We start from the raw sequence: 143,013 nt of genomic DNA, 5'->3' as shown, positions 1-143,013 counted from the left end.
ACCGTACCTACGTCGCCTTCAAGCATCGAATCCCGGTCGTATCCCACGTCTACAGCTTCGCAGCATCCTGGATTGTCATTGAAAACGCAGAACTTCCCCGAATGAGTCAGTGCCTGGAGCTACATATTTCACCGGCGGCCAGAAACGAATTTCTATCGAGAACCCCGCCAGAGCAGCCACCGGCCCCGGTGGCGGTGTCGTGTCACTGAGTTGTTAACAAGGCGGACGAGGGCCTTCTGAGAAAACGGAGGGGCTGGACGGGGCTGTCCTGGACCGCTGATCAGACTATTTCGAGTCTCTGTGTCCAAGAAGTGCTTATCCGGGCTTTTCGAATGGGGTCCCCAAAGCGATCTCCAGAACCCATCATGCCGATACCCCATGACTGAGCTTCAAGCTTCGCCCGGGTGCTGTGCGGCAATGAGACGGCGTACGGTAAGCTGGGGCTCGTCTGTACGCAATCCCGCTCCGATCCAATCAGCTCACAATGACTCTATTACGCATATGGATTCTAGGAAGCTCAGCGACAAATCAGGCGAATTTTTCCGGCTTCCTTTCCGGATCCGACTCTTTTCCCGTCGTGAGCTCTGCGGAATACCATGTTTCCCTTATGTCGGGGATGTATATCGGGACACTCCTACCATGACGAGATAGTATGATGAAATGATTGGGGATCGGTCTGTTCCCTGGATTTATGCCATAGGATCCGGCTTTCATGCACTGTTTTGAGTGAGTTCCCCGAGTTCCCTTTGCTGGCGTTGCCGAGAACCGCGGAGGCCAGGCCCAGTTTGATTGTATATTCTGCAAGTCGTCTGTTCGCCGAGCATTGTGATGTCCGGTCCGTTTTTCTCCGGCCGCTATCGCAAGCCCCCCTGTAGGAGCCGAAAAACAACTTGAATTGCTGTCGTCAGGGTCGCTCCTGAATACTTGATCGGGTCGGCGCCCGCCTCTCGCGAATCCCAACCATGATGACTCTCAGCTGTCCGTGATGCAGCCAGAGCCGGCAATTCTTCGCGCTGCATGGACCCTTCCATCAAGGGTCCGCTTAGCGCAGAGCTCTAGAACCGCGCAAGCGGAATCATTCTGTCGAGAAACAATAATGAGTCGCGGTGTCTGCCTCCCGTACACGGAACAATGCTGTCGAGATGTCCGGAAGAGTGTCTTGACATAGTTTTGTAACTCAGGAATCCTCAATCCTCTGCCGGACGATATCCAGAGGCTCTTCGAAGCATGGCTATAAAAGTTCTGAACAATTCCGGGAAGCACGTGGATCAGATTCGTTGAGAAATACGACGTGAATATCATGTTCACCACCCTCTCAAGAGGAACTTATCCGCGGAGTACCCATCCGGACTCTTGCATCCGATTCCCAGAAGCTATCCGCGCTAAGTGATGCCCCGCATCAGTCCTTGATGGGAAAGCGACTGTTCCCCACCTGAAGATTCGTCGAGGAATCGCAAATGTTACGCGCGGAGTGTTCGCACGTGGTTTGAGATATTTCCCTATTCGAGCCCTTCCGAGAATTGACCCATGCCTCCACACAGCCTGGTAGTTTATGATGGAATCCAGGATGGAGTGCGAGCCCCCGTCGTGAGGTGAAAGGACTTCTCGAGTTTTTCGGAAATCTCGCCATGTTATCAGCAAACGCCGTGATAATGGTCTCCGAGCAGCGGCTTGACTCGGAGTTCCGGAACATTCTATCCCATCACGAGGAAGAGTGTCGATCGTGCAAGGAGGATGAGCTCATATAAAACGATTTAGTCGACCTGGGCTCCTAGACATCGCATATCCAGCTTCGTCATCAAGATGGTCTGCCCTCGATTCGTAGAATATTGTGAAAGCGATGGAGCTTGATTCGACAGGTGGTGAAGTCCCATCGAGGTCATTCATGGATTCCTCCCTCCTCTCATGGCTTACACAAAAACTGTTCCTCGCAACGTCACGGAAACCGTCCGCTTGAGCGATTTGAGATTATCCCCAGAAAAATTTCGCTCGAGCCCCGAATTGGTCAGAATCAACGATTTCTCAGGACCTTCAAGTTGATGATCGGCCGCGGGCCGGTCTCGATATCGGCAGATCCGGGGAAGGGATATCGCTCCTATCCCGCGGCTTTGACGTCCCGCACCCTCACATAAGGAGAGGATTCACGTGTACATCAGCACCCTCCCGCGGCTTCGCCCCCACTCTTAGACCTCCAACTCTAGTGGACGTCCTAGATCATCCTCAGCCCCGGAACGACACTTTGGAATCAATCTCTGCTCCAAGCAGAGTCTCCTTCAATCTAGATCTCCACCATCCGTTCGATCGATCCTGCAGGGTGGTATGGACAATGTCCCGATGAGGGATCCGGTGCGTCGAGCCCGAGCATCAGCCCTCCAATGCGGAAACCGGGAACCGTCCGGTTATTATTCGTTCATTTATTAATAAACTCATAATAACCGGACGGTTTATATCCGTTATTATATAAACTTATTTCTCCTTCCTCTAAGCAAGAGGAGCACACATTCCGAGTCGCAAGCGACCCACCTTCCCTTAATCCAGCATCGAGTCGATCAATACAGTCTCAGACGGACAGACACTTCTTTCCGGGGCCTACGAAGCGAAGATATGATGATGAATCTTCGTTGGAAACCTGAGCGATGAGTGAAGCAGCTTCGCTCGTGGGCTGCACTGTGGCCGGATTGTTCAACGATGATTACCTTGCGCTCGTACGTTTTAGGTCTAATTTATCAGAACACTAGAGCTGCTCTCGTGAGACACAGGAGAAAGAGAGGAAGATGAGAGCCAGTTTCTCTTACTACGGATCAGCTAGCCCGGCACGGTGAGAAAATTAGAGTGTTGTTCTAGATCTGTGTAGTGCTCTCGCCGGCGAAAGCTTGATCCGCTCGCTACTCTGTTGAGCCCGCTTCGAACTACTCTGCGCGGTGGCGGGTTGAGCGCCGCACTTGCTCGGCTCTCGAAGGGTTTTCATCCGTCAACTGCTCGGTAATCACTCCAACGTCTATCGCTTTTTCGGAAAGTGTTCCGCTTCAGCACCTGGAATGGCAGCAAATTAAAGCGGAGAAATTCCTTTTCCAGTGTTTTTGTATGAGTTCCTCCTTCGACGGAGCTTCCCATGGTGGTGTTCGCGAACGACCGACCCGCTAATAGCAGGAATCTCATGATGGAGCCTTAAGAGAAAAGTATTCGACTGCAGCGCAATCTGAACCTTGGTGGTATCGCGCCTGTTTCCGCCGGATCCATCGCAGAATTCTCTGAGGCGCATTCCTGCCATACATTACCAACATCGTGGTCCTGCCATTGTCTTGTCTGTCCGAGCTCGAGTAGAGGCTTCTTATCTCTGCCTTTGTTGTTTAGCTTGTTGTCTCCTTTGAGCGCATCGTTGATCGCCGGCTGAGACCCGAAGCTGGCTGGACTTCAGAAAGATAGAATCAGTGGCCGCTTCTGGATGTTTTACGGCTTTCGTTTAACAGGCCGATAGATGCGCCCCGATCGAAAGGTCTCAGACCCGGGGACCTGTCAGCCGATATTCATACATCGATTTTATTCGCAGGACTGTGCTCGGTATAAACCACTTCAAGTGATTACCTGATATAAATGGATACATCATAGATCATTGATTATTATTACCAATTGTTGCGTTGGACTCTGCTGCCTTCATTGCGTAACCTCATTGCTCTACACGGCCATCTCCATACATTCATCATTCATGCACCCATTCGATACATATGTGGAGCCCCGATTTTTCTTTCGCTAAGAGCCGCGTGACCTTGGCACTTGGCAAGAGCATCGAGAGAACATCTTGAAAACGCAGTTCTCCTCTCGAGCCCCGCCGCTACGGCCACGACATACATGAAAATGTTTTCGAAGGACGACGATGTTTTACGGTTTTCTTTCGAGGTCGAGGGAGTGTTTTTTCTGTTTCTTCTTCTTCTCCGTACGTTTCGCCATGGAGGGTGAGATCGAAGAACGGGCCGCGCTCTGCGAGTTGTCCGTCCACTCCACGAGCTATCGAACCCGAGGGAGGAGAAATGGATCATATCCCGAAGCCTTTCCAGACCTCGCAATCGTTCCGCGAGTCACCTTTCGATCGAGGCACCTCTCGATCACTGACGTGAGTTTCGAATCAGCGACATTCGGGGTTCTGAGTCGACAAGCTGCGAAGCTGATCGCTCGCGATCTAGATCCCCGAAGCAATGGTGGGGGTGGGGGGGTAAATCAGCACGTTCCCATAGATGTTCCCGCTGAGCCCGTGTACGTCGTCGATCCCATTGGGATACGGTCTCCGTGAGGGAAATACATCCGGCGAGAGCCGGAAATCCCTTCGCACTCCCCGAAGATCCGGGGAGTGCAAGGGAACGGATAGGGTTTGGGGACGGAATTCGTGGAAATCGTCAGACTTCCCGGAACGAAGCCTTCGCACTGTTTTCTTGGAAGCAACCCATACGTTCGCTTGAACGCTCGCCCGCTCCCGACCACCTGCTCCGAAGAGGACAGACTGCGGCAGAGTGTCGGCGGAAGGCTTCGGATAGGTTCGCAAATCGCCCCCGTACCCTTGACGCCCGAGTCTCCGAAGTAATCTCTTTGCCACATCATCCTTGAACCAAGCGCCCTCTGTCAAGGCCACCGAATTAGTTTCAGAGGAATGAATTTGGGACATGACGGAGAACACGCGAAGCATTCAGAATTAATGGAAAAGGAACAGATGTTATGAGAGTCAAGGCCATGGGCTCTTCTGAAGATGAGGGAGAACGAGGGTCGTTGGAACATGGCGGAATGAGGCGAAGGGATTCCCCGAGCGTAGGCGTCGCTTCCATGGAAAAAGAAACCTTGTGTGGGATACATCCGAAGTCCGATACTCCGAAGCTTGCCAAAGACGAGGCCGGAAAGTGTGAGAACGAGGATCCGCGGAAGAGACGCGAAGGATACGTGGCGCGGATATGAGGGCTGTCAAGACACCCTCGGTGTGAAATGAAGTCCGCTGGCCACCGCCCATGAGTCGTTCTTTTCCGTTAGGTTGGCTGACCGTCCGTCGTCCCTTCAACCGTCCATCCGTGCATCCGCTGGTCCGTGCGCTATTTCTCTCTATTGCTCTGCTCTCCCCAGCTTCGCCCCTCGATCCCCCCCTCCGCCCTCGTTCGTCGACGTCGCCGGCAGCAGCGGCCGCGGTGGTCGTCGTCGCCATCGTCGATGGTGGCAGCACCGCTGCCGCCGCCGCTAGTAAAGCCGAAGCGAGTGGAGTCGGTTGGTAAGGCTGGCTGGGTGGCTTCCTGCATGTGGCGCTCATCGTCCCGCCAAGCACTCGGTTGGCGAGCAGAGCCCTCTGGCGAGTGGCCTAGGCCACTGTTCTGGGCATGCGCCGGCCACTCTGCATCTTCTCTCAAACAACAGTGTGTCCCAATTCGAGACCGAGATCGAGCCGATCCCGCGGACTCGGGCAAGTGCAAGTGGAGTTTGCATGAATTTGCCCGCTTTCACCAAGTGTTCTCGTACCATCGACAACGTGTGTCGTCCTTGGTGATAGTGTTCGAGTGGTGATGTGCTTGTCCGGCCCTCCGGGGCGACTACGCGGCCCCGTCGTTGAAAGCGTTGTTTTCTCTGCTGCCACCGTTGCCGCACGTAGTTCGTCCGTGGCGAGCAGGCCGCGTTGTCCCTTCGCTCTCGAGCCATCCCCTGTTGGAATCGCCTCCGCCGAGGCTCCTTGGTGTTCGACGTTGGTGCTTGATCGTGAACTGTGAGACGTTTCGTCGACCACAGCAACGACGACCGAGTGAGTCTGGCCTCCATCACTGTTTTCCGTGGCGCTCCCGAGCCACCGACTGGAAGCAAGGGAGGGACAAGGCGCGCGGAGTAGTCTTGTTTTTTCGTTCCCCACCGATTTGAGCTCTGTAGTGGCACCGGTCCCGAGCAGAAGAAGTAGAAGAGACTGAAAGACCATCGGGAACAACAATAGCCACAATTATTGGAAGGGAAAGAGCAGCAGCAGCAGCTATCAGGACGTCCAGAGGGATGCTGAAGACCAGGTGATCACCTGGTGGCTTCGCAATGACCTCGAGCACCGAAGCCCCCAAAAGCAGAACCGTTCCGGATCCGCGGTGAAAACGACCGAGTCGACACAAGCCCAAGTTAATTGTCGAGACCCAACTCCTTCCGTCGTTGTTGGCTTAATTCGTCTGTCGTCAGATAAGCCCGGAGAGAAGCTGCATCGGGCGCTCCTGATCGACAGCGAGATTCCATCCGAATAGTTATCGGGGAAGCCTCAATGCGGACGCTCCTGTCCGATCGAGTGCAATCGGTCTGTTTGCTTTACTGTTAACTCCATGAATCAAACGAATTCCCCCGTGTTCCGTTCTCTACGTTGAAAGGAACCGCATCCTCACCAAGAACACCACCCGGAACAACAACAATAACACCCGCAGTTGTAGCGGTTGCGTAGGAACCAACCCCTGCACCCCTTGTTCATGTTTATCGAGCCTCGCGAGGAATCGTCATTCAGACGTTCTTCGTCCACTTCGATATCAACTTATTGACGGTGCTACGTGGGACCAATCGTCTGGTTGTCGTTGTCCCTCCGCTAGACCTGTTTCTCTCGTTGGAACTTGCGAACGTATCCTCAAACTCGTTCCGGTCGTCATCGTCTATGCCACGTCCTATTCTTCCGCTGTCATATTGATTATTTATCATCATCGTCAGTGTGACGACGACCGCGAAAGTTTCTACTACCCTCCTATTATCGTCGCCTTCGCACCTTTCCGATTCCTCTTCGTTCTGCTACACGTCTCCGCTCCTTCCAGTGTGAGTTCGTGTTTTCGACGGTGCCCGCTGCAGCATCCAAACGTGCGGGGGTCGGTTGGCTGGCTGATTTCAATTCGCCAGAGAGTTCCCGCAAAGACACACAGTTCCAGAGCGTGTGCGAGTGTAACTGCAAGTGGAGCAACGCTGGGATACGAAGAGGGAGCGACTCGGACCGAGTAGAAAACTGGGAGAAACAAGGGAACATTTAATAGGTGCCTCGGGCTGACTTCGACTTGTCGCGGGGAACTCGCGAGAACGACGACCGTCGCTGCTGCGAACCGTCCGCCTGTCCGCCCGTCGCTGCCTGCACCAGTACCTTCGCGACCCGCCGCAATTCGCCACGCCCCGCATCCACACGGTATTACAATCATCATCATCAGCGGCGGTATCAACGAGAATCGAGTATAGGTTGCGTAACATCATCGTGGAAGTTCCGGAATCGTGCGGATAGTGTTCTGTGTTAAATGAATGCCAACTCGCTCCTCCAACCGGTTTTTTACGCCTGTTAGCTCTTATCTGGGTGTCTCGTTGTTGTTGGTATCATCATCATCATCATCATCATCATTATCAATGATAATATTTCCTGCAACGATCTCTTCGAGGAAAGCTCAACACATAGGCGCCGTTTCGTTGTTGCCCATCGGCATCGAAAACTGTATGTAGCAACTATTGTTTCACCGCTACTCGCAGAACTCCAATCTACGCCTTCCACGAAGCGACGCAAACGCTATCGGGTCGTTAACGCGTCATCAGAGGGACGCTATTCCGCCTATTTGTTTGCTGGTCGGCCGGCCGACTCATCTGCTGTGAGTGACTGTTTGTTCCATGAATCTTCATCATCAGTTAATAAAAACAAACGACAACTGAAGGAGAAGAGGCGAAAACTTCCATTCGCCGTTCCTATGTTCGTTCGACCGTTCCTGCGACGACGACGATCAAGCGATCTCTCGCGTGCGGTGAGCACATCCTAATCAACGACGATTCCTCGAAAACAAGTTCGCTGTGCGCGGATTCATTTCCGGTGAGGCTAGAAAACAATTCGGTGGACTATCGAGACGCCTGATGAAATTCGCCGAGCCAGCTCCTCCATCGGATTGAAATAAACATCCGCTTCGCTCGAGGCTTCTCGGGAACAACTCTCGGGACCTCTCCCCTCGACTCACGTGTCATCCTGTAGAGAGAGGACCATCAGCACAAAGTTTTCGTCGAAACAACCGGACCGCGACGGCTCACAGGTGTTGAGCCAAGGGGTAAACTCCTCCACAGGATCAAGGAGAGAGAAACGAGAAGACGCCCCCTCTCGATAACGTTCCGATCAAATAAACAGAAAGCCAAAATGCTCTACCACGACGGTATGGGTCCTGGGAACTCATCGGTTCGATGGGCCTTGGCGTCCTGGGTCCTCTGCGCTTACCTCGCCACAGCAGTCGGTGAGTATCGATGAGTACTAATTAGATCCCGAATTTCAACACGAACCTTCATGTGATGCTCCTTCCTCGCAAGAGTCGTTCGCGAATCGACTCATTGGTGGACGCGTCGGAAGTTGTTGCTGAGATCACAATCACAGATTTCCGGAAATAGAAGTCCGACTCCATGGAGTGACATCCGAATGCGATTCCTACATCGCCGATGCCTCCCGACGGGCTCCCTGGCCGTTCTAAGGCTTGTAGAGCTCTCCTATTCAAGAGGCTGTTCGAAGTTTGCGGGGAGGCCTTGCACGGGAAACGGAAAGGGCGGGCTCGAGAATATCTCGGATAAATACGTATCTTGGCAGGGCGGGGGGGGGCTTGGGTCGACTTTCACGGTCTCCCTCGACAGATTCGCTAGAGGAAAGATCTTTCTATCCTGTCCGAGCTCGCAAATCGATCTACATATAGACCAAGGAATAAAGCGCTTTCCGAAGCTGCAGGTCCGGGAACAGACATTTAGAGCAGGGACTCCGTTGAGCCGTGACATCTCCGAGAACCATAAAATCGGTCGCCTATCGAAACGGCCGCTATTTCAGTGGCGCTCGGTGATTGTGGCGTCGAGTTGAGAGCTGAGCTCTGTCGGGTGGTCGGGCCCTTCACAGAGAGGCCATGGGAATCGGAGAGGAAGGTATTCGCTCCCGAATTTAATCGACGGACAGTAGGTCTCGTTTCCTCGATAGCCCAGTCGGTGTTACCTCTCGGAGGACACCGCACAGACATGATGGGTCGATGAAGAGCATCCAGAGGCAAGTCCTCACTCCACGTTTCTCATCGACGCAAGCGTGACTTCGGACTTGCCATCCGAAGCTGATCGCTGCATACTGAGTGGGTTTCTACTCGTGATTCCAAGCCAAGACCTCGAATGATTCCGGAAAACGAGCGAGGCGCGAATCTCTCGCGACCGAAAAGTTCAGAGATCTGGGCCGATTTCCAGAAGGAAGGCGAGTCCTCCAGTCGGATACGAGTCGGCGACGCCGTCGGAACAATTCCTCACCAAGTTTTCAGCCGTCCGGTTTCTCTTCTTCGAGTGGAAACCGCGGCCGAGAAGAAACTTCGCTCCACGATGTTGCCCTCCATGACGGAACGAGAGACTCCCATAATTCGATGAAGAGCGCAATTCTCGGCCTCTCGCCGTCGTAGCCGGGGCTGCGTCGGTTTTGAGTTTCTCCTCCTGTAATTCGGCGACTGTTGGCCTTTTTTGTCCTTCGGCGTGGAGATGAACCAGCGGCAGCCGCCGCTTCGGGGAATGAGGGAGCTCCGAGTGGAGAAGAGATACACGGAACTGGAGAGCGGAAAACGGGGCCAATCGAGGCGCTGGCAGCCGGAAGGGAGGGGGGGGGGCGGGTCCCTGAGGAGGGGAAACTGAAATATGCCGCCTCGGTCGAGCGGTTCATAGCGTCCGCTCGGTTGCTTGTTCGTTCGCAAACTCCGGCTCACTGCTCATCTGACGTCTTCCAGAGGGAGAGCTGACGCGTCTCCCTGTTTGCCACTTTTTCAAATAATTCTCTCCGGGGCAGCCGTTGCAGCGACGATGGCAGCGGTGTCCTTTATAGAGAGCCCGACAGTCGGCCGTGCGACCATACACACGATCGTACGGCTCGCCCGAACTGCTGTTGTTGACGCTCCCATATCCTCCTCGGGAGCGGCGGACACCTGCCAAATATTTTTGTGCGAGCAGACAAGCTTAGCTCCCTGATGAAGAAAAAGAATTAGCAGCGCTCGCGAAGCGAGCCAATCGGAACTTCCTCGCTGGGGCACTTTCCCGCAGCGATCCGTCACCGAGGATTACAGGAACCTCTAGTACGATTTTGAGCCACTTCAGTCCGAGCGAGCCAATGTGAGACCGGACGAGCTTCCAGCGTCTGTAGTTGCCATCTCGTTCGAGCATCATGGTTCGTCTAGTTCATCGTTCGTCGGTGTGTGGAGGAGCCGCAAAATGAGGCGACAACTGAACGTGACTCCGATAGATCCTATCCGTATCATCATTGAATGCGACAGTTTTTCGCTCCATTTTTTGATATTCGGGGATGATCGAAGCGCTTCCGATTGAATCTACCGAATGGCGGAACCGTAATAAAACGATCGGATGAGCATTGAGGTGATCATTAGGGATGATTTCATTGGAATTCGATTCCGCCGGGATCGTCCCCAGCTTCGAGCAGAAATAGCCGCTGTCTTTTCAATGAAACGGAAAGCGTAGTTCCTCATCGGAGGCTGTTAATTCGCGCGAGAGATCGCAGATTCTGGGAGATTCTATGGTAGACATCGTTGAGTCGCGAAACCGCCGTTTCTAGAGCTGGTGGCGACGACGACGACAAGAGGCGCGCGCCTGCGGCCGCGACATCAAGTCGAGCAGTGCATCACAAGCTCTGTGTCTAGGTCTCGGGTCGCTTGAAGAGCCTTGCAACAAGGTCAATATCATCACATAAAGAATAAAGGGAAACACGCTGTAAATTTGAGCCCTAGAGTGTATTCGCCACGCTATTTTTGTCACTTGCCGTGATCTGCCGATCGTCCTTCCTTTGTGGAAGACTGGCTGCCGCTGAGGAATGTCAGGTGCATTGGAATTCGAGTGTTCGGCTGCATGGACACCGGCGTTACGCGTTCCCGGGCTCCGCAAGAGGAAGCCACGACTTTACCGGGCGAATTCTCGTCCATACGACTATCCTTAACATTAGACTTTTCAACGTTGGAACTCCCTGTGCGAATGACAGAAACCTTCGGAAGCTGTAGCTGGTCGTCGGTCGGGTCGCTCGAAACCCCAAACCGACCGGCAAGCGGTGGAGGTTCTGATAAGGAAACTCTGCCGAATGCCTAAAAGGCCAGGATAGCGCGATGCTCCGCTTGCCAGCGGCATGGGGTACGAACATATATTGATCACCAGGGAGCTTTAACGCCGCCGCTGCGGTAGCGGGAGAGACGACACGAGCTTACGCCGAACAGTTTGCTTGTCCGTCGTTCTGTGTTTCCACTATTGCCGTAACTATCGGCACGCTTTCTGCGGTGTTTGGCTACGCCGGCTGAATGAGTGTGTTAGCGGGTGGGTGGAAGGCTTGCTTGCCTCAGATGGATGACTGACTGGGTGAATGAATGGAGAAGCGAATGAATGAGTGAGTGAGATGAATGAATTTGGCAAACTGGATCGAAGAACCCATGGAAATCCCTCTTCTAGAGAGTCGTCGTCGTGCCAACGCATCCGGTTGGGGTATTCCCGGCGGACTCTAACGATTGACGATGCGGTAGACTGGATATCGCCTTGTGGCTTTCAAGCTGACGGCCGATTCCCCGTGGCGCGCTCGAAGGAATTAGAATGACGTGAGGAGCTGCCGAGCGAAAAATCGGGCAAGATAACCCCTGTTGCTCTCTATCAGCATCGCTCCCCTGAACTCCTGCCCCTTTGGTTCGTCAGAGGTCGCTCGTCTTCGGTCCGTTAGCATCACTTTTCGGCCGCGCTTCGGCGGCGAAGGAAGCCGTTCGCTGCCGGAAGCGCGCGGACCGAGGCTCGGTGGTCATTTGCTTGCCTGGCCGAGAATTCCGAACAGCGCTCAGCTGACGTAACGACAGAGGTTTGGAAGAAGTCGACGGCCGGCGCAGCAGGCGCCGAGCAGCCGAGCAGCGGGAACAAGAGAGGGAATTCGGAAGAGCTCAGACTGAGAGAAACTTCTTAATGAAGAGCGGGCGCTGATTAAAATCGGTGTTCTTATGCGAGCTCAAGTATACTTTGAAAGTGGTCCTTGCACTCTTTCACGCGAAGGGGGCGACATGCTAGTAGGGGAGCGGACGAGCATTCACGAAGAACTGTAACACTCCCCGGAGAACAACGAACGATCGGCCGCCGGCTTTCCGATTCGCAAGCTCGCGCACCCGCTGAGGGACCTGAAACAAAACCGTCACCACTAGGCCAGTAAGGCTCTTTGTACGTCCTGCGAGCCGCCGTCACGGGCTTTGGTAAGAAACTGATGCCGAGGCCTGGTCCTCCTCTCGGGAGACGGATGCAGAAAGCGATCTCGCTTCGTGACAATCGGCAAGACGAGGCGTCGGAGAGCGCTCGCTGTCTGGAGACGCCTTCATTCATTGTCAGATGTTCGCGCAAGATTCCGGAGGATACATTATAGTATATATTCAAATACATATCATGAAAGCACACAATGAGTTTGTCGACAGCGTTTGACTTCTGATCGTTGTGTCGACGTCTTGCGATCTTCGCCGCTCTCCGGAAGCTCCCCTGTCGATTATTCACGGCCGATGGACCGGAAGGCCGTTTGGTCAGTCCGCCTTCCGTTCGCTGATCCTTTCACATGACTCACATCATCGAGCTTCTGCCCCGTGGAGCGACTATTTCGATAGCGACGCGGGAGATAATCGTGATTACCATCAAGTTCGATAGGAACGTCGTCATAGAAGAGTCAAGATTGTGATTAAGACGACGGCCAAGTATCGCCGACACATATTCTAATCTAATAGCGTGGATATTACACGCTTCAAAAAATCCGCTGCATCCCGGCGGCTCTGTGGCGGCAGACGCATCAGTATCCGAGCCGCCAGCCGAGGGGGAGCCGTATGAGAGCCGCTTCATTGAGTAGAGCGACCTTCGTCTCCCTTCTACTGGCTAGCCCACTCGATCTACTCGGGCCTTCGTTAAACCCATACAGGAATCTGATGGCCGTCACCACGGGACTCTCCGTGGTGCTGGAACATGACGCGGCTCGATTGGGTCCTTTGCGGGGTAGATCACGTGAATATTGCGGCTGGATTAAGGGACGGCGGGTAAGGACATCAACTCGCAACGGATCGTCGGGGAACGGAGGCAAGAGAGGGACGACAGGGAGCAAAAATGCGTTTCGGGACACGAAAACTCTCTGTGAGCGGAAATAAGAGGAGCTCCCGACGGCCGGAAAAAAGTGGATGGCTTCTTCGGCGAGAGGTATTGACAGGCCTGTAAAGATAAGGGCGGACATCTCTCCGAGTCGCAAATGAATTGGATTTTTCTTTCTCTCCCGCGGCGTAATCTTCCCCTGCATCGTCTCGTCCGTCCTTGGGCTCGATTGGTGATTTCTCTGTTCACCCTTCACCTCCAACAAGCAGACGCTGGAGCAGAGGTCAGCGTCAAACGACTGCCGCTTCGAATGCTCGCCTCGGACTCACGAAATCCTCGGAGATTGTGTTATCCCTCACCGACGAACCTCTATGAAGAGGAGGTGTGAGCTCCGTCAGCGAAGAGCGCTGCTTACTGATATGCATAGCTGTTGGGGCTGTAGCATATCAGTAAGCAGCGCTCTTCGCTGACGGGCTACCGGGTGATTTGAGCGCATGATCGATGTGCGCGATACTGATTTGAGCGAAAGAGGTTCTCGCGATATCGATTTGAGCGAAACTGATCTGAGCGATCTTGATTTGAGCGGAGTTAAGCAGAGCGAAATCGACTTGAGCGCATGATTGATTTGAGCGCGCAATTACGTTTATTTACTTATCAAATATTTTATCGAATATTCGCAACGAATTTTGTTTCAACAAAGGCCACAGAGTGAGTGGGGTTGGGTTAGACCCCCGCAATTCGGAGTTCCGACATCAAGAGGCGGACTGAACCTTAGCTCGGGGCGGTGGGGTGAAAAATTGGGCTCAGGCCACCTCGTGGCCTAACCTCAGAGCGCTGAAATTACTTCTGCGCTCAGATCGATTTTGCGCTCAAATCAATGCGCGCTCAAATAACCACGAACCAACCAGTTGTTGAGAAGAAGATCATACATGGCTCGAACCAGGCTTCGGGAGAGTTCTTCCGGTCCTGCTTATATTCCTTCGGACCTACTGGATCGATTTGAGAATAATGAGCCGCCTCCTCCCCTCCACCAATCGTGGGACTGTGGAAAAGTCGTTTGCATACGAATGAATACGAGCCGTCGTTCTGGGAGGAGCTCTATAACAAATTGCATGCTGCTGTTCCATACTTCATCAGCAGAACCGACATGAGCCTCACACAGAGAAACTCTGCATCAACGTTAATGATGGATGGGGAATTGGATGGACACGTTGCCGACAATCAAGCCGCGGACGTCATCGAGAATTTAATATCGTCCTTTTGTGACGTCCTCTGACGTCGTTCCTTCACTGTCTCAAATGCTGCCACTCTGGCCACAGTCTCGCTTCATACGTCCGAATGTGTCGGAGTCAATTCCGTCGGTCGGAAATCGGAGTCAATTTCCAGAGTCAATCGGAATGAGTGAGCAATTCAATTCGCAGTCAGCCGCGTTTCTAATATTCTTCGAAGGCATGGACGACGATTTTAATTCGATCCCGCTCGCTCAATGCGATTAGAATGCCATCAGCCGTCCTCTCTTGACCGTGTTGCCACGCGAGCTTGCTAGCGAGTCCGTAAGTGACTGAATAACACACAGATCTGGACGCTGACTTGATGAGCGGACTCAGGTATCTTGTTAGTAGCGCGACCCACCCGCTTTTTTCGTCGTTCCGACAGACTAGAATTCCGTTTGAACCGAAATCATTGACACAAGAGCTAAACGACGCCAGATCCAGAGGATTACTGAGTGCGCCCGTAGCGGCGAGGATCCGTGGCCTCGCCGTCGACGTTTGCTCTCGATCGGGACGAAGTGGCTTTTGCTTGAAGATGGGGAATCAGGCAGCGGGACAACGCCTATTGAACGAAGAGATTGAATTTGTCAACTTGAGAGCGTTCTCAGGGTCGGGACTTCTGCGATTCTCGCTATTTCTCTCTGAGGGCGAAATCGTCTCCGATTCGACTTCTGAAAGTACCTACCAAAGTGTCTGCCCCCCATGTTCCTGCAATGGGCCCGCGCACTTGCGGATCCACGGTTCTCCATGGTAGGGGCGGTCAAGGTATCCCGGGGTGCCGCCGCATGTTCTGCGTACGTCTCGGATATTGGACGAACCCGAAAATTGCAGCCACATGGATTGCCGCCGCCCTCCACCCTTTTGCCTGGATCCGCCACTGGGTCCGAGTGCATCGCAGAGCCGACTGCTCGCCTTCACGTCGGTTTCGGGGGAAGACCGAAGCTCAATCCACTGGCTAGCGGAGCGTAACCCGGCGAATCGAAGCCCACAGCATCGTGAAGAGCAGTAGTTGTGACTTATTCATGATTGACTGTACGGAGGCCTTGTTAGCAATGCAAGCTCCGAGACCAATGACGACAAGGACGAGACAACGGAACAATATGATGGGATTTCACGCGTCGATAGAATGAGCATTTAAGGCTTGATGGAAGCTCATGACTCATGACCACCGGGCGATTCCTATCCGGAGCTCGCGCTTCCCCTCAGCGAGATAGCTGGATGGTGCCTGGGGACCTGGAGTATGCTAGAGGAGCGCGAAGACGACGTGCAGGAAGGGAGTGACCTAGTCATAAACATGTCGACTTTCTTTCTGAGTGAAATAAATCCCAAGCGAGCTTGCCCGACGCATTCTGGAACGAATCAAAAGTTCCTTGCTGTGATATGATTTATTAACGAGCTGCTTCCGACGGGAGATATTTCTCCACCGAGAAGGGATTCGCGCCGGACAGAGCGAGTAGGAAAGTTTCGCGAAAAAGGATGATGAGATGGGGGAGAGAATGACGTGAACAGCAGGTCGAGGACCGCCTCGAAGTCCCATGGCCCGGCCGGAGAATCGTGAGAACTCTTCATACTGACAGCGTCGGCGAAAATCCCTCCGAACGAAGTCGATCCTCCACATTCTCGGTTAGTGTCCTTCCCTATTCATCCAGATAATCGAATCCTCCCGCTCAATACCCGGCGCTTGATTGGGAAGATCCGTCCAGGCGAGTCTGATTTCTTGATCAGCTTACCGACTCGTTTTAAGATCCTTGGTCAGTGGTCCAGGGATAAAGAGACTTTATAATAACCATATAGGCATCTGCGAGAACCCTGCGCAAGGCATTGCGCTAGGAGGAGCGGGCCTATTTTCGATCTGTACATCGAACAGCAGCTTGCGTTCCGCGGTTTCGGTAACATCGGACGGATGGACACGAGCGCCCGGATGATCGAACAGGGAATTCCTACCGTCGCGTCGGGAGGGAAACTCCGAGCTTCGACGATGAGTCGGCACTCTCGGGGGGATGGGGTCCTACATTCTCAGAGCGCAAAAACGGGGATTGGCGCCCTTCGGAGGGGGACGGATCCCCGAGTGATTTTCGGGCTTACGCACATAGCCGAAGTTCGAGGTTCTGGGTGTCACCGGCAACGGATTCAGCGAACAAAAAATGGGAATGAATACAGTGAAGTTCACTCCATGGGACGCGTGTTCTCGCAGGACGCGTCTAATACGCCAAGCTCTCGACTACCTGTCGGAGAATCGAATCCCCAGAGCGCCGATTTGTTCCACATGAGCTGATTTTCCGTGGGCTCGAGCAGGCTCCCACGCGAATACAAGCAAACGGAATTCAAGTTGGAAAACGTTTGGGATACATTGGGACTCGACTGCGATTCGAGGAGTGGGTGGGACTTGCTCGGCATCTCAGAACTGCACAGGAGTCAGGAAAGAAACGGGAGAGGGGAATATTCTATTCCTATTCCTCATGGGATTCATGAGCGAACCCACATCATCTGCGAGTGCTTCTCCATTCTCTAACAAGGCGTCCGTCATTTTCAGCCAAAGATCAAAAAGGCATGAAGTTCGGCGACATGGATGAGGAGGAGAAGACAAGAATTTGCTATAATTTCACGGTTGGAGACTCGGAGCGTAGAGAGTTCTACTCACCTCTGTTCAACCTTTCCGGTGGGACGTATCCCAACAATACTGAATGCATCAAACGAATATCTGGTGAGTTCCCCACGAGCGTATCGGGGAATTTTAGAAACTTCTCATACGATGTGGGAAAAACATATATATTCGAGTCAAGGGAAATTCATCCCGATGCTGAGCCCCGCATAATTTTCGAGTATCAATTCTTTCAGCACCACTCAATCATATGGTCCGCTTAGAATTTCGGGATCAATTCCATTTAGAGGAGAGCCCTTCGTGTGAGTTCGATAGGCTAGAAGTTCACAACGGCGGCCATGGATACTCTCCACTGGCCGGCACGTTCTGCGGCCGGGAATTCCCCAAACCCATACAGAGCGAAGGTCGCGAACTCTACCTGAGGTTCACCTCGGACGCGTCCATCGAGTATGTCGGCTTCAAAGCTGTGTACAGTTTCATTCCAGCACCGAGTAAGTGAGACGCGTTGTACATCTCGCCCCATGTTCAGCTGACGCCAGTTGCAGACCGGGCCGTTATGCTTCCTCAGGAGATGATTCGGAATCACCCATCCTTTTGAGCGCGGTTCAGGGGGGTTCTACCTCTCGCGGGCCAGTTTTTCTGGAGACCCTTTTTTCTATCGATCCGAAATTCCTAAACGCCTGCCTCAAAACCCCAGATGGAACCGCTGGAACGCGGAGAGTCCTTCCCGTCTCTGCCCCATCGTCTGCAACCGGCTGAAGCCTATGCTATTGAAGATATGGTCATCCATGCGTCACGATGATCTTCATACCCTGTTCATTTTCAACAGGTACGGTAGGATTAGAGCCCCCTGAAGAGTGCAAATTCCATCGTGGTGGCGAAAATGGCCGAGTTACGTATGCGGACATCAGCAATACCATCATCCAACACGCCAACGAAACGTTGACTGCCATTGATTGCACGTGGACCATTCGTGTACAGAATGGCTCGAAGATCTACCTCACGTTCCCGCTGTACGAACTGGTCCAACCTAACAACTGCCAGACCAATTTCCTCGACATCATATCTGGGGGCACTAAACAAGACAGGCGAGTACCTACGGAGGGTGTCCAAGCGGCCGATAGGTCCGAATGGATACGCGGCCTGTTCCTCGAGTTCAGAGAGCCTGATTCGTAATAATTCGACGAACATATCCGCAGATTGAATCACTTTTGTGGGACAATAGCTGAACCGACAACCTCGGTGACCAACGAGGTGCAGATTCGCTTCTTTGCGCAAGGCATTCTACTGAGACAGAGCAAGTTGCCCAAGTTAGAGGTGCTCTACACAGCCTTTAGAGAAGTCAACGATCCCAGTAAGTAAATCGACGAAGGAATACCCGAGTCATAGTAGCGCTCGGTAGAAAGCGAGAGATTGAAACTTGAAAGGCCGGGTTGCACGAGTTGCTTCGCGGCCGAGCGCTGGCTCTATGATAATTGGAATTTTTCTCGACTAATTCGTAGAAGACTGCAACCCGATGACGGAGTTCTCTTGTGACGACGGTTGGTGCATCAGCAGTAAATTGACGTGTGACGGTGACTTCAATTGCAAATACCGATACGATGAGGATGCCAGCCGCTGCTCACAGAGTGAGTACGATAGGAACTTGCAAGTTTCTGGGTTTCATGATGGCGCATACGAACAGAGGAGAGAGCCCCCGAGCTCCGAGGAAGCATAGGGAACCTGGCTAGATTTGGAATATTTTCTTCCAGGCTCTGGTATATTCCTTGTGCTGACTTCTGACCACATGATCATCATCCTGGTGGTGTTCACGGCATTAGTGATGGGAATGTGTGCATCCATCACGATTACTTGCTACAATAAGATCCAGGAGAGACGCGAAAGGGAGAGGGAGTACAAAATCCGGAGGAGTAAGGAGGTCTGTTGCCGTCTCCTGCTATTCCTACGGAAATAACCGTTGAATACTTCTCCTGCATCTTGGATACAGCAATGGACAGGGGATACAGCTGACCGTGGCTCTCGTCTCATTCTCTCAGGTGTCAATGGAGATCGGCTTGGCCCCGCCTGCAGCCCCATCGTCAGAACTGGAAGCCGCGCTGGCAGCCGAAATTCGGCTGCGGAAACAGCATCAGGGACAACTGGTTGATGACGATGATGGTCGCTACCTTCCCGACGTCGACCTTCAAGCATTCCGTAAGCATCCTAACGGCGTGCTCATAATGGCGGGTTCAGGACCCGTCTGCACAGAGGGCGATCGCCAGAGCCTTGGAGACCGTCAATCGGTCAAATCGGTTCCCCTCTGTCCCCAGCATGGCCATGGGGTGTATAGAGACAACGCCCACAATCGAGACTCACTAACACCGCCGATCCCGCCCCCACCTCCGCCACCCCTTCAGGTGAAGGATTACTCTGCCATTAACATTTGTTTGTGTTGCTTATTAAGTCGCTGTCTTATTCGAGCATACTGTAATTTACTTCTCCTCCTCGAACTCACCGAAGGAGCTATATCGAGATCTTCGAGTACACGCTTACGTGTGCTGAGAGCTCACGTCCTTCAGACGTTGTAGCGTGTCAGTCTTTCTTGCCGTTAGCTTAGCGGGTGCGGCGTGTGTTACGGCACCGTGGAGAGCGTTCGGGGGCGTCAATTTGATTGACGCCCGAATAAGCCGAGCTCTCCGTCGTGTTGATGGAAGATCCATCTGGAGTGCCGCTATAGATATTTAGCGAAGATATTATAATCTAGTAGATGGTCGTAACTCGTGACAGCCTCTAATCTTGATTATTCGTAGATCTGATGGTTTTTCTTTGAGTTTGATTAGAACAGCTGACGACATGAATAAATTACCGAGGAATCTAACGGGGCTCTCTACCTTCAGCAGGCGTACTACCGGATGCGCGATTCGCCAGCGAACGAGATGAGCGGTCGATGGTCCCCCTTGGAAGACTCGACTATGGCTTCCAGCCCCCAGGGTCAATCCCTGAACGGCGAGACGGGCCGACCTGACCTCGTGGCGCTCCGCTAGAACACCCAGTCGAGCATTAATTCATCGTTCACTCACTCAATCGATCAATCACTCCGCCTGTTGGTCGGATGGCTGGGCTCCCAGCTGGTCAAACGTACGGAGAATGTACTAGGAAGAAATAACCACTTCTTCTCTCCCAACCTTGAGTGACTCTCCTCCAGCAAACCAGATGTAGTCGAGAGTTTTGTTGCTACCCGACTATAGACTTTGATCATAAGATTATACAGGATGACGCAGATCCTGAACAGTGTCGTTACCACACAAGAGAAAGCCAGATTTAAGGAGGTGCCTTCGTATTTAAGAGAACCGAACATGAGATCACAGATTTTCCTGAACACACCACTATGACGACGGTTATGATCAGAGTCAATTGGTCGCGAGCGGAGACCTCTACTCGCAGTACTTCTCGCGGCTAGTTGACACGACGACACCGAACGCGGTCAGCATTAGGCATACCAACCATGCGATGCAGTATACCGAAAGAGCAGTTAAGACCATCAGTCAAGTCAAGGTAGGACTTCTTTGCCCCTTGTTTGCGGAGAGAGGAAAAAAACGACAACAATCGATCGTTCCGAGATTCTCAGGAGTAGAACGTTCTCCTCCAGGACAGAGTCCTCGATTGCCTAGAAAAGGTGCGAATCCCGAGATTTGTTCAATGTCCTGGAATTTTTTTCGGTGTCATTATGCTACCACCGATAGTCGGACCGTTGGACGGTAGATCATGTACGTGTATATAATAAGATATATTGGTGCCGCTAAAATGGAGATAACCAAGATGTACTAGAGAAGGAATCAGATAGCATACGACAGAAACGAGTCAGCGAACACTGAGAAGAAATCATCACACTCGATGCGGGCGCATCTGATCGGACAAGCCTGCTGGCTTTGCATTTCCTAGCTGCGATAGCTAATATCATCAAATAGCTAATAAATACCTACTACGACACATGAAACCAGAGCAAAATCAAGAGCTTCGGGCGACGGCGAGGCTGAACCTAGAAGTCGACGTATAGTCTCGGTTCCCGGACTGAGACCCTCGCCTTCCGCCGGACTAGTTTGTTTAAAGTACATACTAGGTGAACGGGAAAAGGAGAACTATTCTAGGAACAAAGAGCAGTCCGCTGCGAAACGTAATATTAACTTTTTGGAGTACTCATCCGGGAGACTTATCGACGACGATATAACCTGAATCATAGACAGTATGGAATGAAACCGATGTGAAGCGAGTAACGTGTATCTCAGAGACAGTAGAAGCTTTTGCTCAAAATCTTTGCTCTTCACTGACAGGGGCAGGGACACCTAAAGAGAAAACCTCCGGGGAATCCCTCCGCACTTTCTGTCTGAGGGCGAGATACGCGGTTGTAGAGCCTGGTGCCGCTCCGACGGGGAGTCGACGGATGCGTTGCCAAACAAGAACTCAGGCTCCGACTTCTCGGATTTGTTGACTCCCTGCGTGAAACAAAATCAGTTGACGACTGAATTCGGAAGCAAAAGCATCAAGATAGAAAAACCAGAACAGGATACGAGAATACGGCGAGGGGTTCCCCTGAATAAGGGAGACAAGCCCATATGCTCACTTTCTTTTTCCCGGGTTCCTCTGTTTCCAGTGGGGAAACCGTCCCGCTGATGGAACACGAACGCGCTCGGGAATTTTCCACGAGATCTAGCTCCCATCATCGAGCAGTTTCTGCGAGCAATATTGCGCGGATCCCCTGGAGGACGCCTTCTAGTGAGGCTCGCCAAGGAGTTCGAGCGTGAAATCATTATGACCGCGGAGCCGTCGGAGGCTATCCCGTGAATGTGTTTCGTGGGGATATTGTTGCTAGAACACGCGGCGCTGGCTGATGGTTCCTTCCCACGGAAAAGAAGAGAAATCCAGATTGGATATCCCATAATCACTTCTTCGATTTCGACTCTGACTTCGACCCTATTTGTGTTAGTCCCCGTTCACCCATGGGATTGTTAGTTGTCGATGCCGCGCTAAGGACACGATTGTTTTGTCCGTCATCGCAGATTGCTGTTATCGTTCGGTTCAGGTCTCTCAGCATTATTCCACATGGGGAGCGAGTGTTGAGCCAGCATGATTCATACGTTAGCTGGAAGTAAAAGGGGGGAATATATCAAGAAGAGAATTAGCGGCCCGCCAACAAACTCTTGTTGTGGTTAGAGCGCTTCACATCACCAGATCAACAGTTCCACATTAATATTGATGGTGATGATGTGTTGAAATATTAATCAAGGGGATGAATTGTCGATGAGAGTGGTCGTTGTCATCGAGAATACTGATCATAAATAACCTACAATAATGGAAAATAGAGAAGAAGCATGAGAGAGCTGTACATAACTCGGAGACGGTCGCGACGGCCGGCCTTTCGGAGGACGAACGTCCGGGAAGGGATGAAGGAGAAAGAAACAAACAAAGAAAGTATTTGCACCGCAATCGCCAATTAATAATGTTTACTATTGAGAAAGATATGAGACGAAGAAGATTGATTATGATATTGATTATAATAATAATAAATTATCAAAAGATGTATCGTCAGTAGAGAGAGACTACCTGAAATGGTGTTTTTATTTCGGGACATTCAAAAACGGCTATCCTTCGTTTGAAGAGACTGTCAGTTTATGCGGAATCCGAGGATCGGAATGTACATTGCTGCGGCGGGGAGCGCTGCCTTTATACCGATCGAGTCGTCTACGGCTCGCTCACAGGAGAGGCTTCGATTGTACAGACAAAGCCACCGAATCCGAAGACTCGAGGCACAAGGGTATGACTAGATCTCAAATTCTGCTCAGGCGTCCCCAAGAGACCCGCAGTCGCCAATACGAGTGCGGAAGGGATCAGAGATTCTTCGCAATCCGGTGTCCACCAGGGGATTGGATGACAAATTCAGGGGAAGGATGAGATAGCTGATGATCATGGGCTAACGTCAGCGTCATCGTTGTCTGCAATTCGGGAATATGCCCATTATCGCACGAGCTCCCAGCAGTCGCCAAAAGGCCGAGTATTTCCAAATACTATATAGGTCCGAAGTCGAACTTCGAGGCTCGAAGCTCGACGAATATGGACCTTGGTGTATTCAGGTATCTCCGAAATTTACAGTATCGAATGAAATACTCCGTAGAATACGCTTGGCTCTCAAGCTCAAGGCGGGATCCGAACGTGCTTATGCGAACTCCTATAAAAATCGACTATATAGAATAACGTGATCACATCGCTCTCGCAGATGTGAATACAGACGAGATCCGTCGTGGATCGTGTGTCAGGCGGTTGAGATAGCATCTGCGGATGTTGTTCCTTTGATCGCTTTCGTGGAAGCAGCGGAGCTTGAGAGCTCGCTCTCTCACGAAGTCGTTGCGGAAGGAGTCATTGAACCCAGAGCCAGCCTGTGCGCTTGAAACTTCATGTATCTCGTTATGTCCCATGGCGGGTACCGATACTTCGGACCCGAGCAAGACCCAGCTTCCGCCTGCTTCGACCGAGCAGTCCTGGAAGCTGAGGAGGAAATCTCGGAGAGCCGAACCCAGGGTTGCTCCCCTGGCCGCCATCAACAGGAGGGATCCGACGATACATTGTGGGTTGAACTTTCAAAATGGCTGACGCGTTATGTCCTTCCCGAAGCACCGTGCAGCTTCGGCGGCCGAAATCATGGTGAGAAAAAATACATCAAGTCGTCGGTGGGCCTCGTGGTCCCCACATCAATCGACGATCGTTCCTTTGACTCTCGAATATGCTCCGTGAATGGATTTGCCGGATCGTTTCGAGGTTTCGGAGCGAAATCAAAGAAATGTAGGATTTCTGAGAAAACCGATGAGGCAGAGATCATCCTCATCATCATCTGTGTTTACATCACCCTCCCCAGCTGCTGCTGATGGTCGTCGCTGCTGAGAGTGTTGTAGGCGCGAGGCAATGCTAGTGATCGAGATAGTTGAATATCTAACAAACTCGTGTCAGGACAGCTAGGCTTTGTGTAGATAGGTGCAGTAGCTCATTACAGGCAGGTCAGTGTACGACGGAGTTCGTCAGTTTAGGTTAGGCGCGCGTTGAAGCGATTTAGTCCTAGCGATACGGTTTGCGGACCTCCGCTCGGGGAACGCGTTCCCGATAATCGATTTTTAATCAGTGAAGAAGTCAACGGACGATCCGGATTCTCGACCCTGTCGGGTCTGTCGAATCCAGCGAGCGCATTCGCGCTCAAACACCTCGGTGTCGCCTTCGCTTAAAGGCTTCAAGGTCTTCATATTTTTCTGTACAGAAAATGCGCTGTGGGAAATTTCGCTTGAGGCCCAACAACGGACCCACCGATCAGGGGTTCCCGGAATCATGGTGAATTGGTCAGTTTATGCATCGATCGGAAGCTCCTGATCTTCAGAATCCACTTCCGACTCGGAGCGCACCGATCAAAAGTGAACTCGCTATGAAATCAAGGCTTCGGGGGGCGACTACCTTGTGCAGACACTCAGTCGATTGAGTCGGTCGTCGGTCGGTCGGCCGCTCGGTCGCTCGGCTGGCCGGCCGGCAGGCAGGGTCGATCCCCAGTATTCAGCCGGGTTTTTATATTCATGCCAACGTCGTGTTAGCCGTTGGGAGGAGGTAATGATGGGCATTTGAGAATTCTGTGAGTTCCACCGGCGGACATTCGGACTTTTTGTTTCGTTTTCGGATCGAGAACGCTACCTTTCGTTCGCTCCATTGTTTCTGTTGTGAGGAGTGTCGATTTATAGAGCGAAAAGCTGAGTGAGAATTATTTAAGGTCGCGTCTTGATGTAAGCCCTTTCGTGTGAAGTGTCCAACGTGTGATGTTTGGAGCTCCTTGACGATCGAGTATGTGTGGCGTAGCTTTCGAATTAACGGAGTCCTAATGTCTCAGAAGATCGATCCAGAATTGACTCTTTCTAAGTGGGGAGATGTGGTGCAGGTCCCGGCTTCCGGCTCCCATCGAAGAACACGTATTCAAAACTCGCGAATGATATTGTCAGATCCACACAGTGTTTCGGGTCCGGGGCTCATGAGATCAGGCAGGAGCGAACTGAAGGAGGAAAAGATACAGATCATGTCCGACCCTCCCAGTAGGCCAGGATAATATAACCGCCCCATAATTTTGTTTGCCGGCTCCTGCGTTCCTTCGCGTCCTTTCAGGCCGATGCGCTGAAGGAGAGGGCCGGAATTTTCACGATTTCACCGATGATCACAACCGATTCGCAGTCACTCGGATCCTTGAGATTTCGAGAGGGCATCGAGAGAATGCCATTTATTGTTGTGACATATGTTCAGAACTCGAAGCTTGCTTCTAATTACCGCTGATGAAGCGCAGACGGAGCGATCCATGTGCATGAGAGAATCGAAGTCATGATTGGGTCGGGGTTCCGACGGGAGACGATGTTTCATGTGCGAAATGTGAACGGGTGCTTCTCGGACGGTGCTACGCGATCGATTATTTCGACGAGGGTATACAAGCAAATATTTGCGGTCGGAGGCGGTGACTTGAAAGCTTAAGAGAACACGTCGGACGAGAAAGCCACGATATCCGAGCGGGAAGAAAACAGAGCCCCAAATGGAAGAAGGCAATGGAAAGTATGAAACGCGGAACGTTCGAGACACGGAGCGCATAACGTGTCTACGGCGGTCCGAGCAGGAGAAATACTCGGGCCTGAGCTGTCCCCAGTGAGGGAAGACGAAGAGGAGGAGGTCGTGGAGCGCAATTGTAAAGCCATTACCGAGCGTCTATCAATCTTTCGGATGGGTCCGCGTTGCGTCGTTGTCGTCGTCGTTACTGCTGTTGTTGTAGAGAAGACCACCTGGTCCTGAGGCTCATCTCGTCAAAGGGTTTCAACCCGACGCGGCGGCGGTGAACATCACTACCTCCCGCCCGCCGCCGGTCTTGCCTTTCCCGACTGACCGTGACTCGTCTTGCTTCCGCCGCGCACAGTGAAGTGAAGCGGGGACCTTGCGGGAAGGATGGGGAGCGAGCCCGAGGGGGAGCCCCGGCGAGTCTGTCTGTCTCATCGGAAAAGGGCTTCTTGGTGGTGTTGGTCGTGCCGTCGTCGCCGCCGCCACGACCGCCGCCGCCGCCGCTGCTGCTGCTAGTGGTAGCGTCGGTGGAGGCGGACGGAAAAGCGGCGGCGGTAGCGGCAGTCGTGGCGGGCGCAAATATTACTGGCTAGTACGTTCTCAGTTAGGAGTGGTCTCCGCGATGTCGGTTCGTTGTAACAAAGTTTCATTGCATGCCTGCGGGTATTGCAGCAGAACGTGGCGAGCGAATTGAGTGCGGAGCCGAAGGAGGGCGCTGCGGTTTGAGATCGATGTTCTCCGTTCTCTTGGAGTCGTCCTCAGCACACTCCTGGCAAGCAGCACCCTCTCCGGACCCGAGGCGGCACGGGACAAGCCCAGCATATAGACAAGCAGGCAACCTAGCAGCCCTGGCAGGCAGTCAGTGAGGCAAGCAGGCAGCCAGGCGACCATAATATTTTGAAGCGGACCGCCAACGGAGAGGAAGGACAGTGGCGTGCAGCTGCTGCTGCCGCTGACCAACGCTCCTCAACGAGCTCGCAACGTGCACGTGACTCCGGCCTCAAGGATGTAAACTACGGGTGCACTTAAGTTTATTTTTCCTGCTGGATTCTCACCTTGTTGTTGTACTACTTGTTCTACGAGTCCCCAACTGGACAGCGGGAGCGAATCCATCGGACGGAAGCCGCACTCCTCTTACGTCGTTCGATCTCCTGCAACCGGGTGTCGCCTGCATCGAGTGAATATTCTCACGGATTTCGTTAGAAGGAGAAGAAGTGTTTTGACGTGGTGTGGCTCCTAACGTGCATCGACTCTGTGGAAGGACCAGCGTTTTCCTATATGGACAGCGTTTGCAGAGTTCAAACCGTCAAGCCATAAAAGCGTCGAGAAATTGTAAGCGAGTTTTCCGCAAAGGAATTCCTAGATCCACTGTGTCTAATGGTATCAGCTCAACATTATGTGGGAGACGTCACGCTTGCGCGCGTATTCCGCATACATGGAAAAGTAGCTCACTGAGGGCGTCGATAGAGGGAATAATTTCGAATGATCGTCAATATTCATGATTCGGTGAGCGTGATCGCTCCTCAAGGAAGCAATCTCATCCCCCCCCCCAATATGATCCTTCTCTGGCCTCACATCCTTGCTCATTTGTGTGTATGCCGCGGCATTATCATACGTTATCCCGCAGCCATGAGCTGCGCGGCCACGGATTCCTCGCAGACCAATACCTCATGGAAGAGACAGAATGAAAGGGAGCGGTGCGGAGGAAGGTAACGGAATGCCTTATAAACGGGTATACATAGTCGGCTCAGGACTGAAGGGTATACGTCGCGATCGGGGTATACATGTTCTTTGCGTCATTGTCGAGCGGCGACGATCAATCATGGACTCACGCGCGCCTTCTCGCCCACATGTACTCTTGATACCAGTCGTCGACTTCGAGCGAACTGACATGCTGACCCATGAGAGCGACCGACCGACCGACCCGCCTCTATCCCAATATCCCACCATCTGGTCTTGCGGTCGTTCTGGACACGACAGCAGTATTCCCAGATTAAAAAGAAATGTATGCGAGTTAGTGCCGAGTTCGGGTGAGCGTGCGACAAGAAAAGTGCAGTAGGTCGCAGAAACTGCCATATAGATGAGAGTCAGAGGACGAGCGCGGAGGGCAGCGGGAAAACTGGAAAAGGAGGAGAGCCCGGAGAGCGAGCGGGTCGGCCGCGGCGGCGGACGAGCGTTCGGTCGGTCGGTCCGTGGGTCTTCAGTGGCGGCCCGTGGCAGGGCGCACTGGAGCTCAAACTGTTCGTGCGTTCGTTCCTTCGTTCGCTTTTCCCGCTGCGTGCGCACTCACTCCCTCCCCCTCAGGAAGAGGGGCTCGGACACCGCGTTCCCCGACTCCTATCCTCGCCCGCGCGCCCGCCCGCCGGCCTCCCAGCCCCGCCCGACTCCATTTTCCCCGCTCGGCGCTGCCGCCGCTCCGTCCCCATTCTCGAGCCAGTACCCCCAGTGCCCCGGTCGCCTCTCCCCGACAACTCTACAACTGTACATTCGTTTTCTTGCCAGCAGCGCATTGGAGTCGCAGCACTTTGGAAAAAAGGTTTTGAGCCTGAAGCCTGCTTTTAGACAGCCGCGTTCCTCCTTCTCGTTTGGCTCACAGGGTAGTTGGTTGCCTCCTTGCTCGCTTCTATCCTCGCGTGTTACTCATTGCGCACTGTCGAAACGAGAAGTGGAAGTGTGCATAATCTTGGGAAAAATGCTCCTCACCTTGGTTCATCCAGTTTCCCTACTCGCTGGAAGGGATTTCCTCAGGACCTCATTTATCAAATCTCCCAGAACCGTGTTTTCTAGCCTTGCGTCCCGGGAACTCCCCAGAGGGACTGTCCTGTCTCGACGTCCCCATCTGAGGTTCTACCCACGGACGCATCCTATGAAAAGCCGAGAATTCGAGGATGCGGATGCGTAAATTCCATCCCTAGAAAGGAACCCGCTCTCTGCGAGCAGTTTTGCGGCTGTCTGCGGACAATATCTGTCTCGGCTGCATCAGAGGAATGACTCGTCGTTGGAAGGGTGGAGAGACAGTTCACGGGATTTAATGGGATCGCTGTTCAATTCTGCTTCATCTCATGATATCTCCCCGCATCCCGATGAAAAAGCTCAGAAGAGCAGGATCTCACGGGGGTACCTACCAACAAGACGAAGTGGAATCGGCGAGCGTTCGGGTCCGTTCAGCGGAGGGAGTACAACATATATATTCTGCGGCTGTGCTGGGCTCGGTTCAATTTCGTGACGTCATTTCCCCTTTTCCGGCGCCATCCATTACTCATCAGTCTGCTTCCTCAATCGTGCTCTCCTTCGCTCTTTTGCTTGGTGAACCCCCACAAAAGCATGCAGCTGAAAACCAGTCAACGAAAAGTTGACAGCAGACAGATCGACTGACTGGAGAAAGACCGAACCGATCGAACAGAGTAACGAGAAACTCGGGAGTCGGGCAATATAGGAGCTCCTGAGGTCTCATTGAGCCGCAGCGTTTGACTCAAAGCTCTCGTGCCGTGACGTAGCTCCAGTCGTTTTCGGTCGTTCGGTCATCAGGCCGAATCTCCGATTTCCTTTCCGGAAGGAGGTCGTTCCTTGCACCGACCGCCAAAGCGGCGAGCTGCCCATCCTACTCAACGCGTCGAACGAATCGATTCGATCAGAAAACAAGGCAAACGACGGCGACAACCACCGCTGAGTCGGACTGGGAACCGTGATCTCTTGTCCGGAAGGAATCCGGGTTCGGTCCGCAGAATGCGATTTCTCTCCGAGACAGTCGATGACGGACCCGAGGAAGAACTGTTTCGGATGACGGAGTGGAGAACCCGATCTCGGTGACAATCGCTCGGTCTCTAATTCTTCTCATTTGCCATGGGGTATGACCGTAGGACATTGTCGACATGTAACTCGAGTCAAGTCGACCTCCGAGATTCGGAGGAGTTTCGATCGCACTGAGAAAGGTCATACAATTAACGCAGTATCTGATCGTGAGTTCCCCAAGAGGGGGAACGATATTCTCGTCGGTTCTGGATGAGCGTGTGTCGGTCGACCTTCTCTGTTTCCGTTCCGTGGGCAACGTTCATCCTTGACCTTGCTGATCGTTCGCTGTCAGAACGACTAGGGTTGGACAAGCGAACAGGCGCCCGAGCGGGCGGGCGTGCAGGCGGCCAGACAAGCGGTAAAGCGAGCGGGTGGCCGCTCGCGGGAGTAGTGGCGGTGTTTCCCCCTCTTCCCCGGTACAACACGCGCTCCCATCAGAGGGCATCCACGGAGATCGTTTCCTTGCCCGTCTCGGCTCTTCCGCCCACCATCGTTGCCGCCGCCGCCGCTGCCACCGCAACGGAGTCCCTCCGAACGACAGCACCTTCGGTTAAACCACCCGCTCGTCGGCAGGCAGGCAGGCGGGCGAGCGGCGGCGGACCGATTCGAACGAGCGGTTTTCCTCCCGTCGCAGACTCGACAAGCTACCGCTTTAGAGCGATAAAAGTGCTCTTGAGAAAAAACCCACGATCCGGAGGGGAGGGCATTTAAGCAATCCGGAGCCGCGTCGTTAGGCTTGTCGGGAAGTCTCGTGATTCTCGGTGGCAATCGCAGCCCTCTATTTACTCCCACGCGTGACTAGCACCTTCTGTTCTATTCCTATTGATGAGGGGAACTCAAGGAGATTTCGGTGTTCCAATCCTCAGCGTACCAGGGTCAACTATCCTCGGTCGCCGGGCTATTTTCCCCTGGAGGAATCTCCTGTCTGGCTCAGGCACTGGTCGATGTCAAGCTCCTCCCGGGCTAGCACCGATCCGTGCTGGCGTCGAGCATTCGATTGTCGTGCGGAGTTGGCTCGGTGGGTTTTCAGTCGAGCAAACGAGCGAACACGCATACAAGCGAACGAGCGGGCGGGCGAACGAGCGGTTTGCGGCGGCGCCACACGAGTCTCGGCACCGCGAATCCCTCTTTTTACTCTTCTCTTCTAGAGTCTTCCGCTGTGGAAGGGTGGTGGCCTGTTGTGAGTTTTCGCTGCCCATTCGCCCTCTGACAGCCAGTCGGCCTCGCAGTTCTTTCCCTCTTCGTCGTCGTCGTGCGAACCCTCGTCGCATGCAAAACAGCTTCCGCCGACGGTTCGGAGTCGTCGCTGCTGCTGCCGCCGCCTCTGTCGTGGCAGCAGCGGCGGCGACACCGCAGCGCGATATAACGCACTCCGCACACTTTTCGCCGGCGCCCCGACTACTGCCGCCTATGGCAGGAGCGGCGGCGGTTGCATTGAAAGCGCTGCCACCGCATGTTGTTGGAAACGTGCATGGGAATAATCGGGTAGTATGTTCATAGTCCGCGGACCGTCACCGCTCTTGTGTGAGCTCCTCCGCTCGTCGTTGAAATCCTCTGATGGTTCGATCCCGAAGTTGGAGATCGAATCGACGAACATTTTGCAGATCCTCTCGGAGATCATCATATTCAAAGCGGCGCGGGAGAATTCGGGACCATGTAAAATTGGGGATAGCTGCTCGACCGATGCTCGCTAATGGTAGTGATTACTTCCAACTACTCACTCCCTGAGAGGTCTATCGTTTTGTTCCTAACTGCCATCAAGCTCTGCGAGAGACCGGAGTTCAGGCATACGGAGGGGAGGAATAAGACATCACGGTGGTTAAATGGTCGCTTTTTCGCTTGTCGCTCTCGAAATGGAGTTCTTCTTCCTCCGACGGGAGCAGCCGAGGTGTGAATCGTCTTTAAATATGAACGAACAAGTTCTAAACACGAGACAAGGAGAGGGCCGCGCAAAGTCGACTCGAGTGGAGTTCTTCCTCCCCATTCCACCGAAAGGAAGCAACGAACGAACGAACGAACGAACGAGCGCACCAAGGAACGAAGGAAGGGAAGCGAGAGAGTGATCTGGGCTTGCTTGCTTGCCTGCCTCCCTGCTCGCTTGCTTGCCTGGTTGTAGATGGGACTAGCGCCATCGTGTTCGGCACCGGAAAAGAAATGCGTATGCCCTGCCCCTGTTTCGCATGCGACGTTTCGCAAACGAACACCTCAACGGACTTTGCGTACTCGCTCCCCCTCCCCTGGGCCTCGTCTATCTGTAGTCACATCCTGACCGCAGAATTAAGGATCCCGTCAAATCACAGACAAAATCACGCGGCAGATAGGACGGTCGGCGTAGTCTCCTCGCAAGCAAGATCTACGGCTCAGAAACTTTGAGAACCATCATTCGAACATCTGAATTCGCGGGCAGGGGGAGGAATCGGACCTCGCTGAATCCACCAGCGACCTGATTCCAGTTCACACAGAAGACCTCTGCCAGTTGCCGCTCTGCCTCCAATTGCCATGCCGGAGAGCCAGCGTCTTTCCGACATCTCGATTCGACGGAGTCATGCCAGAGGGACATATCTTGGGCTAGTTCGGTTCCCTCCCAATCTCACACATTTCCCCGGAGCTCTTGTCGCTAGACCAGGCAGGTATCGATTCCGCCTGCCAACAAGCCGAAGACTTGTCCGCTTGCATCGGTTGCGCCGCAAAAGCTATTGGGTCCCTTTCATTGTAGGAGTTCCCCGTCGTTGTTCCTCTCGATTCTTTTTCCCACCACACGAGGACCATTGCCAGCAATAGCAGCGGCATCGGGGCCGCCGGCGGATTCCGCGGACTGTACTTACGTTCGGCATCTCCGAAACGCTGTGAAACAAGCGATGCGTATAGAGAAGCTATTCCAGGGGACAGGGAAATGAAGGGGGCCGAGCACGGGGAATGGATGGCGTCTGAGGGGGTCATATATAAGCGGGGTCTTTTGCCCCGTCCCCGCCTCACCCGCCTTGCTGCCCCATGTTTCCCACCCATACAGTCAACCAAGGTTTCGGCCGGGAGAAGCGGCGGCGTGAAGGCAGCGCAACCAGCCAGCCAAGAGCTCCCGCGCAGGGCTCTGACGGGCGCCCGTTCGAGGGAAGGAAGCCGGGAGAGGGGCCAAGCTCCTCTATCGATTCGGAACGCAATTTTGGCCCCTTTTTCGCCACCGCCTCCACCGTTCTTCTTTCTCGACTCAGTCAGGGAATTTTTCCTTCGTTCTGTTCACCGCAGCCCCTGAATTCGCGACGGCCTCGGGTTTACCTTCCGAAGAAACGGCAGCTTGACCCCGTTCACTCCGCGAATTCAGCGGGGACTTTTTCAGCGAAACATATTTCCCATCTTTCCCGGAAGCTTCATAGACAAGACGGAATCATCACCGTTTACCGTAATAATTAGCCTCCAAGCGAACGGGAGCGAGCGAGTCGAGTTTCCGAGGAGGTTCGATCCGTGATAGCCATACGAGCGATCGGTCGGGAAATATGGGAATTTACTGAACGCGGGATGAGAACGTGTAAAAATTTGGTTCGCTGCAAGCGAGCTCCGCAGCCGCGGCGGCGGAATCGGCGGCGGCAGCAGCAGCAGCCGCCAGTCAGCTTGCGGGAGAGCAAGAGTGGAATAGGAGGAAGGAAGAGGAAACCGCGTTGAAATTCAGGCCGCAGTGTGTGTGGCGAGAGAACGAAGCGCCGCTCAGAATTGAAGTCGGCCTAATGAGCTAAGGGGCTCGAGGGGTTCAATGAGAATAACATAGGGAAGCCGGGCTCGGGGGTTCGCTGCTGCCACCGCCGCCGCTTGCCTGACTGGCTCTGGCTGTTGAGAGAACAAGGCCTTCTCCAAATGAACCCCCGTGCCGTCTTTTCTCGTTTCTTCCCCTGAGTCGAAGTTTTTCTCCGCTCGCGGAGCGCTTGTTGTAAGCAAAACGCGGAGGTATGTTTCTCGGTGGCCTTATTAGCTCCCGAGAGTAATTTCGACGCGACGGAAGCGTCTTCATCGTCTGGTTTCCCGATCGCGGAAGACTTCCTCGCGACGTACCTCTCGAGTCCCCACAAGCTATACGGGCAATCAAGGGCGATAGCAGGAAGGATATCACAGCTGAAGCGGGGATTCATTCCCACCTCCATCAAGAATAGAGCGACTAATATCGGATTATTCTGTCCTTACAGGAGCCTCTTCTGATAAGTACTATGGATCCACCTCAATTGCCTTGGCAAACCTTCGACGGTCAACAAACTTTGAATCTCGTGAGTATTCTTCCTACATCGACGAGCTTGGTCGCGCCAAATATGGTCTCGATTTCTCCGAGAAACCCGATATCGCTCGCTACCGACGCCAGAGTCGTTGTCCGATTCGTTGTTCTGACATTTCTTGTGTAGCTCCTCGTGGTTCACGCGGGCCCCTCACTCGTTTTAATCGAACGCGATATGACTATTATTTTCGGTGTATAATGCTGAAGGGATACTATAGTGGACGATGAGGCAAATAGCTGTCGGAGTGCCGATACCCGCGCCGCATTCAGAGCACGATCGCCCGGCCGCCCGCCCGCTCGCTCGCTTTGCTGAATCATCATTGTACTGGAAGTAGTTGTGGGTTTGCTGCTGCCGCTAGCGGTGCCGCTGCCCCAGATGGGGAGAACTCGATGGATCTCGTCCTTATAGTCGTAGTCTCAGTCGTCATCGTTGGAGCGATAGCTGCTGGCTTTGGAGTCAGCGACTGCAAAAATATCGGATAGATTCATACAATGTCGACTTCTTCTCGGGCTCCTCGATGCTCCCTCTCCGGGCCAAAAGTCGTGCTTAATCATCTGAGCTGTTCGTCATCCCCCTCAACTGACATTTTCCAAATTCTCCAATTCGAAGTGGAACTAAATGTAGCAATTTTTGCATAGAGTTGTTGCTCTCCCCCACCGAGAGAGGGCAAGCGAACGCAGGAGTTCTGTGCGTGAATCATCCGGAGCATTGCGAATAACATTTCGGATGCAGAACACGGGTCGGCGTTGACCGACGCCGCGGAATCGCGTACACACGCGGGGATTAGCGATTGAAATGACCAAGTGACCTTATCTGAAAGGCTACCGATCGGGATCGACACCGAACCTGCAGCTGTAGATTGAATTCTCCCCAAAAGGTTGCCGACCCTGCAAAAAAGGCTGTTTCGCCTCATTCCCTATTCCGTTCTCCCAAGCCCAATGTGGGATTTCAATACTGGGCAAGCCCGCAAAGACTCCGAGCAGCCAGCGAGGGAGCGAGCGAGCGACCAAGCGAAATATGGAATAACTCCCCGGCGCTCTCGAACGCTGAATCTACGGGACTTTGTCGGCGGCTCGAAAAATGCACCGATTCTGACTCTCTGTGAAGAGGTCTGAGACATCCTGATCGTCGGACTTCCGCGGCGCTGAGATTGTGTTCGAGACTCGGGAGGTTGGATTCTCTTCCGATCGATTTCCTTAAATTGAAAGGATACTCGGTTCTCGCGTCTTCGCTCTACGTCGAACACCAGTAATCCGTATCCGCGAGTACAGTTTATAAAGTTGTCCTCGCTCTGTTTTCAGTCTACTGCTGCCGCGGCAGCCGCGTCGCAATTCTATATGCAAGACTACATCAACTCCGGTGGGTCGAGCTTCAACTCGTTTCAGCAGTTGCACAGCAACTACCCGTCTCTGCAGTCCGCCGAAAGCACTTCGACGACTCCGGCTTCGACAAGTTCCGTGTCACCGGGAACGATTGCTTCCATCGGAAGCATAAGCTCTCTGGGTCTCCAAGCCGCTCAAAAACAGAACGGCGTCACCAAGCAGAAGATCCAACGCAAACGCAAAAAAAAGGATCCCAACGAGCCGCAAAAGTGAGTTCCGATTCGGAGAATATTCAATTTTCCCTCACCGTAATGCCCATCACAAGGCCGCACAGCGAACGCTCTCGCCGTCCTCCGTATACCCCGCGGATTGAACGCAGAATGACTACCGGATAGATCGAGCGCAACTCAATGATAATGGGAGTGTCCTTTCGCTCGGCAACCGAGGGCTTCCGCTCGAACAGGACAGAGTATGAAGAAGCGAGGGAGGATATACTGATCTGAAAAAGGCTGTTCGAGGCGAAAAGCAATCTAGATGGCTGGATTGGTCCCTGAACGGAGCAGGTGGTCCTAGATTACGCCGGCTATAGATATGATTGCCTCCCTGCGGCTCCAATGCTCCCTGTTCCTTCTCCATCCGATCTTGGGCTATCCATAGCTTAGTCGTTATATTGTGGTGCAAGGTAGAGGATTCTCCGAGACGGACAGAGCCCTACGCGCGATCGCAGAGCTATACGGGAGGAAAGCCAGTGCGACATCTTTGAAAAACTCTGGCCTGGCTCCCGACTGGTTCTTTGAGCGCTTATATCACTGACGGCGATCGCCATGACCTCGGTCGAGTCGATGACACAGTAAAATGGCGTCAATAATTTATTCCTGTGTAATCATTCGAGCCCTTTGATGATCCGTACCGAACATACTGTGTACCTGTCGCGGCTGGAGCCTTCCCGCCTCGCGACGTCTCCGCATTTCGGGGACGCGCTGAGCGCTTCCGTTCGCCAGATCAAATCGCGACTTTGTGACACGGACTGTATGTTGATCGCTCCGTGCCTAAGGACTTGCTCGACCCCAACAAGAAACCGCTTCCTGTGCTTCGGAACTCCCGAGTCCCGAATCATTGAAATGTCCATCATGTTGTATCTACTTCGGCATAAAAGTTCCCAGGCGGCCAGATACCAGGGACTGCTTGTCCCGATGCGATTTTCCGTACAGCCGATCCCTAGAATATCCTTGGTCCCCTTCCAGCCTTCAATTCCCCCCCCCCCGACCCCTCGAAGAAACTCTTCCACAATAAAAATTCTGATGATTTCCTCGTTTTCCAGGCCCGTTTCGGCGTACGCCCTATTTTTTAGAGATACTCAATCTCATATCAAGAGCCAGAATCCCAATGCAACGTTCGGGCAAATCTCGAAGATCGTCGCCAGTATGTGGGATCAACTGGACGCTGATCGGAAAGAGGTCTACAAGAAGAAGACGGAAGCGGCGAAAAAGGTATTATCATTGGAATAGCAGGAGAGATTATACAATGAAGTCCTCGGAGAGAGCGTTCGGAATCTCCCTGTCCTCAACTAGTGTTCCTGGGTAGTGCGTCGATGCAGTTTTCTCTATAGCTCGTTTACCTTTTCCTCCTTCCTTCCCCTCAGTCCGCCTCCCCCTTTTCGCACTCGCAGTCTCTTTTGTGAACTATAGGGGGTCACCCCTCTGCGAGCTGCTCCACCGAAAAGAAAGATCCCTCTAGCTCATGTAGGATGTTTGATGTTCCCCCCTGACGCCGAGAGACGATGGGCGGAAAGTTTCTCATTTTCGATTGCTGTTGTTGCAGGAATACTTGAAGGCGCTCGCCGCGTACCGCGCGTCGTTGGTTCAGAGTCCCCAGACTTCAACCAGTCCCCAAAATCCGACCGCTCGATCTCCTCTATCAACGCCCTCAATTTCTTCGTTCCAATCCACATTGGGACAGAATTTCAACGCTAATCTTATGAACGGTCTGAACTCATCGTTGGGCTTCTCGCAGAGCAACGGTAACCTCGCCACAATGGCGATGCCCATGGCTATGGGTGGTCAAGCGATGGCCAATCTGGCGAATTTCTCGCAGATGGGCTCACAGTGGACGCAGGATTCCGCCAAACTCGGTTTCAGCGCTCAAAATTGGCCTCCAGCGGCACACTCAAATTCCAACATGCACAGTGTGTATCTGGGCACTCAAATGCACGCACTCTCGAGCCAACTGGGCATGGCGCCCTGGGATCACCGGACTCGATAAGCTTATCTTGAAGAAAAAAAAAACTCAAACTCTCGTCTTCGTCGAAATCGATTGCGAAAATCGCTCGATGCAGAGAACGCGGAAAGACGGATGAAAAAAGGGCGATTACGGGATGTTCACACAATTGAAAGCCAATTACTGACAACAGTCGCTGAGGTCGTGAGCTGCTTAGAGCCGCCGGGCAGTGCCGAATTTTGTACATATATTGATGGTGATGCAGCCGAGGGATGGAGTCCTCGTATGGATGGAGAAACGATCGCCTCTCGATGGATCATTGGATCGATTGGGCCTGGGCTGAGTTTCAAGATAACTCGAAGATGGATCGCGGAGAGGAAAGAGGAGGTCGGTCGGTCGGATCTTGCTTCGAGACGGACCCTTGGACGGACTCATGACGCGCGCGGCTTCTTCATGGCAATAACAGGAATTGGCTCTTGTGTTGAAATGTACTACAGATGCAGAAAAACCATTAGACTCTTTGATTGAAGAGGAACAAAGATCGCGGAAGGGAACCACTCTACATAAGGAAGAATGAAATGGCAGATATATAATCTGAGCCTACTGATGCAACTTTATCAACCGATGGAAATTGTGTGCCTGGTGACGTCCGGATTGGTGATGGGTTTTGTTCGGTTTGGGCTTGATTTCAGACAGATTTTGAAGGAGCGAATGAGAGGATGGCTTGTGATATATCTATCTGATTCAACAACCCACTACTACATACTACCATTATTATTATTATATTATTATTATTATTATGAAGATGAGGCGATAACGTGAGGTTGAGATCTTGTCCCGCGATTGGTTAATGCTGATACGGTTCATATTATTAGTACCCATTACGGAAAGACCAATACAACACAAATGCGAATGAAGTTGTTCTTGCCGATCAGGAGATGATTATTCGCATTAGAGCAAGGTTGCCAACTTTTGATCGATGCTTCATCGCCGCCGAATCGACTCAATCTCACAGACGGAGAATATTCCCGTAGTAAACGATCGAGAAGTCACTCACAAGAATGAAGAGGAATCCATGATCACTCCCCTGGTGTAGGTACACCGAAATATAGCTGACTGAACCTTGAATCTGGGCGATGTCGGCGGTTGAGCGTGCCGAACAATAGAAGACAGCTAGAAAGCGTTTTTCTGCAAATGTTATTTTCGTACGGTCCACGGGTCGCATACAGGAACGAACACGGACAGATACATACAATATCGTCTTCCGACCCGAAGAAGATTCTCGCCAAAATTCACCATCTCACATACAATGTAAAGAGAAAAACATCTATTGAAGCGTCGTTTATGATACCTTCCGATTGAAATCTATCCATTCATACCTCTGCATTATTCTACGTTGATCACTGTCGAATTCTTGGAGCAAAATTAACAATGGTCTTACTCGGTCGCAAGGATGCTGCAACGTGCCGGTACGCGTTGTGAGGCGCGTGCCCAGAGGTGCAGCAGGACTGTTGAGACGTGTAGCTCATGTACATGGATGAGCGTACCGCCAACGTGTTGGAAGTCTGTGAACAGTAATCTTGCATCTCTTGATTGTTGTTGGCCTATCGCGATCTGCTAGAAGTTAGGAAAATTTGCCGGCTCCGAAGAGGCGCCGTCTTCCGCGCCTGACGACACGGAAAAATTGTTGAAGGCAACCGGAAACTTCCTCCACAATGTCCGGTGATCTCTGACGCTGGTGCGAATCGCGTCCTAGTCTGCTGCTGGGAGCGAGGTTTCCCTTGGATGTGCCGTGCAATGACTTTGTTGTATATACGAGTACAATCCGAAGTAAAGTCTGAGCTGACTTCTCCTTTCCCCCTCTAATTCTCGCGGAAGAGGAGCAAGTTGAAACTTATCGAGCTACTATTGACTAAATATCGGTTGGAAGGTGGTTTATTTCTTCGAGCATTTGGTTTAATGAGCATTGATTTTTTCGACTGATTGATCGAATGATTTGAGAACATCCCTGAAGAATCTGATGCAACTTAGTCTTAGACGGTGGAGACGGCGAGCGAGAGAACTTTATTCAGATGGAAAACTCGGGAAAAAGTGCGGAGAACACATTCCGCCGCGGCAGCAACGAGAGCGACGCGATAGAAAAAATCCGAAAGTTCAGATTACGAAAAACCACAGCAGCTGCGAAATCAACGACTTGAACTCAACAACAACGAGAAGATCTTATACAGCAATTACAGCAATGGAACGACGAACGAAATTGACAAACAAAATATGTACAAAATTCTGTACTTTTCTGTACTGGAACGATTGTGTATAGATGGAAAATGGCGGCGTATCCTCTTCGTTTACTAGAAAATAATAAAATATTTACTTAAAACATCAAATAACAACGCTACCAAACGAGTATAGCAATATTTGTAGTGGAACAAGAAAACCCTCCTGAGCCTCAACTAAGGAAAAATTGCGTATTGTGGCGATTGTGTATAAGAGCAGATAAACAAAAATAAAACGAGCCATGTCATGAGAATCGATGCATCTCTGATAGTTAGTCCTGGGTTCCTTAGAGAAAAGACTCATTCAGGGCGGAGATGGATCTGACAGAGCAAAGTTTCAGGATGGAAGATCGCTCATCCTACCAGCCTCAACTAAGGATCGCTGAAACTCTGGAGTTATCAGCTCCTGACTACTGACCAAGCGAGCTCTTGGAGATGGAGGCTCGCTCCGTTTTGCTCAGTCTTCGCCCGATCAAGCTTCTTGACATCTGCCAGGGGTGGGTAGATGGGTGACCGCCTAGCTGACACGAAGCGCGGGACTCCCGATGCTAGCAATGACTATCCAAACCCTGCTGCAGGGAAAACTTCGAGCGAGGCCTGCTGCCGCGAATTTTGTGTCACCTCTTGGCGTTCCGTCGTCTCTCGATGAGCTCCGGTGGAAGACGGCCCTTCTTTTAGCCCGGCGGGATCGGTGGTCCCCAGCCTCTTTGTCCCTCGAGGCGTCCTCCGGATCACGGGAAATCGGTGACTCCGATATGTTTATATATCGATGCGGCGCTGGTGGTGCAAGATTATTCCCCTACTATATGTTTATAGAAGGCTGCTAGGTGTAGGAATAAAGAATCTTCGCTATCGACCTCCTTTGTTCCGTTACAAATTGGTGGCGGCGGTGGTACGGAAGGCGACGGAGAAAACCCAACAGTCCCAACAGTGGTCCCAATTCCGATAAGTCCCACAGTCGGACCGAACGTGGTTACGGTAGAAAGTTCAGCTACCCTGTTGTAGAATTTTATCTGCGTAAGAGACATCCAGCAGTTTGACCCAGGAAAACCTAAAAGACGGATAAAGTTACTAGAAATGGACGCTACGGTCAATGTTTGGACGAAACAGACGGTCATCCGCCCAGGTTATCGTGGTGTGGACCAAGACATGAAGACCTGGTTCGCCACTGAAGTCGGACCCCATGTCGATCGGAAGACTCCCAAACCTCAATTCTACACCCGTTTCCCGAGGGGGGCGAGGAAGTCACCCAACGAATCTCATCGTCGCAAGCGGCTGCCGGAGGAAAGCTTCACGACGTTCATCCGGAAGAAACATTCATCGATGACGGATGTGGAGATCCCCTTCACAATAATAGACTTCTTCGACGAAATAGAGAATTCCTGCACCTCACCGGGGTTCCGGAATTTCTATCGCATCGAACCCTGAGGACTTATAATCTCTCGCGGACGTCACAGACTCGCAGACAAACTCAGGGAGCCTCGACAAGGATACCGAGCCCTCGGATCAGACATACTAGGACCGGGACCAGCTCGTGATCTAGAAAGCTTCCCGAAGACCAAATTGAGTGAAAGCATCCCGCACGATCACCATGCATTCCAATGCATGGGGAATCTTGAGATTCATGACCCATTTGGAATGGAGGTTACAATAGCGGGTAAAACACAAACAGACACCGGATCCGGTGTCAATGCGAATTGCCCTTCGGTCCTCGATGCGGAAGATACCGACTTCGAACTCCTAATGCCTGATTCACACCCGAAATTGACGGACGCTCAGCAAAACGGAATGAAACTTATCGGAGCTTTTTTTCGGTGGAGCAGCTCGCAAAGGGCTGACCCTATAATTCTCAAAAAGAACTGCGAGCATGAAAAGGGGAGGGGGACCGGGGGGAAGGTAGGAGGGAAAGGTGAGAGCGACATAGGAAAAAATGCATTGACGCACTACCCAGAAGAGCGGAGAATTCAACTGGAGTGTGGGGCTCATATGAATAATACCCATTGAAAAAACCTAAGGCTCTTTACCTGAAGGGAGAGAGCGGGCAGTGTTGGATTTGAAGAGTTAAGGATCATACAATGAAGGGAAGACATAAGGGTAAGCGCATTCCATACACGGGATGTGCGGGGGAAAAAGGTGGAGGCGAAATGGGCAGTACGATTGGAGAAAAGTTGGACAGAGTAGAGGTAGGGATGCTGCTTGGTACTTTCTGGTTACACGGGCGGGGACTCGATGTGAAGGAAGGGGAAGAAAGAGCCATTCTTCATGATCCATAATCTCTCGAAGAAGGTGATCTTGGGGGAGCCTTCCCGGTCAAAGTCGTTTTCTCAAGTCAATAAAGAGCCACGTCACGAATCCCTAGTCAGCCAGTCATGGAATACACCGAGGAGTCTCCTTCAAGGTCGTCGTGGAGTTCCGTGAAGTGGATGATCAAGGAAGGGGGGGTCGTTGTCTTGCCGATAGGCACTGTACCGTACGAGGACTGAACTCTGATTCATCCTGCTGTTCTTATTTTTACCCTCCTCTTTCATCCGAGCACGCCTCCACGTCCACACGGATTAATTCAAGCATGTCCCTCGAGTTTAATTATGGGAATATGGACAGATTCAGGGATCTCCTTTTCACCATACCAACATTAGTATGTGACAAGCCACTTCGAGGTCCTCGTTCGCGTCTTGAGTCTTCCGTGTAAAGTGAGAAAAGGAACGACAATACCACTAGAGAGTGACGTGTATGTTTTCGTCAGTATGGGAATCCCGTCGGAGACTCTACGAACAGGAGGTCTCTTGAGCTACTCGCCGAACAGCCGGTTCATCACGCCTTCCAGCGTCGTACGCTCAGACGAAGACGGCTCTTGTGGAGGAATCTTGGTGGTGAACCTCGAGCGTTCTCCCATTCACCTCAAGGAGGGCAGGTTTTTTGGTCGGGTCTAGATTCCGGAACAGGTCAAGTCACAAGGTGAAAAACGGTATGAACAAAAGAGTCCGTTCGATATAGCGACGATAAAGATAGGTAAAGATCTAACGCCGAGTCGAGAAAAGACAGTCATCAGAACAGACCGAACAGACGCCTCAACGGAGGCGGAGTGCCACTCGTCGGCAGACCGAATGCCTGGCTGTAGTTTGGGCCGTCCAAAAGTTCCACCCCTACCTGTACGGGCGCCACTTTGAAGTTATCACGGACGGGGTCGCCCTGAAATACCTCAATAGTAGAACCAATCTTTCGCCGAAGTTGATTCGATGGGTCTTGGCCGTTAAAGAATCTGATTTTAAGGTGGTCAACCGGAGAGGAAAAGACAACGGGAATGCGGAGCTTCTGTCCCGGTTGACTGTCGCTCCGATCCAAATCGACCGGCTCCAACGGGAACAGTATGTTGATCCCAACTGGCGTCGTATGATGGAGCAAGTACAACAGGGAGACTCGTCAATGAGTTACGCTGGGCGGAACGGCTTGCTCTATCGGAATGGCCGGCTGTATGTCCCTAGTTCCCTGACGAGTGACGTCATTGAATTTTGCCTGAGAACGGTATGGCAGGACATCCAGGCGTGCGCCGAACGGAGCGATGCGTCCGCGAGAGGTTCGATCCGGGATGCGTTACGTCCACCTAATCGCCGCGGGTCGAGTTTCCTGTCGCTCCGTGGTGTAATCTCTCGAAACAATGATTAACACTGTCGGGCAGATGGGGAAGATCGTCACGGACAATGCGACATGCTTTCGGGGATCCGTACTAGTGGATCATCTTCAGAGGATTGGTACATACTCCGGACATTCGGACGCCGATGGGCCATCCGCAATGTAATGGCTTAGCCGAGCGAACCATACGAACATTGACGGACCACTCAGCTGCTCTGGTTCAACAGGGCTTCCGGGCTGTTCGAGGTATGATCCCGCGGATCGCTTTCTCTCTGAACTCAACTGTGAGTGAATCCCTTCAAGAAAGGCCGTTTGAGATGGGGTTCGGATTTCCCGCGGTCCTACCAGGAGAACCTCCTGGAGGTCCTCGGGAATCTCGTCCAGCAGAGCGAATTCGTCAACAAGGCCATCCTAAGCTATCGGTCGCCCAAGCCCCCATGAAATCTCGGTATGGTGCGGTCCGGTCGAGGCCAGTGCCTTCGTGTAACGGCCAAGAGGTATTGGTCCGAATCGCAAAAAAGCAACCTGATCCCTCCAAGAAGTTGTATCCCTTGGATCCGCGGTTCTTGGGTCCGTGGACAGTTTAGCGTAAAGTCGCTCCGTCGACCTACGTCGTACGAGATAGGTCCGGACGTCTGCTAACCCTTAATAATAAAGACCGTCGGCCTTTCGGACGGGGACGTTCGGGCAACAGTAGCGTGACCGATAAACGGCGCTAGCGATGTGGGATCATTCCCCTACTCTATCATCATCATCTCTATGAAAGGCTGCTAGGTGTAGGAATAAAGAATCTTCGCTATCGACCTTTCCTTGTTCCGTAACAAAATGCATAGATACATATGTGAGAACATATGTCCACATTTCGCGTCGAGATCCCGCTCACCTGCCGAACGAAGTTTCGGAAGATTTCCTAGTCCTGGGGTGCCCTGTCTAAGAATATTGAATCTGGCGAATGTATGATACAGTGAAACCTGTCTCTGTGTCCGAAGGGACCTGAGGCAAACCTGAGTGATCGGACCACACTATGGAGGGAGGGGCCGACTCGATTCCTGTTAGAGGACCCGCTCAATGGGACCACCTGGGTAATCGGACCGCTCTTCTGGTGCACCGCGGCTGATCCTATTAGACAGGTTCCACTGTACAGTAGAACCTAACCCATGGGACCTCCGTACAAAGGGACCACCTGACTTATCGGACCGGTTCCTCCGCGAGACGATCGCCACGGAGCCTGTTACATACTAGACGCGTAGAGGGTCAACCTGAGAGGTCGGAGCGAATTTCAACAGCACCGCGCGTGGTCTAATTAGACAGGTTCCTCCTAAACTCTTCCAGTGAAGGGCAAATATGTTTTACCAGGCGGCTGACCCGTATGCTCTTCGAATATGGAAAGCGTTTTCGATAGGAACAGAATCCCGACTGCCGCCTATGATTCATGAGATTATGTGCAACATTTCTTGAGAGCAGGGAGAGCTAGCGCTCACCATTCACGAGCAATGGAGGAGCTCTAGTGATTCTACCGGCTCTGCTCAAATTCCGTGCCCTACCCAAAAAAGCATAAACGCGTGGTGCCGATCGAGCTGGGGAATTCGAGAGGAGACACGGCTTCATATCTTCGCGAAAAACGATTATGCATTGGATTAGAGCGCACGTAGTCTGATCAGGGTACGGTGCCAGCGGCCACTCAGGATCAGACACTCCAAGTTCGAGAGGTTTACTACTCTGGGGGCAGTCGAGCAAGTCTTCTTACGAACCGCGCTGGGACTTGCGTTGCTCGTCAACACATTTGGGAGACACTAGATGAGTTCGTATCTTCCTTGCTCTACAATGAAGATTCGTGTTTCACTCCGACCAGATGCTGGGCCACTGAGAACTTCCTATCGGTTGAAATTCCCTTTCCGCAAACTTTGCAAAGAAATACGCGACCGTCCGTCGAGAGAACGTCAGCACCGTAAGCTTTCTCAAAGGTCTCCATTCTCGACTTCGCGCACGATTTCACTTTCGGCATTCCTGCTGGGACACTCGTTCTCTCACTGCAGTCTCAGACAGGGAAGATCGAAGCACAGATTCGGTATGAACAACGCGAGTTCAAGGCATGAATTGTCGAAATTGTTTCATTGCGAAAGATGATGACCATCGATTCCGAACATGAGTGAGCGGTATCATGGCTTAGCATGGATCTCCTGGCGTGATTTCTATGTCGGCGAAGATGTGCACATGCCTATATATCCAGAGACAAGGGGCGGACGCCCTCAGCTTTCGCAGTTTGGTCGATTCTTCAATGGCGATTCAGCCTTAAAAAAAACGTACTCTTGCAAATCGGGAGCGCTGTTCCGGAATGAAATCAAAATATAGCAGGCACTATGAGCAGCGAAATCCCGAAATATGCATGCTCAGACAGAATATTCCTAAATAAGCTTTTCCTTGCGATATGTATAGGCTTTCAGCTTGAGAGTCTGAGCTTTAAATATGTCACGTGAATACTGACTCCCAGGATACCGCTGTTTCGCAGAGGCTCCCGGACGTGCGGGTCCAATGGAGGCTCAGTAGTGCCTTGAGTCCTCTGGTGTACTTGTATTTACGCTATGTTCTCAGTTTGGATTAGGATTCCTTGTTCAATTTCCATGCTAAATCAATTTACGTCGTACCCTCTGTCTGATTTCTTCTCGAAACATGTTCAACGCAGGTTCGCTCGATGAACTCCTAGCTATTTCGATTTCTCCTATATTAGACCGCAAGCTCAACCTATCGAGTCTGTCCGTTGCTTTGATTCGGGGATTCAAGAGTTCGGCAGCCTGGAGGACAAGTTTCGGCCGTGTATCGTCGTCCGTACATCTCATCCTCTCGAAGAAAATCGCTCTACTGATAGTCTCTCGAGCCTCGAAAGTGCTCCATCCGAGCTGTCCTTCGATGAACCCTCCCGCTAGGGTCGAGCGTAGTACGCCGAGAGCCCATCGTCCCGTGTCTCTTTGCCTGACTTCGATGTGGTTTCTGAGCCATTTCGGCACCAAGATTAGCTAATAGCAATAGCAATATGTGAGCTGCCGGTCGGCTGGGCCTTCCGAAAGAACTTGAGACTGTTGGAGCCTCTCAATGTCTTCTTTAACTAGGAATTCTTCGGAAATAGCAGACCCGAGATCGTGGAGTATTTATTCTCCTCCACGTCCCAGAAATTTCCTTTCCTCGCGATCCTGAATCCTAGTCCTGTGATTAGGGGTTTGCGATGTAGACGCTGAAAAGAATCGGAGAGAGTGAGCAGCCTTGAAGAAGTCCCCTAGGTATGGACACTTCGTCAGAGGTGAAGTCCTGATGTTACCTTGGTACATTCCGGTATTCTCGCACATGTAAATATCTAATCAAGAAGTTCGAGCAATGGTGTCTTCATTTTTCCCTTCCGCCACCTTCTTTTCCCGTCCCAGAACTCACCAGAGCTCATCCTGATCGATCCAGCCGTAAGCTTTTGCGGCATTCAGAACCACAAAGAATACTTCCTTGTCCTGCTCAGTACCCAGGTCTTGCCCGACGCGTGCCCGCAAACGGACTAAGCGGTGATGCTGGAGGAGAACTCTATCTGCTTACGACTCCCGAATCAAGAAATATGCCTTACTGGAAAAGCATGGTCGAGCGCGTGAAGTAGCGCGACGTGACAAGCTGATCCGATGGCATTCAAGGTGAGGGAGGAAGACAACCTGATTCACCGATTAAGAGCTTCAGAAAATCTAGACAGTGATCGAAAAATGGGGCATTCCGGAGCGAGGCTTCATCGAAACAGACCGGCGGCAGCTCTTTGGTTCCCCGTGGGAACGTTTCTTCAATTACTTGCCGGGCCTCTCACTGTATGAGGCATGTCTTGTACACATGGTTCCGGGATTCGAGGCGCCGGAAGATCGCCAGGGCTCACTCTCAGGTCGAGGCTTGACGGGAAACTCGATGGAGATTCCAGCTCCACAGAGAGAAAAAGAGTAAGAGTTAACTCGCGAGATGCTCATCCTAGCGTACGCGTACTCGCAAACCTTCGTTTCTACAATCGGGGGCTGATTCTCGAGTAGGACTCATCCGAGCGCGAACCGAGGAAATCGAGCTGGGGCTCATTTCAGGATAGATCTCAAAATATGACGAACGACAAGAAGATAATATGAGGGGGAGAATAGGTCTGATCCATCAGGTTGAGTTCTAGATGAAAGTACGGGGTTATAGGATGACTTATATACTCTTATTCTCGTCAGGGAACACCGCAGCCTACATTCGGTGACTTCGAAAGCACCTCATCCTCGTCGTTCCGGGAATTCCGCAGGAATACCGCCATTTCCGATCCAAGCTGACAATGAGTGTGGCCTCCCAGAGGATGTTCTTTCTTTTCTCAGTGGACGAAACTCACGACTCATAGATCAGTATTTTCAGTTGAGGAGGAGCTCGCCTGTTGGTTGCTATACCTGTCCAGAACCCCTTGCAGAGCCTGAAGCTGTAGATACAGATTCCTCGAGAATCATCACTGCGATGTGAGGCCATCTTAATCCAAATAGGCAGGTTGCTGCAATGAGCCACCATTCCCTGAGCACATACCATGACCGACGGACATTCAGCTTCAGAAAATACGGCGATCCAATCAGGGAGGCCATCTCGATGACGATTCCTGAATATTTTTACGTGCTACGGCATGTCGTGATCGAGAAAGGTCTACAAGGAATCCTGGAACGAGCGAATACCTGCTGGACGTCGCTGAATGCCGATCTTGGAGTAGCGGCTGACGAAGATTACCTCCAGAGCGGGAGAATGTATATTCTCTGACATGTTCGCTCGTTTTTCATCCTCCTCCTGTCGTCTTACCGGGGATTGAACCTACGGAGCACCATCTCACGACTTGCTCTTATGGCAAGGGGGCGTCAACACATGAGAGCTTGCCGAGCTTGCCCTGCTCAAGTACTTGAGCCTTGGAAGAGATACCGTCACGCTCGCCACGCACACGATATACCGAAAGCAGGAACGCGAGGGAGTGGTGGTGCGCATAAGCTTTGCGATCCACCTTCCATGTCGCTACCGGCTGTCAGTGATCATGTGTATCTCATTTATTTTCAGAAGTGAAGCCCAATGCTACACGAGGCAAGGAGTTGTAGGGGGAAGCTCGAGTTTATCCTGCCGGAGCTTTTGAATGCAGTGAAGCGCGTGTGCCTCAACTACTCCATTCCATCCGTGGACGGGAGAGGGGGTCAGCCCTCTAACATTTGAGGGGAGAAGCAACAGGGTAGGGCCGTCAGAGCAGAGTTGGGAGGCGAACCGGTCGAGGGTTGTGCGAGGGAGTGACACGTGACCACCTTTGACCTGACCCTAGTTTTTGGAATTGTCTTCGAAATTTGACAGTATTATTGATCATTCTCGATGAGTAATCGCATCCGAAACAATTCTCGGAGGAGTCAACTTTTCTTCGGGTCCGTGAAGTCTCAAGGAGACTACCTTCGATCGTTCCTCAGTGAGACATGATGCGACTCGCTCAGAGTCTTATGCATTGCCGAGGATTCGGATGGTCAGACGGAGACTCTCCTAAATTGCACATCGACAGCGTTCCGGAAGCATACCGCATGGCTTGTGAAATACCGAAGAGATGAATATCGCAGCATAGTTCAATGGAGTGCAGCAGACGCCAAAACTTGATTATTCCTTCCGAACTGTAAGCTCCTGTTATCCGAACAGGCGTCGCCAGAAAGGTCGGCTCCGTGGAAGATTTGTGACTCAGCACAGTTTGTTTCAAATCGAACGGTAATAAAGTCGACTGCTGTGCGACTTCGACAGGAGGGGCCTAAGCGAGCAATTGAAGGTATCTCTCGGTGAAGAATGTGCATCATTCGCGGAGCTGGCTAATTGGAAAATGTATCCGTTTCCAATATCTTCCTCGCGATGGCAGCCTCCTGTCACGCAGACATGTCGAAAAAACAGAAAACTGTTCGCGATCAGGACTCAGCTGGTGGATTAGGTTAGGCATATGGAAGCTGTGGATTGCGGGACTGTCGGTGCTGGTCGCACTTCTGATTATCGTGTCAGAAAGCATCTACAACTTGACGTCGGAGAGGTTCAGCGAGTGACAAACAGGCCGGTCAGATGGGTCGGAAGGGAAGACGGGTTGTCACATGCAACAATAATAATAATAAGAAGACGGGGGAATGTGCCGGACGGGCAGCGTCTGCCACCTGCCGGCTGGGAGCATAGAGTATCTAAAGCGTGGACTTGAAACTCCGTCGAGCGTGGGTCATAACTTTGCGCTGCGTCCCCGATTGAGGAGATCTTCGCTCAGATTTCGAGCTTTTTTCCGCTCTCTCTTTCTCTCTCGCTGGCTTCCTTCATGTCGTTTCATTTTATGACTGGCCTTCGCAGAAAACTTGTCGAAGAAACCTGCCGCTAACAAAACGCCGAGTGACTGACGAACGTTTCTTGAGGATCTTTGAGGCCTTCGAGGTTTTGAAGACTTCACTAACTCACAGCCGACTCTCAGTTCTGTTCAGTCGGTCTTGGAAGCTCCCGAAATGTCACATCAGTCGGAGCTGATCTCGAAGATGGCTCAGTCAACGAGCATGATCGCTCTGCGGAAATCGGCATTCGACGGAGTTCTGGAGGTTGCGAAGAACCGTCTTATTCTTCCGGCGAGCTCAGCCACGACAAACGACAGAGCTTGACTCGATCGGAGTGAGCTCGATCGGCGCTCCCGGCACCGCGACTTCATTCGGCAAATGATTCATCTAATCCTCCTCGAATCAGACGAGAGAAGATATATTGCTGAGGGAAAACTCATCGTCGTGGTGCGTTAGGGCCAGCAAACCTTTTCCAAGTACCTACGCACTACGGGAGTGTCAGTGGCAGGTTACGATTTTTTAACCCTGCGTTTTCCCCGATTCTGTTCTTATCGTCGACAATCCCGTCTCTCTCGTCCCGCGCATTTTTCGTTCAAAAAAAATCACTCTTCCTGCTCGCTGATTACTCAGAAATGTCGGAAGATCGAGCGCGGAAGAATCATGAGAGATGTCGAAGGCAAGCTAATTCCCTCGAGCTGATGTATGGCTTGGCCGCCATCCGGTCGAATAGCTCGGAGAAGCTTCTCGTCGAGCTCAGTCGAATCCATCAGCATCGTAAGTCGCAACGATCGAGCTTCATATAATATAATAAAATGTATAATATCGCCAAACAGGCTCCTCACCGATCGGGAGGGAATGTTGAAAAGTTCTGATCCTGGGCTTGAGAGAGGCTAGGATAATAATAATTGAGATGAGGAGGATCAATATTTTGATCGATAAAAGGGCTGGAGACGCGCGTGGGGAGTTTCGTGAAATCGATCTGAAAAGCTCCAGTGAAGGAACTGGTTCATTGGAAATTTCTACACCCACGGATTTCCGCAGTTCTCGAATGCAGGAGAGAGGATCTCAACTCGGAGATGAGTCTCCCCTGATTCGTGCAGAGGATCCTTTTCGGACGATACTGAAGAAATCACGGGTCTCGGACAACCCTGATGAGGGGCATGCGAGACTTCAGGTATCGAATGCGTCGTAGACGATATCTACGATTGCAGTAAGTTCTCATGGAAATATCGCGCCTAAGACTTCGGGATTTTACGGGCCGTAGTTTTTGTGTCTGAATCCGTATGTGATTGTCGCTGGTTTGAGCGACGTTAGCACAGAAATCGATAAAAATCGTTCGGTGAATTCGGTCGTGTTGTAAATTTGTCGTCCCCGTACCCCTCAGTATGGCTCGGGCGAGCGAGTTGGTTCGAGTGTCTAGCTGCGAAGCGATGCGTCGCTTGTTCTCAAAGAAATGCCCCGAAAATATTCCGCACTTGATCTCCTGCAGTTTGAAAGCAGTATCAAACCTCGTCTTTTTCACGTTTCGTTCTCGAGGACGCAGATATCAGCGAAGACGGATTCAGGCTCACCCGAAGGCCTCGACGACGGACCGGGCGAATAAAAGCTTGAACAAATCCTCGTTTGTCTCTTTTTTGACGATCGCTGGCTCGCTTGGTGTGGTCTACTAACCCGGAGGAGACAAACCTAAATGAAATAACAAGCCGAATGACTCTCGCCAGGTTCCGCCTTTCGAGAGCTCAGCGTATCAACGATGTGAGCTTGGGGAGGGCTCCGTCACTTTCTAGTCGTAACTTTATTTTTCGCATCAAAGTCGAGTTCCTGCGCTGTGAAGTTGCGGCTTACCGATGCCATTTGGTTCGAGCCGATCATTACGGTGATGCCACCTACTGTGGAGACTCAGAGTCTCAAGAAGGAAATACAATCGCTGAAGGCCGTAGATGTCGGAGGGATTGGGATCGGCATAGCAATAAAATAACCTCACCATGTTGGACAGCAGGGGAAAATCACCCTGAATCTGAGAGCCGAAATCTGTCCTCGTGATACTTTTTCGACGTCGACCTATCTGATAAAACGGACCAATCTTCGACTACGGTTTTTCTGATTTCCGCGGTCATTAGCCATTACCTAGCACCGAATGGGGAACAGGAAAAACGGTGAGCTCGGTATCCCCACACTCAGGAGAATGAAGAGGTACCCGTTTCTAATTACACTCTCCGGATCCTATAGAGTTGTAGAGGATGCTCCCTCTGCTCAGCTCAATCACGAGAATCGTCGTCTTAACAGGACCCCCGTATTCCCTTTTCACGCTGATTCTTGGGATGGTCTCCCTCCACGTTGGACCGATACAATTGAAGTTCACACTCCTCCAGTATCGCGCGTCCGCCACCGGTAGCTTTTCACCTGTACAACTTGAGCGGGACCTCTTCCCTCGAAGAATTTCAGTGTTAGAGGCACGACTTCCCTCTACTCACTCACAGACGGCTCCACGATGGAGGGTTCTCAATGAAAAGTCTGCGGCCACTCGTACGGCCACTGATTCTTCTCGGAGAGCATAGCTTGAGGGGTAGAGCATAGCTTTCAGGAATATGCTCAATCTAGATGCGTACGGAAGGTATCTTCCTCATGCGGGTCCGCTGACGATTCGTGCCTCTGACTGAGAGAGACCGGAGAACCTGCTTGAACTCTTGAGTTGATATTGATACCATTCGCCGGTGCAAGCGGGGGTTTCGCCGTGACTGTTGCGTATCGACCTCAAGACTGTCGGACCACCCACCCACCAGCGACCCGACATGACTTTTTCCTCGACTTGTCCTAGTTTCGGGCGATCTCGAATGCCGCACTGTGCATAATTCATGCGGAAAGCGATGCATTCGAAACAGCTTATCCTTCCAGGATGTGGCCAATTTATTTCTCTTCGCGCTGATTGTGGACAGTAAAAGCTGTCCCAATTCTTGACCCATAAGCTGTGAGTTCGTCCTTCACTTCACCCGTTTCGTCCATATGCTGGGCGCAATCATACACTCTCGCACCTCTCTTGTTCCCATTCTATTCATCCTCGAGTGCGGGACACATGCAAGTCGTCATCGTCTTCGTCGTCGTTGTTGAATTTGGAGTCGTCATTGTCGGCCGGTGTGGTTCATGGATCAATGGAGTTGCTCCGGATGGAACGGCGTCATGTCGCGCATAATTCGCTCACAATCGTGACTCCGAAAGCTGTTGTTCGGAACTTTTCGAGTGCTGCTATGTCATCGGGTGGCGCGAAGGCAGCTGCAGCTCACTATTACGTTGCTCTGGCTGTCTCTAGGGCTTGGGTCATTGGTCAAACTCGGGAATCCTCCCACTCCCAGAACGCGCGATCGAGAAACACAGAATCCAAGATCAAGCCGTGATGAGGCCTCAGATTACGGAAATTCCCTCATCTTTCGCTCCTTTCTTACGTTGCGAATTTTTCGGGCGAATATTGCAGAGGATCGGTCTCCAGATCGCCTCGAGATTTGAGTTTGAGATCCGAATGAGTTCGGAAGCCGTTCCTCGTGGGAACTCGTCCATTGTATGACTGATCGGCCTGATAACTCACAATCACCATCCGTGTTGATTTTCGATACTGTGTTCATCGCATTGAGAGTCCTCGTGGCCATGGGTGTCGTCCGGCGAAGGGACTACCCAGACTGCCAATCGTGCTGTGATTCTCCGCTATGCTCATCTTCATCGGTTATCTCAGCGGTCTTCGGTTGTCTCTTGTCGTCTCAAGAAATCGTCGATCGGATCGATAGACACGAAGACCTCAAAAATCGGCCGTGTTCCGGTCCATCCATTGGAATCAATCATCTCAACAAAACTGCCACGGAGCGAACCGCTCGTGCCGATTCTCGCTTAAATTCAGCCCGATTCGACAAACAGCATTCATGCGTCCGTCGGTAAAGCCGTGTCTGTCGTCGCTCTAAAAGTGTGTGTGAGTGTCAAGTGGGCGGCGCTCGGCGGCGCGGGAGGCTCCGCCTTCGAAAAATATGTATCATACACCAATCATAACTCTCATATTTCGACAAATGCTCAGTCGGTAGCGGGCGGCCGCTGTGGCTTCTCATTGGCTGATGGATTGAGAGAGGGAAGCAAAAATGGCGCCGTGGTTCGTCCCAACGCGCCCTCTGGCGGCTCAAACAAACGACAGTTTTCTAGCAATCGCTCTCGTAGCTATTGTTGCCAAGTGACATGAGATGTGGATGTCGCTCTGAGCCCCGCGCTCGGGACCCACCGATCCATCCTTGAATTGACAAACAGACGGTGGTCGGACTGGATGAACTCACTGACCTATTGATTGACTTGGTTGCTGAACTGACTGAGTAATTGATTGATAGATAAACCTGGTCGGTGCGGAGCAAGCGGTGGCGGCAGCGACATCAACAGAAACGACAGCAGCAATAGTGTGTGTGTGTGCGTGTTTGTTCGTTCTATAGTTTCGCCATCAACCGATTGATCCTCAAAGTGCTCAGCCCCGCGCAACTCCCATCCTGGGTCTCCGGGTCGCAGGCCACACCACTTCGGGGCCCGGTCTGCACTCGGATCCAGACCGGACCTCGAACACCCTGTAAACAGTGTCCTGAAGTTTGTGCGAATCCCGCCGGCCGTCTATACTCTCCAAGTCGAAATCATCAGAACTCTCTATCTGGTCGGCAATTGATAGATCTCCGCTCTAGCGTCAACGACCGGCAACGTGCGTGCGTGTGTTCCGCGGAGGAGAGCTCGACAAGAGAAGATTTCGACGGAAACCTCCGATACTGGAGTTTGAGCTCGAGGGCCCTACTCATGCAACGAGCGCCTCATCATGTATGAATGAATCCTTCTCGCTGCATACATCGTCGCCCGCAGCATAATGGAAGCGAACATCTGAGGGAGATCACGAAAATATTCCCTGAGCGCGACTTCAGAGTGCTTTCAGAAAGAGGGATTCTCGAGCGAATAGTCGAGACCTTGCGACCAGCGAACAGGCGTCCGACGTCGGAGAAAGCTCCATGATGGTAATACAGTAGTGAGAAGGAGTTCGGTCGTCAGTACTAAAATTGGCCCGAGAACATCGAACCCGTTGCAATCAGCTTCGAGAAGATGTCAACCCGGAGGAAGCAAAGGCTTCCGAAACACCTCGATCCCCTGTCTCTCCTGGATCATCCCGAGAATGGCTCAGCAGGATTACTGGATAAAGGTGAGGAACTTTCCGACATCTTCCATAGTTCCGAAACATCATTACTGTTATTCGACTCCCGGGTTTGCGAAATTCGACTCGAGGAGCGCTTGTTCGATTCGTAAGTCGTGATTCGTGATGTTCAACAGAAGTATCCCTCGTCGTCCTTTAACATAGGTAGATCCTGCGTGAGTCGTGGGACCCTCGGTGATGTGTAGATTGATAAGAGAACGAGACATTTGAACAACCCGTCGGGTTTCGATACCTCTGCCAGTTTTCGGTGTTCTGCACGTTTCGGATTTGGAATATCTATTCTATACTGTCATCGAGTGTTTCACGTGCTGGGTCTCATGCGCACGGTTACATCGAGCGTCGTTTCTCCGAGTCGCGACGAATATTTACGAAAACGGGAAGGAAATCATCATCAGCGATCGCGACCCTGATCGAGGCAGACAAAAAGCTCACTTTTCGTCTACTCGGTTGTGATGAATTACCAGCGCTAATTCCGCGATTCTCATCCCACCGTCTCGTCACGGTCACGATAGGTCCCTCTCAGAGTTTTCAACGAAAAACTGTCAGAGAGGAAACGCCAGATTGAGTTGTCGCCGTCGTTGATTTTGTTGTCGTTATGTCGCCGCCACCTACTTGCGGTACTTGACGAGTATCTCGCGTGTCACACGCTCACTCGTCCTCTCGTCCGTCTTTCCTGCCTCTCCGTACAAAGATCGGCTTCGTCGGCTTCTGCCGCTGTTGAGCTCCGACCTGGCTCTTTTGAGGTGGAAAATGTCATTTTTGTTGCGTTAGCGGTTAGCCCCAGAGCCCGCAGCCTAATGGATCTGCTCCGCCATCTACACAAAGAGCTGCGCGGCACCTGCGGGAGTCGCATCAGAAACCCCGTTACGTGTGAGCATGTTTCCATTCCTTCCCAATGGAAAATGATGGAAGGGAATGTTTTCACTTCAGAGGCAGCTCCTCGTCCCTTTCCAGACGGACTTGGGACCGCGTGTGCTGTCTGAGGGAACTCCGCGGATCATAGGGTTTCTCAAGGGTCGTAGCTCGAACGATACCACATCAGAGTCAGCAAGAAATGCGAGAGAAAAAATTATCTGTCCTGCTTGTGGCCGTCCCGCCGGTGCTCCGGTGCTCAAACATATCTATTCACACTCATTCCACGAAGCGCCGAGTGCAGAAGTCGGTGGCGTTCCCGCTCCACTTGAGCCTTGCGAGGAGCATTTGAAAAGCGTGACCGGCAGAAGTCGGACATACCTTTGCTTGACAGGACGGAGAATTTCAGCTCCTACTCTGCCGGACAGAGTATTTTAGGGCACGTCGTTGTCTCTGATATTGTCGGCTCCGCGTTCTCCCATTCACCGTCCTACGGTGGATTCAGAGCAGCAACCATGGGCTAGCACATGAACACGAGATGCATGGCGTGAGTGCTCCTCGTTCGCCTATCCAGCAACAGCGGAACTATCTTATCAGTTATGTAAGCGAGACCGTTTGAATTGGATGAAATGTGATACTGATGGTCGCTCATCTGCTCACACTTCGCGTGTTTCACTGACCGACTATACCTACAGCGCCGAAACGAAAGCATTCAGAGGAATTGATGCATTTTGCTTGATCCTGACCCTGACTTCTAGGAGTCGTATTCTCCTCAAATTGATGATTCCCGAACAGGAGTGGTACGATATTCCACATCCCACGCCGAATGATTCGTCTCGGATATCTCCCTCGTGACGAAATCTCGGCCGACAAAGCCTGAGAGGAAGTAAACACCTGTTCGGAATCTTGGAGTCGACTCTGCTAACTCAGACTACACTCTGGGGAGAATTCAGAAGTTTTATTCTCTCCAACCCTCTTTCGTCCTATAGTTACTTTAGATTAGATCGGAGTCGAATCGACTCACTGTGAAACTTTCATTTTTCGCTGATTAATTGACCCCTCAGCGTGAGGGCACAGATTTGATGGAGTCTGACACCCCATGACTCCCCTAGAGACCCATGCCCTCCACCCCCATATGACAAGCGCGGGAGCCGAAGCTAATACGCTCATTTGGTGGCTTTCAAATAGTGCCGCACCAACTGGGCTAGGAATTGTCCCACTCAAAGGACAGGGGACAGCGGAACGGGGAGTTGGGCGGGCGGGCGCTCGAGCGAGCGAGCAGACTGATGGACCGACGCATGGAGAAGTGAGGGGTATGGAGTGGGGTGGTCGTAGGGGTCGGACAGGATTGATTTGGGACAGGTGCAGCAGAAGCAGCACATATTTGCATACAACAAGTCGATGGGGACCTGCGAAAGGGTAGCTGTGATGTAATATTACTAAGCTCTGATTAGATTGTCAGAGCCTTTTACACGAGGGGGTCTGAGAGGTAAGGTGGAAGAGGCGGAAAAAGGAGCCCAAAGGGGGTGAGTAGAAGAGTCGAATCTAGTGTCAATGCAATTCTGTAGCAAGCATCGAGCGACAACTCATTGATACCGAAACTCAGCAAATACATATTGTGCCTGCCTCGAGAAAAATCTCGCGCCCTGACGCGGCGCTCGGGTTCAGTACCGGGCGAACAAACAGAATCATTTTCATTGTGTGGTCGGCGGAGCTTCCGCCGGGCTACGCCTGGATATTTGATGTCGTCCATAAAGAGATTCCAAAATTGAAGCAAATGGGTTGGAAGTCTCTTCCGTGCGCCGCTCCATCCCTACGAGGTGTGGGAGCGACATCCTCGGGCACCTCTGCCGCTTCGAGACAAGTCATCCTGGACCTGCCGAATGCAATTTCTGGTGCTACGATCTCACTGTCGCGGAGCGTTGCAGAGGAGTCCGGTATTCTTGGGCGCCTGATTGGGAGTGTGGATTCGTCGAATTCCGAGATATTCGGCGAGAACGTTCGAGGAAAAATTATGGTCGAATCGAGAAAGTGAGCCGTGGCGAACTCTTATTGAAGGCGGTGAGCGGAGACTTGAACTTCTGTGGGGAATTCATCGACTATCGGGGCACTTCTGGGTCCTGAGCAACGACGGAATGAAGACTTCCATCGCAGCTTCATTAAGAGATCGAACGATCTTCTCATGACAGTTATCGAATTGTCAGATCATCGAGGTATCACAGGCTTGCTCCGATGGATCGCGGAGGTTCCTCCCTCATCCGACCCGTGGGTTCATATTCTTGGAATCGGGTCTGAAATCCGCGAATCTGGACGCAATGGAGAGACGGATTAATACGATTTGCACGGACTCCAATCAATTGACCTCATCTATGGAGAGAGGCAGGATCTGTACTCCGATTCACCTGAATCCGAGTGGTATTCCTCCGCCTGTGCCGTCGACTACCCTTCGAAATTCGTCTTCCGTAATCCGATGATTCGATGATGATGCCTGATCGTGAGCATCGGAGTGAGCGAGACGAGAAGGACGCACAGGTTCCCGAGTTGGTAGGCAGTCAGTTGAAAAAATGGGCCAGTCTGCCAGCAAAAGCGACTGAGTGAGGCAGGCAAACAGCAGGGTAGGCAGACAGGCAGACCGCGAGCGACTAGACGAGCGATCATCGGCATCTCGTGACCCGTCTCCATTATCGTCGAGGGTTGTAAAATATGCGCCGATAAGTTTCAATCGAAGCGCATAACTCCGTGATAACTTTATTACCACAGCGGCTCAATAGGTCTGTTGCTTGGTTTCTTCTTGCGATCTCTTATTTAATACTTCGATGAACGAAGGGACCGAGGAACGCATTTCATCCACCAGCCGATATGGTCGCCGGCCCGTTTAGCCCACTCTCTCTGTTTTGTCTCGATCTCATGCACATATTGTGCCTGATGGAGGAATGGCCGGAGCCAAACAGGAATATAAAGTGGCATTCAGGCTAGTAAACATATTGTGAACACGAGTCTTCATCCTCTCTCGGCTCGTCGAGCCGACTTTGGAGCGACAGCATTGGACCTATACCGTTGATGCGACGGCGACGATGGCGTCGACGCGACCGGCGAGTTTTTATCAATTTACGATTTCTCTCAACAATTGCATGCTAGAAGGTGGAAAGCTTAAGACGAATCATCATTTAATCCATGATCTTCTACATTCTCAATTGAGCCCCTGAGCGCGCTTGGAGCGATACTTCGGAGCATAGCTGCGGCATTGGATGCGATCGAGACACGATGACGAAGATTAGACGAAGTCGTCATGAGTTTCGTAGTTCTGTGTCAACTACACAGTACAAGGATCTCTACGCGCAGGCGATCGTTATCTTACAGCAGCCGTTGCCTTGCTCAACGAGATCACTGTCGATGTCTCGGGTAGTTCTGCTTTTCCGTACGCGAAATAGCCTGTGAATGACCAAAATATAACCGAAAAGAAGGAGAGAGTGCTAACCTCAACAAATGGCCATGGGCAATTTAGTGTAATTCACTGGACGCCCGTAGATGCGCAATTACGTTTAAGTAGCACTCAAACAGTCGTCGTTTTCAATTCTGCTCTACTACCTGTCAGCGAGCGCGTGTGGGTCTGTGTGTGGCTGTGAGCGCTATGCCGGCACCTACCTTCCTCCTAGCGCCTACTGCCGTTTCTGTCGAGGTAGACATGGTATACTAGCCCGGTCGGATCAGCGCGCCATCGATCCATCAACCGGCCGAGGGACGGTAGACTATGGCTGCCAGAAAAAAATAGGACGGTGTGCCCCGTAATGACGCGCGATCGCCGGAAGCCCCCGTTGGGGTTTGATTCTTGTTTTTTAGCGAGAGGATCCGAGATGGCCGAAAGTTCTTGATTGAAGTGTTGGAGAATGCCGGCGACAACAACAACAACGCCGCCAACACCGACAACACCCGGTCTGCGACTGCTTCATTCTGTCATTTTTGTTTGAGTCGAAGCAGGGCTCACTGCTCTGGCACGAGAAGTATGAGGAGTAGTGCCAGCAGTGGTCGTCGGCATCGACTTGAAAAAAATATCCTAAGTTTCCTGTCTATGAAGCTCGTAGGCGAAAATTTCTCATCATTTTTATAAAATTCAAAGTCAACGCTCGAGCGGCTACGTCTTTTTGTACCTGGTCCAGTCGTCGTTGGTAGTCGTCAAAGACCGAATAGTTGTGTCGCGCTTGTTGAAGAGTCACATGGCGGGTAGCACTAGGTAGCAGTGGCGGCGGCGAGATGTTTGCTTTCTAGCTGTTTGATGCAAAACGATTGACATATTCTTGGTGAATGTCAAATTCGTATATGAGCGTGCGAATGCTGGAAACTTCGTCCCGGGTGAATCTTCCCATGCTTTACTATTGATTCGCATCGTTTCCGAACTCAAATGCAAGGCGCATCACAAAGTGCCTGGGAAGCAGAACAAGAGGCGATGCTTGAATGCAGAAGGAGACATTAAAGATCGTTCACTTGCGCGGAATGCGAGTCGTCACACTTTCAATATGCCGCTACGGTGTGTTAAAGCGGACGAGCAGAGGGCGGATACTTTGGCTGCTGGCAATCGAGAGAGCGAGCAAAAAGGCACTCGAAGTTGCTTCCTCTTCAGCAACCAATAAGCAATATTTGCCACTCGGAGCCTGGTAGCGGCGGCGCTCTTCTAACTAAACGCACTTCCGTTATTAGTAAACTTCATAGAGCTGCGAGCGGCTTAAGTTCAGCAAGCTCCCGAGGCGAAACTCTCGCAATTCTATCTCGAATGTTCCTCTTGTTTCTACTCGAAGCCTTTTAAAAGTTGCATCAATATGCAGAGGTTGCTCCTCGCGGGTCTTACATTCTGAGGGATTGCAATCTCCTGTCGGAAACATTCCCTGCCATTATGAATCAGGGAAGGCTTCATTCCTCTGTTGGAAGTTCCTCTGCTGCTTCACTACCCGTGTAAGTTCCGACGCATAATGAACTTCGGTCGAGTGTCAAGTTGAAAGAGGACTCTTTTTTCATCCACCATCCCTACCACGTGTTGAGCTAGAGCCGCCGCGCGCCGCGAACAGCTCGTAGAAAAAATCACGAAATATTCGACGGAACAAATGCGAGTGGACTGAGGGTGAGCCTTTCCGAGAAAGGAAAAAGCGAAGAAGGGAAAAACCATCGGCGGATGACAAAAGGATCTCGCTGTGGAATTTCAGATTCGGTTTGTAACGAAAAAATTTGTCTCGCGCCGCTGTGGTAGCCAACCGGTGGGCCCTGACATAGGCCAGCAGCCAGATGCTTCTCGGGGTGCTTTTCTCTCATTTCCATGGCCTCTGCGTTCGCGAACTCGTCGACAGTTCGTTTCATGCGAGCGGACTGTTTGCACGTTTTTGCTACAGTGAGCGCCATGCACTGCCGCTACTGTTGCCGTCGTCTCCGTACTGGCCGTTGCCGCCTCTGTTGACGGTTGCGGTGGTGGCGACGGCGGCAGCGACGTCGACTTTGGAAGATACGAGCTTCTAAAAATCTCATCCAAGTTTCCCGCTCCACAAAACTCGTCCGTCGGGATGCTTTTCGCTGAGGTGCACTGTTGAGTGACAGTGAGTCTGCCTATATTGATGCTGCGCGCTCCTCGTTCCTTCAGTCGCGGATCGGATGGTTGACGTCGCCGCTGCTCATCTTATGTTCCGTTCTGCCGATCCACCGGTCCGTATCTGCTTGTCTATTCCTCGAGTCCGGAGTCGCTGCCTTCAGTACTGCGCGAACGGTCGAGACGAGGAGAGGCGATGCCGGTCGCATTTACTCATCGTTGCGTCGGATTCGACGGTCTCGCGGTGGGCTAGAAGAGCGCCATGACAAGTCCATGGTGATAATGATGATGTTAACGCTCCTCCTGCCAACCGCGATCGTTGCTGCCGTGGCGAAGACAACTGTGTGAATGGATTTATTTTGTTCTGGACAGAAGAGCGCTGGTATGGGCATCGGAAGCGTCCGCCAGCAGGAGATGCCTCTATGAAGCCTTATTGCATCATTAGAAAAGCTCCCGCAACAAGTTGTCGGTCTCTGTACGAGAGATTCGAATGCAAGGTCTCCCGATGGGCATTCGCGTTCTCATTCGAGGCTCCCTCTACCCCATTGACCGCAACAATTTCGGGTATTGTCGAACGGCGATGTGGTGCATCGATTGCCGTCTGGAAATGCATTTCTACTTCGCCTTTGTGAGAACCGGTGCAGCACAGCTACGTTTCCCACCGACCTCGGATTGGAATACCGAATATGTCGGCGTCATACCACCGTAGTCGGGAAGAGTCGGCCTATAAAATGCAGTCACTGGAAAGCGACGATAAGCGATTACGGTTCCTCTATTGAAGAATTCCCAGTGAGGTTCTCATCGTTACTCTGATTGTTTGCTCCCCTGCATTCATGTCGCCGCCGCCGTCGTCACCGTTGTCTCGTTAAGAAGTGACCAAAATCGAGGGAGTTGTTCTCCCACATTGTTATCGGTCCGCAGCCATCTCGGTCGCTTTTGCTCGCTTTTCCATTTTCTTTCTCGATGCAGATTTATTCCGGAGACATTTTTGAATTCTGCCGCCCCTGTGACCGCTGTCGCCGATGCCGGCGGCTCGTTATCTAGCCGGGCCATCGGCTTACGCTACAACGATTCCGTCCATGGACGGTACCGCAGTACGTACGCTATTGTTTACGTTCGGGCTCGGAAGAGACGATGACGACGAAAAGGGCGATTTCACTGCCACCGACTTATGGAATGGAATTGAGAGAAGCACCACGAGCTGATGGCAGATCTCCCATTCACTCGGGAGAATTCCTCTGAGTCAGCGCGAAAGGGCCCGATATGAAACCGGGACGAGCCGACGCAAAAAAAATCGTTGAATCGAAACGAGTGAAGTCGAGTTATCCGAGTAAGAAGTCGAATCATTCCTTGACGCCCCGCCCTTAATTGTTGCCGTGGATTGACATACGAGAACTCGCCGTCGTGCGACTCGACTGTACGTCATTCGTGAATCTTTGTTTCTTGCGCGGCGCTCACGTGGCTGCCACCCCAGCCTCTGCTCAGAATTTCCCGAGTCTCCCGCCGAGAGGTAACTGATAGAGGTGGGCGTTCAGCGCCGCGGCATCCCGAGTCACATCTCGGAACGCACCGGAGAAATCGGTGCTCGTTTCGACTTTGATTCTTGTACCTTCTTGACATTTCAGCAAGGGAGCTAGTGATCTCGAGCATAATCTGCTCCGGAAATCGCCGTGATGCATCGCAGAGTCGCTGCTCACGAGTGTTCTCCCCGGCGATTTATTCGGAATGAAATCTTCCATTCAGGCGACTCTCATTGATTTTCGTCAATCTCGTCGTTGAGGTCAGATCAATGCACGAGGGGATCGTACCCGCGTATGGTATCGTAGTGTCATCATAATGTTGTTCCGAATCCGGCAGTTCGAGTTGCCGCAGACTCGTTCGGAGCCGAAAGAGCAAAGATGTCCCTTGCTAATGGAATGCTAAACAGCTTTCGCTTCGCTGAGGCGCGCGGTCGGCGGCTCGACGGACGGACGAACTGGCTTGCTGGCTAATCTTTAAAGTGTATCTCTGAAAACGAACTGTTCTCACCAGAAGCGATACCGGCCGCGGAAGAATCAGCACTGGAGAAGCGATCGATGGCGGCTGTTGGACTCATCTAGAGATTCTCTCGATCGTTCGCTCATTCATTCATCCATCCATCCATGGGGTAATCCATGTAGCGATGGATTCATCCATCTGTCAGCGGCAACAACACGCTGATGGTAGCAATATGCAGTTCAGAGATGCAACGCTGAGCGAATGAGACCACGGGCTTAGCGCAACGGAGCGTTCCGAGATGATCTCCGTAGGCGCCGCGATCTCTATTCTGGCCCAGTCATTGTGTCAGCGAGCCGCGCGAAGCGTTCGATCTCGCTTAGTGGAGCGTCCGCTCGTCGACTCGCTATTCCAAATCTATCCAGGAGGCTCGTTCGAAAGCACGGATGCGGAGGTCGGTACTCGAACAATCGACCCACTCAGTCGAAACGCCGAGCGTGCGTACAAAGAGCGAAAAATCGTGAGAGCCTACCGAGACTCCGATGAACCCCGGTTGACAGAACATTTTCCATAGTTCGCTGCGTTCCGTAGTCGGTGCTGAGAGAGTTCGCAAGCGAGACATCAGAGGATATCTTGGGAATCATGGATGACGGCATCTCGACTCGAAGCGACGGCAATCTCTCCAGAGCTGATCTTTTCGTCCAGGCTAGTTCGAAGAGGTTCATTTACTAGGTCTTCGAAAGAGAGGAATTCTGAGACGGGCAGTGTACGGTCAGTGTACGGTCAGGAGGTGTCTCGAGACTTGAGCCTGGCTCGTGGTCATCGACTCGCGGTCCGTGTACTCGATGCGCTTGACGTGGGGTTGTGAAGACTGGAAATTCATAATTGATTCTCGTCGGACCTTCGAGCGGTCGAACCGCTCACCGGACCGCCCAGCCGCAAGCCACCGGGCTGAACCAATTGAATGCTCCATCGATCATCGTTGCTCAAGGAGTTTGAATTATTGTGGCCGCGCCGTAGGCGACCGATCGGGTTGTCAGGCTGGGGAAGCATTTTTAGAAAGCTCGGTTTCTGGAGATTTGTCGCAACGAAGCGACTTTTTCTCATGGCCAATGTGTTCGACCACGTTCCAGTTGGTTCGTTCTTTCGGGTTTTTGTCCCGTCGGGTTTCAATAAGTTCGTGAGCTGTTTCGATTCCATCAGTGAGGCTTTTTGGCTCTTGCTGCAGGAGCGCTAGCGGTGACGTTTGTCGTAGCAGTAGCCGTAGGAGCTCCATACTTCATCCTTTCCGATCCCCTCCGCGAAGTGGTCCAGAGGCTGGCCGGCTGACCAAGCGGCTGACAGGCTGGCCGGCTTGCCTGCTTGCTCACTTTCGAGACGGCCGGCGGGCGGGCGGGCAGGCAGATTTAGCGTGGCGTGTCGACCGCGTACATTCACAATTAGTCGCAGTTCACAACATTCGGTCGCGCGATTCGAGCTCAACAATTCCGTTGTGCGATTTCCCAGGAAGATTCGCATCGGAATTCACGCGGGTGTCTTCTATTCCAGCGAGATTTCGATATCGAACACAATATCAAAGAAGGCCGGTAGCCGCCATCGCGACGAAATATCGGTATAGCGCATAATAATTATAAGACCGTTCGGAGACACCATCGAGCCATTCTGATATGTATCGCGTCTCAGCTCTCACATCGCTGCTTCTTTTCTCTGTTCTCCTCTCCGCAGCTTGGTGGTAAAAGTCTTCTTTTTCTTCCTGATGCCTCCGTCGATGCAGCAGCGGTATAGGTAGTGGCTTCCGACCGGCGGCGCCGGCGGTGGTCTCGGTGGAAGCGCGCTCTCCCAGAGGAAAAGCGATCCTGTTTTTTCTTCGCCACCTATCCGTCAAGCGTGCTCCTATCGTTGGTCTACTACTGAGCCCCCAAAAATGTTGCAGCGAGCCCCCTTGTTCCATGGCTTCTTCGTCGATCGAGACTTCTGCCGCTACTGCGACCGCCGCACCGCCGCGGCATCGTCAAACACCAACTCGAAACAACCTCGATGGAGTCAGTCTGGGCGAGAGACCTGACAGGGGACCAGCAACGGGAGAGAGAGAGAAAAAAAGGCACCTGATCTTGCGCCCTCGCGTTCGAGTTAAACCCCACTTTGTAAAAATTTGACCCCCGTTACAATATGGAGTGAATGTTGACTGGGCTCGAACTGAGAGTGAATGAAGAACTGAACGCGGGAGAAGCGAGTTAGCGAGCGCGCGAGAGATTGAGATGAGGCGAGATGAGAGGACAAAACAGGGGGCTCGCCAGTCTGCTAGTGGCTGTCGGCCGCTCGGTCGCCCGGCTTTCCCCTGGGGTCTGAACGACCGGCTCCCCAATGAAGTCCCCATAAAGCATAACATGAGACTCGCATTAACCCCGAGCAGTCGTCGTGATGGCTCATTTAGTTTGAGTCACAGCACCGGCGATTGCTAAGTGTCTGTAAGGAGTCTGTCAGTCCTTTCGGGACGCCGCTCGTCGACGATGAGGAAGACCAGCCAGCCAGTCAGCCGGTCGACCTACCGACGAAACAGTCAGTCACACTCACAGACAGCTTCCGAGCTTTCTTTCCTTGTGTACGATGTCCAAGGAGAGAGTTAAGTGAGTGAATGTATCTCCCTCCGACATGTACGGACAGGATAGAAATATTCGGGGTAGAGCCGCTTGCCTCGCTGGAAGGGAACAAAAGCTGGGAACGATGTCAGCGATACGGTGGTGCGAGGGGTAGTCATCGTGCATTGATCATCGGAACATCTGGACACTGTCCACTCTCTAGTAGCACTATTCAACTTCACTATTCGATTAAGGCATTATTAGGACCGCGGCTCTCGAGGCCTCGAACACGGTTCTCGAAACTGCAGATACCGATTCCCTTTCGTGGCGGAAGCCTGCTTGCTCCTCGTACCAGAGAGATAAATTCCTTGTTCTTTGATGAGGGAGACGATGACGATGAAAACGGCGTCGAGGGCGGCAGGACATGCGCTCTCAAGCAAGTAAGCCATCCCTTGGGGCGGAAATCGAGCGGAAACGCTTTGTATGGTAACGAGGAAAGTATTCTCTCCTCAATAGGTGGCAGGGTCCGCTCGGATGGGTAAGAACAGACATTCTGGAGTGCGGGGACGCTTATCCGAACTCTCTGGAATTATCGTGAGCAGAACGCTTCCATCGGAATAGGATTTTCCTCGCAACCCGCGGGGAGTTCCCGATTCGCGGTCCCGTTCCTCGTGTCTCCTGTATGCATGCCCCTCCGAGGCGTTCGTCGGCGGTGCTGCGCTCGGAGTGGATGCGGGGATGCACTCTTCCCGCATCGTGCACTTTTTGGCTTCACTCGTTAGAAACCCGATACGGAGGGACTCCCGACCGGGATGCCAATAGCGGGTTCAAGCATCGGGGTTAAACGGCGTGAAATGCCAGCAAGCCGACTGGGAGTATTGGTGCCATCAGGAGCAACAAGCGAGGCTCACGTGACCCGCGCCTGTTTGACACATAGTATGCTGCGAACTCGAGTGTCACATGGAGTCTCTGATCACTCCACTCCGTCGTGAATCGATAGATGTCTTGTTCGAAGAGGCATGAGACTTCGCTCCTATCATTCTGGTTCCTTACAGAGGACTTCTCTCAGGTTCGCATCGAAGCTCAGCGGCATTGTCTCTCAGGCGTTGTTGGCTCGGTATCGATCAAACAATGTCGGCTAGATTTCTCTAGACGTCATCGCGAGCGGCCCAGACTCGCGGTTCCGAAGAAGCGCCCCGGATGGAGGAGCTGGGTCCGCGCGGTAACGATGAAATGTGTTGATTCCATTCTGATTTCTTGTGCAACACCCAACCAGAATCAATGGGGGTGGTTCAGGTGCGCAGTGCGGTCGATTTTTTTCTCCATTCTTTCTGGTTGCGCTATTTTTTACAATGCCCCCTCTCGACTCGGAGCGCGGTCGGGATTGGGTTTACGAGATCCCGAAAAAAAACTCGCTATGGATCTGACGAACCGCGATAAAGTCGGCTAGGATTCCTCGAACTGTCCTCCATAGCGGCAACCGCCTAGCGGACTACGGTGCAGAGATGTTATAAAAAACTAAACGAAGCCGCCAGAAAAAGCCACTAGACATTTCGGGACAGCAATAGGCAATCGAACTAGCCGGCGAAAGCAAGGAGACCTGAAAAACCGGAGACTCGACCGACCGATTTCCTGGTGCTTCCCCGAATCTGCCTTAAGCCCAATTAGTCAGAGGATCCATTTCTGGATCGGAGCCGCTGTGAATCAAATCGTCGTGTGATCAAGATCTCACTACTATTGAACAGAAAAAAGAGAAAAAAGTAGCCCGAACCCAACGAGAACGACAGTTTTGACAAGAACGACCCGTGTGGGTTCGGAGAATCATGAACGTCTGCTCGAATTCTCTGGAACTTTGCAAGGTTTGTCTGAAAAAGCTGCCGCCGCTGCGGAGGTTGCTTCCTTCGCTGTTGTATAACACAGCGACAGCTTTGGAGAAATCAGTCGTGCGGGGTTCAACGAAGGCATTTTTATGATCGTGAGGACCATCCAGAGCTAAGCTGAGGGATGATCACTTAAATTTATGATAACGTCGCGCGACTTCGTTGGTTGGTGGGTTGGCTGGCTGGCTCGCTCAGTCAGTCCGTCAGAGCTCTTTGTACTGTTGGCGAGGACGGTCTCTTGGCCAATGTGCCGCTTCCTTCACCAGCCTCACCGTTGAAGGGCGAAATATGAATTGCGTTCGATTTGGGCGGTCACCATATTCTCTTTGGTGGAATCCTTTCGGACACCACTACAGGACTACAGGAGTTGTCCCTTCTAATGCGTGTCCTGGAGTGGCGGTCGTGTCCCCGCCATCGAATCTCAACAGCCGTCATCCATAGAGTGCCCTGAGATGGCTCGACGGCTCCCGCGATCCGCTTGAAGCTCTCCAGTCCCCAAGGCAGAACAATATCGTCCCTCGACATCTCCGGATTGGGATCTCGGAAGAATCCATCGCAGTCGTTTGCGGTAGTCCGCTTCATTTTTCTTGAAGTGCATAATATGCCTCCTGTCCGCGCGATGATGGCGTGGGGCGAAAGGTCACGAGGGAAGCGGACGAGCTTCGATAATTGATAATCTGTTGAGGTTTACAACCGACTTCAACCGCGAAGAGTTGAATAGTCGCTCACAGTCATAAAGTGCAGTCAATAGACTTGAGGGGACAAAAAAAACTGATGAACGCTGAGGACTTTCGCAGAACGGTCGTCTTCGTCGACTTCTGATGAAGTTTCTTACTGCAACCTCGGTGACTCGCGCGGTAGCATTTGAATTTCGAATTTTCTCGTCCCGAGAAGTCCGAGTTTGTCGCACCACCGCCACAACAACAGCAACAACCGGCGACGTTCAAATCTTGATTTTAATTGGCTGGCATTGTGTGCGGCATTTTTATGACATCTACTTCTTACGACCGCCAGACTGGTTCCAGCTGCTTTCTGTGATTCTTTCCTTGCTTCCTCGCTCAGTTGCTGCCTTTGTCACCTCTGGATCAACTGTTGGCGCGGACTTCCCACAACTCTGTCGTGTAACAACCAGAGGGTGAATTATAATGGACGTAATAACCGGAAGGCTCTCCGGAATCGGGAACCTGTTTTGATTTTGCTCGTTGGAAATCCGAAGATGTTCGCATAATCAGTGAGATCCTTCCGTACCCCCTGGATTCGGTATCTCATGAGAATTATGATCCGCAGATGACTCGCTCGCGGTCGCAGTTGTGTCCACGAAAGAGAACCCGGCCACGACCACCTGGTCGGGGACTCGGTGGCTTTTTCGAAGTTTCATTGCCGAGAGTCTGGATCTCTTTTACTTTTCATCTGTATTTATTGCCCTTCTCCAAAATATGAGAATGACGCTACGATAATGATGTTCTAGATACAATCCAGTCCCGCTCAACGGAATATTCCCATAATGAGCTGATGTCTATGTCGAACACATGGCTCATCCGATAATTCACGTCCGGCAAGGGAGTATAAAGAATGAGGAATAATATCAAGGGGAAGTTGCACCGTCGCTCCGAATGATGCCGCGCCGTCGTGTTTTAAACCACCTGGTGTCAACCCGCTCATAATCATCCGGTGCTGCCTCAAAATCTCATCATTCATCATCTAACCCCGATGACCTACGGAGGTCGGCGCTTGATCCTAGTGCTTCGAGATATTTTCCCGAAATCACGGGACTCCGAATCCTTTCTCTCTGTGTGGCATGGATGCCCGCCTTCTATTTATTTAGGAGAATAGACGCAGTCGCAAGGATCAAGCGATTCACTCGCTTGTTCAACATACTTCGTCCGGTAAGCTGCGATACTTCAAGGCTAGGATGGCCCACGAATCGCGAAAGAAGCCAAACCCTAGTGTATGTCGGATTATATTTCTATCCCGGGGAGAAAAACTTCGAAGTCTGTCTCGGCCGTGTAGAACACGGAAGGGTATATTTAAGATTCGTAGGATTCCAGCCCCGGAATCATGCTCAAGAAATATTGGTGAATAGTATTTCCAGCCTTAGACACCAACGCTGGGAACTAGTGAAGAAATGAAATCAAGACAGCAAATATACGGTGGCCGACCGCATTGATGACGGAGCTCGTGAGTTAGGCGATGTTGAGCAGCGAGAGCATCAGCGTTGTGCCGGCCGGCATTCGCCATCTTGCTTCCCAGATCTCCTCTGACTGAAGTGAACTGATGCTGGGCAATAAATCTTGATCGGCCACCCTTCAAAAAGGAATTCTTAAAAACTTCTGCCTGTCTGTCTGTCGATCGTTTTCTCTTTCTGAATGTTCGTCTGTCCGTCAGCCAGCCACTCAGTCAGTTAGGGCGACGGCGCTGGTGGATTCGTCGTTTGCAATAATTCGTTTACTTTCGACTCACTCCAGACTTTCATGCGTTATCTTTTTGGGGACTTCTCCGACTCCTTCCTGCCGAGCGCGTGTATTCAGAACGGCATGCGCCGCCGCTTGCAGAAAATTTCGAAACTCGGATTCGGCTGTTCTTCTCTCGATTTCATCACACAATATCATCGGGTTGGATCCGCGCCGGGGCCATACCAGAGTCGTCTGTTCTGGAGCCAGCTGACCGGTAGTCGCTGTAAGAACCTTCCTTGTTTTCTCGTTACGACGGCCGTGTCACTCTAAGTTCGGAGCGGGGGGAAGTCGTCGTCATAGATGTCGGTCGCTCCTGGACTCTTTCCATAAGCAGTCAAGCAAGCCTCCCACCCGAAATGAATTATGTGATCCGGACACCATTGGCGGCCAGATCGCCAGTCAACTCGCCAGCGAGCCAACGGGCCAGACCCCTTCCAGGAGGATTCCTTCTGTAACCATCAGCTTGAGCGAGCTATCGAGAGGGAGAGACGGATTGGCAGCGGCGGCCACACATTCGGCTCGATCCAACAGAAAGTCGAGCTCGCGCGTCCTCTTTCGGGATGAGGATTTCACAGTGTTCTAGATCTGGTGGGACTCGATTGTAACTCGCGATGGTGGGACGCGATGCGTGCCCTGAAAGAGACCGCTTTGGTATACAAATAGATCGAAAGGTTGGAGATCACGATAAAGTTGAGCTCACCATAATCTCGTTAGGAGGCAATTGAGTGAGTGATTGCGTAGCATTGTCTGCCGCACCTGATTGACGGTGGCAGGCGGTAAACGGTCTCCCTGAGAACGACAACAGATATATCTGAATTAGGAATCTGAACTTTGACTCCTTCCGAAGATTTCAAGACACCCCCAAGAGCTCCAAGCCTCGTCGTCCGGGAGGTCACCAGGCCGTTTCTGATCACTGATCACATATTCTGAGACCTTGAAGGCTGTTCCCGCAAAGAGAACTCAAGTCAAAGGATGTGGGTTTTTTGTCACTCCTACCTCGATGATCACATATCCGGGGTTAGCATAGCGACGACCGAGAGCCACCGACAATGCCCGGAGATCAGCCAGCAAATCTGAGTGGAGCTCCGATTATCGATTTTCGAGGGATCTTCGAGCGTGCTTCAACCTTGGAATCGTTGTTCTGTCAATCCGGTGAAATTGGTCGCCTTTCCTTTTTAATCTCTTTTGCTTCATTCAGCAGCAACAACAACCAGTTATGAAGGCCCCTCCGTTGGAGCTTCGCTGGCTAGCGTTCCGAAACAGCCAAGCAAGCAGGCGGGCGCTCTGGTGAGCTTAACATGAAACGATAAATTATAAATAGGATCGCCTCATGAAGGCAGTCGCAGCGGCATCACCGCACCACCACCGCCACGACAGCGAGCTTCAGCAGAAGGAACTCCAGTGAGCGAATGAGCGAGCGAACGAACCAACCCGCTTGCTTGCTTGCCTGCCTGCCAGACATCCAACCAAGCCAGAACAACAGCCTCTGCAACCGGCTTCCTCCAACTTCGGCGTCCAGCGCCAGATGTGTATTAAATTTGATGATCGATATAGACTGACTGGTTGCTTGCTTGGCTGGCTGGATGGCTGCTCCGGTGCTGTCACCGAAGAGACTATCCTGCCGCTCCCTCGCTCGCTCTCTCATTCACTGAGATCGACACCAAATCGGCCACCGGTGAACCGAGTCAGAGGGCTGCTGAGATCAGATTCGCTACCGCTCCTAAGCTTGCAAGCTATTTACATAGTTTATGAACGTCCATCTCGCAAACTCAGCGAGAGAGGCGAACGCCTGCAACGGCAGCCATAATGCGAGCCGTTCGGAATCCCGACTCGCATCGCATGCGAGTCTCATGGAAATCAGAAGTAATCGCTTAGTTTTAGGATCTAAGTAAGGTTATCGGCCGGATTTTCTCCTCCCATCAAATTGCTTGTTCGAACTCCTTCCGGTACATCTGACACATTGAGAAATCGAATCATCCTCGGCGTTGGAGCCTCTGTCCTTCATCAACAGTTACCCAGTTATTAATTGAGCTGTCTTCAGCCGTGTGCCACCACCGCTCCATGAGTGGCGTGCAGAAAATCCACAGGTTCCAGCGCCTCCGCGGACTCGTTTCGGCTGACCCATGCGGTATTTCTCCATAATTGAATGACTTTTCGTCAATCCTTCGTGGGAGAAGAAAAATCGAGAGTTTGGTAGATGCCGAAAAAAGGTTTCACCGTTCCACTGTTCGGGCTCTGTATTTCTTCGTTGGCTCCGTCTTCAAGCGTCAATTACCATAATTGGCGTGTACGGGAGAAATGTGCTCCACAACCCATTGCTTGGAAGCGAGGAACAGTAACCGTTCTAAGTCTCATCAAAATTATGGGCGCTCCAGAGTCGGATCGGGCGATCGCTTCCAGGGGTTCAGAAATTTCAGAGGTGGAAATTTGCTGTTTGTGGAGATGATCGGCGTTGAACCCTGTTGATAGGTACATTCAAGATACGAGACCTGGAGGGAAGTTGCTGGAAAGGTTCAGAACCCCCTGAACTAGAATCGAAGCGAAGGTCAAGAAATAGGCGCAGCTGCTCTTCCGGAAGCTTATGATTTGAATAAACGACGCTTTCGTCGAGAACATTTGTACTCGAGGAAGACTCGAAGGCCAGCGGTCGCGCGGGACTAGGAGGACCAGAAGAAAACGAGAAAAATGGAGGAGGCCTTTTCGGTGTTTGGTTGCCGATGCTGCCGCTGCTGACCCTGTCGAAGAGATCTCTCACTATGGAATCGTTGTTCATTATTTGGTTTTCGACGGACTGACTGACTGACTGACTGACTGACTGACTGAGACCACTCCCGATCATTCGTTTGCTTGGTTCGTCCATCGTCTCTCCATGCGCTGCTTCGTTCGTAGTCTCATTCGTTCTTTCGCTGGTCCGTCCGGCTGGTCCGCCGCCGCCGGCCGCTCGGCTGTGGCTAGGTCCGTCGATTCGTCCAATCGGCTGCTGGCTTGCGGCTCCCATGCGGTTTCCGTTTCAGTGTAAATAAATAGTGGAAGAAAATCCATTGCTGCTGACGAATATGATGCCAATGACTTGGCTTTTCTGTTATACTTCGGCGGGCGCAGGAACTCTAAGTCGGAGACTCACGATGTGCATTGTAACCATCTCTACAAACAGGCTCGTTGCGATTATGCCTGAAGCAAACTCCTGGCGACGCAGATTCCCGTCCGGAGTTCTATTCTTTACGTTTTTCTCTGAGCCGCTGAGAGTCCATGGAGCGAACGCTGAGGAGACAGCCGAGACTTTGACATTTTCCCGAGAATCAATTATTTTGATGATTCTGATAATACACGGCGCATTATATCTCGAATGACTGACATAGGGCTGGTGAAAAGATCGTGAAACCATCAAATTTCTATATGCATGATGCGTTTTAGGAATGCAACTGGGTGGAAAACGAAGGCCTCCCGGTGGAAAACGAGGAATCATTGTCGAGGTTTCCGACAGCGATTTCGTCCGAAACTTCTGCGAGGCATAGAAGCTGCACGGTCCGAGATGGGCCACGACTGGCAGCAACACTGCCGAGTGAGCGCGCTTCGTCATCGTATTCAGACATATGTTGCTGTGAAGAGATATGAGCGTGTTTTATGACGCTGTCAGCCTTGGACAGCCATCACTCGCGCTCAGATAGATAATGATTCTTCGTTCGGATGCAGCCCATCAGTTCACAGAATTCGTCACATGGACTCCAGAAAGTGTAGAATCCCTAGTCTCGAATATGATTTCAAATGAGTTTCTGCTTGACGAAAAGCGAATCTATGATCTTATGAGTCGGATCGAGCGAAAGCCTCATTCAATTTCACCTCGCCCTAGATTGGAAGGGAAGTTATCTGAGTCGAGCGAGATATCTATTGGAAGCCGTCAGAGCTCAATGCTCCCACGATTGATTGAGCTCGAATCTCTGGAACGTCTACCCAGCCCACGGGTCGTTCAGTGGGCTTTGTAAATCCGAAATGAACTCGAGGTTCCGAGCCCTTCCTCGGGAATGGTTCTTTCCCAGGATATTTCTTATCTCTTTAGCGCGCCTAATGAGGGGCAAGAGCAAGCTCAGTATTTGAATCCCGTTCTTTCCGTTCCAGGTGAGACTCCGCCGCGGACTGGAACCCCATGATGGATGCTCGGTTAGATGCCTTGACCGACTGATAAACATTCTATCAGGGTAACCATAGAGATTATCTCGACGTTCTTATCGCGGGATTATTGCGAAGCGCCCAATTTTTCTGCATCTTGATGACAAGTGAATCTTCTGCTGTCGTTGATTCGCTCGTTGCCTTGTTATGATTATTCGTTTTTCTTCTTCTGCTGTCGCGAATAGTCTCCGCCTCTCCGTGGCACTGAGTTGTGATGGTCTTCGCGGCGGTGGTTCGGTGCGCCAGCCAGCTCTTCTGCAGCTCATCCATCATATCTGGATGCGCCCGAAGGGAGGTGCCTCCGCACGGAGATCTTCTGCGTAGGTCGACACCTCGTTTTTGCATTTTTCTCGACGCGCTTCCTCCCACCGGACGAGCCGGATCAAGAGAACTCGGCTTGTTGACTCCGCTACTGCATGTCCAGTTCTGGTACTCTGATCCCGAAGTGTTCGTGCGTGGACGTGTCTTTTTATTCTAATTGGTTCTCGGGCAGTAACTTCGGTTATCTTGCAATAGTCTTCTCTGTAGAGTCAGAAATGTTTGAAGAAGCTCTTCTCTGGCGGAATATCGGCGGTTATGCTGCGCGCGGCAATACTACGCGGTGATGAAACGGCAAAACGGACGGATGAACGGTTGATAACGAGATAGATTCAGCGGGAGCGCGAGCGAGATACAGAGAGAGCGCATTTAGCAACGACAGTCAGAGACCCGAAAAAAGGAAACGAAAATATAAAAGGCGCGCTCGACTACGAGCAGTCATATATCACCGAAAGCAGCTCAGCAACAACAGCATCAGCAGCGGCAAGGACGAAGAGAAGACGAAGAGAGAGAACCAATGGTGCGCGAGATGCCATCTCTGATGCTTCGTCGACGGCGCCAACTTTTTCTTCGGCACCAACGGTAGGTCGTATGCGACAACATTAGTGAGCGAGCAAGTTTTACCGTCATCCAACCTGGTGGACGGACGTATAGACGGTCGAACTGACAGACTGAAAGGAAGGAGAACACCGAGCGAGAACATTGGCCGAGCACCCAACGTGCTCGGCATGAGGGCCGCTGCTGTCAAGTTTTTCTTCTCTTGCCTGTTCTTTCCGCTCATCGTCGTCGCCACGGCCGCGGATTCGGGCAGCCAAAATATTATTGCTATGTATTATGCCCGTTTCTTTCCATCTATTCTGCGGCGGCTGCCGGCCCCACCGCGAAAACGTACCAAGCAGCTCGTTCGCGGGAACAGGATCCGAGCGGAGGAGATGCGACAAGAGAACGGTGTTTTGAAGACGACAAACGCAAACGACAGATGTAAAGATGAAATAGGTACACACAGAGGAAGGCCATGCCCAAGTTTGTTGCTGTCTGCAACGAAACTCACCGGCGTGCGGGTGAGCCAGCAAGCCAGCTAGCGAGCGGGCAGCCGACGAAACCAGTTTGACGCGACGTCGGCTCCTCTCCGCTGCCGCCGGGCAGTCCTCGCAGAGGAAGAGTAGAAATATTATTTAAAATATTTCATTTCGCCTCGATAAATAAAACAGACGACGGCTATTGCATGCCTGGACAACGAAGCAGGTCGATAAACATCGATGTGAATCGGAGACAAGGCAGAAAATGGAGGAACCTAGCCACTCCGACGTCGCAACTCTTCCCGCAGAGCCTCTCGAGTAAAATTCGAGCCGACCGCGAAATACTCCCGAGTTATTGTGGTCCTTGTGAAAAACTTGAATTCCATGCAAGGCTCACCACGAAATGAGACTCATCGCTGGAACTTGTCGACTCTGAAGTTTTTTGGGAAAGGGTCGGCTTCTGAAAGCGTCGTTTGTCCCGTCCGCGCGCGTTCACGGTTGACACGGCTTTGTACGCCACGACGGAGGTTGTAACGAGTTTTTCTCGGATTCTATGCTTCTTTCTCTGAAAACTGAAAAATGAACGCTGAGAAAGAAGAGAATAATGAATTTTTCCGTCTGATGGCTGCTCCCTCCGCCGCCAGCAGTTGGCCAGTGCCTAACAGCATCGCCACAGCAGCGACAACAACAATTAATAATGGGATAACTGAGGGCCTCATCATCGTTCTGAGCGAGCTGGAGTCAGGCAGACGATGAAGTCCGCTAGGATCTTCAAAAGTCGGCTGCCAGATAGCTGGCCGCGTAGCTCGCCTGCCCATCTCTCTCGCCTTCCATTTTTCATCATGCTGATATTTTCTGTCTATCTCTCTCTTTCTCCCTTTGGTATGATTCGCCATGAGACCGAGAGAGAGGCTGACTCAGAAAAACGATCATAAGCGGAATCCTGCCTACCGAAGGGGCGATCGGTTTCATTCGTGGAGTTCTCGATTCTGAAGCATGGAATTTTATGGTCAACGAATTCGTGAATTCGATATTTTCCATCAGTAGGATCAGTGAAAAATTTGCTCACTGCTTTTTTGTTACTATCATCATCGAACGAAAGCAATCGATAAAATGTTCACAGTGATGGATTCGCGAAGGTGGAATTGATGGGCGATAGATATTTCACGCGTCAGACGGTAACATTGTTTCAAAAGTTTCTTCCAAAGATTTCAGACGCGTTGTTGACCCATGTGCCTCAGCATTTCAACGACAGCATTTTTTTTCGATTCGTCTGCTTCTCTTTTTTCTGGATCCGTATTTACTTTTGCCTTGCTGCTTCGATTCTCATTCTTCGTACACTCCTGGAGCAGCAGCCAGCGCGTCAGCAGCAATAAATAATCAAACTCACGACAGCCTCCTTGCCCGTCTCACAGACCTCAAAGCGTTCGGTTGTCTATCGAAGATGAATTGCAACTCGGCTCATGAACTTTTCCTCCTCCTCTCATATTTTATGAACATTACTTTCTTGAAAACTCCCGGTCCCGATGGACTCGCCTTATGCCTTCGACTCGCCAAAATATCATGCGAAAGGCTCTAGCTTGCTCTTGTCGGATTTTACGCATCCTCCCGGATCAGACTGTCTTCATCATATTCCATGCGCGCTCCGCGCTAATATTCGTTGATGTCGAATCAATTAACGCGTCGGTTCTGTTCGTCACGCCCGGAGAATACTGTGGCGACTGACAAACGACAGGAAACTGTTTTGCCTGACCGCTCGCAGCAGTCTGAATGTAAATCAGAGCTAAAGCCAAGTCGAACGATCGATGCAAGCGAAGCATCGTGCAAACCTGTTCAAACATTGTTCTGTTCGCCGAGCGCTCCAGTGGCTGTTGACTCGCGCTCTCAACTTCGCTCGCTCATTTATTCGCTTACAAGTTTGTTTAACGTAACAACGAAAGGTGCTGCTGCTGCTGCTCCTCGCCTCACCACTCCATGAGGGACCATGTGTCATTTTGCTTTGTTCCGTGCAGTCATTTTTATCGAGTTGAGGCAAGAGCAGCTGACCGTTGGCCCCGGCATGGCACATGGGTCGTGATGTTTTGCCCGATGATTCGAAACCTTCCAGAACGTAGAAATGAACAGAATCTCCGAAATGAATATCTCACGTGATGACGAACCGTTATCAGCGGCGGATCGTGGGGATTTCTGGGCGCGGGAAAGTTACATCGAAAGCTGTGTATTCATCGGAGGCTTTTCATCAAAATATAGACGGTGGGCAGAGAATTGACCGACAGATCCATCCTCCTTCAGTGGATCTGTGCGGCCGTCCGAAGAATTGAGCGGCAAACCACAACCACGCTCAAGAAGCCCGCTTCAATTAAAATTCTCATTGTTCCCAATGCTGTTGCCTTTTCCGCTACGGCTGCTAACGCCAGTGGCCGAGGAAGCAAGCACCGACTTCTCAAGGAGTGTTGCACGAGCCGGTCCGTTTAGCTGCTCGCGCACGACATCGTGACCCCATCGGATGCGTAACGAACAGATATGCAAAGAAATTTTTACGGACGTACAACTCCAAACGGCGAAATAAAAAGTGCGGGAGGCTCCAATCAGCGTGTGAATCGCACGCCATGAAAGAGTGGAGGGCGCTTCATCTACCGATCCACGGGATTCCGGCTACTTTTGAGTTCGCGCGGATAGCCTCCGGGCATCTGGTAAATCCTGCCGGGAGCGATCCTCTCCAGGGAGCGAACGCGGAACCGCCGGGATCGCCGACGCATGTCCCGAATTCTCCCTTAGAGATACCGAGTTTCCGAAGCTCGCTTTGTCCCAATCGCAGCGAAAACTCCTCCGACGAGCTCCCGAATGCGACGGCGACTCGCCTATCCGTCACGACGAGCGCGACGTATTTCCTCAGCCTTATTATCGCCGCTATCGTCTGCGATGATGAAGCTCGGTTATCCATTCCATTGATTTGGTTTTATGACTGATGGACGGGCAGCTCCTTTCCAAGCCTTCCTCCCCTTCCATGGCTCCGAATAGAGGTCCCGAACGATGTCATCGTTGACGCCTAGACGTTGTATCTGGCGGAAGACCACGTGTTGCATCATGGCACGGTAGCGAGATCCAATTCAGCACTCCCCACATGCGATATATGAAGGCATATTGTATGTGTTCTGTGCGTCCGCTCCTCTTCTTGGCGCTTGTATCTGTCTCACGCTCAAGTTGAGCGTTGGAGTGGATCGCTCGGCTCACTCAACATGCTCTCCTCGCAAATATGTGTCAGCAGAAGGGAGCAAGCCGTGCAGCTATCGAGCAGACACTGCTCGGTCGCTCGGTATGTTTGCATACAAGCTATCCATAGAGGAACATTCGCACACAAGGAATACATACAGACTCAGGCGGGCGGCACGCGCTCGTGAGCAAGAACCGGTACCATGTATGTAGTAGAGACAGTGAGATCTAGGCTACGGAGCCGGGGAGTCGGTAAGTCTTTGGGTAAACAGAGTTTAAAAGATGATGCAAATTCGCCGGCAAGAGGTAAATTGAGCTAGGTGGACAGACGCAGGTCTGAAAGAGTGAACGCAAGCATATGAGGGACCGATTGATCTTCTTCACTGCTGGTTGATAGCGGGTGAGCGAGCTAAAGATGGATACAAACAGATGTTCCCACCACAGGCCGCCGCCTCCGCGCCCTCCTGTATGAAGGAGAACACATCAGCTTACAAATTGTAATCCACTTTATGACTGCGGACTCCTGGATTTGCGGATCACTGTCTCAATTTCCAGTTTCCTTTGATAGGGTCTCGTCGCAGACGCCGATTTGAGGAAGGCTTTTTTTGAGCGCTTCCGAAGACACATTGCGAGAAGTCGGGGCCGGTATGTGTCAAATGAATTTGTATGCTTTGTTTCTTTGTGACGACCACAAAACCTGGCTTACCAGACCGGCATTGTTCTCAAGCAGTGCGGGAGAAGAGAATCGACATAGACTCGACAGTTTATGTCGCCGAGAGCTCGTACGCGAGGCTGCGAGAGCACTGAAATTATCACTCCTTCTCGACTCGATACCACGCTTATATACCTACTCGATCCATCCAAATCTCGGTCACCTCCGGCCCCGGACATGTAGATATCGGGGTCCGTAGGTGACCGACGCATATTTCGCAATGATCATTACCGTGCCTCGAATTCCAGGAATCGCACTTGGAGAGAGGCACGGTAGAGCTCGCTCAGGTTTTGACGTTCGCAGAATTCTGATGGCTCGTTTGATGTTGCCAGCACCGCAGAGAGATGTAACAGGGTACGGTGAGAGAAGTTTTTTTGTTTCTCCGTCTGCAACCGTCGATGTAGCATAGAATGCCAGTTGCTTGTTGGGCAAACATCAGACTTGAATGTCTAGGCTGCTGCTTGGACGCTGATGAGAATATATCGAAGGGTGGAATCATTCTAGATGCAGCACATCACACATTTCTTTTGTTCGCCTTCCTCTCCTTATTCCCGCTCCGTACGCTCAAAGCAATCGATTACGAATTCTCGTTTTCTTTCCATCGATGAATTTCCAGGGTCTGATCGAAACCACCTGAGGCGCTTTTTTAGAATTTTTCTTCTGTTGAATTATTTCCCGAAGATTATTCGGATTTCACCTGTCTCTGCTTGTCAATGCTATTTGCATTCGACCGACGGCAACCTTTGCTGTCTTCGTGTCGCTTGCCTCCGCTCCTGCCGTTCTTGTTGTTGTTGTTGTCGTTGACGCTGCGATTATTGTTGTTGCTGCTGTCGTCGTTGACTCTCGGTGCGCTTGATAATTCTTAGTCAGTCCGTCAGGTGGCCGCGCGGTGAGCGCGTGGTTTGTTTGGCGAATATCGACTCGACATTGGCAATTGGCATTTTACGCAGCTACGCTCGACTACATCCACCACAGCATTTATGGCCAGTGGTCGGTGCAATATGTTATGTTTGGCACACATACAGAGAAAGCTGAGCGGTCTCCTGTATGAGCTGAGCATATGATGCCAGCGAGTTTTACTATTGCTTATAGGCGTGTCCGCTGCGAGCAAACAGCCCAGTGAAAGGGGGAGGCGTGAAACTCGCGGGCCAAAGTTGAGGGCATGCGGCTCGGCTGGATCAGAGAAGAAGCATAACCACTTTGTCGTTCCCTCCATACAGTGGCCGACAACACATCGAGATGCCCAACACATCAGAGAGCTACGATCTACACATACATATTTACTGCGGGAGTAGTTTACACTGCCGGCTACTGACTGACTGTCTGACGGGGCTCTCCGGAGGAGCGGTCAGCGGAGCCGAGCTCGGGGCAGAGTTGATGGCGTTGTCGGTGGTGGTGGTGGCGGTGGGTATGAATCCGAGATGTCAGTCAGATCGAGTGTCTGTCTCTCCGATCTGCTCGTTGATACACTCTCGCTACCGGAACACAACCGAATGCTTTGACAACAACAACGAGAGCATGCGTGAATATGCGATCATCCTCAAGCATTCATGAACAATACAGGCTGCTTGCCGATTCACAAATTTACAGCGACAAACTTGTCGACCGGCTCGACTTGTCGGACTTGCCTGTAGAGGAGAACGTGGAGCTGAAGGTCTACCCTCATAGACTCGTGACCACAGCATCCCGCACCAAGTCGATGAAGGAGTACCTCGACGGAAAGGTTCTGCTTGTACGTACGTATGGACCTAAAGTACATTAACTCGCAGAGCTGTACTTCGGAATAGACATGCGTTCAGAATCACTCAAGATATGGGTGGCTTCAGCTAGCAGGAACGGGGACCATTGTCGAGTGCGTGGCAACAGTGTAATCGTCGGCCACCGAGACAACTAGTAGTTGGAGAGGTGGCGGCGGAGTTTGGTAAGCACACTCCCGGGGTTAAGTTCGTCAGGGGGACATCGCTCGGCATGCGATGTCGCACCAACAGTCCTCGGGGTCGGTGCTGATCCCGCGTTGACAAGCGATAAGATGATGGTTAGGTCGCAGATTTGTCCGCCGGCTTACCTCTCTGGCTGTTGGCTTTTGCTCCTCCGCCTCGGGAACGTATGTTGTTATCCTTCTGCTGGGTGTCACCTAGCTTCCGAGCAGCTGTACCATCGATTCAGCTCGCTATCTCCATCTCGGAGGTATTGCGACCATCCTTGAGCTCATTCGAGATCCAGACCCGCCGTCAGAGACGCCGGTACGCGGCTGATGACGCGTACGCAGAAGAACTTCGGGCGCCAGAGAGTAGATTCCATATTTCCTCTCCACGCACGAACTTCACCGGTCCGCTCGGAAGGTGGGTCCCCTCGGATTCAGAGGGGAATTCCCTCCCCCTCCCCAGTCCCGTGCTCCGGCCGTATGTGTCGAAGTAAGGACAATATTGGCATCGAATCCCATGCTTATAATCAGTGAGAAATTGCTCCGTTGGACGATGATTCATCTGCTCTGACCGTCAGTCAAGCGGTCAAAGACGCCCTTCTGGGAGACCGGTAGAGGTGCTGACCGATCAACTGCATCGGGTCAACCGGATTACCTCCATGTCATACAGAACAGGACAACAGTGACAGTCTTCGTCGTCGTAGTCGCCGGCGTGTAGTTTGCTCTTCGACAAAAGACAATAGTGCAGCAGGCTACCGCGAAATCCATGGTGAACGAGACGATGACTGCGGCGAACGTTGGCAAAACGATGGAAGAAAGCGAATTGCTAAAGTGGATTTCGACTGGTTGGCGGCCACAATTTGTTCGTTCTCCACGCACACCAGCTACAAAGCTCTTGAAAGGAAAAAGGGAGAAAAAAGAAGAAGCGAGACGCAACGGAGAGGCGGGAAAGGAGATTTCCACAAAAGCCAGCCGACAACTTTGCTTCAATATCGTTCTTTCGAATCTCCGTCAGAGGCAACAGCAGCGGCGGCGACGACAGCAACTCGCTTGCCGCAGCTTTGCTTACAACTGTGTGGTGAAAATTTGATCAATTTCCTTTTTTCTGACTCTGCCGCCAGGTCGCCGTGCTCTAGTTCACAAGGCACCTCGACTTGGTTTTTCGATTCGGAAATCGGGGAGCTCGTACGGAATGCTTTCCGACGGTCGTTCCTCATGCAAGGAATCTTCCTTCACCACTGGAATGCGCTCTCAAACGGGAAATCCGACTTCGGAGTCCCGCTCTCGGCTTCCGATCGAGGCGTTGACTCTCGATGACGGTCTGGCAATAATTTGCGTCAACGTTGGAGTCTCATATTTTCCGGCGCATGACGGTTGATATTAAGAAGAAAACTAGCGATACAGTCGCGAAGCCTAGGCAAACAATCTGATCGGCAACGCGTCTAGTCGTCGATAAATGCGACGCTAAAAGAAAACTTTTGATGCGTCTGATGCTATATCTTGTTCCACTCACTCAACGATGGATCTGAGCCCTAATGTCAAACAGCGTCGAGGCAAGCCGGCGAGGGAGCCGGCAAGAAAGAGCAGAGACATTGTCTCGAATAGAAGCAATGTCCAAAATGCATCTCGCAAATGAAATCGTCCTGAGTCGGGGGCACAACAAGGATGCAGCTCCGAGTTTGGGAATCAGATTAGAAATCCACCAGTGAAGAGGGTCGGAGTGGCCCTTCGTCTTGGGGAGGCTTTCTTATTTTCGAGCGGCGGCTGCACGCGGTGGAATAGGACTACGAAAGAGAAATTCGCAATGAAAAGATCGTCATACCCCTGGTCTGAGAGCCCGTCGACTGCGTTCTTCTCTCCTGATTTGATCCTCCTCCGTCTCCGGCGTCTATTTATCCTCCGATGCTGCTACAATATGTGTTTATACATCTATGCTCGATAAGCGTGACGCCGTCTCAAGTCAACGATGACGGATCGCTCCGAACGAAGGGACGATGGGATGGATCGTTCTAGGTGACGTTGCTTGTCGAGAGTCCTTATCGACTGGCGGCGATTCGGCGACAACAATCTAGTTTACTCGGCGAGCGCCTCGAGCGAAATCGTTCGGACGCTCTCGTCGTGGTCGCTGTCGCTGGGTGTTCGCGTTTTCCTCCAGTTTTCCTCATTCCTGCAACTGGTCCGTAACGAAGTCTAACTCGATAACTGGCGAGTGGAAAATTTGAGCTGGGAAGAAACAGCTCGGCTCGCCGATGGCGTCGAATAGACATCGAGAGATGATGCGGGAGTGTCGCCGCCTGCGTCGGTTCTCAGGAGAATTCCGACTTGGAATTTCCTCGACGAGTGTTTATCGAGTTTCGCTTCTCACTCAGTGAGCTCTCTGTATCTCGTTCGGGACGGCCTGGGTGAGCCACTCGACTGACCGATGTTCGCAGAGTCTCCCTCTGAGTCCCTTCGGAACACTCGATACAGGTACCTTCATCTTTCGTGATGTAATTCAAAACGTACTTGAAGTTAGTTCCGAGTTCGGGCAATAGCTGCCATCCGGACCCTGGTTCCGAGAATCTCCGAAGGATCCGGAGTCCGACAGCAACACGATCATAAAATCCGAAAGCCGTCTGTTGGGACAAAGCGACAAGTTTGCGAGCAAACTACTCGGAAAGACTCGTCGGAGAGACCGGGCTTGAGTGATGTGCGCAATTCGCGAACGTTTTCAACACATTAGTTCATTAGATTAGCACATCGCGATCATGTGGTGGTTTGCCGGTCGGCTACCTGTCGGTATACTCCTCACGGCTCTCGAGGAGATCCGGTCGTCTGAGTGACTGGCTTTCTGCGGGACGTACAGACGAACGGGCTGCTCGTTGGATGGATTGCCGCTGCTGTGTCGCTCGGTAAACCCATCTCGTCTGTAGTTAAGAGGGTAACCATCAGTTCATGAGAATTCCAGAAGTGGTGCGGTGTGTGTGACGCTGTCGTTCAGTTACCGACCAGATACCTCTGGCGGAGTGTTGCTTTGGCTCACCTGTCGTGAGACTATTTTTACCGATGGAACACATGGACCATCAGAATCATTTTGTTTAGTACATACTCAACAAAGCAAATCCGATCGCAGACGGGGGACGTGGTGGCTCAGCCTGCGGCTCGGATTCCGAGAGGAGGTGGAAAGATGGTTAAATTGTAGGACGCGGACATCATGTTCCTCCCAGGAATTGAGCCGTGGAAGATTCCGACGCAATACATTTGAGTTCAGAGAGGGGAACGAGATTCGCTCCGAAGGAGTCATCAAGAATAGAACGCCGCTGAGAATGAAATGGAAAAAAATCCGAAAAGAATGCACTACGAACGACGATGACGAGGACAGCGTCAGGTGCACTCGAATAAAAAATTGCCGTAACGAGAATCTATCGCTCGCGTTCCTCCATAGTCTTGACTCGAGCCCGGTCGGCTATACTCAATAGTCGCATGCTCGGCAGGTCGGCGGTCGGTTCAATGGGAACGAAGAGACACAACAGAGAAGAGAATGTAGGCCATATTTCGGAAAACAAAAAAAGAAGCTTTAAGTAAAGATGCGACATGTGCGACCGGAACCCCCTGTTTGTTACGGAGAGGCGTGCGCCTGGAATGGGCGCGAGCGAATGAGTAAAATACAACCTGATTCAGTGAACGGAATGAACGCCATGCCTTCAATACGACTTCGTACTTTCCCCAAATCGACCGTCGGGGTCATAGCTTAGGGATAATGCAGAGAGAAATAGATGGAATACCGCGAAGCACGCGGCGAAAGATGGCAGCAGCCAAGCTGACGACCGTCCGTCGATCGAAACGGAGGAACGAGCGTCGGACCAAAAATTAATGTCTGCTAAAAACCTGTCGAGATGGCAATGAGATCAAATGTTTGCTATCTCGCCCGATTTTTCGTTTATATGCAGAAGAAAAAGGAAATGAAGCGAACTTTTATGACAGATGATTCGTTGACGGGTCAACATGCTGCGCTGAGCTAGCTCAAACGACGTTATCTCTTCCGTCGACTGACTGTCTGTCTGACTGACGCTTCTTGCATCTTCGATGACACATTTGGAATTCCATTTCAATTCCACGTTCAGTTTTGCCGCCTCTCGAAGATCTGCCAGAATTTCGCTCGGAATAATTTCAAATGTTATATCCATTGATGATTATTTTTCCCCGGAGGAGCGGTGGCACGGCGGCGTCGGTAATTTCCGATCTTCGCGAATTCGTTCAGCGCCTTTCAATCCAAGAGTTTTGGAAGGCGCTTCTTCAATGGAACACCGAGATGTATTTTCTCAATATTCTTCAAACCATAGAGAAACCCGAATCTATTTCGGATCTGCGACTTTATAGAGAAAGGCCGAACAGAGGAACAAGGTAGAAGCATCGCGAATATATTATCATATTCGGCTCCATTCCTGTTTATTGAAGAGCGTTCGGTATTATCGGCGACAACTTGACAACTTCACTCGTGTTGATGCTGCGGCTTTGAAAAAGATAAAAAAGGAAACTGATAAACTACAAATTGTGGCGGCAAGAGCTCCCTCATCTTCCCCCGACGGAGCCGTTCACGTTGCTCGGATAGGTCAGCCACGACTTTCCACACGATCCAACAATCTTCATCGTGGACTTCGAACTTCTAGGGTCTTGGAGGATTCCCCGCGAGGTATAGGTTTTGGAATCATCTTGTCTGGACCCGTACCAGACCGTCTGAAGCATCAGGAAGACCTTCGCAGAGCCGGTCAGATGATCAGTGACAAAGCATGGAACGATGAGATGCACGATCTCGTCACCGAATGGCACCATGCGCTGCGTTCTCCCGCTGGATGGCATGTATCGCTCCGCAGATCGCGGTTCGCTTCATTTCTGTCCCTCCGTCGCGCGTAAATTACTTCGAGACGGCAGACGGATCGACAGAGGATTGACGCTGCCGCCGTCGCGATCAGCCAGACCGGAGCCGCGAGTTGAGAGAAGTCGCATGACGCGCCAGGAAAATTGTGCCTGTTCCCACACTTTCGTCGATTTGCACAGCAAATCAGAGACGAAAACTTCCGAACCTGGAAAAAAATATTCCGTTCGTATTATGCCTTCTGCTATGTGGCGACGCGACGAGGATTTGGCAATCGACGGGAATCCTGCTACATTCCTCCATGCTAAACATCGCTGTTCTTCTTTCGCCCATTTTCTGGACCTTTTCCTCATTTCTCTATATTATTCTACCTCATAACACAACTTCCCCTCTGCTTCCCGATTTCTTGGACGCCTGATATGTGTCTGCCATGCGGCTCGCTCTCCGACGTGCTGAGGTATGGAGACGATGACCATCATTAAGCTCCAGCGACGTTGAAGACCTAATAAAAATATTATGAGTTAATTTCGCCACTAAGTTTCGTTTTTTAAACCCTCCCGGTTGCCCGATGCGCCCAACGTCATAATTACTCCGGAACAAATTTCTCTGCCGTAAGAGATTTCACCAAGTCAACGTCCGCGTGAAGGGCACTGCCGTCATAACTCTGATCTGACTCGTTGCTCTTTCTGTGACTCGCTGTTACTACCGCCGCGCCGTGGCCGCGGCCGCTCCGCCGCTGTCGTCTCTGTTTCTGGAGTTCGGAAACATGAATTTCGTTTTTCATCCTGCTCTTTGTCGTCTCTGTTGATGACTTCGGCGCGACCGTACGAGAGAGCGGCGTTATCCAGAAAATAGTATTCACTGCCGATCCGGTACCGATTCCGCGAGCACAAAAGATGAAATATGTCTTGCCATGCTTCGACGTTCGCCCCGTTGCTCGTTCGGTCGAATGGCAGCCCTGGACCAATCAGATTTTTTTTCTCCGGGGGCTCGAGGGCGGGGCGGCCTCTCAACGAATGCTGATTTGAATGAACGTTTTGTGACGACGACGCAGACGTCGCCGCCAAGTAAAAGCAAAGGATGAAGAGAACCTCCGCTACCGACTCTCCGCAATCGAGTGGTTGAGCGGAAAGTTCGAGGGTCATCCGATGTGAGCCGGTTCTTGCCCGCTTCCTCCGAAAGCATTGTCACGTTGGAGTCGTCATCGACATTCATCGACGGGGAGAAGAGGTCGCGCAGAATTGTAACCTGGTGGCTGTTTTCACAGGAAAACAGATGACTTTCCAGAGTCGTAGCCTATTTTTGGACCTGTTCTGCTCAGATAGCGCGCCGCCCTCTTTTCTTAGATGATTCGGCTGCATTTAAAGCCGCATTGTCTCTCCCGTGCCGTAACCGCTCGAGCAAATCACCTCACTCTGAGATTGAGCCAGAACACGGGCGGCGGCGTCGACACAGCACCGCTGGCACGGCACCGATCGGTCGCACTTGAATCGTACGTCTCTTCGTTCCCAATATCTAACTAGAGCTCATCCGAGAGACGGAGCGAGACGGCGCAGTCGGCTCGAAAATGAAGGCCCTCTATTATTCCAATTTTTTTCCTTATTTCGAAGCGAGCGCCGAACTAGAATCAAACATCGCTTCCTGAGACGGATCACGGGATTTTGGAGAAAGGAATCAAAGAGAATCAAGGGATGGCCAGACAAGGCAGTCAATCGAAAGAACAATCAGATGAGACTTGGAAGCGATTTACGAGGAAAAGGCGCGTGAACTCTTTTGCTAGCGGAGAGGCACGCTTGCCGCTCGCCAGCCGCGATCACCTGGCGCGTTGGTTTGTTGTTGAAACTGCTCGAGCGACGGGTTCCCACTGTTCTCGTCATCGTCGACAGCAACGACGGTGTAGGCGACAGCACCCAGTGAGATCCGACAACTCGAGAGAATTTCGAGGGAGAAAGGAGTCTGAATATACAGTGAGGGAGATTTTAACGGCTCCGGAATCCGACACGGTCAGAATCAGCGTCGCGTCGTCGTAGGTCCGCGTCCCTCATACTTGCGGAAGATTGGGCAAGAGAATCGATTGTCCGCCAATAGACTTATCGTTGGTTTGGTCAGCGGATTATTGTCATACGATGCAGATGAAGACCCTCCGCGCAGCGACCCTCACGAGTTTCTCGATGAGCCCCTCCCCCCTTCCCTTTTTCCCTTCTGATCCACGAGCGAGCGTGGGCGATAGGGAAGGATTAGGAAGGCTATGGCGGGAGCGTTTATATGTCAAGTAAAGATTGGACGATGGACTACTCATGATTCATTCTTCAGACACACATCCATGGATGTCGGGGCTGGGTCTGTTCCATTCATTGTCGATCGAAGGATATAATTTGATAAAAGATTGTTGTGACAACGAGCAGACGCTGAGGAGAGAGTCCAGCGGAAACAATGCCGCAGATCAAGTGAAATATCGTCGGGAACAATCCTCCCTCTGGCTGGAGAGAACAGATGAGCTTGGTTCGAACAGGAGATGTCTGCCTTGTTCATTTTGGCAGCTCTTTTCCGGGCCTCGTGGTAGCTCCGCAGTCAGCGCCATCACTCCAATTTTCGTGATTTCCTGCAACTTGAGCGAGGACTGAGAATCTCCGAGAAAGAATGTTGCGTCCCAGACCTCACGCTGAACAGATGAATTCCGTCCTCAGGCTCGAGGGATATATCCCGACAGTTTCCGTCACTTGGTTTTCGATCATTGAAGGGAAGCACTCAATCGCCGATCCTGGATGAGATTCGGATTTCTCGGTACTGATACATCCCGGGTTTGTCGCCCGTTCGCTTGGTGGGTCGGTCAGTCGGCCTGCCGGCCGGACGGCTGGTCGTCCGCTCTGCTACGACAACGACAAAACACCACCGAGTAGACGACGACGACAACCGAAGACCACCTTAGCATTACGCTTAATGCAGTTGACAACCGCTGACGAGATAATAATAATCATATTGAGAGACCACTAGCAACTTGCTCGCTCGGAGAGCTAGACCGGAGCGAGCCGGTGCCATTCAGCTCGGACGGACACACATTGCCGATTTCGATGAAGAACCGGGTGAAAGCTCTCCGGTGATGACGGCGACAGCGAAACGAAGAAGAAAATGAAAAGGAGGGAAATGACTTCCACTACTGCAAACGGACAAGGGGACCAGTGGGCACGAGGAGAACTTACACTTGGTATGGGCCAAAAGAACGACCGCTTGCTCGCTCACCAGTTCGATCCACCAATCTCCGTTGACAGCCTCTAATAGTGTTAGATCCGCAGAGTTAGGAGACCCGGGAGAGTAAGAGACTCTTCCGACACATTAGTGAGCGAGTGAAGTATTGAGACGATATGGCGACCGACCGACAGACCGATCGACCAAACGAACGGGGGACGATCGAGTGCTTCGACAACCCATTACACTTTGCTGACCAAGTCCAAAACTGTGCTCTTCCATAGATGCTCCCTTAATCTCTGGTGAAATTGTCTCCCGAGGAAGGGGATACATCATTTGGAGATTTCTAGTCGCCGTCCAGGGCTCGATAGTCTGATCCCTGAATCATGAAGCCGATATGAGGCGCCAGCCGATCGAAAATAATATGATACGCTCCCTTCGTATGGGATTTCTATGGGACAGAATAGGAATCATTCAAGGGGACCACTGTCACGGACCTCCTCAAGACAGGAGAGTTTTCTCGTGATGCGCATGAGGACGCGATTGCGAGCCGTTTTGTCGATCACAAATCGTTGGCCAGATTCCGAGGGAACGTCGTGTTTGACCAGGTGAGAAGTCGCGCTATGGCGAGCGTGTCGTGAATTCAAAATCGACGTGTCAAGCTTCGTGTTTGAACAGCCCTGACATGCCCTTCCGTATGGAGGAACCTCTCTCAAAACTCTCCTGAGTTTTTTCCATGTCTGACTCTCGACTTCCGCTTCGTTCACCGATCCTTTCACCTGTATTGGGAATATTCGCGTCTGCCATTCTAATTACGAAATGGCGTTGGCATCGGAGTGCCTTCTGGTTCCATCTCCAGGCTCTTGGAGAAAATGAACTGGGGTCAGAGTTGTAGAAGTTTTGTGCATATACAGATGGAGTAGAGGCAGCTAACGAACGCTCGAAAAATGGAGCCGAAATTGAAAGTTGAACTGTGAATGGAGTGGATCAGAGTTGAGTCGTAGCACGCAACGATGTCCTCCGCTCCCGCTAACGACTCGCGTTCATGTAGCGCAAGAATATTTATCGATGACTTTACCCAAGTGCTGGCGTGTTCATTGTTGTTCAGCTGATTTTTGACTCTTTATTTATCGCTCCTCAAGCTTGTCAAACATCGAGAAACGAAATCATGCGCCAAGCGAACACATTTCCAGGTCACGCAGTTCAGGGCGTTTTCTCTGAGGCGCTCTCTGAAAGTGCGACACGGACCGATCTCCACAAAAATGACAGAACCGATCGACTGATTCCATCGGATGATCACCTTTTTCCACTCCCGTCTCGACACCATGCTTTCCGGGCCCAAAATCCTCAAAACTACGGAAACTTCTATTTGTTTCGAGCTGTGCGGCATGGACGTCGCTCTCGATGCTGCCGCAACCGTTGAAATCGGAGACACGCGCAAATCACGACCGGTAGGTCGAATTGTTCACTCCCAAACCGGGAGAAAATTTGAAGTCTGACCATCCGAGCTACCGGCCAGCTAGTAGACGGACGGACTGACCGACCGACAGAATGACAGATACACACTATAATTGGCTTGTCAAAAGACATTGACGGCTGGCTGGCTGGCTGCTTGCTTGCTTGCTTGCCTGCCGATGGTACTGCGCGAAATCTGAGGCGGCTTAGTCGAACGGCGCCGCGACCGCCGCCGCCCGGACTAGTTGGACAGACAACGGTGGCAACGACAACATCAACGACGACGCCCAATGCGGATTAGAGTGTCTGGCAAAAATGGCTCATTTTTCCCTCACTAGGTTCGACCAGCGCCAGCGCAGGTCGCCACGGCTCAGATGACAGCTTGATGACGGATAAGGTGACCAGTCACTGAGCGGGTCCGGTAGGCCGCCCGCCCGCCCGCCCGCCCGCCGGCCTGTCCGTCCGCGCGTCCGACCGAGCCAAGTTGGTAAAGGGAGTTCAAGAGTCGGAGTTTTCGTTTGTTCGATATGAAATGTGTCGCTAGAGCCTCGCTGTCGGGCACCCTGGGACGGACAGATTGGCCAAGAGCGACAGGGGCTACTCGTTGAGCGGAGTTTTCAACAGATACTCTCGTGACCAACAATGAGTCGCCAGTGTCACTCGCTCAGTCAGTGCGCTTCTCGGCCGTCTTCTCACTCGTTCGGCTATCACCCGCATGTCAGAGGGCATTCCAATAAGGGCGCTATCGGAGCGGGGGCCGATATCTACCGCTGTGTATATCGGCCGCTCACCTCCGCTGGAACGAAAGACCATCATCCAGATCTCGAGAGCACAGTGCCGGGAGAGAAGACGCAAGGACGAGCGGGCGGACGGATGGACCGACAGACAGGTGGACAGACCAAGAGCCAGATGGACCGACTATCCACCCGCAAGCCCGCTCACCCGCCTGCCGACTGTCTGTTCGTCTGTCGGCCCGCTCCCGCCCGCAGACCTTTGTTCCCTAAGAACAAAAACAGGGAGCGCTCCTATATCCTACAATAACAAAAATAATCTCTCTTGTTAATAAGCAACAAAAATAGACGATTTCTTCGGCGTTCCGAGCTCTCGGCTCTCCCGTGTGTCCCCGCGCCTACGTATCGGTCGGGGTCTTATTCCCAGAGTTGGTCCTCCTTGCTGGTTGCGATGCGAGAGCGGCCTTCTCCTTCGATCGCTGCTGCTGCTGCTGTTCCTCAAAGGGACTTCTGTGATTTGGATTAAGTCGGCCGGACAAGCTCCGGCATCCTCCCTCGACTCTTTGCCGACCCGGGTCTAAACGCCCGCACAGAGCCGCGTGGCAGCATCGAGTTCCTTATTTCCCCCTATTCATCCATCCAGCCGTCTATGCGACCGACCGTCCGTCCGTCTCTCTGTCGATAGGAGAAATAGACGAATCGTGGGGAAGATATTGGCGTAAGAAGCCTACATCGCTACGTCTGTGATCCCCGTGGATAATCCAAGCCATCATTGCGCTGCTCGTGATTCCAAATTGATTGGTCGGTGACGATTCGGATTAGGAGACGCTTGCCAAACACACAGATGAATGATGTCGGTCGCTTCGTCTTCCAATATGTGTAGCCACCGGGATGGCCCCATCCTTCTTACCTACTGTGTGTCCTAGAACGCGGTACAATCATCAGGCGCACGATGATGATCATCGCCATCGTTTCTTTCTTGTTTGATTCCTAAACGGTGTGTTTAGGGTATCCGGCCGACGCATGCCGTCCCTGTTTACGACTGCCGAGCGGGTCGGGTCGAGTCGCCCCGGTCGATGTCTCAGTTACGGTAGAACGTGCGCGGCTCCGAGCACGCTAACTGCGGCTCGGTGGTGTTGGCGGCAGCATTGCCATCGGGTCGCTAATGTCTGTATCGGTAACTGCAGTGTTCAGACTCATATCTCTATATATAGAGAGCGGTTGCTCGGGTGGATGGTTGGTCGGTCCTAGTGGTTAAACAATGGAAATCTATCTCTGCGATCCTGGGTCCGTCATCTGGCGATGCGAGCGTTTCTCCTACTCTCGAAGTAGGGAAGAAGCAAAGAAGAATGAACACGGGGAAAATGAACATCCACAACTGTGCCGACTAGCCACTGCGCCAGCATTAGCACTGCTCTGACTCGGGCAGAGCCTTCGACACCGGTGAACCCTACGGATCATGATGATGATCATGACTACGATGATGATGATGCGGCAACATTTGATGGCTTCGGCTTCTAGCTCTCTGTCGAGACCGTCGCGGTAGCATTGTCGATCCTGAATCGATAGACGGAGTCGACAGAGAATCAAACCCTCCTAGCTCAGAGATGCCAAGAGCGCAAATATGAGATCGAGTATGCGAGCGACCGGTGGAAGCCCTTGAACACAGGGTCTGAACCCTATCTACCGGCCAATGACAATTGGTGATTCGTGTTTCGGCTTGATTGACTCGAAAAACGATCACGATCTCGAGCAACAGATAGCGAGCCGGCTCGCTGATCGAATATCGCCGCCGTTTCTCAATGGAAGAAGCTTGCCTTCTAGCCACAGCGATCTCGTAGTGATCTCGGCGGCGCTCTTTATCGCGGATGGCTATCGAGCTCGCGTCCTGTGGTCCTTATTTTCCACAAACAAACGTAGCCCAGCAACATTGGGCGACCTTTGAATCGGGAAAAGTTACGTCTCTGGGTATTCGTTTCTAGGAATCCGTTCGAATCTTCCCATTGGCAGTCCCGCGGATCAAACTTAATCCTTAGTTTCCTGAGTTAATTTATTCATACCTGTTCCACTATCAGTGATGTATCCACGACCCACGAGCTCAGAGCTCAGAAACATTGCTGCGCATGGCGAACTTGTACGAAAGCGTTCACAAGAAAGGGATAAATAGATGAATTGCATTTAGCTGAGTGACTGCTTGGCTGGGAGAACGATGCCAACAGTCAGAGGATGATTCAAGGAAGAATATCTCCGTTTCAAAGGCTGTTCGTTCCTTGCTGAACAATGGTTTCGAGTCGAGTGGCCCAGCGGCTTCAGCGATGGCGGCGGCTCAGGCAGCAGCAGCAGCACCAATAGCTAGGCCAGAATTCTTCGGGTAAACAACAGGTCTTTTTCCGTTGCGTTTCGTGCATGTCGAGCGAATTTGCGGGAGGTCCGCCAACCTCTGGCACTTTCCGATCGGTCCCGGAGATCGCCAGGAGTTCGTGTAAGCTCATCTCCTCGCTGGAAGGCGCTCAATTTCGAGCGGGGAGGCCTTGACTTTTGCGGCAAATCTCCCGCTCCAAGGCGTCTCTAGTTGATGCTCCTCCATGACGCGGACTCCCCGACGCTGTAGTGATGTCTCACCGGAGAAGCCCGTTGGTCTCTAGACGGATCGTTCTGGGTCGGTTATGTGGTATGAGATAGTTTGTGCTGATGCTGCTGTTGCAGCAGCAGTCGAAGAGTCGGAATCCCGGGTAATATGCCGAGCGAGAAGATAAAACGAAAGTCTCTGTTCTTTTACTGCTATGATCTGATTAAGATTAGAAAAGAAAGAGTGAGCACCAGCAGCGGCGCCAACATCATCAGCAGCCGCAAACGAACGGCCCAATGAATGGATGAATGAATGAACGAACGAACGACCGACCGAATGACTGAATGGAAGGATGGATGGATGGATAGGGAGGAGACAAAACTCAAGACAATGCTTTTGTCCCTTTTCTCGAGGTTGCGTCGCCAGCTACATTTTTCGTCCTTCCCGGTTAGTTTACCCTCGGCCGTTCGTCTACTCGAGTCTTAGGTTTCCGGCTGTGAGCACCCATGCCGTTTGAAGGGTGGAATCTGATTCGAAACCTTGGGAAAAAGAGCCGCTCGGAAATCTACGTATCGGAAAGAAGGTGATGCCAGCGCTGAAGTCGGAGGTGATTGAATCCCATTCACAGTTTTGCCTCTCAGATGTTTCAAATTTCATTAGACGCTCGTTTGTGCTGTTGGAAACTTCTGGCCAGACAGTGTTTGTGTTGAGTTGCTTGATAGAGACCTCTCTACGCCTTCCAAATGGTTTCTACACCAGCCGCGGCTATGTTGATGAAACTATGCTGTCGTGTCAGTCGCGCACATATTTGAGAAGACTGGAAGCTGCCGCAATGGTTCTTTCAAAAAGAGACGACGACAACGACAACCGAGAGGAACAGCTTTCATCTCCTCCACCTCAAACAATGCCCCATCATCAAGCGCGGCGCTGTTGTCGTCGTCGCTGTCGACTGAGCCGGGACCAGGCTCGGGACCCAGAAGAGACCGAGCGGCTGACCGACGGGCCTGCCGGCCACCCGGCCGGTGGGCACTTTCTGCTGCCACCCTCGGTGTCGAATCTTCTCTGCAATGAGCGCTGATTCTGACATTTGCTTTTGTTTTACATTCGGCTGGCATTTGTGAAACAGTCGAAAAAACCACTCAAACTCTTCAACCTTCAGTGATTGAGCTCTGAGGGTTGAACTGGAAGTGGGTCAAGCCTCGTCCGTGCGACCAAAGGTCCTGAGACGCGACCCCGTTCCTCTATCAGCGAAAGACATACGAGAATCGCTTCTGAAAATGAACTTGCATCGATCCTATATCATCTATGTGATTGATATCAGCTTGGAAATGGTCTCGAGACAAACGTTGAGAAACACCGCGCGGAGTGCGTCGAACTTATTGTCGAGTCGCCTGTTGTCGTGGCATCGGCGGAGGGGCTCTAGCTATGATGAGGTTGACACGTTGTCACCTTACCAACACTAGCATGACTAGCGTCGCCGCCGCCACCGCCGCTGCTGACACCAACACCACCCGCGGTAGCACGCGCGCGGTGGTGGCAGAAGAATGATTCTAGCCGCGGCGGCTGCTGCTTTCTATTTTTAGTGTTCCACAGTAGAAAGGAGAGCTCGGAAATATGACGGAGAACAATGGTGTCCTTCTATGTGATCGATATATGACAAGCAACCGACCGACGTAGACTACGACAACGGCGACAACGACGACAAAGGTGAAGGAGAAGCTCTGGGGGAGAGACCACCGAGCAGTGGAGCACGCGCGACCGAATACAAAATTGTGACAGCCGAGAGAGACAGCGAGCTCGCCTGCTCGATAATTTTCCTCGATAATCGGTATCGTGACCCTTTTCCTGCCGGTCCCGTAGCGCCGAGGTGGCGTTCAGAGCGTATTCCCCATTCCGAGCTGGAAAGCAATAAGAGCGGATACCGATGCGACATTTAGGAGAAAATGATGGTTCGTGGTTTGTCTGCCATCAGTTCGTTTGTCAAGTGGCAGGTCGGACCTGAAGCTTGCTTCGCTCGAATGCAGTGTGCGAACGTTGATTGGGCTCAGCGGAGGGTCCAGTCCGAGGTGCTTATTCTCCTTTTTCTCTCCATAAATCTTTGCTCATAGAAATTCGGCCGCGAACGCGTTGTGGCCTTTGTTTTGTACAAGAATCTCGGTAGTCCGTCGCGCTTGCTTGCTTGCTAGACGGCTGGCCGTCCGACTGGGTTTATGGCTAGTGAGACTGCAGACGGTCCGGCAGCAGGTTGGCCAAAAGGCTGGCTGGCATTCGAAGATTCAGGAAGGAAGGGGGAAGAAAGAAGGAAAGACAACTACCAGCATGCATCCAGGCCGCGCGCGACAGATACTCGGATACCGTCGGAAGGGCGGACGGACGAACGAACGAACGGACCGCTAGACTGGCCGACAAACGGACAGACGGTGGTAGGAAGGCAAGCAACAACTGAAATGAATGTCGACGATTAGGACTCAGAACACGACTACACTATGGGGAAGAAACTCTCAGCGTTCAATCACTTTGTTCGGTTTGTTTGGTCGCTCGCTCGCCCGCCGCCTCTTCACTCGAAGTCGCTTGTCGCCAGATCCGAAACTGCCACAACAGATTGCCGCCATCCGCGAATCTTGGCCTCGTCTACACTACATCGATCGTCTGAACTCGCAAGCAGAGATTTGATGAAAAATCCCCAGTGGAAAAACGCACTCAGAAATCCTTGGAATCATGCACAATTGGCCGAACCAAGCGATATGCTCGAAGAGTCACGCTCGGATGCTCGCGCCGCGTTATATTTAGTCAGGGAGTCGGTCAAACACTCAGTCAAATCAGTCGGGCAGGCAGACCGACGATCAGCCTTTTGCCGGGCAGTCATTCTGTCGGTGGTCAGTCACTACGTTATCAGTCAGCTCGTCCTCCGTTCCGATGGCTGATCGGCGTGCACTGCTCTATGAGAAGTGCGAATCGAGAAACGAACCCGCCCCAAGACCGACGGAGGAACTCGGATGCCAAGAAGCAAATTTTTAATTAGAGAAGGAATCAACCAATGAACGGAGGAACGAATGCACCAAAGGGCGACAGAGCGGTGACAATTAAATCTGAAGGAGACGCCTCATTTAGCGCCAAGATTGAAAATGGATTCTTCGTTCGTTTTCTCAAGAAGCGCTCAACCGACTCAAGAACCTGATCAAAGCAAAGTTTATCTCATTTGTCGAGCTCCCGCACCGCTCTCGCCGTGTCTGGCGATGGGAAAATGCGAAGCTCGTGTTTCTGAAGGAGCATCGACAGCCATCTCCAGGAGCCGAATGAAGGGTATATTCCGACGAATCAGACGTTTTCACGTTCTGGATGTGACCGTCCGACTACGAGCGAGATCTAAAAGTTCCCGTAGCAGCGACGCCTCGTCCAGTTTCCCACAACACACCCGATCAGCATCGAATCCTGAATCGGGTTTCGTTTTCCGGCACACCTGACATTCCATTTGTTGAGTAAGAACGAACACCGAGGGGAACCTTCGACCGAGAATCGACGTCTCGACCAGTCTCGTTCTCTCGAAAAGAAAAGAGACATCCGAGGATTCATAGAGAGATCCCCGACGATGAGGCATCCCTCGAGCAAGAAAAAAATGTACGTCGCCGGATTGTGGTGTGGTCTCGTGTGGTTGGTATTTGATGCAGTTGGAGCTTTTTTAATGAAGCCACAATCGACCTAAACAAACTGATTCCGCCGCTTCGGCCGTCGCAGGAGAGACATATTTCATAGCGATTCGACAGAACACTCGCCGCGCGGCGGGGGTCGCGTAGAACTTTTTTAGAGAGTGCAACTTTTCTCGCTCGATGTCACTCGCGCGGTTGCCTATCCTTCCGTGTGTGGCTTACGCTTGTTTTTTTCTTGCTTCATTTTGAGTTTTTTTTAGGGCTGCTGTGGTTTTTCTCCGAAGGTGTGCGAGCTCTCTAATAGGCCGCAAAAGGTGGCGGATTTCTTTCGGTTTGAGCGAGCGCGGCTGTTGCTGTGTGTTTTCTGTAAAATGAAGAAATATGAGAGGCACGATGGATAGAGAGGAGAGATGTTGCCCCATCTTCGCCCCAGGCTGGCCGGCGGCTCGTCGCCGCCGCTCCGAATCGGAAATATTTTTTACAACCCCAGGTCTCAATTTGGATTTATTTGCGAGAAAAAAATAGACTCTCTCACGAACAAAGCACCGAACAGGCCTAAGCTGCCTCGAGGGGCATCTGGGAGGAAGTGACTTTCGCCGCCACCGCCGCGCCGCTGTTACAGCCGTTTATGCTAGCACGGCTCGAATAAAACTTTAGGTAGAGGAGGAATCGAAGCCATAAGACTGTAGTCGGCGCTCGAGCATTGTAAGCGTATCAAGCGTTCGAGTTTGACGATTTCATCGAATATCTGCTAGTCGGAAATTATGTCAGCGCTTTTCGCCGCTTGAGCTCATGCTTCACTCCTCTGTCTGATGAATTGGACAAATGCTTCCCCTCGTGAAATCGAATGAGAGTCGCATTTCACCATGGTTGAGGAAACTCGATCCTTGATTTCATCGCTCCATAGATTTTCACCGTTGACGAAAAGTAAGGCAGAATGATCGTCACCGAGAGGACCGAGGTTCTCGCCTTGGAAAAGCGCAATGATTTGAACGATTGGAACTGACCCGGATTTCTTCCGTCCTTCCAGAGCTGAGCCTACTCAACCAAAATAACTCAGGACATCTCTCTGATGATGGAACGGCGATCTCCGAACTGTCATACAAGACCAGTAAGTGCTAGGATACGATCGAAGATGCTTAGAATGCTCTATGCACGTGTGAGAATGCAAGACATCACGAGCTGATACGAACAGCCGGGAAACGTGGGGAAATCGAAAAGCGCTTGTCTGCACTTTGCGATCGGAGAATTGAAAGGGCTGGCGATGGGCTCTCGAGGCGCGTAACTCCGATTCGGTGTCGGAACTTGGGAATCGATCTGGTTCTTCTAAGAGAAATTTTCGAGTAAAAGCAAAGAGGCGTTGGCGGGAAGCAATGCGCGAAGTTTCTTTGAGCATTGTTCCTTTTGCGGCTTTTTGATCTATTGTTTCGCCGTGCTTGTTTCCAACCAAAACAAGCGGCAGGGACGTTGGTCAGGGTGGCTCCGGGACGACAACGCTAAACAATCCGTTCATCTGCCTATCCGTTCGTCTGGGCGACCGACGCGACGTGAGTCCGTCAGTCCATCCATTCCATGAGAGATAGCCGGGGACATTCAGCAGACGTTGCGACCGACGGACGATCGTGATTTCACCGGCTGCTCGACCGACCGCCGCGAACGGCGCTATATCAACAATTCAAATTTAAAAGCCAAAGTAGCGTATTGCTTTTGAGGAATTGTCGTCAAGTTGGGATTGTTGAGAATTTCCTTCATTCAAGCGAGCCCAGCGATGTCGCCGCATGATCATGACGACGATCATGGCGATGAAAAGGAAGATACGCTGCAGGCACACATTTGAAGTTCAGCACTCCCCGGTATTGTTTCGTGAACTGATCCCATTCTGGTGACATTAAAGTTCGGCTTCGAGTTCCTCTTCCCATTCGCCGTTCATCGTCGTCTCCTTCTTTTTTCTCTCAATTCCCGTCGAATAATCGTGAAACAATGATGAGGAGACGGACACCGCGACAACGACGACAGCGGTTGACCGCGATGAAGGATCATGGTTCGCCGTTGTTTCGCGATTCATTTTTTCTCTATTCTGTTCATCTCGTTCTGAGGTCTCGGATTGTTCCTCAAACGATGTTGACAACCTCGTGATCTTCCCCAGTGCCCGTGGGCTCAGATATGCGCTGCGTACCGTCCGGAACGGAGCATTGTTGCCGAGGACCCGAGAACTGCGTCTGTTAGCGAGCCGACACGACGGAAGAAAATGAAACAACGAAAGGAAGCGAGATATTTGTGGGAAATTCCAATCGGATTAGAAATAGAAGTGAAGCGGTAGTTGTCGCTCATCGGAGTCCTCGCGAGGTCCCTGGTGAGCTCTCTTCCTGATACGAGTCATAGCGCCGGTCGGTACACGACCGAAAATTCCGGATCGGAGCAGGGCCCCGGAGAGAGAAAACGGAGCGGAATATGGATATCAGAGATGTCGGCCGAGCAATGATCCTTTTCCACGGAGCTTTCAAAAACGCTGCCGGGTTTCGCTGCTGTCAGCCAACAATGAGAATACGTGCGGTCCGAGAGATTTACGCGGTGGATCCGATAACCCATTGGGCACCGCGTAGAACGAAAAGTCGGAACCGATACGCTGCGATTCAAGAAACCGATATGAGGCTTGGGAATATTGAGTCCGGATCGGAAATTCTCAATGAAGATTCCGGAGCAGATGAAATTATTGTCGGTGTCGAACAGACTGCTCTTGGAGTGCCGGATCATCCGATGAGCAATGGGCACTATCGCCGATGTTCTCTAGCAGCGATTCTTTGCTCTCATCGGCTAACTAGACGATCGCAAAAATGCCGCGAACAGAAACAGGCCCGGCGCTTTTCAAGGGCTCAGATATTCATGGAGCACTGGAACCCTATTCCATCAATACTAGGGAAAAGTGTTCTCGATCTTCCGATTATGACTCCGAAGCGTTTGAGCTGTCAGTCTCAATTTCACGCAGCTTCGAAGCGTTTGCGCGCTATTTCGGACTCTTGGAGATCTTCGGACTGACTGCCAACACCGAAAATCGCGGGGAACCAGCCCTACCCCGAGGGATCTCTAGTCGAGGGTATCCGAATTCTCCATGAGAATCCCCCGTGAAGAAAGGTCGATTCTACAGAATCATGAATCAATGGATACCAATCAATGGAAATTCTGAATGGCTGATAGAAAGTTCCCTTATATACAGGATTTCGAAGTGATGGAATTATTCTTCGTTCGAAATGTCGGTAGACAACACCACAGCGACGGGTCTCCGGAAATCTATCGAGCATGTAACCATTTTGTCTTCTCGGCTATATTGCCTCTGGCTTGGCCCAGGCCGACGAATTGTATAAATACACGTTTAGTGTAAATAGTGGAAAACGTTTCCAAAAAGCTTTTGTCTTCGCTTTCAAATATGGAAATCGGCAGCGCAAACTCGTAAACGGTCGATTCGTCGAGCCCCGTGTTTTGACTTCCTGAATCTGTGTTGAGCCGAGCGGGCAGTAAACCGGAACAATATCAATATCTCTAAGATCGATACCGATCCAACAATCTCGTTCTCCCCTGAGCTCTCGGGACATTTCTGCTCGATCGAGGCTCATTATCGAAATTCATCGAATCGACCCATTCGGAACGGTACTGTCCTTGGAAACGACGGACTGAGAACGTCCTGTTCCGCAGTCGAATGAATTGAGGGGTAAAATTTCCGGACACTCTATCCGCGATCCATGATCGAGACGGCATCCGAGACAGAAGTTGCGTATGATCGAGGTATCCTCGGTCGGAACAATACTGACCATCTCAGTGGCTGTCTCTTGTCTTGAACGTTGATTCGTTTGCCCCTCCTCCGTCGACTCCTTCGTTCGTGCGAGTGAGTGTATGCGGAGGGCGAAGTGGGGCAGGCACAGCGTGGAGCGGGGCTCATCTGGATTCCATCCATGGATTCATCTCAACCCGCATACAGCAGCAGCCAGCTCGGAGCAGGATCGAGATGGAACGAAGCAAGAATAGGAAGCGGCCGCTGCGGCGGCACCGGCAGTGGTGGTAGCGGCGGCGGCGGCGGTGGCAGGAGTAGTGCGCGCATGTATGATAATACCATCGAGACCGAGACCAAGGGAGAGCCAATCAAAGCGCGTATGCCCTCTCACTCGTCCCCCGGTCCCTCTTCCAACTCATCCGACCCAGCCCTCTCTTCCTCACGAGCAAGTCCCCGACCGAGCGCCGACGGACTGTGAGGGCGCGGAGGGGGCAAGAAATGGGGGCCGAATAATCCCTGTTAATTCAGCTACCGAGAGAAGAAGAGAGAGCGAAAGAATGAGCGACCGAGTGCGTCTGCCGGTCGTCAGTTCATGCGTCTCTGGCTGTCGGCCCGTACGTCTGTCCGTCCATACGTTAGTCCGTCTGGACGAGCGACGGCCGGGCTAAATATGCACCCTTCACTTTGGAACAATGATTGTCAGCTGAGCGGCGCAAAGTATTCTGTCGAAAGAGATCCGAACCTGAATGAGGTCGGGAGAAGAAGGATGTATCACTGCCGGAGAGGGTTGACGTCGCGTTGACGAGCGGTTTCAAATTACTTACGAAAGCGAACGAACTCTGAGATTCCATTGCGGACCTCGAACCGATGCGCCCTCCGTTGTGAGCGAGAGATATCATAATCATTGAATAGACCATGGGAGTTTCCCGCACTCCCATCCGTTCCCCTTCCGGAAGGGGAAGCTCCGGTGGTTCGTCTGTGTGCCGTGAAGCACGAGGGTTGAGACCTCGCTCGAGATCAGGTGAGCGAGCCGTAAAACGAAACCGACAATCAGCTTCGTGCGGATAACGCTGTTGGTTCAAGCTATTCCATGGCTCCCAGCTTTATCTTGTGGGGGGGGGCACCGATAATGTCAGCCGTTTTCTTTCGCAGTTTTGGAGCTGAGGAGCCAAGGAAAAGGGTGACTACCAGGGAGGGGGGACGGCGTCTTTTTCAAGGGACTGAGTGAGCCACGGCCTGCGAGGGCTCGGTAGGGTGGGTGGGTGGTTGGATGTGTGGTCGTTGGGTTGCTTGGCTTGCTCCAGCTTTCTCGAGCTTGGGGCCGAGCGCCCGCAACCTAGTCAGCGAACGAAACAAAAGGGCAAACGCACAGCGAGCGAGGAACGGCGACCGACCGAAGGAAGGAAGACACGAAGGCAGGCGGCGGAGGGCGGACGAGCGCGCGCGCGAGCGAGCGAAGAGGGAGTGCGAGAGGGAAACGAGAGGCAAAGAGGGAGCATACATTTTCCATACATATATGAGGGAGCTCCAGTGAAAGAGGGAGCGAAAGGAACAACCGCTACTTGAGAAGGAAGGCAAGCAGACCGGCCGAAGGACCGACCGACGGGCCGACAGCCAAGCAGCCAGGCAGGAAGGAAGTATGGAAAGAAGGGAGGCAGCAGTCAGCAGGGAAAGAGGGAGGGCCGCAAAACGGAAAGGGCCAAATTAATGACGAGGTCGATTTAAAGTTTTTAGCGAGAGAGAGAATCAAAGCAGGCGAGCCGGCGAACGAACGAACGAATGAGCGAACGAGCGAGAAAGAGAGAGCATCGCTGGCTTCGAGAAGCTGGAGGCTCGGTATGGAGGAGGGGTTTCGCGATGGAGGAAAACTCGAGCAAGGGGAAGCGACAACGGGGAATGGTGCCAGGCCGGTCGGTCGGCCGACGGGCTGGCTTGCTGGCAAGCAAGCAGGCAAGCTTAATAGGGGGTTATGAGGAGGGCGGACAGAAGGGCCTCGACGGAGGGTGGGAAGGGGGCAGCTTTAGCCAGTCAGCCATCCGGCCGCGATGGAAGGAGAATAGGACGAGAGGAAGGGAACCCGCACTTTTCCACGGGGGAGGGGGTGGCAGCTCGCTCGCTCGCTTGCTTAGTGGGTTGGTCGGCCGTATGGCTGGTTGGAGGGGACAGGTGATGAGGATTCGGGGACCCATCGCTGCATAATTCACGGTAGCGTCGACGATGGCGGCGGCGGCGGTGGAGCGGCTCACTAGTCGGCTTTCGTCGCCGGTCGGGAAGAGAGACATCTGCAATCAGAGCGATCTGAAATTGCGCATCTCTGAGGAGCATTCTGCGCGGATACCCTAGCGACGAAGCGGGGATCTTAGCTTTCCCCTCGCGTACTCGGATGAATGCGTTCTCTCGAGCTCCCCAATGACTCCACCGATTGGTCGATCGGACGGGCGTGACCACGTTTTTCCGGAGCGCAATATTTCCGCCGTGCGATAGGTCTGTCGACGTTCTGAAGAGGCGTTCCGAGCGGGCGAATCTCTATGCCTTCGGGAGAGGAACTCCTTCGAGAGCTCAGGTCCATTCGATGTGATTCGCGAACTTTCCGATGCTACACCCGAGGAGTACACTATCGTCTATTATTTCATTTCAACCACGGCAAGCTCTTCCGAGAAACTGCTTTCATCCGCTCCGGGGTTTTATTCCTCTTCCGTGCTCTCCATCCATAGCCTCGTCTGCGATGCCTTCAATCCTTCGTTCACAAGGGAGAGACTGGAATCAAAGACGAACGGAGACGAAGACAACTCTCTGAAAGGAACGGGACATCGGGGAAGCGAGATAGACGTCGAATCAAAAAGGGAAGGATCGAAGCAAGAGACACAGAAATATATACTGGCGACAGAAGAAGAGGAACAGCATGACAGCCCAATACTTTCCATATAAATGAACCGATTCAGAGATATCCGTTCCGACCCCAGTGCTCTGAGCCTGTCCCCCGAACATCTCTGGTTCCCGAAAGCGAGAGCGTGTGGAACATCATTCCACGGAAAAAGCAAACCCCATGTGAAGCCAAAGGAATCGACCGGATGTGATTCCCTGCTGCAAGCGATGTGATTCGAGTGGAGTTCAGGCGAAAGCGCTCCTCGCACGAGGTAGCTCGAGTTGACGATCCGCGGATGAGTTTCAAAGTGGATGAGTTATATAGGAACAGAACTCTCCGCTGGAATCTTTTCTGCTGCTGCAGCTTTGTTCATGTCGTCTTCTTCCTGTTAACGTCTCGAAATGCGTGGCGTTCCTGCGCACGTCTCGTATTCTACGGAATAAGCCGTGACAGTCGCGTTGCAGTCAGTCGATCCGACGGCGAACGAGCAGCCGCCTTTTAGTCAGCATAGCACGGCGGGCATACCATAGCAGGCAGTGGAAGAGGGCGCTACGTATGCGTATGAGATGTGTATGCTATATGGGAGGACCGGGATGTCAGGCGGGGAAGGGGGAGTGTGGGGGGGCAGTGCGCAGCGCGTAGGGAAGCGGAGCGGGATAGGGAGCCGGCGGCGGCGCCGCCACCGTCGGAGCCGCGCGATGGAAGGGCCGAGTCGGGAGCGAGGAAAGGGGACGGACCGGCGGCGGGCAGGCTGGGGACAGAGAGAAGCGGGAGCGAGAGAGGAAACGCCGCCGCCGCCGACGTCGGAGAGGGCCCTATGCACAATATATGGAAATATATTCCATTTTGCATATCCCTCGCTAGCTGGATAGGCGCGCCGCCATGCAGCCAGCCTTGGCTCGTGGGTCGTTCGCTCACTCACTTCGCTCCGCTGCAGAAAACTTCCCTCTCCCGACGCACGGAGCTCCTCCCACCAAGAATCGCTCTTCATCTTCCATTGTTCCCCGTATGCCCCCTCTTCCATACTCCTAGGCTTGTCCTCTTATTTCCTTGGCGCCCCTCGAGTTCGGAAGCCCCTTCCCCCTCCGATCCCTCCCAGGGGGCACTGACTCCCTTTCCCGAAGCGCCGCTGCAGAAGCCCGTTCTCATTTCGCTTTCGAAATTCTTCATTACGTCGAGCGACAAATCTCGTCATTACTTACCCTGGTGAGCGGGAAAAAATACGCCTGAGCCGTTCTCAGTACAGCCTGGAACTTTCTCGCGCAATTTCTCCCGCGGGTCACGTGGATGGACAGTCTCACTGGCAGGCGGGCGAGCAGGCGCGGGAATAGCCACATCGTTGATTGGATCTGCGACGTAATATTCCCCCATCAGCGTACGATCACTGAATTTTGCGAGATCGCGGGCCTTGAATCGAAGTTTCAGAATCCAGTTTCCCAGCTAAAATATCAACTATCCTTTTAGTCTCCGAGAGCCGAAGTCAAGCGAACGACGATCCCCGGAGACAACACTCCCTGGAGCACTAATAGTCGAGAAATTCGGAGATCGGACGCTCCGAGGCTCTGGAGGTTTGATCCTCAGAAAGTCGCCAGCTCGCCGCGCCTCCTCACTGGTTTGATGTTCAGTGATTTCCAGCGTTTGTGGATTCGCGAGCTTTCGAAACCGCTGCTGCTGCTGCTGCACGGTCCATCTCTCTTCGTCTATGTTCAGCCAGTCAACCGGGTAGCCGGCGAGCCCGCCGCCAGCCATCTAGCTATTTGGCTTGCCAACGATTGACTGAGTGAGCGAAGCGAGCCCTGAGTCAACATCCATAGAGGCAAGCAAGCGAGCGGGCCGGTCGGCGAGCGTCTGGGCAGCGGGAAGGCCGGTTAACGGACGGGAAGGCAAACGAGTGGCAAACTCGCTCCCGTATATCTCATATGCGCATACCCTTCAAAGTTAATTATACTGAGCGAACGAGCCGGCCGACCGGCCATGCGAGCGGTCGACCACGGAGCTCAGCAAGCCACCAGTACAGAGAGCAAGGAGCCACGATTGTATGAGGATTACCAAAGGATCACAAAAGATCGAGTTCGGGCTCCGCCGTCGAGGCCGATAGCAGGTCACCGAATATCAGAATGTATTTATTTTTTGCTCCATGGCCATCGAGACGCGCGGACTCCGGAACTAGATCGCTGGATTTGAGAGTGACAGCGTTCTCTGGTGGGTGGCTTGCTTGCCCCTCCTCCTTCGAGGCTTCGCTGAGCGAAATATGGAGTCGCCGCCAGATCACACCGTCTCAATCGCGATATGGTGCGCGAGAGCGGGATACGATACGATCATAGCGGCCGAAAATCACAAGGATGGCCTGCGTATGCCCGAGCTGTCTCCCAGCCGCCTGGGGTGTACGGAGCCGCGTGGTCCGGACGATCCGGAGCGCTCTCCGGATAAACCGATGTGTACCGAGCTTGGGCAGAGCGGGCACTTATCTCCGACGTCGAAGGTCCGAACGGAACTTGGTCGAACGAGTGCTGTTTCTTCGGTCGGTCGGTCTGGCTCGCCGCCGATATGAAGAGAGAGAGCGAGCGCGTTGACTGCAACACTTCTGTGCGTAATAGCGACTCCGTGTAGCTCGAGGATTACGTCGACGGCGTCGTAAAACGTCAACACTACTTCCGTAATAATACAAGTTCCGGAAGGCTCTCAAGCAAAGCTGTTGTGTTAGGGTTGTTATTGTTGTTCGAGCCGCTGGCTTGTGGAGGTGCTACCGACTGACTGACTGACTGACTGAGACCGCTACAGCTGGCTCAGAGGCTTACGACATTTTTTTCCGAGAACAGCTCTATATGAGCAGAGCTCCCGAGGAGACGACGAGGGGCATATGAAATGCTTGCTGGAGAAGCAAAATATGACATGGGGCGAACGGGCGGAGGAGGAACACATCATGCATCGAGGTGGGAGGGGCCAAGCCTGCTTCAACTCACACCCTACCGAGCGAAATATGAGGAAAACTCGTTATAATGCCCTCGAGTTCCCCACAGGCGAGCCGCTCCCCGCGGAGATATTCCGCTGCATTATGCGATACCCGTTTATGGGGAGGACTTTTCAGTGAGCAGTCGTGCTCATGGCGTTCTCACCGACATGGCGGACACTGTCCGCAAAAATGGATTTGAATATATTCCGAAAAAAATCGCCGATACGAGGAAAGGTTCTTCGAGGGATGGAAAAATAACTCCTAGCCTGACTTGGCGATTATTCTCTGCCTGAAGAGATCTTACTCCCGGGGAGCTCTGGGAGCGAACTGGATCCTGGAGAGCTTCCAAGAACTGCGATCGCAATACGAGAGTTTGCCGTGCTGCTTGGTACTCATGTGCGTGATCTCCGAGTTGGAACTCCTGCACCTCTTCTAGTTTTTCGGCTATTCCGAGTCTTTCTTGCAGTTTCATTCTCGTTCCGGTGTGCATTTGCGAGATGGGAGTCGGGACGGACGGACGGACGGACGGACGGACTGACTGACTGGATGGGCGCTCGCTCGCTGGCTGGCTCACTTCGGTGTTCTTCTTTCGTTCCCTCGTCGCCTGTCTGCTTTTCCTTTTGCCGGGCGGCTGGCTGGCGGGCGGGCGGGCGGGAGAGCAGCCATCTTTCAATATCCCCTCCGTGCTCCATGGTTCGTTCTCCCCGATCCATTGCAGTGCAGTTTTGTTCCCTTTCCTCGTCTCCTTTTTCCTTTCTGCTCCCATTTCATAAACACTCTCTTCCTCGTAGTCCTTCTCTTCTTCATCTTCGTCCTGCTCGGAGCCCACCACCACCGCTATCACCGCCATAGTTACCACAGCTACCGCCAGCGCAGCGGTGTCCCTTCCGCAAGGACCGTCGTCGACCCTCGTCGGCGTTCCCTCACTCCGATCTTTTGTCGTGGGGACCATTAGGGGACCGAATGGGGCTCGCGGAGGTATCATCGGGGGAACCGCGGCAATCGGCCTGGGAGAAAGCGGCGGAAGTGTGGGGGCGATCGAGAGTAATAGTGACTCCTCAGACACCGACCTGTGTCCTCGAATTTCGACCGGGGCTCGGCTCGCAGGTATATCGATTCGGGATTCGCCGCTGTCCAGCCGTAAACTCACCGAGAATCACTTCTGGCAGACTGCTCCATCGCGAAGATCTCCATTCTTGTCGAGAGGGGTACTGGCTCTCCGCGTCGGCACCGACGTTTCCCTCAACGCGAAACTCATCTCTCTGCTTCGCTCTGAGTGAACCGCGTAAACGTGCGCCGTCTTGTGGAGTTTAAATGGGGGAGCGGAGGAGGGCAGAGCATAGAGCCAGCTCCGCAATCGGAGTTTGCAGGAAGATGGCGAATGGCCATGCAACTCTTCGAGACAGGTCCTCCCGGAGTCCGGTGGAGGGCCGTCCGCTCACTTGCGCATTCTGCCGAGCCTCCCAGAGAGTTCCCCTCGAGCTCCTGAACGAAAGACAGAGGAGTCGATAAAGCTCCTGGGGAGGCTTAGTCTCACTATATGAGGTCCCTGAGCTGTAATTGAGAGATTTTGATGGGCGACACCGTTTGCCGCCTATAAGGTCAAGCGACAGAAAGGCTGAAATTCTAGAGGAAATTATCCTATCTCCCGATGATCACCGCCGCCAGCTGTGACACGTCGTAAAGCAATTCTATCCATGGATGTTCTGTACGCCGGCCGGCTCACTCACCGAATTGTTCCCCGTTTTGAATATAACTCGCAGATTGTGCGCTGTCTGTGCACGCAAGACAGACTTACGTACGCGATCGGACAAGCGACCAAACGACCGGACGGACGGAGGGCCGGACCTTATCGCGCCGCAGTCATCAGTCATAGGCCGGCTTTGCTAGCGTGGTCTCCGTGTGTCGTAAACTGTGCTGTTCAACAAACGGGCATACGGCGGGTCGGTCGGTCGGAGGCACAGACGGATCCTCGACCAGCCGAGTATCCAGCTGGACAACTCCCGGGCCTGAGCCCGAGACGATCGATTGATGACAGGCACATATTATCATCGTCGGCATGACTCATTGGAAAATGTCGATTTCCAAGTAATAAATTGATGGCGGAATCACGACGGCCTTTCTGACGCACCATTCGATCCACGCTCATTGGGAGCTCCAGCGCGGTGTGCCTATTCTCGATGGAGGGAGAGCCGCGTCGCGGACATGATCGCCGCCTACGTCGGATTTCCGGAAAGAGGCCGCCGTGTGGGTGGTTTGCCTGTCGCTTGGCAAGTGTCTGCCTCAACGCATGGCTGACTACATGGCAATTCGAGTTCAGGATGGCGCTACGCGATCGATGAGCGCCTTCGTCGTCTGTACCTCCGACTGAGCTTCGGATATCGTCACGATCGGATCGGACGCGACGACATCTCTCGTTGAGGGGCAGAAGTGGAACCACACGCTTCGTATTGGGAGCCATATCGGAGACGCAGCCGGCGCGGATCATTTCTGAATGTAGTCCGAGATCCGGCTGAGTTCCGGAAAAATTTCCGAGAAAAAGCTCGGGATAGGTTCGACTGGAAGCTCTGCTCTCGCAGGCGGCGGGAACGTCGAGAGGAAGTTGTGAAAAAATACGTTTTCCTTGTCCTGCTGGCTCTGTGCAGCTATCGGACCAGACTTTTGGCTTTCATTGAACATCGGCCGCTTCATTGAGGCCTCCGGAGGCCGTCGCGAGATGTCGTAATAAAATTTTATACAATTTGAAGATAATCCTGAGAGTCTTCGTTGGCTTCGTGGTCGTTGTGGTCGACGCGATGCCTGTCGCCAACGTCGGATCCGACAGCGAGAGTGCTTAAGAGACCGAAAAGGGAAAGCCGAGCAACGCTTCCTCAACCAAAGCTCGGCGGGGTTGAGGTCTAAACGAGGCTGGCCGAATTCCCTTATCAGTATCGTATGGCCTCTTCGGGCAGAAGAGCAAGGCACGGCAGATGTGACAGCGGGTAAAACTTAAAAGCGGTCGAAGACCGCCTAAAAAAAAGATAACTGGGACAGAAATTATGTGACTTTTGAAGCGACGCCCTCTGGTCACCATCCCCGTTCGTTCGTCGGTCGACAGACCTCTCGAGCGCCCAGAGCGCTCGCCTTCAATAGGAGCCGAGTACCTGATAATCGCGAGCACGGAATACACACAGTCTCGGATTAAGGAGAGATATGTCCTACATGTTGCTCTGAAAACTCAGAGTCCAATTAGGACAAGCTGAGTCGAACATGTGGATGGGCCATCCCACGCGCTCCCTGAACTTCACATTGCAATTCCATTTCGATAAACTCCATAAATTCATAGACAGTGACAGCAACAGCTTTCAGACTAATGTATCTGAGTTTCGCTCTCATGGGTCCCGCAGAAACTGCCGCCGGCTGGTTTCTTACCGCTTGCGCCGCACGATTCATTTCGACCGGAATCCGAATTTCGGACTCGACAAAAAAATTCGAATCCCTTCCTATATCGGTGCCAGCGGTGGTGCTCTTATCGAGATGCACAGCGGCTCGGGACCTTTCGCTCTTAAATCAGCCGGCGGCGGCGGCTGCATTAAGTGCCGAAAGGTTCGTCGCCGAGCGCGCAACAGAGGAAGAGGCAGACGGAGCGGGAAAGCAGAATAAAACGAAGCAAGAATCAGTGTGCTGTTAACGGATGAGCTCTCTCATGGTCAGATGCGTTACGTTTGTCGTTATCTCCGGCCCGCCTAGTGGTGGGGCCATATTTCTGTCGGGCCAGTGTTTATTAGCTATAGCTAATATTCAATGATAATGCCAGAGACTGATAGCTTTCGAGATAAGCGATAAAAAGCGAGCTAGAAAAATCGAACGACCGACTGAGCCAATTAAGCTTCCTCATTGGCGGAGAGAGACCGACCGACCGGACGAGTGAGAGCATCTCCCCATCCATCGAATCGCGCCGCGGATAAACAATCAGCGGCTCGGAGGTGAGATCGTACGTCTCGAATGTCGGCGCCGAACACCTCTGCTCAAACAAAAGAACGTAGTCAGCTGGGTCTATGGATGAACGTGTTTGATGGTGGAGGGCTCGATAGTGAGTGAGAATGATGGACGCCGGTCATCCGGTAAGATCAGAGCGGAACGTTGTCGGGAAACATCAAGAACTGACACTCTCTCATTCGCTTTACAGATGAAGCTGAAGACACATCACAAGACGCTCACGTCTGTGGTAAGTGTCGACGCGAATTTCTCGAGCTCAACGAGTTCCTACTGCACAAGAGAGCTTGCACCGGCATTGGACCCCCTCAGCAGGAGGACAGCAAGTCGGGTAGGCGAATTTTCCGGGCACTTATTTCCCGTTTCGGAACCGAGTCGCATGAGGAAGCTTTCGCGAGGAAAAACTTAGGAGAAATTCCTCCGAGCCCGGTGCGAAGTTTCTGATAGGGAGACTGTCGCAGCGCTCGTCATGTTTCGAGATAGCGATACTTGGCCGATGTCTAGAACGAGGGAGGGGGAGGGAGATTGGGAACGCAGTTCGCGCCCGAAGTATGCTAAATTCCCTCGCTCTAATTGGTGCATGGTGGTGATGAATAAGTGTCGACAGTGGCGCGTGGCTCCGGCAGGGGATTTACTAGATTGGCCTGATCTTCATTTTAGGCGATGGCGAGCTCCCCCCAACTCACGTGACCCTCGAAGCGCTCCGGGGAACTAGAGTGGCAGTCGCTCAGTTCAACACCCAATCTTCCAACGATGCTCCAGCAACCCCGGCGCTACAGGTAAGCCTCGCGATTCACTTGACGAGAATTCGACTTCAGAACCCAGCTGACCGAGAGCCGGTTTTCGAAGCTTCTCGTGACTCCGGCGAAAAATCCGAGAATAACAATGAGTTTGGTGTTAACAGGATGCACTAGTTAGTCTTCGTCAACAACAAGCGGTTCAACTGCAGCTCTTCCAACAACTGGAAGCGTACGTTCGGAACAACGTCGGTGGACATCCGTTGACGGCCAGCTTGGAGAGACCCGATTCGCCGAAGGTACAGCCAGCCGATACAACAAACCAGGAAGAGCTGGACGACGAGCGCGCAGCTGAAGATCCTCGAGCCGCAACGAGCGAAAGCGAAGCCGAGGATCGCTCCAAAAGCCCAAAGATCAAGTCCGAGCAGGGTCCAGGTGGCCCTGTGAGTGTTCTGTGCGCTCCTCTGCCACCCGATGCTGCCCCTGAGGTGACTCCAAATGCGCCGAATACTTTGGAGCTCCTGCAGAAACACACCGAGAAAGCTCTTCAGAACACGATGTCCGGAGGCTCGTTCCTACTCAACGGCCTCGGCGCATTTCCGGACGAAGCCAACGGGGACGGTAGACGAGGGGAGGGAAAAGACAATTATTTCAGGTACGTTCAAGGCTCACGCTTTTTTGCGGGCTGACCATTTCTGTCAGGAACGGGGCATGGTCGAATTGTCTAACCAGTGATCCCTCCAGGCACCGATGCCGTTTCTGCGGCAAAGTATTCGGTTCGGACTCCGCGCTGCAAATCCACATTCGCTCGCATACCGGAGAGAGGCCGTTTAAGTGTAACGTTTGTGGAAATCGATTCTCCACCAAGGGAAATCTTAAGGTGCACTTCCAGCGGCACAAAGCCAAGTATCCGCATGTTAAGGTGAGTCACCTTTCGGCTACGAATATCGATTTCCAGCTCGACTGCGGCTGGAGTCCGCGACGAGCTCGAACTCATGTACGACGCTCCGATATACAGATGAATCCACATCCGGTCCCGGAGCATATGGACAAGCACTATCCGCTTCTGGAACCTCCCGGAGAGCGGGTGTCGCCCCCACCGGGTCAACTACCCCTGGGCCCATTACCGCTCCTGTCGACCGCTGGAAACGCACCGCTTCCCCTGGATGAGAACGCTCGGTTTAGACTGAGTCTCGGATTAGCAACTCCTCACTCGGGTAAGCTGAGAAACTCAGATCCTTCAACGTTCACGTCGGACCGGGGGCTCGAGGTTGTGATCGCGGCGATCGATGAGCACATCCCTAATCCGACGATGTGTTTTTCCAGCGGCGAAATCATTATTAGCAGTTAGCGGCAACGGAGGAGACCTTCGTTTGGCTCCGGCCGCTACATCAGACCTCCGGCTGCGCTCCTTCCCCAGCACGGAACGATCCGTCGAAAACGCTACCAATAATCCTCTCGCGGAAAATGTCCTCCTGCCGGGTAACTCGGTATCGGCGCCTGGACTGTGGCAGTTAGCGAAGGAACTTCAGAAAAGTAGAGAGAGAGTGTTTGGCTTGGCAGAATCGGCCAGTAGCAATCACGACGAGGAAGAAGAAAGCAACGCTAGTGACAGGTCGCACGACAACGGTGAGTGGTGCTCGTAGTTCGGTCTGTTTTGAGTGCGGAGGCAAAGGAACGGCGGCGCCGCGCCGTCGAGCGAACCCATCATAACGCGGGAATTTTCTCTCTCCGCCCATACAGCCAATCGTGAACTTAATCTGAGTGCGAGCCCCGCGCCCGTGCCTGCGCCCTCGAACAGCCTTAAAGACCCCATGAACGCCCAGGAGCCAAGAAGCAAAAGACTCCCTCTGGCAGATGAAGAGGAGAAACTTGATCGCGTGGAGCCCATCGAAAAGCGAAGGCGCACCGAACAAGACATAAGTTCCGATTCGGCGCTCGTCCAGGGGCAATCCGTTTCGGACAAGTCAGAAATCTCTGAATGCGACGACACCGGGATGTCGGGAATCGTCGTTCAATCTCCGGACGGAGATGCCCCTGCTGGTTACGAGTCGTGGGAAGAACTAATGGAGGTTGCCACAGACACTGAATCGGGAATCCAGAAATTGGTCGAACTCTCCGCCCAAAACGGCGGCGAGCCGAACCAATGTGTCATATGCCAGCGGGTACTCAGTTGCCGAAGTGCGTTACAGATGCACTATCGAACTCATACAGGGGAAAGACCCTTCAGATGCAAACTCTGCGGAAGGGCTTTCACCACGAAGGTACGTCGATTTTTCGCATGTCCCCAGCTGTCGTTCCGCGGCTGGAGCGTTTTCCCCCGAGAGCTCTCTCCCATTCTCGCCGCCCAGCCTTGTCGCTCCGTCAGACCGGGAGGTGGGGATCCGAGCCGGATCCCCCGAGATTTTTTCGCAATGAGTAATGGGCGAAGTTGACGCAGTTTTCCCGCTCGCAATTCCAGGGTAATCTGAAAACACACATGGGCGTACATAGAGTCAAGGCCCCTCTTAGAGTAATGCATCAGTGTCCTCTTTGCTCCAAGCAGTTCACCAACTCACTCGTGCTCCAGCAACACGTTAGGAGTCACAATAACAACACCGACTCCACAAACAGCACAAGTAAGTTCTCCACGACTTCGGAAGGCTACTCGGGAGGTCTTCCCCTTTGTGGAATTTCGAGGCTGACGGAGTTTTGATTCCTTCTCGAAGCAGGTCAACCTCAGGACCTCAGCTGCACATCTTCCCCAGGTCAGGGGCTTTCTCCTCGCGCTACTCCTTCCCCCCAAAGGCAGTCTCCGCCAGTGACTCCGAATTCCCGAGCGTCGTTGGACAACCCAGAGTTGTTCCCGTCTCGATCCCCTGGGGCGAGCGAGCTCAACATGGGCAACGATGACGGATCGAGGTCTTCACCGGACATTCGACCCGAGGTTACGTTCAGAGAGGGCGAACCCGACCTCTCGGAACCCAATTCCTTGGGAAGACTCAACAGTTCTCCTCTAAGTCATCCTGGTGTAGTCCCACCAGAGGCTCTCGCGAATTTCATCCCCGATCTGACAGCTAGCAGGCGAAAAGCCACGATCGAAGAGCTGAGACGAAATTCTCTAAATCCTAGTGAAAAAGCCGAAAACAACGGACCTTCGGACCGACACGATGCTCGTCCGGAGAACGGCGGAGAGAACGGTTTCAGCAAGAACACGCTTGCCATGCCTTTACTGTTGACTGGGGGGACCTCGTTGGCCGCGCTGGAGTCGTTGACAAATGGAGCGCAGGGACTTGGCGGGATCGCTTTGGGGCTCATGGATGGCCGGATGAATGCCGGCAATAATAATTCAGCGACAACAGCGGCGTCCGATCGACGCCGTTCCTCGCCCAAGCAGGATCCAGTGCTCGATCTCTCGTCGAAGCCACTCTCAAAGCTCAACACGACGAATCCGACCGATGCAGCCGCCCTGGCCGTCACTAACCTCCTGCAGACCATCCACAACCAAGTGAAACCTCCCACGCAGGTAAGCTAGACACGTCGGAGGAAGCGATCGCGAGCCTCGTCGATTTTCCCAATGTGATGTAAGAAGTATTTGGTGTTTCGGTCGAAGCGGCGGGCATCTCCCTCAGTGCGGGACGAACCCCAGCAATCAACAGCAGTAGTAGCTGAAAAACTAAAAGTGCCAAACGAAGTTTTCTGGTGTATTTTTCCATTCGTTCCTTGCTTTCTTCGTTGTTCGCTTGTCTCCATCCAACAATCGGATGATACGAGCGACAACGATTGACTGTTGTAAAATGCCAGCCGAGCTATTGATGCAGCAGTCGCTGTGACTTGCTTGGCTCGTGTGTGTCTATAAATTGTGTTGTCTCTATCTTTGTCGTGGGTCGATCTGATACTGACGAGAATTGAGACTTGAGGAATGTGCTTTAGAGTGAGAGAACAAAATAAAATGCGAGACGGCACGTCGACCGAGAAAAGGCACTAGGGGAAAAAATGTGACACGTACAGCTTTCCATAATGTATGACTATACCGGCAACGTCCGTTCTCGATGCCGCGGTCGGTCGGATAAGCTACAAACTCCTTCGCGATTTTAGGCGGAGCTTCTGGCCCAGGGAAAACTGTTACCGGGATTGAGGTTTCCTGTGGCATCGCCCAACGGGAGACCGAATACCACCTGCCAGATTTGCTACAAAACATTCGCTTGCAACTCCGCGCTAGAGATCCACTACAGAAGTCATACTAAGGAGAGGCCCTTCAAGGTAGGCAGTTGGCAATCTCCGTCGGGGGATTCCCGTGGTCGGGATAGTACCCAGACACGGGACCGGTGGCGACGGAAGTCGGCCGAATCGGTACTCGTTTAGAAACAAGTCTGCGTTTTTGCAGTGCGCGATCTGCGAGCGTGGTTTCTCTACGAAAGGAAATCTGAAGCAGCACATGCTCACTCACAAGATCCGGGATCTCCCTCCCCAACTCTTCACGCAAACGAATACGTCTCCGGGAGCGATGAATCCAAATGCCAAACTGGGTACTGCCGCTCCGCAAGCTCTCCAAGTCCCGGTAAGAGTCCCGAGAGACGCCATGCAAATTGAACGACCCATGGTGGGCCTGGGTGTGGTCGTGCCGTCGAGGAGCGGCTGGAACCAGTCGGAGAAATCTCGAACTCATCGGAGCGATCTTCCGCTGTTTCAGCTCCTGCCAACGTCGCCGAACAGCGGAGCCGGCGAGAACTCCTCAGACTCATCCCGAGGAACATCACCGTCGATACAGAGTCCGCTAGGATCGACTTCGTCGACGCCGACCAGTAGACACGTCTGCAATTACTGCCAGAGACCTTTCTCCAGTTCCAGCTCTCTCCAGGTGAGTTTCGTGAGGAAAATTCCGAGGTTGAAAGCGAATCGACTCGGCTCCGATGCCATAATTCGAGTTCCGTTTGCGACACGCTCGAATTGCGTTCAAAGTCGCTGAGCTGTAAGGCAAGCGTGCGAGTGAGTGAGCGAGCGAAGCGGAGGGAGGGAGGTCAGGCATTTGGGCGGTCTGTCGGTCGGGCAGTCGGACGGACTCGAATGAGCGGGGAAGCAGCCGAGTGGGAAGCTAATTAGGGTTCATTGAGAGTGAGTTTCATTTGAAGCATTCCGCTCCAGATCCACCTTCGAACTCACACCGGAGACAAGCCGTTCCGCTGCGCCGTCTGTTCCCGCGCTTTCACCACAAAAGGCAACCTCAAGGTGCATATGGGCACTCATGTATGGAACCAGCAACAGAGCCAACAGCTGGCGCTGCTCGCACCAAATAATCAAGCGACGCCGCCCAAAAACGAAAACAAGAAGGGCAAGAAGCTCGATCCGATGGACCTCAATCAGGTGATGGCGATTTCCCGGCCGGACCTGTACTTCAATCCGTATCTGAATGCGAGCTTTTTGAATGGTAAGCGTTTTTCTTTCTTGTGCTCGATCCGGGTTCCGGACTGAGGGGGTGGCGGGTAGACGGGATCGTTGCGTCGATCGAAGCGTGCTCACGACGGCCCTTGGTGTTTCCAGCTGCTGCCGCGTCTGGAGGTTTGCCTACTCTACTTGGAGGTCACGAACCCGACAGTCCGTTATCATTGGTGAATAAAGGCGGCTCGTCCTCGGAGGCGATGAGCTCTCCGCTGTCCTTAGTGAGGCATCTTCAACAGCAAATGCAATATCCGCTCGCGAATCATTTGCACATCGGTGCGTCGTTGGACAACGGTGACTTACTCCGTCGCGAGATTTCGGCCTCTCCAGAATCCGTCTTGAGCTCCAAGTTCGAACCAGATCCTGAAGCGCTCTCTCTGGTCAAGAAAGCTGGCTCTAAACAGATGCAGGACATCAACGACAACAACGAGAGACATAAGGAACAGATTCTTCCAGTGACAGAAGTCAAGCAGGAAGTTGATGACCCGCTTACTCCCACCGAAACGCCGCAATGAATATCCGACAAGTTTTTCCTCAAAATTCTCTCTGAAACTGCGAGAGCAGCAGCAATATCAGCAACGAAGCGATCAGAGTGGGACTTCGCCGGGATTTCGCAATGCGGCATTCGTGGTACCTGCACCGGTGCCAGTCTCGGCTGCTTCGTGTAAGAGAACAACAACAACAACGAAGACTTCAACTAGGAGAAAATTCCACCGATTCAACTCGGCTTCGTGTTGTGGCTCTACAAGGGAGCTCTCATCTCAGAGCGAGCCTACCAGCCCGGCGCGAGCCCCAACGCCGACTGCGACAACAATTGCGAGTACGGAAACAACAACGACTTTTAAGAAGAATTATTCATGAAGAGTAACGGGAGGTGGTGTGCAAGTATAGCTTTCAAAATGTTCAACAGTGGAATGTAAAATCACGCCGCAACGGCGCTCACTCAACTCAAAAGTCCGAATTCGGGACTTAACATTATTTATTACTGATGACGTGTGATCGATCGACGGTCAAATGGACGGACGAACGGACAGACGAACGGACGGACTGACCGATCGATCAGATATTGTCGATCCGATGACCGATACTGACAAGGACGATAATGCTCTTCAAACTCTCTAGTGCATTCAGGGTATAGTTAGACTTTAGATTTGTTCTATTCATTGATGTATGTGCCACCCGAGCAGTAGTGCAATACCAAGGTCGAAGGAACCACGAGCATACATGACTGAATACACCATAGAAGAATAAGAGCGTGCATGCGGACAAACAAAGCAAGAACCCTATTTACGCAATGTATGGAGAAAAAGAATTCGAAGAGTCAGGCGGCTCCTTCACGACTCACACTCCGTTCAGCGAACCAGATTATTCAAGGGTGATTGAAATTATCATTATAATCATGATGATAATAATGCAGACGAACGCAGACATTGGATGTGGCGATAGCTACTTGGGATTCCGGAGGAACCGATGACGATATTTATCATTTGAATGAGCGTTTTCCTACCACTCGATAATGTAACACGGGAGCCGTTCGATGATTTGCTGAATCTCTAAATCCTTGAGAGAAACTAACGCGAACCCGCGAACTAGCGAGAGACTCGACATCTCTTTGGGAGGTAAGGGACGGATTTCCCAGAAGGTTGCAAACAAAGGAACGAACGGATTTTACGAATCGACAGCGGATCGACCAAGAAGGAAAATGAATCCACTACTGACGATGGACGTGACTGTGTGTTTGTGTGTGCGTGTCTGTCTGTCTTCTGTCTGCGTGAGCGCGCGAGTGCATGTCTATCCGTCGCTGTGACTCGGAAAGAAAGAGAGTCTGCAAACCATGCAGCCAGGAAACTTCACAAGTAAAAACCTTAGTGTGTACAGTTTAGGTACAGACGTGCGAATGAACGTTGCGGATGGATCCGATGATCGCCTGCGAATAATGGCTATCATTATCATTACTACGACAACTCTTATTATATGTCAGTTTGTATGTGATGAATTAGCCGCCTTTACGGGAGTGTCGTAACCTAGCGCTTCCGGCTGTTGCGTGCAATTGAAATCGTTCAGAGCACCTAGTGTTCTTGTCGCGGTAGTCGGTGTTGAGTAGCCGGCAAGGAACTTCGACGAGCGGAACTATTCAGGAGAAAAAGCCAACCAACGTAACGAACGGATTCATCGGCGTCGTCCCGTGCTGAGTTATCATATCACATTCCGGGAGGATCGGTGCGAGGATAGACGACGGTGTCCGTTTTAAAAAATCATACTCAAGCAGCAGAAATTTGTGTGCGTCTCTCGATACGAACAAACCTCAAATGCATCCGCAAGAGAGAGCAAGGATGCGAATCACATCGATAGAAACACAGAAAAGCAAGAGATTTGCACCAGCTGAAGAAACGGGAGCTCCATCCTTTGTCCGAGACGACCTCTTCGAATTCCGAACGGAAGTATGGAAACGAAAACATAGGGTTCCGCGAAGAGGACGCCTCGAGACATTGCTGGTCACAGTCTAAAAACGAAACACACCCGGAAGCCGCGATTTTTGAATTCTTGCAGCTGCACTCCGATGATCAATTATATGTCCTCCTCCCCCAGCATAGATCTCTCCCCTAAACAGTTGTACTGCAACTCACACTGATATAAAATATTATTATAATTATTATTGCATATATAAGTAGATCTAGACAAAGAGGTGACATCCCCCTTTTCCCAAAGATGAAGGCGGCGACGACGACGGATCAGGTCATCGAGGGCGATTAGCTCTGCTGAGAATAATAATAATAATAAAAATATTAATAACAATTATTACGTCACTAATGAGTAATAGACGACGACGATGATGATGATCCAGATTCGGGAGATCAAGATGGAGCGCTGATGAAAATCGCGAGCTCAGAGGAGTTATATTTCGGTTTCGAAACAGGAGAAAACTTGCGACCACCATTACCACTCCAGAAACTCCTAGCTAACAGACGCCTTTCGAAGCTATCGCCCGCGCCGTGGCGACCACTGATCAAACGATGGTCGGTGGTAGGAATCCTAGGATCCCTCAGCTGATGGACGTGATCGTTTAAAGTGGATGATGGTGTCATACGACAGAACAGCGAACCAAGCGTGTTTGATCGTGTCGAGTAGGTGATGCGACGATTTGTTGCCCTTGAGCGTGACAGTCTTCTAGGCGACATGGCTGCCAGGTGTATTCTTAGCTCGAATTGAGAGCAACCCATGACAAATTCCAGTTCCCTTGTGGGGGTCAGGAGTTATTTTTAATACATCGAAATCCCCCGCGTGTAGGAGCTTTTCCACAGTCCGAGCGGTCCTCTCATTTCGTTCGTATCAGTCTCTCTCTGGCGGCTTCAATCAATGTCTCTCGCAACACTCCCCCTATCCCCTCCTCCTCGCCCGACGATGCGAGCTTGCCCGTTCCCCGTCATGCTCTGGAGGATTGTCTCCCTATTTTCCCAATTTTTCGGAGACGTTCGGGCGAAGCGCATCTTCAGACTTGAAGGCGATCGGCTTCCCCGAATCGCTCACAGTCGTCAGTAACTCCGAGGAGTTCGATATATATCATTTTCTATTGGATGATCGTTGAATGCTGCTCCCCACGGATACGATGGACTTCGCGAATCCCTGAAGAAGCACTCAGAACATGACAGCGAAGAAGACACCATCCTTAATTTCGAGGACTCCCTCAATCAATTCGGAAAACTATGAGAACGAAAATACAATTCCTCCTCGGGTCACTGATAAGGCTGACACCCACCGCCGCTGTCCAAGATTGTAGTTCATAGAAGAACGCTGGAGTCAAAGGATAGATTAAAACGTACGAACGAGGAGGAATGAATAACAATTATTATGTGGCATACGATGGAGACTGAAATGACAAGGAAGACGAGGGAGGATAACAACCTAGGAGTGTTAGTATTGGTGATACCCCGCGATGACGATGATGATGTCAGGCGGAACAGCTCGCTGTGTATGGAGACCCCGTTTTTGGTAATGGTGGTCGGTTCCCGTGAAAAGCTGAAATGCAAAAAAACAGCCTTCTCTGGGGTACTTTCGTGATCAAGCACGAAAAAATCTACACCACAAATAAATTCAATGCAATTATGAGCCAAACATGCAAGGTGTCCTCTTTCTTCGCTCGAATTCCTCTCTCCCAGGGATACTGCGAACTCTTCTCTGTGGAGTCGATGTATGTAGAGTAAAGATCCTAGTTCCGAACCAACATATGCTCCTCTGGAGCCCCCAAGTGGCATTTCGCGTTTTCCTCAATCCAGCAGCAGCAGCTCCTTGCAACCTTTCACCGCTCCTTGTCCCGTTATAGAGTAGCGTCAGTTTCGCATACTAATCCATTTTTCAAGTGGCAACTCGCATCCACAAGCGTGGGAACTCGAGCAAGCGAGCTCGGGGCACTCAAATGAATTATATTCGGATTTTGCACTTCCCACTCTCGTTTCGCTCTCTTTCCTACACTCATCCATATCGCTTCGATCCCGCTCAGTCTGGCCCTGGAGAGAATATTTTTCGCGGGGAAGGGGGTGCTGAATGTTTCTCGCCTTGAAGAGTCGACGATTTGAGCCATAATTTACTTGATCTCCAAATTGAATTAGGTTCGAATCATAAAATTTCCTCGCGGCATGCTCGCTCGTGGGCCAAAGCAGCCACCGCCTCCCCTCATGTTCGTCAAGTGGCTCCCGTTCGCAACTCGAATGACCTCATAAAATATCCTTACCTCGTTTCCTCGTTGCTAGATATCAAGCCAATTTCTGAACTAGAGTGGTAAGCTTTGCGTACGTGAGTGAGAAAGTATTCCCTCCCTTCCTGTCGTATAGCCGACTATCGAACTGGCACTCGGCCTCGGGTCGCTAACTCTAAAACCTACACCGTTTCCCTCCGGGCTCGAACAATATCTCGCTCTTTCAAGATTGAACATCGTACGACTGGAATGGATAATCTAATAAGTGTCCGCGGTCGAGCATGGCCGTCACATGCGAGATGTTTGAGCGCGGAAGTGTTCTGACTAAGACGTGGAGTCAGAGCGTCTGTGGCATCGCGTTTTTATTTCAGAACCATAGAGATCAGAAGTCAGATCATAGGCCCTGTTCCTCTCGACGGAAGCGATTTCCCTCCCTAATCCTTCGATTTGAAGTTCCGTGTTTGGACTTGAAGAGCCATCCCCGTAGAGGCAACCTGTCGTTAAATCTCGTGCATTTCGGACTCGAAAGAGCTCACCATGCCACTCGCGACCCGCGATGTGGCAAGAGGCAAGGGAAAAGGATGGGCATAAAGTAGTGTTGGCAAGTTGCCCCGTTTCAAGTTGTCACACAGGTAGGTAGATGGTGGGCTGCTGTCACGGTGGCAGCGACTTTGGAGGAAAGAGCGGGAGAGGGCGACACAAGACGACGACAAGAGAGGAAAAGAAGACGAAAAGCTGCAGCAACTACCTCAGAGCTAACCCGCTACCAACTGTGCATAAGGGGTCTATGAGCTGCTTCATGTTGTTCGCCTTCGCGAGCGAGTAATAGAACCACGGTGCTGCTTTCCGACTCGGGCTCGTGGTTTGAACCAGGACTTTCGAGCCAGCCAGCCAACCCGCCAGCCGACGAGACGGTCGGCAAGCACGCCAGCCAGCCCGCCAGTCAGCCAGCCTCCCGAGCAGCCTACCGTCCTCTCGACGGAGAAACGCACGAGGACACCCGAAGACGAAGACCGAACTTCGGAGGACCCGGGGGTTGCCGGAGAGGAGGGGAATACAGTCAGAAGAGAAAAATTGGCGTCATTTTTCCTGTGGGAACGAAAGAGGAAGGATCGCCGCCTTTTTCCCACCCCGCTGCCGTTTCTCCCTCCCGACCGTTTTCGAGGAGGGCAAGAGGAGCTCCACAGAGGAAAAACGGGGAAGGAAAAGAAGAACAGCGGGCTAGAAGTGCCAGCATCGCTTGGCGACGAAAAATAGAGAGAGAGAGTACGCGGCATGGGCCGCCGCCGCAACCACCACCGTCGCCGCTGCAACCCGGAGAGGACGGCCCAGTGGAGATTTATATCAGGGATATATACACCATGTGTATATATATTGGCTGCCGCTGCCGCCGCAACCGCCGCCACCACAGGCACCGCTACCGCCGTCGGTGGATGGGGATCGAATCTTATGGATTGCAGGATTAGAGCAAATGTGGCCAAAGAGGAAGCTAGAGAACGGAGAGATCGGAAGAGGAGCATACCGACAGAAAACGAAAAAGGAGAGAGCGATGAGAAGGTGGGGACCGTCCGGCCCCGGACCGGGAACGGGACGCTGGTGACAAATGCAGGCGATCTGAGTTACATTCGCAGATTCATGTATATATCTAACTGCTGACCGACGCCTTGGGGGCAGTCTACGAGAGTTCGGATTCATTTTGCCCGGATCGTTCGTACAGGCATCGTTCCCTCACGGTTTCTCATGATCCGAAGCTTCGTATTCTTCACCGATTCCGATCGGAGCACCGGTCCCGAAGGTTCGCGCGCGATATCATGCGCGAATCCTACGCGATTTAGGAGCAGATGCTCCCGGTCTTCCAAAAATGTCGACACGCATGCATGGAGTTTTGCACTTCGCTCTGTAGTATGTCGCAGCTCAGAGATCAGGAAGACAAAAACTCTTCGCCGGTCGATTCGTTCAACCTGCTCCGAATATCTGATGGTATGCCTCGTTCGCTTTATCAGTTGTGCTCCGTCTTCTTTTCGCATTTCTTTATAATCTCAAAATCGGATTATCTAGCGGAACTCCTGAACTCCCGCACCGCGACGAGGGCAGGCTGCAGAGAGAAAGTGCCGCTGCGAGACTGGAGGGAAATACGAGGAACAAGGAGATTGCTGCGTCTAATCACTTTATAGACGACGCGTAGCGTTGTCCTTGCTCGCCCGCGATACGAGAGGTATCTCCTTCCCCGTTGTTCGCCGGTGGCCGCTTGGTTGGGTTAAAATACCGAGGGAGATTCGTCGTCGTTGTCGTTGTCGAAAAACGGGGAAGTTTTGGGGAGACAGGGGAACCGGATGAGGATGCAGCACAGGAGTAGCTAGCAGCATTTGTCACACAAGTATTAGTCAGACACCGCCGCCACTGGTGCGGCTCAGGTGGATGTCTCAGAGGGTCGTGGGGGTGGAGGAGGGTGAGACGCCCTGCTGGATGGGAGGGTTAATCGATGAATAGCTTCATTGCTTGGCTGAACTCTGCAGTGATCATTGTATTTATGTGAGTGTACAGCCGGAATGCACGTTTGCGACTATTCACCTTCATCTATTAGGTACAACATGCTCCGAGGGCGGCTGTCCGGAGTTGTCGCTTCCCTCAGGCTCATGATTATTCCCGGAATGGAGGAACAATTCCATAGGATTCGTATGATTCAGGCGATTCTCCCGCGTATCGGGTTGGGAAGTTACCCTCGGTTCGGATTCCGGGTCTATCGCGTTCCGCAACTTCAGAAACGTGATCGGGAAATAGTAGAAACCTTCCACCGGAACGAGAGAGATTTCGATTCGCTCACCGGCCCACCGGATTCACCCGTGTGGTGATACGCTTAGCTCCAAAAGACAGCGAAGGATCGATCTTCGATCTTCAATCATCATCATCATTATAACCCCGGATATTCTTCCCCCTTGTCAGTCTGCGGATCTTGGGGAGGATCGCCAGGGTCTTGGAAGAGTTTCCGATCCTCGGGGGCAGAGCCTTCTCGGGGGCAGAGGTTTGCCCATGCATTCGAGGAGTGAAACCTGGGAACTGGAACGACGACACGGCGAATCCGGCGCTTAATTTTTTCGACAGATAGACATCAGGATCTGGTAGCAGCGGAACCGGTCCTTGACACCAAATCCTTTGTTTTACTCGGTGGTAAGTCAAGCGGTTGCAAGTGCGGATTTGTACCAGATGGCAGCCCACACAGGGGTATCGACACCATTCGAGGGGAGGTGGTTTACCGCAGTCAGCCATCATCTCCATAAAGGAAGCATCCCCATCACTTCACCTCACCTAACCCCGCTTGGTTCCGCTCTCGTCCCGTTCGAGTGGCAGATTGCAACCTGACATACGGATACCCATTGCCCATACTTCACGCTTATAGCCGAGATGCTTATTGCAATAGATTGGCAACTGAATCACAGATGAGCAGCACTGGATCGACTCAGGCAAACGTCAAGAATAATACCCAAGCGATGCATTGATGCACAAGTTCGCTCCGCCGAGTTCCACCCATGGATCGGGGCCGAGAGTAGACATCCAAATTCCGAGGTCCGCTCGCCAAGACGGTACGGTACTTATGATTGTCTGCGAAATAGAAGAATTATGAACCGAGGCCTGTTGTTCTTTTTTCCGTGGAAGATATGCGAACCCGAAACGGTCTGACGAATGAAGAGCATTGAGTTCCCTGTGGATATGCGTACTAAGCATCTCACAAGTGAACATTCTTTTTTGAAAATGACAATCGCCTGGTTTGACATGCTTTTCTGAAAGTTTCCGAGCCCCGGAGCAACCCCGAGTCGTTTTTCCCTGCTGTCCTGCATTTTATACCCCTTTCCTGCAGGCTCCGGAACCCGGAAAAACACCATTTACATCGAAATCCGGGATATTTTGCTCGGATATCAATGGGAATGGGTCTTTCCGGGCTTCGGAACCTGGGGGAAAAACATTCCCATCAAAATCCGAGAAAACTATCCCGAATTTCAATGTGAATGGTGTTTTTCCGGGTTTCGGAGCCCGCAGGAAAGGGGTATGAAATGCAGGACAGCAGGGAAAAACGATTCGGGGTTGCTCCGGGGCTCGGAAACTTTCAGAAAAGCATGCCAAACCTGGTGATTGTCATTTTCAAAAAAGAATGTCTACTTGTCAGACCTCCACGATCACAATTGTTGTATCCATACACTGACGCTCATTATTCCTCCACGCTTCCCGTCGGAGGGCTGTTTTTGGGACAACATGACGCGTAGGTAATCGAGTAGGTTAACAACAACCTGACATTTTCACGCTTGCTGGTATGTCGGTATCGTGTTGTCACTCCCTTCTACGTCTGCGAGCTCTAACGGATCCCAGATTACACTTTCGCCTCCATCAGCCGCCACGAAGCCAGCCTCCGCTCCCGCCTGCTCGCCCGTTCCCCTCATCGGTTGGTCGCCCGCCCGCCCGCACCCTCGCTTGCAAGACTCCGTGTTTTGAAGTAAAAAAAAGTTCATTTTGACAAATGACTCAGGTACTCTGCCGCTGGCTCACTGCACCGGATCTTCGCCGGGGTAAGGGTAACCATACTCCCTCAGAGTCGGCATATAAGGGTTAACAGGGTCGACACCGGCTCGCGGGGAGACAGCGATCGAATTATACAGAAATCCATCCGCAACGGGGTATGCACGACTCACTCTGCCTCCGAGAGCGAGGTGAACTGGCGGGCAAAGAGTCGAGGTCTGACACACAAACACCGGCGCAACTTGTCTCCTGCGCGTAGAGGTGCCTGTGACTGATTGCGGCAGGGCCATCCGAAAGAATATGATACATTCCATAGATTCCCGAGATGAATATCGTGCAGGATGTGAGACTTCATTCACTCTGGATTTCTAATAGAGATCAGATGTCGAATCGGTGTCGGGCGGATCAACTCCGGATCGTATTTGGAAGCCTCGCGTCATGAGGATGCTCCTAAAACACAGAAATAGGTTCTGCCGCCCCGAACGAAATAGCTCCACGGTCGCTAGGTCTCATTTGCAAGTGGGGCATTATCATTCTGTTTGGGATTCCTCGGGACGGTCTGTGATTTTATTTAATGGTAGCGCGGCGGTCGAGTTGGAAGCCTTCAACACTTCAATCAGGAGAGTTTCCACCCTGACGGGCGTCGAAAAGTTGCCTAATTTTCATTACGAGTTATTTGATGGGGAATTTTTCATTAAAGCGCCGCCGGCGACCGGCCGAACGAGCGAGCGAGCGTTAGGGCGGACGGTTCGCTTCGAATCCTGCGTTTCCAGTCGATGGAGAAGATTACATCGCAAATAGAAAACCAATCGGAGGCTTTCATCATCGCCTATGACCCTGGCGGTCGCTTTGATTTATAATCATCGGCGTCGGTGCTCTCGATGCAAATATACTGTCCGATTATCTAATCTAATATTTAGAAAAAACATCCACGTGACAACAAGCGCGGAATTCAACAGATGCAGTGCCGTGGAGCACGACTGTGTTCTTCGACCGGAAGCATATCCGTGGGCCAATGATGATATCTGTATGAGTCGATCCTTCGAACACATAAGGAGCTCGCGAATCTCAGTTAGTCAGATCAAGCTGAAGTTTCATTGAATTATCTACGCGTCACGAGCAACTGACTCGTTTTCTCCAAAAGGCGTCTTATTCAATGCAGCTCAGTTCAACCTCACGATCGAAATTCAAAAGGAATGTTCGCCCGAAAAGAGGAGACAGCGTCTTTCCCTTTGAAAGGACCTTAATACATATGAACAGGCGCAAAGATTCGTCGCCGACTAGGCCATAAGGATCACGGAGCCCTCACAAACGGATGACTTTACCCCAAGCAGGAGCTCAAGCACGGAGCAACGGCATCGAATCAATGTACTCGACATTGAGGTCTTGAACCCCTGGAGTCTCAGTATCAGGCTCTGGCATATGACATCATATGGAGCGATCCTTCCGTCTGCGGGAAATTGGAGGGAAGCAATGTAATGGATTTTATGCGGGTACGGCTCTTCCAAATTCGAACTCCTCAGCGGTGCCTGTGCGAACAGCTTGGCCAGGATGGGATGGGATTCGTTCAGAACTGTCCATTCAATCAAATTTTCGCAGTGACAAAGCTCACATCGTATTCGCCTCCGAGTTTAAGCTTTCCGGCTAAAAGTTCTGAGATGTTCGGCATAGCGGGATTCGTGATCGGCACCGCGGTCCTCGGAGTAATGTTATGCGCGTCGGGCCCTCCCGAACCGGTGGCGCCCTCTCATGGATGCCGTGATCAACTGTTTTACGCGCTGCCGTTTGGTTCAGGCATCTTCAGCGACCGAAGTGTTTCTGATTCCGATTCCTCTGGAGCTATGATTGTCAATCGACCGAAACCTCTGTCAGATTTCAAGTCAGAGCAGAGTGGATCGAACCTCTGATCATAAGCTCGTAGGCAAGCTACTGTCATGGCCAAGAAGGCGATCTGCGACTGAAAGTCCGACGCATCTGGATTCTTATAGACGCAAAAGTCCCCATCGGTTCCTGACTGCGGGCTCAGCGACGAGTCCGAACCCAGGCTAAAACTCGAACGGGAATGACTGTGGTGGCATTCGAATGATCCACAACGAAGTCGTTCGATCGTTTCCCCGGTCGGAAGCTTTTATTCAATATAGCGAAATTGTCCCATCTCACGGAGCGTTCCTCTACTACCGACTAGAGACGGAACCACACTGTTTTTCCGTAATGAATCTCAATTCTGGACCCGTGTCCGAGTGGCTCCGCTCATTTCTTCACTCGTTCGGGGTGGAGTACTGGAAAGTTCGGCTCCCAGAGTCAAGATTCTTCTGAAACCGAAGAGGCAGATCAGGGCTCAGACGAACCATGAAGAGCTTTGTTATTCGGGCTTGATCGACTGTCCGTTTGGTCGGTCGCTCGGTCGGTCGAATGAAGTCATTCGCTGTTCACCAAGCGATCGTTCAGATGCTCCGAACAAATCTGACACTCACTCGTTCTTCGACTGGTGCATGCTCTTCCGCTGAGACGTTTCGGCTGTTGCGCTGGCCCATTATTACTATTATTATATGTATTCCATGTTCATAAACACCGCACGGCGTGATCATCTGTTCGATCGGGTTTTCGCGTGATACGCTTGTGTCTGCATGCTGCTCGCATGTCGACGTTTAAACGCGGCGTCATCCTACCGCTCGCCATTCACTCTCTTGCTATCTTTTCATCTCGATGGCTCACTCGGCCCGTCTTCTTTGTGATTCTCCAAATGTGGAGTCATCTGTCCCATTGGATATCCGACAGAGCCCAGCTGATGCTTTGTTTGATAGTTCGGTCATGTTCGCATCGAGAGTCATCTCGTCGTCTCGATCCTCAACGAACAATCAGGGCGGCGACAATAATTGGAATCACAGAATTCTGATGCCGGCAGGCTCGTTGACTGAGTGAGTTGGAATAGACGAAAAGCGAACATTTCCGAGAGGGTATTGCGCTCCACAATGAGATACCTATTTCTCAGGGAAGCCAATTCATAGGACATGGAAATCGATGCGGTAGAAACGTGGAGCCGTTCGTTGAATGCAGGCTTCCTTCATCATATGCCGCATCATGAATTCATTGAAACAGAACAATGCAAGGGCGTGTGCGAGTTCGATGTCGCCTCGCAGGGACGGTCGCTCGATTTCTCGAACGATCGGTCAAAGGAGCGTACGGACAACCGTCTCGGTGGATAAGTGGCGGTGATCATCCGACGACGACTGGGTTCGTGCAATGGATTCAAATCGAAGAGCTCTGGGCGCTGTTTTTCTTTCTCTGGTCCGAGCAGCAGTCGAATCTGGCTGAGGATGAAGCCAAGATGGACGCGAAAAGGTGGATGGATTGTGAGATTGATGGATGGAATGACCGCACTTGACTGCGATGATCGAACGTCAAATTAAGATGTCTCCTCGCGTAATGACTGACATCCCCCTCCTCCAGCACCGGCAGCAACGGCTCCGTCCCCTCGGATCGTTTGTTTGCGTGTCCTCTTTACCCGCTCCGCCTGTCGGCCGGGCTGAAACACTCCGCCGATCCATGTTCTGAAGCTGCGTTTGTTGTTCGAGCTGCTGCTGGTGCCGCCGCTGTTGTGGTCACTCTGGCTGTAAGCATCTCTGAACACTTCCGTGAGATCCGTGACGCGTCGTAGTGAATTTGATTGAGGATCCAAACGAACTTGGACATCCATCCGATTTTTCTGTTCCGATCCGTCGAAAGCGCCGCTCCCTCCGAGCTCTAGACCGACCGCTTCGTATTCAAGAAGGATAGTGAAGATCTCGCCTTCTGTCATGTTCTTCTATGACGGCATCACGGGTATCATGTCGACGCATGAACCTATCGGAATTCTCTGATGTCCAGATCTACAAGTAGCCGGAGAGGCTTCAGATGGGGGAGTATACAGAGCTCCTGGCGTGACTAAGCGTGTCGAGAAGAGTTGTGATCGAGCGTAAAATTTCGGGTTTGATTCTAGGAGTCTATAGCAGACCCAAAGTTCATTTCAGCCCGTGTGTCTCGACTGCCCTGTCTTTGGTTTCAATAGTGTCCGCATATAGTCGCTCGCTCGGCTCCCATGACGAATCATACGAGCGGTGGAGTGTGACTTTGTTTGTTCTGCCTCTTGATGGCAGCGATCCCCGTCCTGTTCTCCTCTCGAGCTGCTCTAGGGCACTCGAGATCATTTTTCGGGAAATCAAATCTCATCGCTTGACGATTTAATTTCGTGTGGTGGGAAAAGTGCTCTGTGCTATAGAGTCGATGGTCACCTCGGGCTAGGATTAAATCGTCACACCGCTGGCAATGATATGGTAAACACGAAGGCTCATGAGCCCCCAAGTTGTTTGAGGAATCAATCAATTGAAGACCACGCTGGAAACTATCGCTCACTCTGCCGGCGGTGGGAATCAACTTCCAAACGAGAAAAAAAACGCTCCCCCGTATTTTCGGTGAAGAAAAAGTAGAAACCTTTTTTTTATTCCCAAGAATTACGCATCCTCGGCGAGGGATTGACAATATCCTTATTTTCTCGCGAGCCCCTAGCCTGGTGCCGGAGAAATTGAATTTGCATCGAGCAGGAGGAACCTCATCCACTCGCTAGTGAACGAAATGAAAGCCTTCTCGGAACGCAGCTCCGGAATAGTTCCAGAGTCGAATTTATTCCGGGCGGATCGGATCAATGTTTTCAATTCGGGCTGGCGTGGGATATCTGTGTTCAATGGAGCAGCAAGAGCTTCATTTCGTTGACAGAATGCCGATTCGGTCTTCGGCTCCCGCATTGTTTAGCGTCGTTGAGTTTCACGTCGCTGGTCGAACGCGACTGCTAGCTCAACGACGTCACTCATTGTAAATGACAGGGACAGCGATGACACCTACAAAGACAATGACGATGACAAATAGAAAATTCTGTCGGGCTTCACATTTCGTTCGCCCAAGATCGTCCAAAGAAATGATGACGAGCGCTTTGCGGGGGAAGAAATCGTAGGTAAAAATGCCGTGCGGCTACGAGTACAGGATGCAGCTCCAGATGAACGACGCACTACTTTCAAATGAAAAGAAGAAGTAACGACGATTTTGACAGACAACTCGAAAGGGGCTGACGAAACAGAATAAAAAGTGGAAAAATACACCGCTATAGATACGGAGATCCGCAGCCCACGTCAGCAGCATAAGCAGTCGTCAACGCGAAATTCCCCAACACAGGGGAAGATACCAAAGTCAACTGTCAGCCAGCCAGTCAGATATTGTTACGATGCGATTCCCCAACGGGCAACAAAATTGTTACCGAAGAGACGCATCGACGCCGATGTCGGAGCGTCAACTCGCGCGTTAATGTTGACTTTGATTCCGAATGTCTGATTCACGGTGATGCCGAAGACCAAGTCTTCTACAGAATTCGAATATTCAATGTCGGGTCATAAATTCAAACTAGGAATTCATCCGCGGGCCGTAGTCAAAAGTCTGGTCACCTGTGGAACGAGCAGCTGTATCTTGGAATAAGAGGAGATAATTATTTAAATGGGAGCTCCCGATGGCGTCTCCTCCATTCGTATGTAATAAATTACCGAGTATGACAATCGGGATTACGACTTTCGAAATAATTTGAGAAATCTTCAGCTCTGAAACCTCGTGAGGCTCTGATCGATGTCCAAAACTCCACACAGCTCATCTTGCTGGGGATCAACTGACTCGTCATTCTGCATTCGAAGCCGAGCGGATCCAGGCATGGTATCGGAGCGGGATCGTTGAGAACTGTCGCGCGAACTGATCGACTCCTAGGTTTCATTTTTGCTCACACTGAATTCCTGATGAGCGAGGAAAAATGTGTCAACGGTGGGAATGTCATCGGTCACTTTTGAGGATAAGCAGCGACCAGTCCATCCGGGTTCCAGATGGCAGCAACAATGACGCGCGCCGGAATGGCCCACTCGAAGCCGATGGCCTGAATTCCCTCGAAACTTGCTTGCCATTGCTTACTCACAATCCTACCTACCATCCTGCTCGGTCACATAGCAAGCTGAGTAAGTGTCCGCCTGCCTCGACGGTCGCATTGAAGTCAAATAGCGCTGGAACACATGTCGTCGCGTCTGCTTTTGGCAGCTTTTCATCACGACGACTATTTTGCATAATGGACCGAGCAAGTCGAACCACTAAGGGGTAATTTGGAGCAGGAAAAAAGTTTCCGTGAACAAACGTGCCTTCCACAATAGCTTCCACTGGATTCAACACCGCACAACAAGCCGCCCCCAGCCCGCTCGGATAACTGGCTGGAGCGACCGGCCTACTAGCTTACCACCGAGCTAGCGGCACCAGCAGCAGCGATAGCAGGTGGATAGATAGTGTCCCGCCTTCCGAGCGATGCGGACGGAACAGTCATAGAAACCCCGTCGGTTGGATCCCTAGCTGCTTGCCTGCTTGCTTGCCTGCCTGCTGATCGGCAAACGACAACGCGACGCTCTGTGTTCTGCTGTCTCCACTGCTATATCATTATTGAAAGAAAAATTCAAAGCAGCGATCGGACAATCCAGCAATTCAGTCGGAGCGGCGACCGACCCGCGGACTCATTCAACAAAAATATATCCCAAAAAAACCTGAAACATTTACCCAAACGCTACGTTGACGCGTCTCTGCTCTAACAGCACACCTCAAAGAACTCCGCCGAGCACCGATTGTATCGCGGACGGCATTCCACGCGACGCTCCGTGTCGTCAAAACTTCCCTGCCTGCGATGGATGGGGAAGTATTTAGAGAAAAATTCTGAACGCGAAGGAGAACTCACCTCATGGGACCAAACTCCGTATTCTTCAAGTGATCGAGCGAGTACACACTTGATCTTCCGATCCCATCAAATCGATTCAAGCGTCGCGAAGTTATATATAGAAAGAAGTGATCATGAATCAAGCTGTGCACTCGTTTATATCCGTTCGCCCTGCGAGCTAGGCCGAGTTCCGCATGGAGCAACAATTCGATGGTCACGTGCAGCTCGAGACGAGAACGATGATGAGGAAGAGGACGATGGAGAGGAGCGACACGATTCGAGTGAGCTCCACTCTGAACGATTCCTCAACACACGGTTCTTGAGACCTCTGGAAGAGAGGCCGGCTGTGAGTTGAAGCGTGCGAGCACAAATGGCAAAACCGCCTGGCTCGGCGGAACTGACGTCGTTGGTGACGGGCCCTAGCGCCTCTGGAGCTCGGTGAATGTGACCACCAGAATTCCAGGAGCCTCATCCTCCGTTCTAGAAACAATGAATCCATGGCCGTCGGGAATCAGAAGATGAGCGAAGAGAAGCCGTACCGGGCCCGAGAGCCGTTACGTCGACGCATCGGACCAGGCTCACCGAAGCTTTTGCGCCGTGGAGTGCTCCTGCAACACACCCCCGAACTTGAAACTTTTCGAACTTCACTCCTTAGACATCTCGTTTGAAACATTTTCATCAAATCCATTCCGTTTCTCGCCCTCACCATGGCTCTCACAGTTTCTGATCGAGGTCCGCCGAGAGTCGCGTGTTGTCGATAAAATATCTTTGCTCAACATAGCCCCGTAGGAACCTCATTCATCACAAGTCCCCTCCAACGCTTTGCGGCAGCAGCGACTTCACTCGTGTTCGGGGGTACGACCTGGGGTCGGTACATATAAAAAAGAGCTATTATCTCTGTATCACTTGTCATCTTGCTCGCAAGTGGTATTCCTAGTCCATTCGATACCGAAATTATCCGATACCCGGCGATGATTGATCGTCGACTGAGGAATGTTGTGGAAATACGATATTGCTCTGATAGGAAGTTGCGAGTCACGGGGAATTTCCTGGAATCCCCGTCGGAAGGAACCCACAGATTGGAGATCCCAGGTTCCTATCTCGGTTTTCCGCAAACGATAGACAGGATCAGAGACATGGTGAGTGTCCTCGTTCCGCCGAGCGGTATCATTCAAGATTTTCATCCGAGGACGAGTCGCATTTACCATCATCGAGGTTCTCGAACGAAGGCTCTTGATACGCTCTCCGCGATTGAGACTCAAGGGTTTATCCCAGATTTCCACCTCTATCTCCGAAATAATGAATACTGAGCGCTCGTCATGAATCTGCCGCGGTGAAATTTGATGAAACGGAATTACCTCGAAACCCTTCGCCTTTCTGACGCTTCCTTCGGAAATGATCCTTGTCACCATGGTCGCCGGGAATTCTCCCTTGAGATGACTCTCAGGGGCAGGGGTTCAAGCGTGCTGGATATCCTCTTATGTGTCTCGATCGTCCGAATTCGCTCGGGCACCGCGCTCAATGAATCTTACGGCAGTTCGATTTCAGCGCACAATTTTCCCGCCCCGCGGGCAATCGCAGCCTCGAGATGAGATGATCAATCGTGCGAACCACGGCTTGTGTTTTCTAGATCAAGCAACGGACTTCCGTCAGCCAAGGATCCCGGGGGATGAGGGACGTTCCGCCTCGGATCCTGACCGTCAAATCCTTCCCCATGGTCGGGCCAACCTTTGACCTCAACTCGACAATTCCAGCTACTCTCATGCTTCAATACTTTCCCCGAGAGACATCGGGAAGGTCGCTGGATGAATAAGCATACCGAAGCTCTGGCCACATCGACCCTGAACGACGATCGACGCATTGTACGGACACTATACCGAGAGGCATGCGTAGCGGACTCAAAGTTTATTGCGCCCGCTAATATCGACCACGAGGTCGAGGGACTGGTTTCCAGTTCTTGTCCAGACACCGGGGGAAGCTGGTAGGGAATCAGATTGTATATCAGGAAATCGGAAAAAGTAGAGGATCGCTTGCTGCCGGAGAAACTTTCCTCACTCAGCTTTTCCCAACAGGGATCGCGAAGAGACTGGAGAGAGCTCTTCATTAGGCCCGAGGCAAGGCCATGGTAAAGGAGCAACAGAGTTCACGACAGGGCAGACAGACTCGCATTCAACTAGGAAGTGTTTGATACTAAGTACTTCCCATTCCGCTCGGCTACCCCCGACGCGTGTCGGTGGCCCTCTCGGATCTGGATGCGATGACGGGTCGCGTGCTGTCTCGGGAAGAATGAGTTTCGCGATGATCTTTATTGGGTTTTTCAGACGCTCGCTAGCGACGGCTGCTGCGGCATCATACTTCTTGTCGCTGCTGCCTCTTCTAGCGAGCTCTGTGAGGGAAATTGGCCGTGAAAATTCAGCATAAGTGGGCTCCGGATCATGCTCCATACGGGTTCGAATTCCCCCGCAAGGTCAATGGGTTAATGGCTTTTCGCACACATCACGGGACTTCGAAGCGCAATCTCTCCTCAATTACGATATCTTGTAGACGATTCAGGATTGCATAGATGACGAAAATCGACACGATCCCCCGCGCATATGTGCGCTTGCGCATATTCGCTCGCTCGCTCGCATGCCTTGACTTTGAGTTTCTGATATCTGGGGCCGCATTCAGAGTTTTTGAGGAAGATCCGCCAACGAGCCCTCGCTCATTCTCATGTTCCGACGTTCCATTCTCACTCAGAACAGATTTGAATCGAACCTCGTAGTAACGTAGAACGAGACGGAAAACGAAGAGGCCGTCACACGCGGCTGTTTCCGGTCGAGGGTCGTCTATGACATTTTTTTTCGTTTCTCTTGTGGCTATCGTACGTACCTCCAACGTCGACCGTCGGTTTTTTTGTTCGGTGAAAGATCGGTTCTCGAGTACTACAAAGCAGAGGAAAGACCACAGCCGACGCCGAGCTAGGGCATTTTTGGACACGAACTTAAAAACATTGCTTTCCGATTGACTTCTTTTTCTCCTTACGTTCTCGTACGGTCTTTGACGTAGGATCAACGCATTCTCTCAACGACGATCCTGAAATTACAGTGTAACAATCTACCGCTAGCCGATGCAAGGCGCGTCCGATGCTTCTTAGTCGCCCCCGAAACACATATACAGAAGTCACCGATATTTTGCCGCGAGAAGACATCAGAAGACCGCATGACCAAGTGAGCAGAAGAAGAACGACAAGTACTGCGGCCAGGAGCTACCACGGGCGGATGGACGCATGTCTCTATTTTTAGGCCAAAAACATTTTACGGCTCGAGCGGCAAAAATGTCGTTCACACATCAGCGGCTGAAGAATGTTACACTTTTACAAATCTCGATACGAGTCATTCAAAGAAGCAGTTCCGTTCAAAGTTCTGTCAGTTTCTGCGACTTCGGCGTCGTTTCCAATCTCTACTCCGGTTGACGGTGAAGATTCCGTCTGGAATGTGATCATGTGCGAGACAATGGCTCGCCCGCACAGCGTACCACGTGAGGAGTCATCGCTTGGCTCATAAGATCTTTTGGGGTTAAAATAGCGCAGCAATCAGCATCATCATCATCATCACGTTCGATAATAGCGAGAATGAGAGTTCCGCCGACCGAAGACTCACTCAGCTATGCTTCCAGCCACATAAGCTCAGGGAACGTACGGGGGATGGGGGACGTGTTTTCCTTGGAGCTATCTTAGGTGTTCGACTCGCCTTCTGACTGCCATTGTTGTGTTCTTCGCATTGGTTGCCAGCACCGCTACGGTATCGGCGGCGGTACTGGGCGCGTATCGGCTCGGTGTTGTTAATGGGGGATCCATTTTATTAATATGGCAGCAGCGGCAGCAACTCGCTTAGACGCTGGTCTAGCTGGTCGGCAGGCTGAATGCCTTATACACAGCAGACTCGTTGGACTTTTCTTCCCCATTGGACTGCGAGTAATTATTGTTGTTGTGTAGCGTGTTACAGACAGACGCATACAAACACGCGCACAACGCACTCCCGCAACGAAGCAGTGAGCGAGAAAGAATGGGGAGAGCATGTTGTTCTATGTCGCGGGGAAGGGGGATCACTGGTGAAGATCGAGAGGGAGCCACATATCGTGGCCCAGGGGGGCTGGGGATCGGTAGCGGGGGACGCGCAAGACGGCCAGCCAGCCGACGAAAGAGGGAATAATGCAATGGAAACGAAACTCAGAGAATGCTCGGTGCATTTCACGAGTCATCGCGTCGTGGAAGAAAGGGGAAACGCGTCGTATTCTTTTTCTTAGTCTCAAACTAACCCGTCGCAATGTGTCGCCGTGGGTCTCACCGAGACGGCGTCGGTCTCTCTCATTTCATTCCCGGACATACTCTCTTCCCGTCGGCTCCTTCGAGCCGTCTTGCTCTTTGGACTTCTGTTCTTCGCTGCTGATGCTTTTACCGCAGCCGTCTGCAGCACTGCCGTATTAACTCACGCGGAATGAAGTTCGCCGAAAGAACAGAGTTTGTCAACGTCAAGAACAACACGGACTCGAGCAAGAGAAGCTGAAATGGCAAATCAAGTTCATCCATCCATCCCTTCATCCATCCGAACATCTGCGGCTCAATCTTGTTTCTGCTCATCCGTCTGTTCCCCAGAACATTCGACTTTTCCGCTTCACTGATAGATGTGAAAATAGTAGTTGACCCTCCGGAGAGATAGAGCCGAAGTTCAAGAAAGCGTCTTGGAATAATTCCTTCTTTTGAAATTGAGGACGAATGTTCCGAGGAGTCAACTCCGGATGTCTAGTGACGAACTTCAACGGGGAGACCGTTTCAGGTTTCAAAATTCGAGCAAGTGAACATCTGTTGAGTGTTGTCACTGACAAATGTCAAGCATATTCTTCATTGATGATACCGCTTCGCAATCGAAAAGGGAGAGAGTATCTCATTCGCTAAACTTTTATGCGGGAATATTGAATTTGAGTGCAAGAAAGCGGCTCGAGGAATTCTCGCTCCCGAGACCGAGCTCCCGGGCATCGAGCTCGTTGAGAAGTCACTCTCTCAAGAATCAGGAGCTGCGTCGGCGGTGGTTCGAGATCTGGTCGTACAATTGTCAAATATTGGAACAACCCCCAACTTATTGTCCCCAATTCTTGCTAGGCCGACGATTCCTACCCAGTTTTGCATTTCAATTACAACCCCCACTATGCCGGGTGTCTCTCTGCGACGAGTCTTCCCCGTTCGCGAATTCAGGATTTTGGGGAGGAAAATTGTCGAGCAGGATCGGAGCGTGGCTCATCGCATTGTTCAGATTATTGCAGCTATCTGCGACATGCCTCCCAATCAGAGGAGTCTTCCTCAAATTGGGAAGCTCCCCTGGCCCGGGGGAGTACTTGCATATTGGTCCGAGTAACCAGCGAAGCTCGTTACGATATTGCTGATCCCGAAAGAACATAATTCTGATGATGAAGTTCGGAGTCACTCCAAGAGCGTGAAATGCTCCAAGTAGCTGTCATTTTACGGAGACGAGCGAACTGGAATTCGGAGCTTGGCAGACAGCTGTGGCGTGAACGCGAGGTGGTCAGTCCGAACCCAGAACGGCAGAAATATGAGGCGATGATGATTTTCCATTACGCCTTCAAGAATTTCACTGTCGACAAATCGCCGGGAACGCTCCACCCCGCCAAAGTTCATTGGTGAGGCTCTTCTCGATTCTATTCACTCGAGCAGTATGTGTACGACAATAAACAAATTAAACAATCGCGTCTGTTCTTGCCAGCCGGGGGCATTCACCAGGCCTCAGAAAAGAAGTCGAATCGTCAATCTCGTCGCGGCTGTAGCCGTCCGTAGCCTCATGCTTCCAGCCCTACCGCCTCGACAAACCTCAAACACGAGTCTTCATTCCCGATCCGTGCTCATTCAATGGGATGAGTCTAACGAGAGGCGGAGCGCAATAAGTAGGACAAACGAGAATAGTTTTTGTCGTTCCGGTCGCCGAACCCGTCGCTTTACTTTCTCCCAGCGACCGTAGTGCTGTCGTTGTTGTCCTGCGTCGAGTCGTGGAGACTTCTGATCGATCACAAAGTCACTTAAGCCTTCTCCTGACTTGTTCCTCATTCGCCCCCGATAGGCCGAACTCAACGAAGAATAAGCTCGAACGATCTCCTTGCATCATCGACCCCTCCTCCTCGCTTCGCTCTGACTCTTCCTATCTACACCCTTTATAGAGGGTTATAATTAGCGGAGTCAATTAACTAACTGCAAGACTTTAGGGGGGGGGGTAGATCCGTTCAAAAGGAGACGCAGTCAAAACAAATACATTTCTAGAGGAAATCGTGCTGTTGGGAGCCACCACTCGAGCATGTAAGTCAACCAACTGCAGCTCGAAAAGCGTATAGCCAAAGGGAATGTCATCAAAAGAATAAACCCAAGCCCTCCCGCACTCGACTCGGGTCTCCTCCGTTGGTCCACTCGGGCCATCACCACTTCGAGCTTAGGGAGAAAAGTCTCAGGGGCGTAGGCAACAAGGGAACCATGAGGCGGCCACGCGGGCACGGCGGGGGAGGGGGTTCAACGGACTAGTCAAAGGCATCAAGCGAAGGGCAAAAGTGAGGGCTGAGGGAAAAACAAAGACAAAGAAAGCCAAAGGGGTTGCTTCTCCGGCCCGGGTCGGCGAATAGGAAACGAGAAAGAAGCAGCACCAGCATCGAGAGGGCAGGCAAGCACGGGAGGGGGCAAAGTTTCTAATTATCCACTCAGCGTTATATATGTACCATAAGAATAGGCAGGAGGAGCAAACGAACTCGCTCGATGGCAACAACAGCAGGAATCAGCAAGTGGACAAACGAAGCAGAGGGTCGAGGGACCTAGCATCGACAATGGTCGAGGACGTACGGCGAAGACCAAACAACGAACGACAAACAAATTCGCCACGTTCCGCTGATGTTGAGTTGTACTGCCGATCCATTGACGTCGGATCGAGCTTCGTTCGCTCAGCCTGAGCCCGAGAGCGCGAGCCATATCTACCCATGACTCTCAACGGATCGGCTCCCCAATGGTGAAATATTGCCCGGCAATCTCCCGATAGATGAATATCGGATTCCTTGGAGTCTCAAGACAATGGTTCGATTCGAGTTATCGTTGATTGACATGAGTTGCGAAACGTCTGCCAACAAACAAAATCGGATCCGGCCGTCTTCGGCAATGCCAATACCGAGTGAAAGTAAGAAGCTGAACAATAGGAATCAATGGAGACGTAAATTTCAGCGAAAAGTTTTACCGAAGAAACACAACGAGGATCGGGCAATCGCAGAAGAGATGGACGAAAACTAAGCCAAATCCCTCATTCCGCGATACTTGACAAAGCGCTAAAAATCGAAGCGTCTCGGTTTTTCCCAGAGATAAATTCTTCCGAATGGCGTCTTTCGAATGAAGAATTCTGCTCTGATTCGCAGAGATTAGCTTCCGTCCAACTCCGCCGCACAGTTGCAGGCCCATTAGCGATTCCCTCGTTCTCCAATAGCACGGAAATGATGCAAATTGAATCATACATCGCGACACACGGCGTTGATCACGGCAATGCGTCGCCGTCCAGCATCCGAGTATGGTGAAATTATGACACATCGAAGAGCTCATCGGGAAGACTCTGCCTACGGAAATCAACCGTTTAGGATCCGGAATATGATGAAACACCGTCCCGTCAACCTTGATTTCTATCCTGAGAGATGTCGATTCTGAAGGCTGCGGGAATCCCGCACAGGAATTTAAGAATTGGAATAACTCGAGCCTGCTCGCATGGATAATGGGCAGAATTGGAGATTTTCCTTTCATTCCAGATGTGTATGGACGACGCACCGGAACATCCGCTGATCGAATGAAGCCATTCTCTTACCCAATCGCTCCGCCCCTCTATCGACTCACTCAGTTGTTCCCCGGAGACAAGTAGAAGTCATTTCGAGACTTTTCCCGCTCTTCTTCCGAAGACAGGTAGGTTACTAAAGCAGGAAAGTGAGTGGCAAGCGAAAAGTGAGCGTGCTGAGAAAAACTCCGTGGAAAAACCAATCCGTTCTCAGACGCCTCGGGAAGAGTTCAAGGAAAATCATGGACGCGACTGATGCGGCTCTCAACCGAAAATGTCAAAAGCCTCGGATGTAACTCCTATCACGCTTCTTTCTTGTAATACTCTATCTTCACCGAATCCTCGAAGGCAGCTCTAGCAGTCGTTCGCGATGGATGCTTGTGTTTTGTTTCTCGCCGACGAAATCAGTCAAGCATTTTCGTCGCCAAACGTTCTCCATCGGGTCTGCCTTCGTTTGTGGACGAGCGGCCACAGAATGCGGACCAGGGCCGTAAGCCACCAGAAATCAAAGCTCTCCGGCTGGTGGTAGAGAAATCTTTGACTCCCAGACAAAAACGACAAAAATGCCGCTCTGCTTTTCAAAAGCACGTTTCGCACAGCACAACCCCCAAACATATCCACATGGACAAACGCCTCGACGATTGAAACCTGCTACTGACGGAAACGCTTGACTGACTGACGGATGGACGCCCGCAAATCCTCGGGAGCTAGATCAAGTGCTTAGAAGAGGAGCTAGAACGCGCGCTAAACATGATGTTCTATACCGGGGAAGGGTGAACGCTCCAGGCGCTGATCGTGTGACAGCAGAATTTACTTTTTCTTTTTCACAGATAGTCAAAGAGTAATAGACGTCGGTTTTGGACTTTCGAGGAAAAATTATTCTCATCCGAAATATCAGACCGACATCACGCTGAATCGATGATCGAATCCCCGGACGCCGGACGAGAGGAATGAATGCTCAACACGACCTCGCCTCGCAACTTCGGTACCGAGTTCTCAATCCATTTCAGCTTCCCCGGCCTGGTGGCCGCTGTGTGGGTTGTCGTCAGACTCATCTGGTGGACTTCCTTCCTGAACTTCCCGAGATCGACAAGAACGAGAACAAATAAAGCGCGGAATACACTCGTGTGTCCTGCAAAAAAACGATGACGCATCACATCCATAGGGAATTAATGCCATTTAATAAAGCGGAGGGACCCGGGGAGAGGGAGGAAACAAGGAATCGGTCTGAATTTGCTCTCAACTTCACTGTTCGGCCAAGAAAGAGAATTCTCCGGAGTAGCTGGCGACTTTGCTCTTCAGTCGCAAATGCTCCAACAATTAGGTGCATCGGGAATATCATCCTCGAATGATGGAGCAGGTGTCATTCAGATCGGAGAGGTCGTATCCCGCGGAATTTGATCACAGAAGTTCCGCACATCCAAAGATGGAATGAATGCGGAGCCATTTCTACCAAACACCTCTGGGCGAGACGACGGTCTGAATATCAGGTGAGTTTATCCTTTCATCCCTTGCAAAATCCCTCTTGGGTATAGATGGGTGGGTGTCTGCGCTGATCTCCTGAACAATAGAACCAATAAGACAAACGGTGCTCAGGTCCGCGACTCTCGCAGCCAACGACGGACTGACATGGGAAGGCCGAGACTCGTGGTGAGATTTACCAACTCACTGACTCATTCACTAGTAGTAAACGGAACGGATGCATGTATTTATGACGAGCTCAAAGACGATGGCAACTATCGAGGAATTTCTCGCAGCATGGTAGGGAACCGGCCGGCAAAAAGGTAGCACGCTCGATGAGGACACTAGA

The 143,013-nt window shown here is 52.0% G+C and overlaps 3 protein-coding genes across 3 annotated transcripts; all 3 read left to right on the top strand.

Annotated features, from left to right (window-relative positions):
- The first annotated feature begins 8,128 nt into the window (after nucleotides 1-8,128).
- Nucleotides 8,129-19,973, top strand: Neto (Neuropilin and tolloid-like). Its single transcript, XM_029111698.1, has 9 exons — nucleotides 8,129-8,222; nucleotides 16,882-17,052; nucleotides 17,187-17,441; nucleotides 17,789-18,038; nucleotides 18,150-18,304; nucleotides 18,453-18,578; nucleotides 18,702-18,868; nucleotides 18,987-19,346; nucleotides 19,830-19,973. Exons 1-9 carry the CDS (start codon nucleotides 8,129-8,131, stop codon nucleotides 19,971-19,973), a joined length of 1,722 nt encoding a protein of 573 aa, XP_028967531.1.
- A 3,879-nt stretch (nucleotides 19,974-23,852) lies between these two features.
- On the top strand, nucleotides 23,853-37,399 carry LOC100905338 (thymocyte selection-associated high mobility group box protein TOX). The gene is made up of 5 exons (XM_018639843.2): nucleotides 23,853-23,975; nucleotides 33,510-33,587; nucleotides 34,895-35,184; nucleotides 36,237-36,405; nucleotides 36,737-37,399. The coding sequence occupies exons 2-5, from the start codon at nucleotides 33,531-33,533 to the stop codon at nucleotides 37,175-37,177; spliced, it is 957 nt and encodes a 318-aa protein (XP_018495359.1). The 5' UTR covers nucleotides 23,853-23,975; nucleotides 33,510-33,530; the 3' UTR covers nucleotides 37,178-37,399.
- A 17,077-nt stretch (nucleotides 37,400-54,476) lies between these two features.
- LOC100905050 (sal-like protein 1) lies at nucleotides 54,477-117,918 on the top strand. The gene is made up of 16 exons (XM_029111697.1): nucleotides 54,477-54,573; nucleotides 98,719-98,799; nucleotides 111,442-111,579; nucleotides 111,909-112,027; nucleotides 112,153-112,640; nucleotides 112,730-112,907; nucleotides 113,004-113,202; nucleotides 113,312-113,614; nucleotides 113,729-114,249; nucleotides 114,447-114,603; nucleotides 114,694-115,490; nucleotides 116,063-116,227; nucleotides 116,352-116,525; nucleotides 116,658-116,825; nucleotides 117,110-117,392; nucleotides 117,506-117,918. The coding sequence occupies exons 1-16, from the start codon at nucleotides 54,477-54,479 to the stop codon at nucleotides 117,916-117,918; spliced, it is 4,281 nt and encodes a 1,426-aa protein (XP_028967530.1).
- The last annotated feature ends 25,095 nt before the right edge of the window (nucleotides 117,919-143,013 follow it).

The sequence above is a fragment of the Galendromus occidentalis genome, unplaced genomic scaffold (genome assembly GCF_000255335.2).
Source record: "Galendromus occidentalis unplaced genomic scaffold, Mocc_1.1 scf7180000077460, whole genome shotgun sequence".
NCBI classification, from domain to species: Eukaryota; Metazoa; Arthropoda; class Arachnida; order Mesostigmata; family Phytoseiidae; genus Galendromus; species Galendromus occidentalis.
The sequence above is the reverse complement of the archived record's forward strand: the minus strand, read 5'-3'. Positions and strand labels throughout refer to the sequence as shown.

What these genes read in the sequence shown, in the direction of transcription:
- Neto (XM_029111698.1), top strand. Translation starts at nt 8,129, where the DNA reads ATGCTCTACCACGACGGTATGGGTCCTGGGAACTCATCGGTTCGATGG. An exon ending in CAGTTTCATTCCAGCACCGA is followed by an intron (nt 17,442 to 17,788) that starts GTAAGTGAGACG and finishes CAGGTACGGTAG; the next exon opens with GATTAGAGCCCCCTGAAGAG. An exon ending in TAGAGAAGTCAACGATCCCA is followed by an intron (nt 18,305 to 18,452) that starts GTAAGTAAATCG and finishes ACTAATTCGTAG; the next exon opens with AAGACTGCAACCCGATGACG.
- LOC100905338 (XM_018639843.2), top strand. Translation starts at nt 33,531, where the DNA reads ATGGATCCACCTCAATTGCCTTGGCAAACCTTCGACGGTCAACAAACT. An exon ending in GTCAACAAACTTTGAATCTC is followed by an intron (nt 33,588 to 34,894) that starts GTGAGTATTCTT and finishes CTCTGTTTTCAG; the next exon opens with TCTACTGCTGCCGCGGCAGC. An exon ending in AGACGGAAGCGGCGAAAAAG is followed by an intron (nt 36,406 to 36,736) that starts GTATTATCATTG and finishes CTGTTGTTGCAG; the next exon opens with GAATACTTGAAGGCGCTCGC.
- LOC100905050 (XM_029111697.1), top strand. Translation starts at nt 54,477, where the DNA reads ATGTCAACCCGGAGGAAGCAAAGGCTTCCGAAACACCTCGATCCCCTG. An exon ending in CAGCAACCCCGGCGCTACAG is followed by an intron (nt 112,028 to 112,152) that starts GTAAGCCTCGCG and finishes TGGTGTTAACAG; the next exon opens with GATGCACTAGTTAGTCTTCG. An exon ending in AAGTGAAACCTCCCACGCAG is followed by an intron (nt 115,491 to 116,062) that starts GTAAGCTAGACA and finishes TCGCGATTTTAG; the next exon opens with GCGGAGCTTCTGGCCCAGGG.